The sequence below is a fragment of the Panthera leo genome, chromosome B4 (assembly GCF_018350215.1).
Source record: "Panthera leo isolate Ple1 chromosome B4, P.leo_Ple1_pat1.1, whole genome shotgun sequence".
NCBI classification, from domain to species: Eukaryota; Metazoa; Chordata; class Mammalia; order Carnivora; family Felidae; genus Panthera; species Panthera leo.
The window spans coordinates 130,799,781-130,919,059 of NC_056685.1; the positions used below are offsets into that span (position 1 = coordinate 130,799,781).

The 119,279-nt window shown below is 57.6% G+C and overlaps 6 protein-coding genes, 1 long non-coding RNA gene, 1 other non-coding gene and 1 pseudogene across 19 annotated transcripts; 8 read left to right on the forward strand and 1 right to left on the reverse strand.

The window, feature by feature from the left end:
* The first annotated feature begins 12,535 nt into the window (after window positions 1-12,535).
* Window positions 12,536-31,948, forward strand: GGA1 (golgi associated, gamma adaptin ear containing, ARF binding protein 1). Of its 5 annotated transcripts, none has more exons than XM_042947749.1 (17): window positions 12,536-12,888; window positions 16,591-16,675; window positions 17,879-17,954; window positions 19,381-19,479; window positions 20,546-20,669; window positions 21,115-21,215; window positions 21,900-21,980; window positions 22,850-22,990; window positions 23,068-23,149; window positions 24,388-24,495; window positions 25,235-25,387; window positions 28,193-28,257; window positions 28,710-28,876; window positions 29,282-29,475; window positions 30,356-30,525; window positions 30,744-30,854; window positions 30,948-31,948. In XM_042947749.1, the coding sequence occupies exons 1-17, from the start codon at window positions 12,846-12,848 to the stop codon at window positions 31,056-31,058; spliced, it is 1,911 nt and encodes a 636-aa protein (XP_042803683.1). In that variant the 5' UTR covers window positions 12,536-12,845; the 3' UTR covers window positions 31,059-31,948. The 5 variants fall into 5 exon arrangements, with proteins under 5 accessions (XP_042803683.1, XP_042803685.1, XP_042803687.1 ...); XM_042947753.1 differs by lacking the exon at window positions 12,536-12,888 and adding an exon at window positions 12,963-13,138; XM_042947750.1 differs by lacking the exon at window positions 12,536-12,888 and adding an exon at window positions 13,543-14,081.
* A 6,639-nt stretch (window positions 31,949-38,587) lies between these two features.
* Window positions 38,588-51,621, forward strand: SH3BP1 (SH3 domain binding protein 1). Of its 2 annotated transcripts, none has more exons than XM_042947754.1 (18): window positions 38,588-38,687; window positions 39,924-39,966; window positions 40,209-40,313; window positions 41,368-41,444; window positions 41,725-41,836; window positions 41,936-42,012; window positions 42,517-42,661; window positions 43,411-43,479; window positions 43,644-43,734; window positions 44,122-44,267; window positions 44,971-45,082; window positions 45,456-45,537; window positions 45,624-45,704; window positions 46,871-46,987; window positions 47,683-47,780; window positions 48,105-48,258; window positions 49,289-49,383; window positions 50,750-51,621. In XM_042947754.1, exons 1-18 carry the CDS (start codon window positions 38,629-38,631, stop codon window positions 51,160-51,162), a joined length of 2,076 nt encoding a protein of 691 aa, XP_042803688.1. In that variant the 5' UTR covers window positions 38,588-38,628; the 3' UTR covers window positions 51,163-51,621. The 2 variants fall into 2 exon arrangements, with proteins under 2 accessions (XP_042803688.1, XP_042803689.1); XM_042947755.1 differs by having other exon boundaries at window positions 51,391-51,621.
* Window positions 51,622-53,524: 1,903 nt separating this feature from the next.
* LOC122225107 (pyridoxal phosphatase) lies at window positions 53,525-59,200 on the forward strand. 3 transcript variants are annotated; one of them, XM_042947756.1, is made up of 4 exons: window positions 53,525-54,104; window positions 54,471-54,552; window positions 54,825-55,077; window positions 57,905-58,169. In XM_042947756.1, the coding sequence occupies exons 1-4, from the start codon at window positions 53,531-53,533 to the stop codon at window positions 58,085-58,087; spliced, it is 1,092 nt and encodes a 363-aa protein (XP_042803690.1). In that variant the 5' UTR covers window positions 53,525-53,530; the 3' UTR covers window positions 58,088-58,169. The 3 variants fall into 3 exon arrangements, with proteins under 3 accessions (XP_042803690.1, XP_042803693.1, XP_042803691.1); XM_042947759.1 differs by lacking the exon at window positions 54,825-55,077 and having other exon boundaries at window positions 57,905-58,142; XM_042947757.1 differs by lacking the exons at window positions 54,471-54,552; window positions 54,825-55,077 and having other exon boundaries at window positions 57,905-59,200.
* A 5,636-nt stretch (window positions 59,201-64,836) lies between these two features.
* LOC122225110 lies at window positions 64,837-69,700 on the reverse strand. 4 transcript variants are annotated; one of them, XR_006205121.1, is made up of 5 exons: window positions 69,315-69,700; window positions 68,149-68,533; window positions 67,175-67,395; window positions 65,509-66,555; window positions 64,837-65,369 (listed from the first exon to the last, which is right to left on the reverse strand). It is a non-coding gene; the product is annotated as an uncharacterized LOC122225110 (long non-coding RNA). The 4 variants fall into 4 exon arrangements; XR_006205119.1 differs by having other exon boundaries at window positions 65,509-67,395; window positions 69,315-69,697; XR_006205120.1 differs by having other exon boundaries at window positions 65,509-67,395; window positions 68,271-68,533; window positions 69,315-69,696.
* Window positions 68,294-71,683, forward strand: LGALS1 (galectin 1). Its single transcript, XM_042947760.1, has 4 exons — window positions 68,294-68,391; window positions 69,634-69,713; window positions 71,022-71,193; window positions 71,486-71,683. Exons 1-4 carry the CDS (start codon window positions 68,383-68,385, stop codon window positions 71,630-71,632), a joined length of 408 nt encoding a protein of 135 aa, XP_042803694.1. The 5' UTR covers window positions 68,294-68,382; the 3' UTR covers window positions 71,633-71,683.
* A 4,624-nt stretch (window positions 71,684-76,307) lies between these two features.
* On the forward strand, window positions 76,308-82,570 carry NOL12 (nucleolar protein 12). Of its 2 annotated transcripts, none has more exons than XM_042947761.1 (6): window positions 76,308-76,446; window positions 77,795-77,900; window positions 78,370-78,418; window positions 78,973-79,115; window positions 80,360-80,457; window positions 80,879-82,570. In XM_042947761.1, exons 1-6 carry the CDS (start codon window positions 76,364-76,366, stop codon window positions 81,042-81,044), a joined length of 645 nt encoding a protein of 214 aa, XP_042803695.1. In that variant the 5' UTR covers window positions 76,308-76,363; the 3' UTR covers window positions 81,045-82,570. The 2 variants fall into 2 exon arrangements, with proteins under 2 accessions (XP_042803695.1, XP_042803696.1); XM_042947762.1 differs by lacking the exon at window positions 76,308-76,446 and adding an exon at window positions 76,893-76,978.
* On the forward strand, window positions 79,564-79,692 carry LOC122225738. Its single transcript, XR_006205342.1, has one exon. It is a non-coding gene; the product is annotated as a small nucleolar RNA SNORA21 (small nucleolar RNA).
* A 3,362-nt stretch (window positions 82,571-85,932) lies between the features above and the next one.
* Window positions 85,933-86,038, forward strand: LOC122225658 (annotated as a pseudogene).
* Window positions 86,039-90,692: 4,654 nt separating this feature from the next.
* Window positions 90,693-113,479, forward strand: LOC122225463 (TRIO and F-actin-binding protein-like). The gene is made up of 8 exons (XM_042948344.1): window positions 90,693-90,862; window positions 94,702-94,841; window positions 95,890-96,079; window positions 97,089-97,257; window positions 101,533-104,011; window positions 109,015-109,129; window positions 109,808-110,692; window positions 113,312-113,479. The coding sequence occupies exons 1-8, from the start codon at window positions 90,749-90,751 to the stop codon at window positions 113,477-113,479; spliced, it is 4,260 nt and encodes a 1,419-aa protein (XP_042804278.1). The 5' UTR covers window positions 90,693-90,748.
* Window positions 113,480-119,279: the final 5,800 nt, after the last annotated feature.

The window sequence follows — 119,279 nt, forward strand, 5'->3', positions numbered from 1 at the left end:
AACTGTCACACCTCACGGGGCATACGTGAACCTTAAGGGAGAATGTACGCAAAGTGCTAAACGCAGTCCTGAGCCACGTTCAGAGCTGAGTAAGCGTTTGCTGTTATTAAATATTAGTTTTTAAGCCTGCTGGGGTGTTCGGGCTCTGCCCCAGTGGATGTCCAGTCTTGATTCTCCAGTTCTGACCAGCTGACCGTCTGTCCTTCAAGAAACTTCCACAGAGCTCTTGCCTCCTCTGGCTCAGAGATCTTCTTTATTCAACCTGACCACCAGTTTCTCTGGCTCCACTCTGAGCCCCAGCTGCTGGCTGTTCCTGGCCACACGCCCAGCTGGCGTCCCTCCGGGATCACCTAGGTCCACTGGAGCCCTTGGATCATCCCTGCCTCACCTGGAATTGGGGAGGGACCTTGAAGGAGGAAGGAGTTTGGCGAAGTGGGGGATGGGCTGCAGCCACTTAACTACCCCTCCCGCCCACCCCCGTCCTCCACTCCTGCCCCACAACCCTTTTCCCATCCCCTGCGATCTTTACAAATGGAAGTGAAAACACCCCCACTCTCCTGCTCTAAACCCTCCAGCGGCTTCTTCCGGCATTTAGAACAAAATCCAAATTCGCCTCTTGGCCGATGAGGCCCACCTGACCTGGTCCTGTCCACCTTGCTGCCTTGAGTCACCCCCCACGTCCCCTGGCCAGGCTGACCGTTGAATTCACCAAGCTCATTCCAGCCTCAAGCGTTTGTCCTTGCCTTTTTCCTCCACCTAGAACTCCTCCCCAGTTTTTGGATGGGCCTTAACGTGTCCATCTCAGCTCAAAGGTGGGGAGGGCGGTGCTGGGTGGATGGGTGGCTGGATGGCGGATCATCAGCAGATGGGTATTTGCAAGGGCTCCAATCTCGTGGCGCACGGCCCCATCATCTCCTCCCTCCCCTCCCCCCCCCCCCAACACACACCCAGAATACTACCCAGGCCCTTTGGACCAGGGAGGCTCCTTCTCAGGCTCACACCCACCTATGCACACACGGGGCTGGAAGGATTTACAGAAGAGGCCATAATGTTCTGTGTTTGGCTTCGTATAAGCAGCGAGAGGGACATTTTCCATACAGAAAGTCTCTCTAGAAATTAAACAAGTAAATCAAACTGTTTCTGTTCCTGGGGTGGTCCTGCAGGGCTCTTCCTGGGGGAGAGGAGACCCCAGCCCTGTGCCCCATCCCCCCTCTTCCCCGGGGCCACTCAATCTTCCTGTGGACAATGGAGTCTGGTCCGCTCTGATTCCTGGTTACAGCTGATGGGGCAGCTCCCTGGGGGACAGAAACATCTGGATCATAACCCCCAACCTGGCATTCCCAGCCTGCTCCAGAGCTGCTGGCAAACTCTAGGGCAGGATGATATCTGCCTCAGGGCAGATGGGCAGTCTTTGTGTCTGTAAGGGAAGGGGGACAGGCATTTATCTGCCCTGATGTGGTAAATGGCAGAGGAAGCCCCCCCACCGGAGCAGGCTCACCCCCTCCCAAGGCCTGCAGTCCACCTTGAACCCACGAAGCCGCTAGACAGACCTCCCTCCTGTGGAGTCAACATCTTCCCCGGGGACAATCTCCTCCCCATGCCCAGCTGGCCCCGGATCTGCCCCGGGCCATGCGGAACACCTGCTCAACCACCCTAACAATGCCCATCCTTCCAGGACGCCTGGGGCACCCCGGCTGCTTCTCTCCAGGGGGAGCAGCCCTTACTTCCACCACTGCTCTTTTCCTTTTTTTTTTTTTTTTGTATTAAAAATTTTTTTAATGTTTATTTACTTTGACAGAGAGCTCAGCTCTGTGCCCATCCCTTAGTCAGAATCCATGGAGACCCTTGGGCACCCGGGCACTATGCTCTGCCTCCCAGGGGGACAGAAGGAGTATAGAACCTGGGCCCCATCCTACTTCTACGGTCAACTTCACAATTCAGAGAGGCACAACCCAGAGCAGTCGTGGGCCCTCGTGCAACTCCCAGAGGCCTCTCAGGGGACCACTAGCTGCCAGCACGGTGCTAGAGGAGACCACTTGGGGACACCAGCGGGGACGGTGGCCCCAAGTCCAGAACAGCTGCCCTGCCCTGGGGCCTCAGTGGGATGACATCACCCTCCAGTCCTGACCCTGCCTCTTATGGTGTGATCTTGGGCTGGCCAGGTCGCCTCGGCTTCCTCACCTAGAAAGTTATTTTATTTTATTTTTTTTATCTATTTATTTTGATAGAAAGAGAGAGAGCATGAGCAGGGAAGGGGCAAAGAGAGAGAGAGAGAGGGAGAGAGAGAATCCCAATCTGGCTCCGTGCTGTCAGTGCGGAACCCAACACGGGTCTCGACCCCACGAATCGTGAGATGATGGCCTGAGCCGGAACCAAGAGTCGGACTCGGACCAACTGAGCCACCCGGGCGCTCCTAAGAAGTCGTTTTAAAGATTTCTACTTCACAGGATTGCCACGGGGCTAAACGAGAGGACATATGGGTTGGGCTTCACATACAGACTCTGGCACATCAGAGGAGCTCGGCTATTATGATTCTGTAATTAATAGCTAATGGCTGGCATTTCACTGAGTGTTTTCCATGCTTCGGGCCATTGCGAGGCCCCTCACCTACATCATTAGATTCACTGTGAGGTGTTCAGGGGCCTTCACAGGGCAGAAGCTCCGCAGACAACCCTCCTCTCCAGTGAGCACAGGACAGCCCCCAACCTCGGTGTCCCCAGCTGCGGCAGGAGGAGCTGGGAGCGATGACCTTCCAGCTCAATGTCCAGAGATCTCTGGGTCTTGGTTTCTCCCTCTGCTGCTGCTCCCTGCCCTGGCCACCCACCTGTCAGCTGGAGGTTCCAGGGGCCTGCCTGTAGACTCACATGCCCTTCTCCCCTGCAGATATCTAGAGCCCCCCCAGCCCCGCCCTCCCCAGCCTTCAGGCCCCAGGTCACGGTCAGCCCAGCCCCCAGGAGTTGATTTGCAAAGAGGATAAGGGATTGCTCACCAGAGTCTGTCCGTTTCCTGGCAAAAGGCAGACAACCAACCCACTAGTTTTCAATATCCAGATTTCGGGGCACCTGGGTGGCTCAGTAGGTTAAGCGTCTGACTCTCGATTTGGGCTCAGGTCGTGATCTCACGGTTTGTGAATGTGAGCCCCCCCCACCCTCTGTCAGGCTCATGTGACAGTGCAGAGCCTGCTTGGGATTCTCTCTCTCCCTCTCTCTCTGCCCCTTGCCCGTTCATGCTTGCTCTCTCTCAAAATAAATAAATAAACTTAAAAAAAATGTTTAAATGGCTACAATGGAAATTTTATGTTATACATGAGTTGGTACAACTTTTAAAAATTAATAATATACTGGGGCGCCTGGGTGGCTCAGTCAGTTAAGCGGCCGACTTCGGCTCAGGTCATGATCTCACGGTCTGTGAGTTCAAGCCCCGCGTCGGGCTCTGTGCTGACAGCTCAGAGCCTGGAGCCTGTTTCAGATTCTGTGTCTCCCTCTCTCTGACCCTCCCCCGTTCATGCTCTGTCTCTGTCTCAAAAATAAATAAACATTAAAAAAATAAATAAATAAAAATTAATAATATACCAAAAAACATTGAACCGTACACTTTTTTTTAATCTTAGAGACAGAGCATGAGAGTGGGGGAGAAGGGCAGAAGGAGAGAGGAAGAGAGAGAATCTTAAGCAGACCCCACATGCAGCACGGGGCCCAACATCGAGCTCGATCCCACAACCCTGGGATCGTGACCTGAGCTGACATCAAGACTGGGACACTCGGGGCGCCTGGGTGGCTCAGTCGATTGAGCATCTGACTTCAGCTCAGGTCACGATTTCGAGGTCTGTGAGTTCGAACCCCTCGTCGGGCTCTGGGCTGATGGCTCAGAGCCTGGAGCCTGCTTCGGATTCTGTGTCTCCCTCTCTCTCTGCCCCTCCCCCGTTCATGCTCTGTCTCTCTGTCTCAAAAATAAATAAACGTTAAAAAAAATTTTTTTTTTTAAAAAAGAATGGGACACTCAACCAACTGAGCCACCCAGGCGCCCCTTGAACTGTACATTTTAAATGGCTGAGTCATAAGGTATGTGAATTATATATCGATAGAGCTATTTTTTTTAAGATTTTATTTTTAAGTAACCTCTACATCCAACGTGGGGCTCAAACTCACGACCCCGAGATCAAGAGTCACATGCTCCACGAACCGAGCCAGCAGAGTGCCCCACAATTGAGTTATTTTAAAATCAGAGCTTCCCTGGACTTCATAATGGCAACTTATTTAATTTATTTGCCTCCTAAGGCCCCACCTGGAGTCTGAGCTCCAGCCACAGGGCACAGCCACTGTGTTTTTAGGAGGTTGTGGAAGGGAGGGGTAACCTCTCTCCAGGAGAGAAAGAATTTGCCTCCTCCTGCTGGCCACTAAAAGAACAATCTAAATTAGCAAGAGGGGCGCCTGGGTGGCTCAGTCAGTTGAATGTCCAATTTCGACTCAGGTCACGATCTCGCAGTTTGTGGGTTTGAGCCCCAGGTCGGGCTCTACGATGACAGCTCAGAGCCTGGAGCCTGCTTCGGATTTTGTGTCCCACCCCACCCCCTCCTTCCCCATTCATGCTTTCTCTCTCTCTCTCTCAAAAATAAACGTTAAAAAAAATTTTTTTAATTACCAAGAAAAATAGCTTGTCAATTGTTAAGCGTCTATCTCAGAAAAATGAAAAATTAAGACATACGTGTGATTGAAAAAACACTTCATAGGGGCGCCCAGGTAGCTCGGTCCCTTAAGCATCTGACTCTTGATTTCGGTCTTGACATTGAGCCCCGAGTTAGGGTCTGTGCTCAGGGTGAAACCCGCTTAAGAGTCTCTCTCTCCCTCGCCCTCTGTCCCTCCCCCGACTCGTGCGTTTTCTCTCTCTCTCAAAAATAAAAATAAATAAATAAAATACTTCATAGAGCTTGAGAGGGTTGTGCAGGGAAAAGTGAGTCTTCCTCCTACCCAAGTTCCCACAACCACCCAGAGGAGGATACCATTCTCCTACTTCCTTCCGGAAATATGTTCCATGCCTCTCAGGTGAAAGCCTGCCATACATACTGTCCCACACTTTGGTTTTATTCTCTTAACAATATATCTTGGAGATTGTTCCATGTAACTAAAATTCTTTTTTCTTTTTAATTTTTTTCGATGTTTATTTATTTTTGAGAGAGAGAGAGAGAGAGAGAGAGAGCAAGCAGGGGAGGGGCAGAGAGAGAGGGAGACACAGAATCTGAAGCAGGCTCCAGGCTCTGAGCCATCAGCACAGAGCCCAACGCGGGGCTCAAACTCACGGACCGTGAGATCATGACCTGAGCCGAAGTTGGCCGCCCAACGGACTGAGCCACCCGGGCGCCCCTAGTGGGTTATAATTATGCTCACAGTCACTTCTAGGAAGAGTTAGGTGATTGCTAGCTGTCCTACTATAGACAACGGTTTCCAGAAACACTCCTATCACCCATACCCACGCTCCAGATTCAGCTGGTGTCCTGACACAAAGGGGCAGGGAAAGAGGTCCTATCACCACGTCACCACGATATGAACCCTTGGCACCCAATGTGGGAAGAAGGTGGACAATGGAGGAGAATCCAGGTCTGCATTGTGCAGAGCCAGAAGCGAGTGTATGGGAAACTCTTCCAATTTTCAGATGGGTGGAATCACAAGGGGGGGGGGGGGGGGTGGATTCAGTTCCCGCCGATGCCTGGTTACAAGAGACCTCGGCACCATTGGGAGGACAGTCGACCACACAGCATATGTAACTGTAAATGTGCCACGCACGATTTTCTTCTTTGCTGGGAATCCCGCGGAACAGAATGGATCAGAACACCTCTGTCGTAGGACACACGCCCGTAGCAGCGCAAACAGCGAGCATCTGTGTGTCATGCCAGACGTTTTCTATAGCAGGACACATTTTGTTCTGACAAAATTTTGCAGCTCCCGATGAAACATCACAGAAAATTTGGCCTCCCCAAATGTGACAATATTAAAAATTTAAGATTTGAGGGGGTGGGGGCGCTGGCTGGCTTAGTCGGCAGAGCATACGACTCTTGATCTCGGAGTTGTAAGTTCAAGCCCCACATTGGGTGTAGAGATTCCTTTTTTAAAAACTCTTTTGGGACACCTGGGTGGCTCAGTCGGTTGAGTGTCTGACTTCAGCTCAGGTCATGATCTCGGGGTTCGTGGGTTCAAGCCCCACCTTGGGCTTGCTGCTGTCAGCACAGAGCCCTTCGGATCCTCTGTCCCCCCCTCTCTGCCCCTCCCCTGCTTGCACTCTCTCTCAAAAATTAACATTAAAAATTTTTTTAACTTAAAAAAACTTTGAGATTTATGTGACATTACCAATAACAGATTATAAAGCTGGGAAATCTTTCTTTAAATTTCTTTAACGTTTATTTATTTTTCAGAGAGACAGAGTGCGAGCTGCCAGGGAGGGGCAGAGAGAGAGGGAGACACAGAATCCGAAGCAGGCTCCGGGCTCTGAGCTGTCAGCACAGAGCCTGACGCGGGATTTGACCCACAAACCATGAGATCATGGCCCAAGCGGAAGTCAGACGCTTAACCGACTGAGCCACCCAGGCGCCCTGAGAAAAACTTTTCTAACATAATAAAATGAAAAACTTTTTTTCGATCAAACATGCTGGAAGCCTGACCTTACTTTCTCCTTATAGAAAATATAATAAAGTTACTGCTCTCTGAAGAGGATGCAGCCCAAATTGTAGAAAAGAAAAAGAAAAAAAAGTATTACATGGAATGTCAGGCAGTTAAGAAAAAATGGCTTATTGTTCTGGCTTTACGATTATGGTATTTGTCAGCTTTTTAAAGTTTGTCATTTATAAGAATGTGTTTTTTCAGTCTCAATGAATACCTAATTTTATGTTCTTTTATTTTAATGAGGTCTCCAAATTTTTATAAACTTCAGGCTCCATAAAACTCGAGTTCACCCTGTCCTGATGTAACATGCATTGCTTACTTTGGGTATCTGTCCCAGAAAGAAAGGAAGGAAGAGAAGAGAAGAGAAGAGAAGAGAAGAGAAGAGAAGAGAAGAGAAAAGAAAAAAGAAAAAGAAAAAGCCTGGATTAGATAAATGACCTCAGAGACTTCTTCCAGCTCCAGAATTCTCTCTGTGGGAAATGTGCCCTGCCCCCCTCCTCCCAACAGCTGCGACTCCAACAGAAAGACAAGGAAGTCCTGTCTTGGAGCTTATCCGAGTCTTTCCTGCTGTACTTGGAGTCCATTTCCGGCAGGGAGACAAAAACACGGGTGTGCAGAGCTCCGGAGGGAGAGGTGAAGACAGATACCTTGAAGGTCCAAGCTTTGGGGGGAAGGAAAGGACAAACGGATAGGACCCAAACCGTAAACGTAGAGAACTGATATAACAGCCTCTCCCCATATAACAGCAATAGTTACCATTTAGAGCTTTCTTTAATTTAGCATTTATTGAGTGCCTACGGTACGTTAGGTGTGGTACATGTAATCTCTAATCCTCCGCCAGCCAGGACTTGAGGTGAAGTGACTTGCCCGAAGTCGCCCGGCTCTGCTCTCTCCTGCCCTGCACACCCTTCCCTCCAGCCAAGTCCTACTTCCCACATAACTGTCTTCTCTTGGGGAGGAAATTCCTGCTCCTACTTTGGTTTCCTGTTCACTGGCACCTCCTCTCTCTCACCCCTCAGTTCACCACCAGGATAATTGGTCTTGCCCTCCCCTGCAGCACTTAGAATATACCCCCAGAGGATGTTGATAGTGCGGGCTCACAGCTCCCTGGTGCATTGTCCTCTTGGCCTCACCCCGCTTGAAATTCTATTGTTCATTTCTGGGTTTATCAGTTTAGTAGAATGTAAATTCCACCAGGGCGCATGAATGAACGCTACGCATCCGTCCATCAGCAATTAACAAAGGGCTATATTTGCATATTGCCTTCCGATTGGTGAACCCCGTCGTTTCTAGTTTCCTCCCAGCCAGTAGGGTGAGGGTCAGAGGGTCGGCATCTGTGGCCACACTTCCTGTAAACCAGCTCTTCCTACCCACTGGAAAAGGGTGCGGGTGGGGGTGGGGGAACGACCCTTCATTCCCCAGCCTTTCCTTCCTCCCTACCCCTGGGGTTGGCACACAATCTAGTCACTGGAAAGGGTGACTTCACTTGGTACATCTAAGAACCAGAGCGGGGAAAGGTTGATGTTACAACGAGCTGGGGCAGAGGGAGGCCAGGAACCAGGGTCCTACTATGCTGCAGAGATCGGCCACATCGTGGGGTCAGACCTTTGGGGTGAGTGTGTAACACCATCTCGGATCTGGGGATCCTTGGGGATCTAGATCGGGCAGGTGCAGGAAGGCTCAGGGAGCACGGGGTGGACTGTACACAGAGTAAAGCTCAGGGTATGGGCTGCAAATTCCTGGGCCACCCCCCACCCCCAGCGAGTCCAAGCTGAATACGAGGTTGTCCAGAAGCCTGTGTTCTTAATCAGCTCCCTGGGGGATTTTGATACAGTAGTCACCTCAGAGAAAATCAGCAGAGAGGCGCCTGGGTGGCTCAGTGGGTTAAGCATCCGCCTTCGGCTCAGGTTATGATCTGGCGGTTTGTGAGTTCGAGCCCGGTGTTGGGCTCTGTGATGACAGCTCAGAGCCTGGAGCCTGCTTTGGATTCTGTGTCTATATCTCTCGCTCTGCCCCTCCCCTGCTGGCTCTCTTTCTTTCTCTCTCTCAAAAATAAATAAACATAAAAAAAAAGGAATCAAACAGAAGTTGGTGGCAGCACCCCATTAACTTGCGGCCTCAGTCAAGATTTTCTTTAACCTCTCTGGACCTCAGTTTCCTCCTCTGTAAAATGGGGAGACTAATCCCCACCTCAAAGATATATAGACATGTAAAAGTCAGGGCACACAAGAGGTGAGTCGATGACTAGTAGCAAATTATCTTTGTCACGGAATCAAAGCAAAGACAGTGAAACAAACTGTCACACGGGAGATGCTCATCCGCTGGCCAACCCCACCAGGACATGGAAAAGTTCAATGAACAAGTTCCTTGCCCTGGTGGCCTCAGGCCTCTCCCTCTACACACTAGAAATGACCCAGTCCCCCATGAACCACATCTTATGTTTACTGACCTACTGTTTCAGGCAATCCAGATTTTCTGGGAAAGCTTTAATCGCAAACAGCCAATTAGATCATTTTCCATAATATAGGCTTTATATTTGCACCGAATTTATCTTTCCTTCCAGCTAAAAGGTCATTCTTTTTCATAAAGATAATTCACTAAACGTACAGGGAAACAGGGCTGAATTTTAATACTTTATGAGGCTTTTCACTGGTGTAAATTCATACATCAGTCCAATCATCTTCCTTATACCACGTGGCCTAGTACTGATTCAGGAAATATGAGCCCCTATCCCTTGTCATTTTCACATACATAAGAGGTTGAATGCTATATGTTGCCTGTACCCTATCAGCTTTCTGATTCCTGCTTTCTCCTCGGTCAGCAGTAGAACCTGGAATCGTGATTCCTGGAGCCAAGCACAGACTTTGGGCGCAGAGACTCAAGCTTCCATTCAAATTCTGACTCTGGTGTGCTTAGCTGGAAGACCTCAGGACCTTTGCACTTGCTGTTCTCTTGGACACCCTTCCTACAACTAGGTCCTTCTCAGCTAAAACATGAACTCATCAGAAAGGTCAGCCTGGCCTCTCCATACACGGTCTCCACTCCTCACATCAGCTCATTTCAGTACTTTTATAATTAATGCACCATATTCTGTTTGCTTTTGTGTTTTCTGTCCTTTGAAGGCAAGGGCTTGGTCTTACGTAGGCTCTTGTGATGGAGGCTGTGTGGGCATGTTGGCCAGTCACGTCCATACACGGAGCCTCAGAAATCTCATCTGTAAAAGAGGGATAAAAATCCCCAGGCCTGAGGTCTGTGTGAGGATTACAGGACACAATGACACCTGCGGTTCTTTGTGCCTCCGCCCCCAGAGGTCAGCCAGGAAGGGAGACGGATGTGATCCCGGATCTGGCTGGAGTCACAAGGGCTAGAAACAAGGCCATGTCTCAGCTTGTTCCTGGACCTCCTACAGTTCCCCCAAGAAACGATTGGGTGCCCTCCTACTTGCCCTCCAAGGTCTCTCCCATTTCCTCTTTCTTCCCTGCCCCACCCATCCTCACCAGGCTTTCCAGGGTTGGAAGGGGTTTTCCTGGGAAGGAGATGAGGCATGAAGCCTTTGGAGGTCAGCATGGGTTGGTTCATTACAGGTGCTTCAGGGAGAGCCCTGCTTTACTTGTCATCTCCCCTCCCCCACCCCTGAGCCCAGGGTTCCCAAGGCACCCAGAGCAAGGCATGGAAATGGAAACTGCTTTCAAAGGCCAAATTCCTGCATTCCCTGTCTCCTGTGCTGGCCCCCCTTCTTTTCACCATCCTCAGTCTTTCTTCCTCCTGCACCTCCTACTATGACCTCCAGTCTCAGCCAGATCCTACCTGCAGTGGCCACAGCTCCTGGGTCTCCCTCACCAAGCCCTATTCTTTGGGACCCACTGCGGTACAGCCTAGAGCTTTCCTTAAGAGCACAGCCTGACTCGCCCCAGCCCCCCACACATGTACTTTGCAATGTGGGATACATTCCTGCACCCCCCCATCCATGAAACTTATGAATAATAGTTCCTACTCATTCATTTCTTCAATCCATATCTGTGTGGATATGTGCCACAATTCTTTTAAGCTTTGGAGATACATCGGTGAATCAAATAGATGAAATTCCTTGCTCTCCTGGAGCTTACATTCTGGTGGGGGAAGACACACACACACACACACACACACACACACACACATACACTGAAAAAAAAAAAGAAAATATATAATAAAAAATATAATAGAAACATTCAGCAAGGAAAGTGGTTGGGTGGGGAGCATGTGTTGGGGGGTTCACTTGGCAGACACAATTTCTTTGAATTCTCACAAGCACGTTTCAGTGGAGAAGCCTGAGATCTAGAGAAGCTAGGTGATTTGTCCAAGGTCACGCAGTTTGAAAAGCAGTGAAGTCAGAATTTGAATCTAGGTCAAACCCATGGTATCTTTAAAAAGTGATTCCCGACAATGTATATGCCTCTGAATCGGTGCGGTAAATACAGTTGCCTTTTATTTCTGGGACAATTCTTTCAGTAATAAACAAACAGAAGAGATCTAAGTACACATTACGTTACAGCTTTTATTGAGGAATGCAATAAACACACATATCATTTTCCTGTATAATTTTAATGGCCTGCGGGAGAGAATTTTAGAAAAGCATCTCAGTCGGCTGAATGATGAGTTTAGGGAAAAAACTGACTCAGCACAAACCCCTCATCCCCCCCAGATGAGGTCACTGCAGTTGGGCAAGGTGACTCGAGGTCGTTCACCAAGGCGATCACCAAGCCGAACCGGCTACACCAGATTCCCCTGTCTTTGTCGCTTTAACAGTACGGGGCACTTGGTGGCTCCAGAGGGCGCTATAGACTGGTTCCCCAGAGGACCGCCAGGGGGCGATAGACTGCAACCGACCTAGGTGAGCCGGGGACCGACGCCCACTGGGAGTGACGTCATCTGGCGATCCCGGGCCGCGGATGCGAAAGTCAGATGAGGGAGATTTCTGATGAAGGGAGAAACGGCAAGAGAAAAGACACCGAGGCTAGGACGTCGGTCCATTCGGCCTTCCCTGATTTCGGATTCCCACTGTTGCCGCCTGGACAGCTCTAAAACAAAAGCCTGACTGTCGCCACCCATGACACACTGTTAAGGACATCAACATAGCTTACAGAAAAAAAAAATCTAAACACAGACCTGCATGATCTTGCCGCGGCCTAATTACAGGTCAACGTCCCCTGGAGCCCTATTGAAATACTTTCAGTTCTCTAAATTCATCACATTCTCTCTACCCTTTGAACCCTGAAACCTATGGTTCACTCCACCTGAAATACTGTTCGCACCAGGTTTACGGAGAACTACGTCTGTCTTTCAGCTACATGTCACCTCTGGGACATCTTCCCAGACAAGAGCCCCTCCCTCATCCCCTCTACCCCTCAACTTCAGTTTGGAGTCGGAGGCCCCTTCTGAGTTGCCACCACCGTATAGGCTTCCCCTATCACGCTGTAATGAATATCCGGCCTTGCCTTTCTCCTCCAGCGCCCGTCACAGAGCAAAGCAAACGTAGTGTTCATTAAACGATCGCAGAATCAAAGCAGAGATAGCACGGGGTTTAGGCTCTGCCATTCGTGTGACCTCACACTATCTGGCTCGTGGGTTTGTTGGGGGGGGGGGTAAATACACTAATGCATAAAAAGTGCTTAGAAAATGCCTGGAACATTGTAAGCACTCAACAAACTTTGACTTCTTTTCCCAGCGGCCAACGTCCGTCATTGCCCTTTTAAGGGACCCTCCCACTTTCCATATAAGCGGAAGTACGCAGTGAGGGTTCCGGAAGTGACCTTAGAGCCCCTCAGAAACATGGCCGCAGAGCATTCTTCCGGAAGCCGTCACGGGCATCTTCGTGACGCAGAACGAGTTAGAGCGTCCCGTGGGGTTACCATGGTGCAGCTCTCAGCCCCCATTCTCTCCGCTTCCTCTCCCGCCTGAGCGCCGGGAACGGGAAGGCGGGCGTCGGGTCCCGCCCGCGACGTAGACACCACGGGGGGGGGGGGAGGGGTTGGGAGAGCAGGTGACGCTCTAGGCGAGCTCGTACGAGTCTCTATGGTGCCGAGCGCTCCTGTGCGCCGCTCCCGCGAGTCCGGGCGGACGTTGCCCCTTTAATCGGCGGAGGGCGGTGCCGAGGAGGTCCCGCGAGAGCGGCGGGGGGCGGGGGGCGGTGCCGAGGCTGGGGGCCGGTGGCGGATGGAGCCCGCGATGGAGCCGGAGACTCTGGAGGCGCGAATCAGTGAGTGTCCGGGAGGGGCGCGGGCCGGACCGGAACCGGAACCGGGGGCACGAGGCGGGCCCCTTCCCGGCGGGGGCGGGGTACGCGGCGCCCCCTCCCCACGCTCCGCCTCCGGCCCAGGAGAGGCGGCGCCCCGAGCCGGTCCCTCCGACCCTGGGGCGAAGGAAGACCCCCGGCAGCTGCGTGGACCGTCGCTGGGAGCGGGCGCCGCCCACCTATCCGATCCTCGGGCCGGGACCCTCGGGGAGCAGTGAGCTGCGCCCGGCTCTGTCCGTAGAACCCCCAGGACGGAGACTGTAGTCCCCAAAGCCCCGAGGCCCACACTTCTCCCCTGAAGAGCGGGCCCTCCGAGCCATTCTCTTGGGCCCGGGAGGGAGCAAGCCAGCGGCCCCCAAGGCTGCAACTCAGACCCGGGCGGGAGGGCTCCTACTCTCCGCGGGCCCCAGATCGTCCACTCTGGCTCTGCGTGGCGTGATTCCCTCCTAGCCGTTCCTTGAGTCTGCAGCTCCTCTCAGATTTGCTCTCTTCCTCGCCCAGGAGGGGAGGACTCACTGGCCCATCTGATCCTCCAAGCTCTGGCCGTACAATGAGAAACCTTCAAACCCTATAGGCTGGACGGGGTCCCGTTTGAGACTCCAGAAGTAATATCAAGCTCTGTATCACTAGCCTCGGCCCAGCCGCTCAGATTCTGTACCTCCACCCAAGACTCTTCCCAGCTCTTGCTGACCTTCCTCCAGAGGCCCCTGAACCCCTTTCTCTGTGGCTTCTCAGGCGCGGGTTCCAATTACTCAGGCTTCTGAATCTCCATAACCACCTGACCTCCCTATCCCACACTGCTGATGGAGCTCCTCGGCTCTCACAGCTTTCCTACTGGACTCTCTCTCCCTAGGCTAGTGACCGCTCCCTCCCAAGTCTTTCCTCTCCTTGGGCTACGTCTCTGCCAGGGCCTCAGGGAGACCTCGGTCTACCTTCAGCTCAGCCCCTCGGCCCCCAGCACACCAGGGAGCTGCACAGGGTGGTTTGGGGTCATGGCCAGCCCTTTTTGAGCCAGTCTCGAGCAGAATTGAACTCTGAGGTTGGCCCCAGAACAACAACATTTCCAGGCGTGTTTCAGAGTCCCGTCTGGCCAGTGGAGGGGGAGGGCGTGGAGAGGAGGCACTCGGAGGCCATGGAGACTGTTCCAGAATGCCCAGGTGTCAGCAGCAACTTGGGAGGACGGGCAGGGCCCTGGCTGACAGATCTGACATATCTCAGGGCTTGAGGGTGATGCAGAATTGTCTCATGTTTAGCAAAGAACGGGATTTTCCGAGAGTCCAGAAAGAGTCCGATCTGAGAAACAGGAGCCAGGACCCCTGGGTTTGGCCGTAGGGCTGGACTCTAATAGACTGAGGCCAAGATTGTTTTCTCTTTTTCTTCCCCTTTCTGCACTAGCAAAATTGCAAGCTCTTCCCTTGCAGTGGTTGGAGGTAAAGAGTAGCTTCTGGTAGGTAAACGACGATATTGTCACCGCTGTGTAGAGACAGGGGACAGTCATGCTCTGTTGTGAAACACTTCCCCCTTGCCCTCCCTGGGTGTTCTCCCTTACTGCCTGCTGGGGATTTGGGGCTCAGGCCAGCGAGGTTGGTCAGCTCTCCTTGGACCCAGCGGCTCTTACTCGGAGCCAGATGCAAGGGAGAAAGCTGATGTCTCATGATGCCACCGCTTTTTCCTCACTGGCTTCTGACTCAGGACAGTTTCTAGAACTAGCTTCTCTGTCCTCACTCAGACTCATGTGTCTGCCATTTTTAAAAGACTTCCTGTTTTAGGGTCCCCCAGGCAGATGTCATTGAGAGGGCCAGCTCTAACCCCATTCTATCTTTCTAAATCCAGACTGGTGTTCCCCAGCCTCTGGCCATGTTGGGGGGGCCGGGAGACAGAGTAGACCGCCACACTTTCCCTTGGTGGGGGGGTGATGGTTATTCCTGGGTGGTCAACAGGGGCTTTCTTTCTCCGAGGGACTAGAGGGCTTTGCAAGGCTCCTGGAACAGAGGTTTCTATCCAGAGAGAAAATGCTTCATTCACATCTCTGCTCAGCTGTACCTCCTCTGAGAGCTCTCCCAGAGAGAGAAGCGCCCCCCCCCCCCAAAACACTTTCTATACCTTCTCCTTGCTTTGAGTTTCTTTATGGTACTTCCCAAGAGTATACAGCGTTATGTGTTTGTTTATCTGAGTAGTTGGTGTTTCTCTTGCTGGGCCGCCAGCTCCAGGAGGGCAGGGATTTTGCCTTGTTCACTCCTGTGGCCCCAGCACTCAAAATATTTATGAATAAATACGAAGTGAATAAATACTGCCAGGCTCCGGGATCCCAGAACTCGACCTCCCACCACAGCATAGGACCCAAGCGGGCAGGCACCACATGTTGGGTCCCAGCCTCCTTCTGGCCACAGATCCTTCTCCGTCCCACCTCCTAGGCTGTGTTTCCACCACACCCCCTGCTCAGTATCAGGCTTGAGGCAGAACAGGCCAGATAGGGTGAAGCTTAGAGACTGACTCCGGGGAGGTAGGTGGTGAAGATCCAGCTCTCACCTTGCATAAAGTATTTTGTCATCTAAATCGGTCCACCTTTCGCTCCAGCTTTACAGATGGGGAAACAGAGGTTCAGGGAAGTTACGTGACCTACTTGATTGTTTTTTAACCGGCATTGGGTGTCAGGGAGGCGACTGGGCTTGTGTGTCGCCCCCTCCTGTCGAGCTGTTTGCCCTTTCCCAGCCACTACCCACCCCTGGACTCAGACTCCCCCACAACCTGTGCCGGCGGCCGCTGAGCCCTCCTTCCTTCATTTGTTTGCCAAGGGGAAATGGGCGTGTGCACAAGAGGCTGGGATGCGGTGCGACAGCAGGCTTGGGCCCACGATGAAGGTCAGAGCTGGGGGACAAAGAAGAGAGAGCTGATCCAGCAGGGCCGCCCTGGGCAGGAGCCAGGGTTAGGGAAGACTTCTTGGAGGAGGTGATACCTGAGCCGCACTCCTTCCAAGGTCCTTCACGCTCTGCCCTGTGCTCAGTGATCCGCATCTCTCCTCCTCACACACGGCCCCGTGCTGTTCCGAGGCATGCCATCCCCCCAGCCTGGTTAGCTCCCGCTTGAGTGTTGCCTCTTCCGGGCAGCCTCCCTGGCCCCGAGCCCAACCAAGTCCCCTGCAAGTGGCTCCTTTGCCTCCCTCTGTCACGCTGTATTGCGAACCTAGCTTCCCTTGGCTCACTTCCCAGCCACATGGCTCCTTGAGAGCGAAACTGTGGCTTCACCGCCCCCCCCCCCCCCTCCGCCCCAACCTCTGGATCTGAGTGTAAATTCCCTGAGAATTGTGGGAATACTTTTCAGGAGCAGAACTAGAGGAGGTGCGGTCAGGTAGGCAGACAGATGTGCAGCTGCAGAGGCGGGGGCACTAGGGAGTAGGGGAACAGCCCCTGAGCACCATCTCTAAAAGTGGGGCTATTCAGGGAGAGGCTGCAAGGAAAAGCCCGTGGACGGGAGCTCATCTGTCCGTTGACGCCGCTGAAACATCATCACTCAGGTCTTGAAGCTATCGGAGCAGGAGGTCAAGGGGACTCTTTTTGCCTGTTCGGTCATCCCCTCTATTCCCTATTGACCAACTGTCTTGCCAGAGGAGGAAGTGGGAGAGGCAGGGACGCCTCCCCCAGGCCACGACGGTCCTCTCTCCTACAGACAGAGCCACAAACCCCCTGAACAAGGAGCTGAATTGGGCCAGCATCAACGGCTTCTGCGAACAGCTCAACGAGGACTTTGAGGGGTAGGTGGCCTCCTCTTTTGCTCACCTACGCAACAGAATCCACCCCTGCTGCGCCCACGCCAGACCCTGGCCCCTGGGCAGAGACCTCAGTGGGTCCAGACTCCGCTTCCGTTCCTGATGTGCTCACAAATTAACGATGGTAGTGGCCCTTCTGTACCACCTGTGGGCCACCCGCTAACCGAACCCATTTTACAGGTGAAGAAGCTGAGGCCCAGGGGACTCGGGTTCCCCACAAAGAAAACGGTAGTCCTGGGCTTAAGCCCACACCTCCCTGAGCCCCGGCCAAAGCTTTGTTGGGACGTGCTCCCCAGCTGGGAGGAAGCCAGTAGGCCCTTTGCTCCAGGAAGAACGAGAACCGCCTGCGTTAGAATTACTTGTCAAGAACGCCCCTTTGGGGGCTGTGCGCAGACGGGGACTAGACTGGCAGGGGGCTTGGGGTAGGTTTGCTGGCAGGCTCCCCAGGTGGTGAAGTTTGAGGAGCGCGGCTTTCCCTCCACCGCACCGCCACCAGTGCGGGCGCTCCGCTCCGGGAGGCCACGCATACGGTGCGACACGTGTGATCCAGAGTGCAGCCGCCCCGGTGCGAATCCCGCTCCTCCGTTGGCTGGGTCAGCTGGGCGAGCCTCCGTGCCTTCTCCTGTCACGTGGGGGCGATAGTCCGGCCCGCTTTGGAGGGCCGGAATGAAGGTCGGGCACGAAAATGCACGTGAGGCACCTCGTACGTCATAAGCACTCCGTGTTAGTTGTCGCCGTCACCGGTGACAGGCCTTTTACGATCCAGCAGACGATGTCACCACCTTCACCGCGAAGGTGCTCTGATTTCTCCCGGCAGAACGTCCTGTGCCCCCTCAAATTCCCAGGGAGCCGTGTCCGCCCTTCCTTCATGGCACATTGTCATGTTGTGCTCCCAGACGGGACCCTTGAGAAGGCCGTGGTCCCCTCTCCCGCTCACAGTTCTCGGTAACGCCAGGAGAGGGACTGAGCTCGTACCTTTTGAGGGTCCCTGGCCCCTACTCCCTGTCTGCCCCTGCCCTGTCCTGCTACAGCCTCCAGGCCTCTCCAGTCGGAGAAGGAGCAGGGCCTTTGCAACTACCCCACCGAAGCCACCAAGGGCTGTGCTCCCAGCAGGGGGGGTGTGGCCGCCCTCCCCTGGGTTGCCTCGGGCTCCAGCCGTTTGGGCTTTGTGCTGTTCCTCTCGCCCAGGCCCCCGCTTGCCACCCGGCTGTTGGCTCACAAGATCCAGTCACCGCAGGAGTGGGAAGCGATCCAGGCGCTGACGGTGAGAAGGGGAGAAAGGGTGTGCCGGCTGTCCCCAGACCACGTGGGTGGCCCCCCAGGGAGGCCAAGACTGAGGTTTTTGGTTTGTTTGGTTTTTTTTGTTTTTTTTTTTTAGAGAGTGCTTGAGCAGGGGAGGGGGGGAGAGTGCGGAGAGAGGGAGAGAATCTTAAGCACTCCACGCGGAGCGTGGAGCCCGACACAGGGCTCGGTCCCACAACCCTGGGATCATGACCTGAGCTGAAATCAAGAATTGGACACCCTTGACTGAGCCAGCCAGGCGCCCCCACATCAGGCTCTTCTGTAGAGCCCAAGGGAAGGGTGCCCAAATGGCCTAGATTGGGGGTCTGGGCTGGCCCCTAGGGGCTCACAGCCTCCCACCCCAGCCCTGCACAGTTAGGCCTTGCGTGGGGAAGAAGCTCCTTAGGATCATCTGGCCCACGGGTTGCCTGCTCCAGCTCTGTGTCAGATCTCTGGGAGGCCAGTTAACCTACTGAATGAGGCCCCCCCCCCCCCCCAGGCCTGCTGAATCTGAGTTCCTTTGGCATCCGCACCCAGGAATCTGCATGCCTATAAAGCTCCCCAGGTGCCTTGTAGAGTTAACTCAGCCCATCACTGGTCTCCAGACCCAGGACAGTGCCGTCCTCCCCAAAGGCGGTTCAAGGGCTGACGCTGGACTCAGGCCAGAGTTTTTGAAGCTAGGTCAGCAGAGGGGTGGGGGGGGGGGGGTGGGGAGGGTGCGCTGTCTGTGGCCCCCAGGCACGGGCCACATAGCAGCTCACCATAAAGCAAGGCCGACCTCAGAGGGTAAACGTTTTTCTGTTAGTAGTTATGTATTTGTTTTAACAAGATAGGGTTGTTGTTTTTGTTTTTTGTTTTCTCGACTATGGGCTAGTCCTACGATTCCACGAATACGTACTGTAAGGCAAGGTAAATGGTGCCTGTTGAAGTTTAGAAAACTACCAAAGGGGCACCTGGGTGGCTCAGTCATTCGGGCGGCTGACTTGGCTCAGGTCATGATCTCACGGTCCGTGAGTTCTAGCCCCGCGTCGGGCTCTGTACTGACAGCTCAGAGCCTGGAGCCTTCTTCGGGTTCTGTGTCTCCCTCTCTCTCTAGCCCTCCCCCATTTGCGCTCTGTCTCCCTCTGTCTTTCAAAAAATGAATAAATGTTAAAAAACAAATTTTTTTTTTAACTACCAAAGAAAAATAATAAGAAAATCATTCACAAGTGGTGCTCAGGTGTGGCCAGGCTGTGGAGGGGCCCCCTCGATGATGCTGTCACCGGCCCTCGAGGGCACCCGCCCCGCCTCGTGTCCTCAGGAGTCATTCTCGCCCTCCGAATGCCCATCCCTGGGCTTCCATGCCCTGGTCGAGGTATGGGAGGGGGGCTGCCTCCTCTGACCCTCCCTGGGGTTCCCCCCCCACCCAGGTGCTGGAAACGTGCATGAAGAGCTGCGGCAAGAGGTTCCACGATGAGGTGGGCAAGTTCCGCTTCCTCAACGAGCTCATCAAGGTCGTGTCTCCCAAGGTGGGTGCTCCCAGCCTGAGCTCAGGCCTGCGCCATCAGTGGGGGCGCGTTGAGGAAGGAGGACCCCCTGTGGGAGGCAACTGACTGCCCTCATCCTGGGGGCTCCCGCTAGGGTTCCCACTTCTGCTCAGTTGGAACTCTGCCTGGCATAAACACAGACCCTTGAGTCCAGGACAGCGGGGTGTCCAGAAGGAGGGCTCCCAGGCCACCCGGTGGCTGGTGGCTCTGGAGCCACTCTTGGGGCCACTCAGGCTTAGTGAGGAATGACCGTAGGACATAACGCGCAGCTGCTGGGCCAGCTTCCCCAGCACGGCCACTCTGCCTGTGACCTCTCCCCACCTGGGTCTCCACTGGAGGGTCTCCCTGTCCCCACCCCTCAAGTGTGGCCTCCTTGAGGCCTTGGATGCTGAGGACCCAAATCTGAGTGGCGGAGCCTGCTGATGGCCTTGGCCGTTCGGGGCGGGGCGTGCTCCCTTAGGGCACGCGCGTATTTGATGCCCCTTGGGTGAGATCCCACCCCCTACGCCCTTCCTCCGTCACACCCCTCTCCTGACCAGAGCAGCTGAGTGTCCCAGCTGGTCCCCCATTCTCTTCCCAGGAGGCGACTAGTGTGAGATCCAGTTCCCTCAGCCTAGTTTGCTGCTGAGAGAGACTGTGCGTGGGACCCAGGGCTGAGCTCGGTTCCACACCTGCCCCTTCCCTGGCCAGCCCCAAGCCAGGTGGCTCCTTCCTGAGGTCACAGAGTTAAGCCATAGCGGACTGGCCGGAGGCAGGCGCTGGGCTCTGCGCCTTACCTGTGTCAGCCCTGCGTCCTTACCGTGATGCCACCGCCGTCATCCCCACCTGACAGGTGGGGAAACAGACGCTCAGGGCTGGCCCGGCTAGTGCGCGGCAGAGCTAGGAGGTGAGCTCAGTCCGCCAGGCTGGTTGGGTGGGACGGAAGGGCCCCGCAGGCCGAGGCTCCCAAGGGGGTCCTGGGGAGGCAGCCAGGTGGCGGCTGGGGTTGGGGCGACAGGGAGTGGGGCCGGACGACGGCAAAGGCCTGCCCTCCCCTCGGTCTCTGAAGTACCTGGGCTCTCGGACGTCAGAGAAAGTAAAGAACAAGATCTTGGAGCTCCTTTACAGCTGGACGGTCGGCCTGCCCGAAGAGGTGAAGATTGCAGAGGCCTACCAGATGCTGAAGAAGCAGGGTGAGGCACCAGAGGGGGGGCTGTGACCAGCGCCCCCTTCCCTCCTACGCGAGCTGGGGCTCCGGCAGCTTCTGGCAGCAAGGTCGTGGCTCTGCCCTTTAACTTCTCAAGAACATAGAGCTATGGGGCCTTTTTATGGCTCTGTCTGAAGCTAGGTTGGGTGGAGAGAAGGTGAGTGTGGGTCAAACTTCCCCTCAGAGAGTGGCCCCCATGGAGTGGCCTCAAAATGTGGGTGTCTAAATGCCACCACACAGTTTGACATTGTAGTTCAGGAGCCGATCGTGGCCCACTGGAGTCCAGAGCCAGCATGCAGGAGAGACTGTCCTCCACCCTCCATTCTACCCTGGCCACCCCCACCCCCGCTCCCCCCCCCCCCCCACCCAGTTCCATTCCACACTCTGGCCCTGGGCACGGTTGACGGCCTTCCCACCACCGTCTACTCCAGGGATCGTGAAGTCAGACCCCAAGCTTCCAGATGATGCTGCCTTTCCCCTTCCTCCTCCACGACCCAAGAATGTGATCTTTGAAGATGAGGAGAAGTCTAAGGTGAGCTTCCAGGGAGGGGGAGATGAGGACCCTCAGGCCCACTTGGCCATGAATTCCAGGCCCGGCCATGAATTCCAGGCCCTTCCCTGAAGCAGGCCTGTGCTGAGCACAGTCATGCAGCGGGTGACAGGCACGGTTTATCCAGCACTTCTGTGTGCTGAGTACCTCCCGTCCAGTGTCCTTGCATTTAATAAACACAAGAGCGTGCCTGGTGTCCCTGGGATTGGTCTGAGGGCATTTTATAGGCTGGGCAGGAGTTTGTGTATTTTTGTCTTTGACCCTTTCAATGATAATTTTATTAACTTTGTGTTAAAGAAATCATGTGCTCACGGGCAAGAAATTAAACAGCCCAGAGGAGGTAAGATAAAAAGTAAAAGCTCCTATCCACTTAGTCCCAACCCCCAGAGGGCTCGTGCCGTTGAGTTTCTGGCACATCCTTTGAGAAAGATTCCCTCACGATGGTACTCCCACATCTGGTGCCATCCATCAAGAACTTGTTTGGGGAGCGCTCGCGTGCAATGCCTCAGTTGTCCTGACGGCCACCCCATCAGGTGTCGGTGGAGGCTCACTGTTTCATGGAGAGCTTAATAAGTGCTTTATGTCCCTCGGCCAGGAAGTGGGGAACCGGCACATGACCCCAGGCCCGGTACTGGGGTCACTGTCATGCCCCCCGTGTCCCTGCAGATGCTGGCCCGCTTGCTGAAGAGCTCCCACCCCGAGGACCTCCGAGCAGCCAACAAACTCATCAAGGAGATGGTTCAGGAGGTGATCGCCAAGCCCATGGTGCAGGGAGGAGGCAGAGTGGGGACTGGAGCGGGGCCGCCGAGGCGGGGTTGTGTGTACGCCTACGGGGAACCCTGCGGCGACCCAGCCAGAGGGCTGTCACAGCCAAGAAAGAGCTGACGGATTGGGGGACCCCAGGGGACAGAGCCAGGACCGGTGTAGGGGGGAGAATGTCCCAGCAGCTGAGCTGACCTGCTCAGGTTGGGCTTCTGCGAGGCTGACTGCCTCTTCTGTGATAAGGAAATAGAAATCAGGCCTTGCTAAGTGAAACGTATGCATATGCGCTTACTTATCGTAAAGAGGGAACGCTGCGCACTTAATATCCAAGCAAGTATGCGTATGTCGTGGGTACGGGCTGAAACTTTTTTATTTGATGAGGGTAGGCCATCAAAGCTTCAGCCTAGAGACCTACAGGGAGGAAGTCCTAGGTGGTGTTCTGAAGGGCAAGCTGCGTGTCCTCATAGCACAGGGAAAGTCAAGGGTGGCCCCTTTCGAGGAGGGTGATTGTGTCCAATGGCACAGCGCAAGCCCACCTCTCGTCCCGCGAGGGAGGGGCGTGCATGGTAAGCCCAGGGGCCCGGGACGCTGGGGTCACTGGAGATGGTGTCTGAGGGCCCCGGAGATTCTGACAGGCCCGTGCAGAGGCCTGGGACCTGAGGGCGTCGGCAGGAGGAGAGGACGTGAGCGCAGGGTCGGCAGAGGGCTTCTTGGACTGGAATGCCCTGGCCTGGGCACGAGCGCCTCGTGGCAGGGTCTGATCTCACACCGAGCCAGGAGACTCTGGAGTGCTGTAGGCAGTGCCTGGCTGAGAGCAGGCATGACCTGGGCTTTCTGGGGTGATGCCTCCCTAGGACCAGAAGCGGATGGAGAAGATCTCAAAGCGGGTGAGTGCCATCGAGGAGGTGAACAACAACGTGAAGCTACTGACGGAGATGGTGATGAGCCACAGCCAGGGCGGCGCCTCTGCCCGCAGCAGTGAGGACCTCATGAAGGTACCCTGCCTCTGCCACCCGGCCCCCACCCTCTCCGGGTCCCCGCCGGCCCGACCCACCCGCCCTCCTGTCCCCAGGAGCTGTACCAGCGCTGTGAGCGGATGCGGCCCACGCTCTTCCGACTGGCGAGTGACACAGAAGACAATGATGAGGCCCTAGGTGAGCGCTGGGCGGTCAGCCCTGTCCCTCCGACCCCTCCCCCGCTCCCTTCCCAGGACTTGCTAACTATCTGCAGTTGGCAGGACCCACCACCAGGGGGCCCCCCTCCTCCAGCCCCGACCTTGGGTTTCTCCACCTCGAGGAAGCGGAGAGCAGGGGCTGATATGGTCATAAGATCCTGCGGGCCAAGCCTCTACTCAAGCCCACGAGCTGAACAAGCTGAAAGGGGAAGAATTGTCCCCATTTCACAGCTGGGGCTCTGGGAGGGAAGGGACTTGCCCAGATCACAGAGCATAACAGTGGCTGAGCCAGGGTGGACCAGGAACTCTCTCCGGATACTGCCTCCCTCCCTGCTAAGGGCTGGACACTGAGGGCAAATCCCACAGGCCTCAACGGTTCCAGCGCGGGGCCCCATGACTCTGTCACAGCCACATATCGGGTTGTCATCCTTATTCTCTGCTACCACGTCAGCCAGTCTCTGGGGCAGCAGTCTGGGAACCATATTAGCCCTTGATTCGGTGGGAGTTCACTGAGTGCCTCCCAGGTGCCAGGCACCTGGTCCTTGCCCAGGCGACTTATTGCCCAGACTCCTCTACGCCTTGGCCCCTAAAGGGATAACATTGGTAAGGGCCTAGTTTGTGCCAGGCACTGTTGAAGGCCCTGGGGGCACGGCAGTGATTAAAATCAACAAACGCCAGGGGCGTCTGGCTGGCTCAGTCAGTAGAGCATGCAACTCTTGGTCTCGGGGTTGTAAGTTCGAGCCCTGCGGTGGGTGTAGAGATTGCTTAAAAATAAAATCTTTTAAACAAAAATCGGCAAAAACCATATTCTCCATGGAGCTTGTAGCCTAACGAGAGGAGAGAGGCAGTGGGCAGTGACCATTTGTCAGATGGTGGTCAGTGACGTGGAGAACAGCCGGCAGGGAGGGGACTGGGGAGTGGGGGTGAGGAAAGGCCTCCAAAGACCCCAAGGCAGGGAAGGAACGAAGCCACGCAGAGATGCGAGGGGCGTCCGCACGGCAGAGCCAGTGTGGAGGCTGAGGCCAGAGCATGCCGCCGTGTTCGGGGTGGTGGGGACGGTGGATGAGGACGGGCGGTAGAGGGTCTGAGTGAGTCGAGCAGACGGGACGCCCCCAGCCCCAGCCCCTCGCCAGCGCTGCGGTAGACGCAGGGACCTCCTCTCCCCCCAGAGGCCCCCGTGTTCCCTCAGCCTAGTGTCTCCCCTCCTGCCCCTTCCAGCTGAGATCCTGCAGGCCAACGACAACCTCACCCAGGTCATCAACCTGTACAAGCAGCTGGTGAGGGGCGAGGAGGTCAATGGTGACGCCGCAGCGGGCTCCATTCCGGGTGAGGAGACAGCCGGGGGGGGGGGGGGGGGGGAGGGGGGCGCCAGGCGGGAGTGGCACAGAGCCCAGGGCGGAGCACTGGCTCCAGAGCTGGGGGCTGGGAGTGCCAGGGTGACCCTGGCCCCTTAAGATGAGGAAGGCCCCCGGGGACAGAGCTTGGGGGGAGTCTCTGCCAGGGCTGCAGCTGTGGGGGGAGGAAGTGAACATGGGGCAGAGGGGGAGGGAGGCAGGGTTTGGCAAGGACGAGTAGAAGAAGGAAGGCCTTTCTTTCACTTGATAAATCTGGCACCTGTTGTGCGGGGCTGGATGGCACCCTCCGTGCTTAGTTTCCTTACCGCGAGGTGTGAGGGAGGGGTTGACACCTAAACGTGGCAGGCTCGGCCCCAGTAAGGGTAAAACGACAGCCCTGGGGACGCACAGAAAGGGTTCGAACGGGCCCAGTTGGGGAGCAGTGGGGGTGGACGCTACCACGGAAGCAGCCGCGTGTAAGTGAGGCTTCAAAGGATGGGAGGCAGTTCGCCAAGTGGAGAGAAGGAGCGAATAGGTTCTGGACAGAAGGAACTCCCTGTGCTAGAGAAAGGGCCTGGTGGCAGATTTCGGGGGCAGGGCAGCCTGGCCAAGGAGGGGGAAAGAAGCAGGAGGGCTGTGAGCGGTGGGGGGGGAGGGGGGGGCAGCAGGCTGGCCTCCAAGAGCCTGAGCGTCCTCCACGCAGGACGGGCCTGACTCTCCTTTCCTCCCAGGGAGCACCTCGGCCCTGCTGGACCTCTCAGGCCTGGATCTCCCTCCCGCGGGCACCACCTACCCAGTCATGCCCACCCGCCCCGGTGACCCGGCCAGCCCCGAGCAGCCTAGCACCTCCGTTTCCCTGCTTGACGATGAGCTCATGTCTCTGGGTGAGGAGGGGGCCGGGCCCAGAGGAGGGCGGGCTGGCCGCAGGCGGCGGGGGAAGCGGGGGGATGCTCGCAGCATGTGAGGCAGCCTGGATCCCACGAGTCCCGTGGAGGGTGGTGTGGGCGTTAGGCCCATTTCACAGCCCAGGAGGCTGAGGCTCAGGGAAGTTAAGGAGTTGGCACGAGGTCTTCCAGTCAGAGGGTGAGACCGGCCAGCCTCTAAACCGACCTCTGCCAAGCCCGCCACACCTCGGCTCTGGTGGCCTGAGGGAAAGCCGGCGAGATGTCTCCGCGGCAGGTTAGAGCCTAGAATTGGGAGCCGCCCGGCAGACGGTTTCCCCCACCCCCCTACTTGAGAGGGAGAGGGGCAAAGAGGGAGAGGCCAGGCCCCATAGCTCCAGAAGCTCCAGGGAAGCCGGTGCCAGAGCACCAGGCGCCCCGCGCCTCCAGCCGGTCCCGGACTACAGGTTCCAGAGCCACAGGGAACCAGGCGCACGCCTGGGGAGGACGCAGGGGGCACCCAGCCAGCCAGGCAGTTCTCAGGATTCCAGCTTCCGGCACAGCCCCCTCTGAGAGCTTGAAGCGGGAGGACGCGGTGACAGCCTCTTCACAAGGGCCCTGAAGTTACTTAAAAAAAAAAAAAAAAAAAGAGAGGTTGAGGTCTGTCAAAAGAATCTCAAAAGTTACGTTGGGGAACTGACTTGGAAACCAGGAGTCAGACCGTGAGCCAGTTCTGAGGTAAAAACCAGACCCGACGGACCAGAAGCGTCGGTGCGCCCGCATGCCGCATGCCGGGCGAGTGGCTTCCCTCACCCCTGCTGCCGCACCGTCTGATCGCAGACCACCCTCCTCCCACCACGGACGGGAGTGGGCGCCACCAGCGTCCCCGCTTTCCAGACGCGAAAGGACGGCTCCCAAGGCTTTAGGAAGGCTAGGTGACGTGCCCAAAGGGGGGCACGCGAGTCAGGACGAAGCGCTCGGATTCTGACGCCTTCCTCTGAGCCTCTTTGCTGCTCTGACTCCGCTCGGCGGCCAGGAAAGGGACATAAGGACCGGGAGTGCATCGTGAGGGATGAGGGGACGGCAGAGCAGGACGAGCTCCCCTCTGGGCCCCGCGGCTGGCGCCCTCTCCAAGGGGGTCTGCCCACAGCGTGTCCGTGGGCCCTCGTACGCATCCCATCCACCTGCCCCCTTTCCGTTCTGAGCTGGGGGTGCCTCAGGGAGAGGGAGGCCTGACCTGTTTTACAGAGAGGGAAGGATGGTCCAGTGACAGAGCGCACACGGGCTCATCTTCCCCAGCAGAGCCGGGACCGGGCGGCAGCTGCCCGACTGGGCCCGGCCCCCAGCGAGCAGCTGCCGCAAAGCCACCTTCTCACGAGAAGCAAGGTGTGCTTCGTACTTCCTGTCCCCAAGTTGCTTCAGCGGAGCCCTGAGCCTCCAGCATCCGTTGGTTTCTACTCAAAGGGAAAGGAAATGTGGGAACAGGAACCAGAAGGGCCAGGGCAGCACCCGCCCAGCCTGGGGGAATAGAGGAAGCCCTGGGACCACAGGGTCGGGGAGGGGGGCTCGTCCTAACCGGCTCTTTGTGGCAGGAAGGGCGAAGGGTGGGGGCGGGGCAGGCAGCGGGGACTTCCCGTCCGCCACTGTTGAGGCACTTCATCACATCGGCCTCCTTTACTAGTCACGACGGTCCCCTCAAGTCTTACAGATGAGGCCCAGGCAGGTGGGCACCCTCCCGAGGTCACACGGCCAAGCGGCAGAGCTGTGTTCAGACTCCAGCAGCGAGGCCACGTTCTGTCCGGGGCCGGATGCTGCCACTTGCCAGCTGTGTGGCCTTGGGCAGGTTACTCACCGGCCTCAGTGTCCGCTTTGTCAGCCCCGAAAGAGGGATGACAGCCCCACGCGCACTCGTCAGGATTGTTTGAGGATCGAGTGAGCCCCGCGTCTGAGGTGCCCGACGCTTCCGGGCGTGTGACAACAGTCACCGCTCGGTTGTCCCTGCTCTCGGAGAGGTGTGCCCAGAGGAAGAGGCCCGGCAATCAGAGCCTCCGGTGCCTTGCCGGTGCCTCTCAGCTCTTCAGGCTACACCTCACCGATTCGGGATTCGCTAGCAACGGGCTAACTTGTCTTCTGTAGGTAAAGCCTGTGGCGAACTTGGCCCAGGGTGTGCTTCGGGTCAGACCGGGTGGGTGACCCCCTGCCCTCTTCGAGTCGGCAGGCTAATGAGCGGAGCCATCCAGAGGGCCCACGGCTGTCCTTGGCACCAGCCGGCCAGCCCTGTCGGCACGGCCAGGGCAGATGGGGTCTTTAGAGCCTGCCCCCCGTTCAGCCCTGCACCCGTGTCCCTGGGGAAGCGGCAGCCCAGCCCAGCCTGGCTGCTCGGAGTCTGGGGCGCCGCCTGCCCCCTGGCGCTCGGAGGCCGTGGCCGCGTGGGGGCAGAATGCCGACCCCTGCCCGTGGACCCTCCCCCGGCGTCTCCCACTCCGTCCTCCCTTCCCACCATCCCTGGGCTCTGGGAGCCAGCTGACCGCGAAGACAAAAGTCCCGATGTCCGTAGTTGAGGTGGCTTCGGAGTGCAGGAGTGGAAGCATAAGTGGGCGTGGGGAATGGGCCTTCAGGATCTTTGGTTCCTGCTTCTGCTCTGCTGCCGGTTCCCTCTGAAAGTGGGTTTTCTCGTCTGAGCTAAGCCTCTTGGGGCGATACAGGGGGGAGGGCGGGAGCCAGGGACCCCAGGCCAGCACGCAGCCCCCCAGCTCCCTTGCTTCGGAAGACCTCTAGCTCCTTTACCTCTGTCTTGCTTCCCTTCAGGCCTAAGCGATCCCACACCCCCTTCGGGCCCAGGCTTGGATGGTGCTGGATGGAATAGCTTCCAGGTAGGAGGGCCAGGAACCAGCACAACCCATCCTGAGGTAGGGTGGCTGGGACAGGCAGCCTGCAGCGGGCAGTGCAGAAAGAGGGCCCTGGGGCGGGGGTCCCCGGGGCTGAGGCTCCTGTCCTGACCTGGGGGGCCCCGGGCAGGCATTCTCTCCTCAGCTCCACACTCTCTCCTTGCGAGTCAGCGTTGAGATGAGGTGAGGTTCCCGTTCCTTTTCTCCTGGTGGTGACTTTAAGGTCCCTGGAACGTGCTGGTTTCTAGAGTAGACCCCCCCAGACCAGGCCGGCCCATGAGACGGGCGCAGGCCAGCAGGAGTGTCGTCCTCTTCCCGGCTGCTGCTTCCCCAGATGTCACCCGCAGGGAGGGGCAGGGGCCTCAGGGCAGCACCAGGCGACCCCGACCCCTCTTCGGCACCGCCCTACCCAGCTGCGTGCTTTGTGTGCCCAACAGTCGTCTGATGGCGCAGAACCCCCCGCCCCGCCTCGGGTTCCCAGCGCGGACAGCCAGCCCCCGGCACCGATGTCTCTGCCGGCGAGCAGCGGTCTGGACGACCTGGACCTCCTGGGGAAGACCCTCCTGCAGCAGTCCCTGCCCCCGGAGTCCCAACAAGTGCGGTGGTGAGGGCACAGCCTGGCTGGGGTGGGGTGGGAGTGTCCCCCGCCCCCAAAAGCATCTGCTTCCGGGCTCTCCCAGGCCCCGCGGCCAGAGGCCCGGTGCCCGCGTGCTCCCGTGAGCAGCCGTGGCTAACGGACCACCGCGTGCCAAGCGCTGCACTGGTCTTGAGGGAGGCAGCGGTGCCCGAGGCAGGTGCAGGGCCCATCCCGTGGAGCACAGAGCTGCGTCCCACCGGGCAGGGGCGGGGGACAGGAGCTGCCTGTTCCCAGGTGAGGAGACCAAGGCCAGAGAGACAGGGAGGCCTCTGAGCCGGCCACCGGGGACAGCCGGGAAGCCCGGCCTCTCCTGTGCCCCCGATCTCTCGGCCCCCAAAGATTCACCCCCCCAATGCCACGTCCCCCAACAAGGGAGAAGCAGCAGCCAGCCCCCCGGCTCACACTCCGGGACCTACAGAATAAAAGCAACTGCAGCTCAACCAGCTCCAGTGCCGCCGGCCTCCTCCACGCGGCGTCCCCCGAGCCCCCTGGGCCTCCGCAGCAGCCCACGACGACCGAGCTGTCGCTGGCCAACATCACTGTGCCCCTGGAGTCCATCAAACCCAGTGAGTGGGCCGGGGGTGCGAGCGGGTCGAGGCTGGGCCGGGTCAGCACGCCGCCCAGCAGCACCCCCACCCCCCACCCCCGTTGTCCCGTTGGGAGCGCGTGCCACTGCGTGACGCAGGGAGGAGCTCTGGGCAAGACCCTTGTCCTTCGCGGGCCCCCTGCTTCATCCTTCCCAGAGCGAGGGCAGCGTGCTCTGCACAGTCCAGGCCTCCACAGGCAAGAGGACTCCTCACGCTGGCTGCCGGGTGCTCCCTCCCCAAGAAGGCAGGACCAGGACATAGAGGTCCCGGGTCTCTCCAAGGTCACGAAACCGAGCCAGGATAAGGATGTAGGTCCAAGTCTGAGCTTCTGCTGCCCAGGGGCAGCTGGGGACCACTCACAGCCCAGGTCAGACAGATGAAGACTGGCCGGTCGTCTCGGCCTTGTCCGTCTTGTAGGTGCACCTTGACCAAGGGCATCACCCCTTCAGTGTCCCCAAGAAGTGGCCGATGGTGCCCCTCTCTTACCAGTAGGGAAGGCCCCGAACACCGGAGTGACTGTGCTAGAGTCACACGGTGAGAGCTTGACTCCAGCTCACCCATAGGCCTGCACTCCAGCACTCCAGGGCCATAGTCCCACGGCCCTGGGGGATCCCCCGCCGTCACTCAGCCCGGGGCGTGCGTGTCTTGCCTCCACCGACACGGTAGAAGTTCGCCCGCCCCGTCTAGGTGCCGGTCTGTACCCGTGGCCCCACTGCTTCCGGGGTAAAGGCGAGGACCTGAGTTTGTGGATTCGAGTGCCTGCTGGGAGCCGGCTGGACGTGCTTGGGCTTGGGCCTGGCACCCCCCCCCCCCCCCCCCCCCCCCCCCACCCATCGCCCTGTCCCCTTTCCCCTGCCAGGCAGCATCTTGCCAGTGACGGTGTATGACCAGCATGGCTTCCGGGTCCTCTTCCACTTTGCCCGCGACCCGCTGCCCGGACGCTCGGACGTGCTGGTGGTGGTGGTGTCCATGCTGAGCACCGCCCCCCAGCCCATTCGCAACATCGTTTTCCAGTCGGCTGTCCCCAAGGTGACAGGAGCGTGCCTCCTTCCTCTCAAGGCAGGGTGACCCGGGCTGGACAGGGAGCCAGCCGGTGGGGGGCAGGGGGTAGGGGATGGAAGGGAACCCAAGGACAGAGCCCCTGGCCCCCTAGAGGAGCTGGCAGGTAGACTGGGCCTGGTCCCTCAGAGGGTGGGGACAAGAAGCCGGGGGCTCAGCTGGGCCCTGTCCCGCCCTGCTGTCCGCAGGTCATGAGAGTAAAGTTGCAGCCGCCCTCAGGCACGGAGCTGCCGGCGTTTAACCCCATCGTCCACCCCTCGGCTATCACCCAGGTCCTGCTTCTCGCCAACCCCCAGAAGGTGAGGGGCCCGGCTGTGACGACGCGCCGCTGTGGGGGTGGGGGCGGCCCCTTCTCTCGCTCTGACCCTCTGCGTTCACTGTCTCTGCCCCAGGAGAAGGTTCGCCTCCGCTACAAGCTTCTCTTCACCATGGGCGACCAGACCTACAACGAGATGGGGGATGTGGACCAGTTCCCCCCACCTGAGACCTGGGGAAGCCTCTAGAACAGGGAGGGGCGGGGGAGAGGAGGGGGGAACAGGACTGGCCGCTGTCTAGCCTGCGGGGGAAGGCTGTGGTGGCCTAGGACACCCTATGTTCCCACTGCGACATCCCCTGGGCCTGGTGCTTCTCCCCTCACCCCTGCGGCCCTCTCCTTACTCGTCTCCTCCCCTGCGCAGATGGACCCAGCCGAAGACTGGGCCTGGGTTTGCACTGCTGGGGACCTTGGCCACAGGGGAGAGCCTAGAGCAGGGAACGGCTGTCTGGCCCTGGAAGGACTTGGGGTCATGGGGGAGAAGCATGGCTGTCGGGCAGGGGCCAGGACCTCAGGCCCAGCCCTGACCCCAGCCTGGGGTGGGGTCATCCCCACCCGTCTCTTATGCCTTATGGGAAGGCCCAGCCATAACTTGGGGGCCATGCTGGAGCGGGAACCAGCTCAGGCCTCCTCCGTAGGAACCGGGTGACTGGCGGGGGGGTGACGCCTGCACCCCCAGCTCTTTGCACTCTCTGCTGTGTGGTTTGACTCTCTTTGCTTTTCTTTCTCAGTGGCCCTGTGGTCACCATCTCAGGGGGCCCGGTTGGGGGAGCCCCACCCGTCCCCCACTCCTCGTGGGGCTTTCGCTCCACCCGCCCACCCCCTTGGCCATCAGGCTTCTTGCGGGGCTGTGGGGGCTGTGATTGCTGGCCCTCCGAAGGTCACGCCAGAGCCGGGTGGCCCCAGCTGGAGGCTCAGGGCCACTGGGGTTCCCGGTGCGTCCCCTTCAGTCCCTGGCCTCTGCCGGGGCCTCCTGTGGGCAGCTCACCTCTGCCCGTCCGTCTGTCTGTGGACAGAGTGGGGTCCGCGTGTGAGTGAGAGCGGGAGTATTTATGGAAATAAAACGTCCTTTTTCCTGGACCAGCTGCTCTCCTGGCCCTTCTGAGGTGGAGGCCGATGGGGGGCCAGGAGTGGGAGGTCCCTGGGGCCGCCCTGTAGACCTCTCCGGCTCTGTCTGTGGCGATCAAGCCGGGGTTCCTGTCCTCACCACCCCCGAGCCCTTCACCGGAAGAGGTGGTGCTGAGTCACCAGAGAGCCGTCCCAGCTGGAAGTGAGCGGCTCAGACCCGCCAGGGGCTCCAGCTGCCGCAGACGCTGGCTGGGAGGCCCCCGGTTGCTCACAACTTCCTCCTGCCGCTTCTCGGCCCTCCGCGCACAACCGTGGCGCAGCACCGCCCCGGAGGGCCTTGCCTCGGCTTCCCCAGAGACTGCTCCCAGGAAGCAGGGTGCTAATTGCAGCTGGTTTCTAGAGAGGCCCCGGGGATGCTGCGCTGGGCCCCCCGCCAACCCCAGCTGCAGCACACTTACCCCTGGTGTGAGCGGGGTTTAGGCCCCGGTCCAGGCGCAGGGGGGAATGGCGTGGCCACCGCGGAGCAGAGCAAGGGGGAGTTAGCCCCGGGGATTGCGTGATGTGGAGCCGGCCCCACGTGCTGCTCTGCAGGAGAGGGTTCCCGTTTCGAAAAGTCTGGGCAAGGCTGCCTGCCGTTTGTCCTCCCTAGCAGATGATGGGAAGGCCTGCATTTAACAAGCCGCTTTCACTTTGCCCAACCTTGTCCTTCCCGGGCTGAACCTCTTGCCCATGGATACCATCGGGACGCGCCGGAGAACAGCCCGGGCGCTTTTTTCCGTGGAGCAAATGAGGCATGTTTCTCTGTGCCAGGCCTCACTGGATGCACAGGGTGAGAGCTTCCCATCGGCGCAGATCCCTATGGAGTGTCCCCCCCCCCCCCCCCGACCCGACACACGCACACACACACAAACACAGCCCTCCTGCAGCAAGGCTTCCAGACGCCCTGACCCCTCCGCGCCCCCCCACCCCCCCCCCCAAGCCACAGGGCCTGGTTCCTGATCCTTCCCCACCAGGCCAGACTCTGCGCGGACAATTGTGAGGTCCCTGAACGACAGCGTCTAGTAGGAAGGTTCTTCTAAATGAAACAAAACTTTACTCCCTGTAATGCCGCCCCATCCCAGGGGCACCGTCCGAAGTACCACCTCTTACCAGCTGTGGAAGGGCTGCTGGTTGGGGTGGGAATGTGTGCAGCTTCGAGCTGGGAGTCTGGGCCTGCTCTCAGCGGGGTCCCTGGCTTGCTGTGTGATTTTTGAGCAAGGTGCTTCCATTTCTGGCCTTTGGGTTCCTTTTTTTTTTTTTTTTTTTACAATTTTTTAGATTTATTTCTTTTTCAAGAGAGAGAGTGCAAGCTGGGAAGGGTCAGAGAGAGAGAGGGAGAGAGAATCCCAAGCAGGCTCCGTGCTGTCAGCACAGAGCCCGATGTGGGGCTCGAACCCATGAACCCTGAGATCGTGCCCTGAGCCGAAACCAAGAGCCAGACGCTCAAACTGCTGGGCCACCCAGGCGCCCCCTTTAGGTTCCTTTTTGATAGCGGGGAGGGGCCCAGTGAGCTACAAGCCCCCGCTGAGGCCTTCTGGAGCATCCTTGAGCAAAGGGGTTCCCCAAGCTCTTGGCCTGGAGTGACCCAAATGCTCCAGGGACAGGGATACCCCTTTCCATCTTCCCTTTTTCCTGGTCTACCCGTCCAACTGTCGGCCATCCCACAGGTGCCGCTGAGCAGCCCCGTGACAGGCTTGGCCCTGCGGTCCGCTCACAGGCTGGCATGGAACCTACGAGCCGGGAGCTCAGCATGTCAGGGCAGAGCGATGGGAGGGAGGTGGGGCTGAGGTGCCACAGGAGCCCCGCATCTGTCTAGAGGGCTGGGGGTGGGGTCTAATCATGGGAGGCGGCCCTCAGCCTCCAGTCCCTGGAGGAGTCATCCCCCAGCTTGGGAGTCATCCCCCAGCTTGTGGGTGGATCCCACCAGAGGTCCGGAGCACTGCCCAGGAGACCCAGAGCCTCTGGGGTGCTTGGGCTGGACGGGGGTGAACAGGGGAGGAGTGTTCTGTCTCTCGAAGGGTCACCCCCACCCCCATCTCGGGAGCAGTGGGACTTCCCAGACCTCGAAGCCACACTTCCACTTCTATTCATGCGGCTGGACACAGCAACTCGTTTGGGTTTCTTTTTTGGCAACCGCAGCGCACTGCTTAAGTTTGTGGCAGCCACAAGAAGCCCGTCTCTGCTGCCATCCGGCGCTCCCTGCCCCCAGTGTCCGCACAGGCGGAGAGCACGGGGGCCAGCCTGGGGCCCGGCCTGGCACAGACCTGCCGCAGGCACCCTCTCCCGCCGTCCTCAGAACGGCCTGTAGCGATGGGAAACTGAGACCCGAAGGCACACGTTAGGGCCCCTGAGTCCAACCCGCAGTCCTGGGAGGGGCCGCTCTGTCTCCCAAGCCCTCCCCAGCCCTCCGTTGGACCGCTGTTCCCTGCAGTCAGGGTTAAGGGCACAGGCTCTCCGGGGCTGCCAGGATCGTGAAGTCCCCCGGCCCCACCCCCGGGTTTCCTTCTGGCAAAGTCGTTCCGGCTCGAGAAGGCAGGGGGGTTTTCAGAGCCCCCGAGATCATACCACACGCCTAGCTGCTCTGGGCAGAAGCCTCCACTCGGAGCCCAGCACAGATATGACCACAGACGAGCAACCTGTCAGAGTGTCTGAAATGCGGCCCCACGGCTGACCCATGCTAGCACGGCCTCGGCGCTCGGCGCCCAGCCCCCGGCCTCCCTGCGCAGCCGACACTTCCTAGACCGTCCCAGGCTTGCGCAGTCTGTACAGAGGCCCCTGGGCCCCCGGAGCAGCCCCAGGGACGAAGGAGGGGGCAGGGGCCGGAGTTTCTGGAGTCTCCAAGCAGTGCCATCTGCCAGGAGAGCACACAGGGGCTTTGGAGCCTGTCAGATCTGCTTTCCAACTTGGCCTCTACCGCTTAACCAGCTTGGGACCCGGGGCCAGGGGCTCTGGTCTCCTCACCTGTGAAATGGGGACGAGGATACCGACCCCACCCCACCGGAGGATGTGCTGGACCACACGACAATAGGAGCTACTGTCCCCAAGAAGGCAGGACACACGGCGGGGGGTGGGGGTGGGGCACTTAGGCGGAAATGGGGGCAAGGGTCTTTTCATTCCAGACTTCGCAGGCTGAACAAGAGGAAGCAGGGCCGGTGATAAGCATTTCGCACGTGAACCCATCCAGCCCTCACAACAACCTGTCAGGTACCCGCTCTCGTTCTTACTTCACCAAGGACACGGAGGCTCAGGTCAACCACCTCGTCCACGGTCACCCAACTAGCGAGAGACTGAGCCCAGCTGGCCGGCTTCGTCCACACACACTCAAGCTCTGTTCTAGCCGTCTCTGGGGAGGAAATAAGTGTCCATTGATACGATGCCTCCACTTGCCATTCAAGCCAGCCCTGTCTCTTGAGCTCCTGTGACCATGGCACATTGCCAGGCCATACAGGATTCGGCACGAGCGGAGGAGACCCAGCCAAGTCAACAAGCCCTCGGCGATGCAGCGTGCAAAGGTCTCGTGACCAGAGAAGGGGCTGGCCGGTGACCTCCGAAGCCCCCACGTGTGCATTTGCAGTTCTAAAACTACAATCTCGACCTTCACTGATGACACTGCGGGGTCCAAAAGTCTCTGATGACCACATCCTTCGGAGGGGCGGCCTATGATCCAACCTTTGGGGCGTCCGACCCTTTAGGATTCGACATCCAAGTGTGCTCGAGCTTAAGTATACCCTAAAATGTACCCCTCACCCGGCCAACAGGCACAGCAGCCCCACCCAGACGAGACAGAGAAGAGGGTCAGACTGGAGGGGAGCCTGGTGCCCGGTGGGGAGGCCCAGGCCTCCGCTGGGCGGATCATATGGCCCCGGTTGTTTCCAGCTGCTGCTGCTATAGCCCCACATGTCCTGACCCCTCTGCAGGCCTGAGCTGGGGCTCAGGCCTGGGCAAGCCTAGGGGGGGAAAAGGGAGAAGCCAGACCTTGCCCTCGGGGACCTTCAGAACAGCTGGGGAAGTGGACAAGCCCAGACCCAGTGTGTTCCAGGCTGGAGGCAGGGCTGAAACAGGGCGGGGACACCATACAGCCCAGAGGTTTCCCAGATGGTAAAACTGTGGTACCTGGCGGCAGGCTGCTGGCTTAGGAGGTTTCAGTTTCCTATTTGTGCACCCATTAGGTTGTGCCCACTGCACAGATGGGGGAAACGGAGCCACCACGGTGTTCCGGGATCCGGTCGGTGAGGAAGGGGGACGGACAGGCCAGGACTAGAAGCCAGGCATTGCAAACCCAAGCCCTACATTTTTTTTTTTTAATATTTTTTTTAACGTGTATTTATTTTTGAGACAGAGAGAGACAGAGCGTGAACAGGGGAGGGTCAGAGAGAGAGGGAGACACAGAATCCGAAACAGGCTCCAGGCTCTGAGCTGTCAGCACAGAGCCCAACGCGGGGCTCGAACTCACGGACCGGGAGATCATGACCCGAGCCGAAGTCAGCCGCCGCCCAACCGACTGAGCCACCCAGGCGCCACCCCCCCCCCCCCCCCCCCCAGCCCTACATTTTAAGCAGCCACGTCTACACTGGACTCTGATTTCTCCCTCCATCGAGGCATTCCTCAAGCCTGCCCTTTCGCTAGAATCCCCACCAGCGGTCTTCCAGTGGAGAACGGGGAGGTGGGCTAGGGAACCTTGTCCGGGATCTCCTTGGGCCAGCTTGAGCCCTGGGCTCGCAGTTGGGGGGCTCTGACTCCAGAAGCAGCAGCTGGAGGGTCGTTCTCTTCTCGGCCCCTCCCCCACCCACAGCGGGCCTGTCTGGCTCTCCCTTTAGGGACTGGAGGAGCAGCAGCCAGCGTCCAGTGAGTCCTCCCTGTGTGCCAGGCCTCATCCTCGTCCTCGTGAAGTACCCAGTCTGGCCACGCACACGCACACACGGTAGGGGCTCAAGTAATCCTCAAACTAAGTTAAAACTCGCAACAAAGCAAAGTGCAATGGGCGGGGCCGGACTCTACCTGATGCCCCGCCCTCTGCCCCCAGCCCTGGGGCCCCTGATGCTGGAGAGGGTGGGGGTTCAGAGTAAGGAGAACCTACCGTTGCCCAAAGTCTCTCATGTTGTATTCACTAACAGTTATGGAGCACTTTTAAAAAAAAAAAAAAAAAAATTTTTTTAACGTTTATTTATTTTGGAGACAGAGAGAGACAGAGCATGAACTAGGGTCAGAGAGAGAGGGAGACACAGAATCCAAAACAGGCTCTAGGCTCTGAGCTGTCAGCACAGAGCCCGACGCGGGGCCCGAACTCCCGGACCACGAGATCATGACCTGAGCCGAAGTCAGCCGCTTAACCGACTGAGCCACCCAGGCGCCCCTGGAGCACTTTGTTATGGAGCAACTTTGTTTTGGGTGGAGGGCCAAAGAAATCACTCCTACTGAGTCTGGGGGATCAGAGCAGCACCCACATCACTGCCTTCGGAGAGGAAGGGCAAGGACTGGAGAAGTTTGCTGGAAGAAGGGACTTTACCGATGGAGGGAGCAGGGTGTCAGGGAGCTCCTCTGGAGGGTGGGGCACCCCCCCTTAAAGGGGCAGCGGGAATAGGCAGGGTTATCTTGTCCACTCCTCGGGATGGGCAGGGCCAGGACAGCTGGCCCATCAGGCCAATAAAGACGGCAAGTCCAGAGTTCCCGGGACTTGTCCAAGGGCACAAAGCAGCAAGGTGGCCCCAGGAAGCCAAAGTCCCCAGCCAGTCTCCAGTCGGGAAGCAGGCAGGGGTAACCTTTAGCTCAAGGTAGCCAGGGAATCCTTGGGAGAGGGAACCCCGGGGCAGCATCCTTGGGCCGGCCCAGATGGGCCAGTACAGGTTGGAGAGGCCTGTCCTTGGCCTCTGCCTCCTAAGCGTGGAACTCTCTTTCTCCTTTAAAAGGGGTGCGAAAGTGGGCTCCTGGGTGGCTCAGTTGGCGGAGCGCTGGACTCTTGATTTCGGCTCAGGTCGTGATCTCGGGGTTTGTGGCATCGAGCCCCTGCTTCAGGCTCTGCGCCATCAGCCATCTCTCTCTTCCTCTCTCTCTCTCTCTCTTCTCTCTCTCTCCCTCGCTCTGCCCCTCCCCCTCTCGTGCTGTCTCTTTCTCTCTTTCTCTGACTCTCAAAATAAAGAAACTTAAAAAAAAAAGGGGGGGTGTGTGTGTGAAAGTTATTTAAACCCACGGCCTGCAGGCCTGCGTGGGGGGCAGGAACCCAGAGGCCACCGCGGGTGGCCGGAGCCGGCTTACCTGCTTCCCGCCACCGGGGTTGGGCGGGGCGGGGCCGGGGGCGGGGCCGGGGGCGGGGCCGCCACACAACCTGTGGACGACCAGGCGGCCGCCGGCCCGACAGTCGCGGGGACCGGCCGGGGGGCCTGCGGGGGAGGGGGGGCCCGGAAGCCGGGGACGGGCGAGAAAACAAACTTGGAGAGAGGAGTGACCTGGGGGCTGGGGGCGGAGTCGCGCGCGGAGGAGGAGGGAGCGAGCGGCCGCCGGAGCGCGGCTGGCCCAGGAAGCGGAGAGCGCCGCCCACCCATCCGGGGAGAGAGCGGCACTGCGGGCGCAGGCAGGCTGGGCCGGGGGCTGCCGGGCCCTCGCCCCCCCCCCCCGCCCCCCGACCGTGACCCCGCGGCCCCCAGCCCGCGCCCAAGATGATGAAGAGGCAGCTGCATCGCATGCGGCAGCTGGCCCAGACGGGCAGCTTGGGACGGTGAGTGTCAACCCGCGCCTTCCCGGCCCCAAGCTCACCCCCGGCCCCGGCCCCTAGGGGATGAGGGGTGAGGGAGGCGGGGACGGCTGGACAGCCGCCCTCTGACTGGCCGGAGCCCCTCTCTTTCTCCCTCCCCTCTGGGATGCCACCCCCACCTCCCGGGGCTCTGGCCGGAGGGGCTAGGCCCTTTGGGGGAAAGGGGCACCCCCACCCCGATTGGAGCGGAGTGCAGGGAGGATCAAGGAACCTGGGTCTTCTCTGCCTCCATGCGCCTCTTGAGTGGATGGTCCTCCCTGGCCTCACTTGTCCCCTCTCTACAATGGGGACAGCTGACCATCTCTGGTTGCCTGAGGGAGGGGGAGGGGCGATCAGGGCCCCAGACCCTGGGGGAGGGGAGGAGACTAGGTCCCGTCGTGGAGGGCTGAGGGGCCTCCCTTGTCCAGCTGTGTGCCTCTTCCCCCCACCAAGCCCAGAGGCCTCCAGCTTGTCTCTCTTGCTTCTGCTTTTCCCAGCCTCAGGTGGAAACATCCCTGGGTCTCTGTTCTCCCTCCCCCCGCCCCCCCCACCCCCCCCCCCCCCCGCCAGCGCCTGAGCCCCTGGGGTGGAAGCCAGAAGTTTGGGGAGCACCCAGGGCCTGTTTTCTCTCCTCTGCCCCCTGTGTTGCGAGTTTCCCCATTCTCTGGGCCTCCGGGGAGGCGACTGGGTGTCCAGAGACCTGGCTCTAGTCTTCAGCTACACAGATGCCTGTGTGAGCCTGGGCAGTCAGGCCCCCTGGCTCCGGGCCTCAGCGTCCCGTGTGTCCCCGGGCAGGGACCCAGGGCCTGCCGACCACCCCAGGCCAGAGTCCTGCGTGACTGACAGCCCAGGAGTGTGTGAGCTCACACACTTCCCGTTCTTGGGGCCACCCTGGCCTCCTTCTCCCCGGGGTCAGCAGAAGACAGAGGCTGGGCCCTGGGGTGGCTTCTCAACTCCACTGCCTTGGGTTTCATCCGCCCTCTCGCAGGACACAGCCCTGGGTGGAGGAGGAAAAAGTCATGTATCCTATTCCCGCCCCCACGGAATGTGCTCCGACTGGGATGAGGCAGGCAGGCGGGCCACCCAGGGCGGCCTCCAACGAGGAGGGGCACTGGGAACGATCGGGGTCCAGGTGCCCTGTTGAGGGGGCAGGGGGAGGCAGGGGGTTTCCTAACCCGGGCCGCCTCAGCAGAAGCTCCTCCCTCCCCGCCCCCCCAACAGCACCCCGGAGACTGCCGAGTTCCTGGGGGAGGATCTGCACCAGGTACGTGCCCGGGCGGGTGGCAGGGCAGGCCCGCGCAAGCTCTCAGCAGAGGGCCCCGCGAGGACGAGGACGCCATTTGGGGGGTCGGGTTGAGTCATTCCCCAAGCTGTTGGCCATGGGGTCTCCAGGAGGAGGGAAGAGAAAGGTGGTTCCTGCTCTGGGAAAGAACAGGGCGGTGGGGGGGGTGGTGAGTGAGGGGCGACAACCTGCCACGCCGTGTAAACCCAGAGCCCCCCTCGCAGGTGGAGCAGCGGTTGGAGCCAGCCAAGCGGGCGGCCCACAATGTCCACAAACGGCTGCAGGCCTGTCTGCAGGGCCAGAGCGGGGCAGACATGGACAAGCGGGTGGTAAGTGGGGGCGGGGGCGGGGGGCGGGAAGGAGGGGCCTGGACCGAACACCTCTGTCCAATGGGAGAGGGAGGTCGGGGCTGGGGTCCCCCTGCTAGTCTGAGCCTCCGACACCAAGAGGGTCCAGACTGCTCTGTCCCAAGACCCCTCAGGCCATGTACCGATGAGGCTCTGCCTCTTCCCCATCCCCTTTTGGACCCCGACCCCATCTGCACCAACCCCCTGAGCCAAGGCCGGGCCTCGGACAGCACCTGAACTTCTCGATGCAGTCTGCACCCAGAGCAGAGCAGAGCAGGCCCCCTGCACTGAGGCAGTGGGGGAGGGCTTCCTGAAGGAAGTGGCAGTTGGGCAGATATTAATACTCACTGGTATTAATCAACAGCATTTGTAGACTGATCACCGCTAGTCTACGGCTAAGATAGGTTAATGCGTTGCCTCACTTAATTGCCCACGACACCCCCTAGGAGGAGGCTGCCTTATTAGCACTTTGTACCGAGGAGGAAATGAAGTCAGAGAGGTAAAGTCTTAAGGTCACACAGCTAGTAAGTGGCAAAACTGAGATTTGATCCCTGGTCTTTCCGGCCCAAGCTGGTGCTCCTAGTAACTCTCAGTGGGAGGGTTTTGAGCTCTGCAGTGACTCAGTCCAGCCACATATGCCCTGGGGCAGGGGAAGGTCCCCAGTGCCTCCGTTCTCCTTCCAACTGTGTCACCTTGGGCAAGCTCCTTGCCTTCTGTTCTTGGTTTTCTAGCGTGTGAGGGTACTTGGTCATTCCTTCCTGCCCAGTTGATTGGTTTCTGGGAGGGGAAAAGGGCACCCCAGGTGGGGTGGGGTCAGGGGACGGGGCCACAGGGAGATGTCACTCCTCCGGGCCTCATCATCATCCCGTCTCCACTCCTACCTAAGACTGTGGCCCTCCCGGCTTCCCTCTTCCCCTGTCCACACCCAGTGCCTCAGTGGGGCTCTGCCCCCCGAGAAGCCTGCCTTGTGCTTGGGTGGGGTGGAGGGAGGCTCACTGGGGGCCCCTGCTCACAGCCCGCCCTGCCCTTCCTGCAGAAGAAGCTCCCCCTCATGGCTCTGTCCACCACAATGGCCGAGAGCTTCAAGGAGCTGGACCCTGATTCCAGCATGGGGTGAGCAGGAACGGGGTGCCAAGCGGGGGATCTGGGCTGGGAGGGGTTCCAGGTGAGGGACGGGTGACCAGGATGGGGGTAGTTAGTGTCTTGAGCTGGGGGCGGGGGGCGGCGTCCAGGTCAGTGAGGGCGGCCAGGTCTGGGAAGGTGTTGGCTCAGCCAAGATTGAAGGACAGATAGAAGGGGCAGGGGGTGACGGGGAGGGAGGAGGCCCCATCACGTGTTTCCGGACGGGAGTGAGGAGCTGTGGGGGCTGGGCTCACCGGTGTTGTATCCACAGGAAGGCCTTAGAGATGAGCTGTGCCATTCAGAACCAGCTGGCCCGCATTCTGGCCGAGTTTGAGATGACCCTGGAGAGGGATGTCCTGCAGCCGCTCAGCAGGCTGAGTGAGGTGACCTGCCCCCTGCCCCCTCCCCGCCCAGCTTGCCCAGGCTCGGCTCCCACCTCCCCAGCCTGCCGACCCCCTCCCTCCCCGTGTACCTGCCCCCAGGAGGAGCTGCCGGCCATCCTCAAGCACAAGAAAAGCCTGCAGAAGCTGGTGTCTGACTGGAACACCCTGAAGAGCAGGTGGGAGCCATGGTCCCTGGGGGGGGGGTGTCCATGCCTAGATCAGCCCATAACGGTGGCCACAGAACCCACACTAGAACAGCGGGGACAGGGTCCACTGGGTAGTGTATGTACTTGGGGACTCATCTGGTCTTTAGGAACACATGTGGTGAGGGTACATGTGAGAGTTCCTCTCTGAACATGGGTGTGCGCGTGCGCGTGCCAGCCGGGGGTGACTCCAGAGCCTGGGGTAGCTATCAGGGATCCCCCAAGATCCCTGGACTGCAGGACGCCCCCACCCTCCACTCTGGAGCTCGGTGGCCGCGATCACCAAGCCCACCGCCAGGGGGAGCCCCTGAGCACTCATGGCCCAGGCTGGGCGGAGGCCCAGGGCAAGCAGAGCTCTGGGATGTTCATCCATAAATCCCGAAACCTTGGGCGGTCAGGCATGTGGAAGGGACACTTGGCTCTGGACATGCAACGGGGACAGTGACCCCCCCCCCCACACCTTGGGATCGTTGCCAGGCTCACTCAGGCAGCCAAGAACTCGGGCGGCGGTCAGGGCCTGGGCGGTGGCCCCGGCAGTTACAGCCACACGGCCACCGCCACCAAAGTGGAGACGCTGAAGGAGGAGGAGGAGGAACTGAAGAGGAAGGTGGAACAGTGCAAGGTGAGCGAGCACTTGGAGTTCCCTGGACGTGAGGGGGTGGCGAGGGCGGGTACTGACCCCATTTCACAGGGGAGGGAAGTGAAGCTCAGAGAGGTGATGTGACTCACCCAAGGCCACACAGCTAGGAAGCAACAGAGCCCAGGATCTGAATCCAGGCCATCAGCCTCCAAGCTGTGTGCACTCTGCCACTATCTTGTGGCCTCTTGTGTCTACACCGTACACGTCATTCCTGGGAGGCGGGGACTTGGGCTACTCACCACGGTCTTGGTGTGTTTGCTGAGTGAGCAGATGAATGAATGGTGACTAATACAAGCCACCGTGCTTAGGGTATGAGGCACAGAGATGAGGACTAGACGCCGTAAAAGTCCCTTAAGAGCCGGGGTGGCTCAGTCGGTCAAGCGTCTGACTCTTGATTTCGACTCAGGTCATGCTCTCGCGGCTCGTGGGTCCAAGCCCCGCATCGGGCTCTGCCCTGACAGTGCAGAGCCTGCTTGGGATTCTCTCTCTCTGTGCCCTTCACCTGCTTGTGCGCTCGCTCTCTCTCTCTCTCTCTCTCTCTCTAAACACACAATATATATGTAAGAGTTCGACGGGGGGTCCCTGTGGGCCATCCCCAAGTGCAAACCTTGGCAGAGAGAGGAGAGTTGGCCGGGGCCTTCCACGTATAGCTTGGACAAGTCACGAACCCCTCTAGGCCTCAGCTTCCCCTCTTGGCAAGGGGTGTGAGCCTTCCCCTTTCTGTCCCCAAGGACGAGTACTTGGCCGACCTTTACCACTTCGCCACCAAGGAGGACACATATGCCAACCACTTCATCCACGTGAGTCCGAGAGTGGGCTCCGGCCAGTGGAACTCAGGGGTGGACGCCAGGGGCCCCCTGAGACACCCTTCAAGATGTGGGAGGGAGGGGTGTGTTCTTAGGGACTCCAGGGGGGAGGCTCAGCTTCCCTCACCCACCCTGGGGCCACCCCCTTGTCCCCGCAGCTCATGGAGATCCAAGCTGATTACCATCGCAAGTCTCTGAGCTCACTGGACACGGCCCTGGCTGAGCTGAGGGAGAACCACAGCCAAGCAGGTGGGGACCCAGGCAGACCCAGGGGACCCCCCCTGCCCCCAGCCCTGCTCAGGGCATGTTGAGATGCTTGCACTCCATCCTGGGAGGCAGTAGGGAGCCCCGGATGAGTTCTGAGCAGATGCGTTCCGATTCGATTTGTGACTGAGAAGTCACTCTGCCGTGCAGAGTGATGGAATGAAGGGGAACAGAACAGGAGTCGGGAGACCTTTAAGAGGCAGGAGGGAAAGGGTGATGGCCCGGGCTAGGGGCGACACAGTGGAGGTGGGTAGATTCGAGAGAGATTGGGCAAAGCAGTAGCCCTTGAGGATGTCTGGGGGCGGGTGGGGTGGGGGCTGGCTGTCCAGGGACGGGGGGAGCCCGGGCCACTGATCTGTCTCGTCCCTGCAGACCCCTCCCCCTCGATGACGGCCGCCCCCTTCTTCAGGGTGTATGGGGTGTCACTGGGAACCCATTTGCAAGAGCTGGGCCGGGACATCGCCCTGCCCATCGAGGCCTGCGTCATGATGCTGCTTTCTGAGGGCATGAAGGAAGAGGTGGGGCCCGTGGGGGCAGGTCGGGAAGGGACACGGGGGCCGGAATCCTTAGAGCACAGGTGCCTGGGAGGCCACGGCCTCCTGTTGCCAAACTGACATCACGGCCCACTGAGTGACGTTCATGGGCAGCCGCTAAGCCGTAAACCCTTTCCACGTCTTGCTCCGTTTAGTCATCCCCAAAACCCTGGGAAGGAGCCTTCACCAGCTCCATTTTACGAGGGAGAGACGGAGGCCAAGAGGAACACGGGCCCAGTGGCACACGAGATGGTGTCAGTAAAGCCAGGGACCCCCGTGCAGTCACTGCCTCGCGCTGCCCTCATCCGTCCCGTGCACCTTGCCGGCACTGGTCTGTCGGCTCCTGCCCCGAGGACAGACCCTTAGACGCGGTGCCTACTCGCAGAGCGACCTGGGCTTCTAGACAGTGCTGCCGGGCTTCCTTCCTCCCTTCCGTGCCCACCCAGACACCTGTGCCCCCACTGCCTTCCCCGCTGCCCCCAGACTTCCCACTTCGCGCCGAGTCCTAGACCTTGAGAGTTGAGGGTGGCCACGCATCCTGTGGTCCCCACTCTGCCCGCCAGACCGGGTGGGGACACAGGCCCGGTGAGGGCCGAGCGCCCACCCCGAGCGAGCCAGGGCCTCCCGGCCAGGGCGTTCTCCCCTGCCGGCCCTCCGTGACCCCCGCCCGTTTCCTCTCGCACCCCAGGGCCTCTTCCGCCTGGCCGCTGGGGCCTCGGTGCTGAAACGTCTCAAGCAGACCATGGCCTCGGACCCGCGCGGCCTACAGGAGTTCTGCTCTGACCCCCACGCCGTAGCAGGTGCCTGCCCCGAGGAGCCCCGGGAGGAGGGCCATCCCCCCAGATCCCTTCCCCTCAACAGCCTGAAATGCTCCCGTGATAGTTTGGCTGAGGGCCTGATCATCTGCCGAGGAGACACCTCCAGAGACACAGGGGTCCTTAAAGTGGGGCCCATGATGTGTACATACATTTTTCTGGGACCAGGTCCACCAGCCTTCGGCATTTTCTCCAAAAGGCCCATGGCCCAAAGAAACGATCAGATCTAGACACATTAGTGGGAACAAGGGCCTGGTTCCCAACAGACGGAGAGAGCTGGGCACTGGCGTGGAGGTAGGGGGCTTGGGGGACTGTGTCTAAGCCCCGCCCCCCCACTCCCGCCCTGCCACCGCTTCAGGTGCCCTCAAGTCCTATCTGCGGGAGCTGCCAGAGCCCTTGATGACCTTTGACCTCTATGACGATTGGATGAGGGCAGCCAGGTGAGTTTATGCTGGGGAGGGCAGGGCTGCAGAGGTGGGGCCCCAGGGCCCTGGCCTGGCTCACCAGGTCTCTCCCTGCCACCCAGTCTGAAGGAGCCAGGAGCCCGGCTGGAGGCCCTCCAGGAAGTGTGCAGCCGCCTCCCCCAGGACAACCTCAGCAACCTCAGGTGAGCATTTCTGAAACCACAGCTAAGATGGCCTAGTCCTATCTTCCATCCTAGACCTTGAACCTCTGAAGCCACACCACCTGGCTTCAGATTCCCACCTCTGCCACCTTGTGGTCCGAGGCAGGTGAACTGACCGCTCTGTGCCTCAGTGCCCTCATCTGGAAAACACAGAGCATAGCAGTCCCTACCCCGCAGGGTGGCTGGGAGAGTCTCAGCTTAGCTCAATGCCTGACACATATATGGTGGTCAGCAGGTCAGCCGATTTAACTATTAAAACATTTTAGGGGGTGGTTCAGTCGGTTGGGCATCTGACTCTTGATCTCAGCTCAGGTCGTGATCGCAACGGTTCGGGGGATCGAGCCCCGCATCGGGCTCTGTGCTGATGGCTCAGAGCCTGAAGCCTGCTTTGGATTCTGTGTCCCCCGCCCCCGCCCCTCCTCCGCTCATGCTCTGTCTTGCTCTGTCTCTCAAAAATAAATAAATGTTGGGGCGCCTGGGTGGCTCAGTCGGTTAAGCGTCCGACTTCGGCTCAGGTCATGATCTCATGGTCTGTGAGTTCGAGCCTCGCGTCGGGCTCTGTGCTGACAGCTCAGAGCCTGGAGCCCGTTTCAGATTCTGTGTCTCCCTCTCTCTCTGCCCCTCCCCTGTTCATGCTCTGTCTCTCTCTGTCTCAAAAATAAATAAACATTAAAAAAAAAAAATTAAAATAAATAAATAAATAAATAAATAAATAAATAAATAAATAAATGTTGGGGCTCCTGGGTGGCTCAGTCGGCTGAGCGCCCGACTTCGGCTCGGGTCGTGATCTCGCGGTTCATGAGTTCGAGCCCCGCGTCGGGCTCCGGGCTGACGGCTCGGAGCCTGGGGCCCCCTTCGGATTCTGTGTCTCCCCGTCTCTCTGGCCCTCCCTGTTCACGCTCTGTCTCTCTCTCTCTCTCTCTCTCAATAATAAATAAACATTTAAAAAAAAAATTTTTTTAATAATAAATAAATAAATAAATAAATGTTAAAAGCAATCAAAAACAAATTTTAAGCCACCCGATGGGGTACCTTTGCCACTCTTTGGAAACCCCAGGCTGAGAAATTCTCAGGCCTCAAGGGCGTCAATGGGTGTTCATGGCCAAAGACGCCCTGTCCCTGGCCAAGCCCACCTTCTGCCTCCCCAGGTACCTGATGAAGTTCCTGGCACGGCTGGCCGAGGAGCAGGAGGTGAATAAAATGACGCCCAGCAACATTGCCATCGTCCTGGGCCCCAACCTGCTGTGGCCTCCCGAGAAAGAAGGGTGAGGGGCTGCAGCTTGGGGGAAGGCGGCCATCCCCACCCCACCCGTCCGCTGCTTATTTGTTCCCCCGGGCCTCAGTTTCCCCATCCTTGGAGTGGATCAAGCAGCTCCTCTTCTCCAGGCTGCCGAAGGGAGCGTGGACCCCACGGGGCTTTGGAGATAGGCATTCTGGGTGATACTGGTAGTGGGCTGCCTGGAAGGCTGGGAGCCCAGCGATTTCGTTCCAGCCCCGCCCCTCGACCTTCCAGAAATGCCTTTAGGAAGCTCACTCTCCGGACCTCCCACTGCTTCCTCTGTAAATTGGAGAGAAATCATTACCAGCTTTCAGGGGTTTGGCGTAGGGAATTAGACGAGCAAATGGAGAAATGTTTTATGCACCGTAAAGGGCGAGGGGTCATTATAATTCACCCGGCCACAGACGGCACAAAGATTTCATTCGTTTGCTGAGGACGATTACTTGGGCGAGGCAGCCTAGAGCCGAGAACTACGAGGAAGAGGGTCCCGTCCCTGGCGAGTGATGCCTGCTGTGGGTGAAGGAAGGGGAACATTTGGCACGTGGGCGACACATTTGTCATCCCCCGGTGGTCCCTGAGCTTTCTGAGAACAGGCACTTGGCGTGATTGGGCCACACAGAGTTGGGGTCGCTAACAGGTTGCAGAATGGATGGCTCACCCCTGTTCCTTTTTTTGCCCCAGGGACCAGGCCCAGCTGGACGCAGCCTCAGTGTCCTCCATCCAGGTGGTGGGCGTGGTCGAGGCTCTGATACAGAACGCGGACACCCTCTTCCCGGGAGGTGAAGTTCCCGTCTTTGTGAACGTGTCCCCTTGTGCCCTCATCTGCCCAGCTGGGTGCCCTCCAGACTTAGCTTCCATCCCTGGCGGCCTCATTATGAGGCCCGGAGCAAATTGCTTCTCTGCCGTGAGCCTCACTGTCTCCCCTGTACAATGGGGATGATCCTGCCTGCCTCGTGGGATTGTGGTGAGGCTCACGTGGGAGTAGGGAGGTGCTATGTGGTCCAGATAACGTCGGGGGAAAAGGAAAGAGGCCCTGATGTTGGCCGAGGCGGGAAGGCTGGCGGAGGTTCTGGAAGCTAAGACCTGCTTCCTTCTGTCTGCAGACGTCAACTTCAACGTGTCAGGCCTGTTCTCAGCCCCTGTCCCCCAGGACAAGGTCAGCAACAGGCCAGCTTCTGAGGAGCTTCCAACGATCGCTGTGTCCACACCCGCTCCAGCCCCAGCCCCTGCCCCGGCCTCAGCGGCTGCCAGGGAAAGGTAAGGACTGATGGAAATGAATGACCCCCATCTTTGCCCCAAGATGTCCAGCTTGAGGCACGATCTCCGGGCTTCCAACAGCATCTTGGGAAATGTCATTATTGTATTTTCCATCCCAAATACCAGGATTCCCCATTTGGAGTGGACGGGGTGGAGACCCAGAGGCTGTATTCCTCTCGGCCTCTAATGTGCCTCCTCGCTCGTCGTATGGCTGTTTACTGAGCACCCACTATGTTCCAGGCACTGTTTCGGGCCCTGGGGATTTAGGGAACTAGGGAGCTGATCAGCTGGAATTTTGTAAACACCTTCCAGTGTTCTCTTTGGTCCTTCAGATCTCGAAGGGCTCCGTCGTGCATGTTGTCTCCATACCAAACAGGCACTATTCTGTCATCACCCAGGCAGGGCGCAAACCGTGACTTTTCTCAGAGGAACAAAACAGACAGACGCTGGCCTTAGAGCTTGCTTTCCTAGGGCCGGGGAGAGAGAGCCAAGAAGTACATCCATAAATGGGTACTGTCATGGCAGGCAGTGATACGTGCCCTTACAGGAGAAGAGAGCAGGTTAGGGGGAGGGAGTGGGGCGCTGCTCTAGCCTGGGGATCAGGAAAGCCTCCCTAAAGAGGAGCGAACTGAGCAGAGACCTGGAGGAAACCCAGAAGGAGCCATGGCCGCCCCTTCTGCTCCTTGTCCGTTCTCTGCCTTCTCGTGGCTGGAACATTCAGTGGAGATCCCACGGAGGCCGAGAGCCGAGGCCCTGCTTTCTACCTGCCATCCTGGCCCATGGGGACCCACCCGTCACAGTGTCACAAGGAAGCCAGGGGTTCAGCGGACCCAAACTCTGGCCAATGCCAGGAGCGTCTTCTTGAGGGAGGGGGGCCCAGCCTGGGGACAGATCCCAGGCCCAGTGACAAGGGGCAGGGGACAAGTCCTGGGAGGATCCAAGGTTAGCCTGGTGCCTTGGGAGTCTCCCCAAGAGTCCAGACTTCTGGGAGATGGCCAAGCTGGACCCTGACCCTCTCCTTCTTTCACAGGATAGAGTCCGAGGCGCCACCCAGACCAGCCTCTCCCAAGGTCAGTAGGAGCCCCTCGGAGGCAGCCACTCCAGGGGAGGACATGGCTCGAAAGAGTAAGTTGGCCAGGGGAGGGAAGGGGGGAAGCGGGTGGGCAAGGAGAGGAGCTGGGCGATCAGACCATCTCGTGTTTTCGGACAGCTGGGAGGCCAGGAATCCAGGTGGCTAAGAGCCTAGGTTTGCTGCCTGACGCTCTGGGTTCAGATTCCGGTGCTGTGACCTTGGGCAGGTGACTTCACTGTCTGCCCCCTCAGCTTCCTCCTCTGTGTAATGAAACAATAACCACACCTACCTTGTAGGGCTGTTGGGCAAATTAAACGGTGCTCTCCTGGCTGGCAGCTGGTACCCAGTAAGTGCTCGATAAAGGTTAGCCCTCCTCCTGAGCGTAGCGGGGCTGTGGATTCCGGCCCCTCAAGAAGTCCAGAGATCAGAGTGAAGAGGTCGGATAGAGGCTTCAAAGGGCTGGTGGGCTGGGGGTGGAAAGAAACTCGGGGCTCCTCTGAGCCCCTTTGGTGCGCTCACCTGTTGACTTGGCCTAAAGCCCAGCAGGTGAGAAGGCGCAGGGTTCAGATGAGGGGTCACTGCCAGTGATCGGGACACTTGGGAGGGCCCAGCCAGCCCAGGAGGCACTGGAGTTTTCTCCCTGGGGGTACAATGGAGAGCTACAGGACCCTCCAGACCAGCATGGGGTTGACAGGTCACACAGGGGCCTTCCCGCAGGAGGAGGCGTCCAGCCACCATTCCTGGATGGGGGCAAGTGGGATAGGTGTTCACCAGAGCTCAGCACCTCAAGCCCCTGAAGGTCTTTGTGTCAGCCCTGGGAGGTCCAAGCTCTCATCCCATCTTAACAATGAGGAAACTGAGGCCCCAGGGGGCAAGCGATTTGCCCAAAGCCCACAGTGGGTGGAGGCAGGGCTAGGACCCGTGTCCAGGCCTCTTGGCTCCTCAGCTGCCTCACGCGATCGGAACGGTGTAGCAGGATCTCTGAAAACCAGGGTGGGTGGCTCTGGTGGCTCCTGAGAGGTGAGAGCGGCCCAAGAATCCAGAGGAACGGTGAGCGTTTCTTCATTCAACGACTGTGTATCGATCCGTGCCCCGCGCCGTGCTAGCCAGCGCCGCACGGGATGGCCTCGCTTAGTTTACGTTCCAGCCGGGGACTCAAGCAAAATAAAAACGGGCATAGTCATTTCAGAGGGCAGCAGGTCCTGTGAAGAAAATACAACAGGAAAATATGACAGTAACTCGAGCAGGGCAGGGGAAGGGACACGGAGAGAGAGAGGCCTAAGTGACAGGGAGCCGGCCGTGGAAACCGTGTTCCCGGCAGAAGGAATGGCAGGTACAAAGGTCCTGCGGTAGCATGGAGCTTGGTGGACTGGCCACAGGCAATGTGGATGCCTAACTGCCCCTGTCCTTCCTCCACAGCTAAGCGCCCAGCGCCAGCCCGGCCCACCATGCCGCCCCCCCAGGTCTCCAGCCCGCGCTCCTCCCCTCCAGCCCCACCCCCGCCCCCTGGCTCTGGCAGCCCTGTGACCCCCCAGGCCCTGCCCCGCCGTCTGGTCGGCAGCAGCCTCCGGGCCCCCACGGTGCCACCCCCTTTGCCCCCCAACCCCCCGCAGCCCGCCCGACGCCAGAGCCGGCGTTCGCCAGCCTCCCCCAGCCCGGCCTCCCCGGGGCCGGCCTCCCCTAGCGCAGTGTCTCTGAGCATGCCTGTGCAGGTGGACCTAGGGGTGGCCACAGAGGAGGGACGGGCCCCTGAGGTTGTAGGCAGGGCCTCCACTCCCCCGGCCATCCCCCCTCAACCCCGGCCCAGGAGCCTTGCCTCAGAGACCGACTGAGCTGGCGGTTTCCCCTGCAACAGTCAGCATCTCCTCCCTCCCACCGGTCTACCCGGGACACAGCCCTCGCCCTTCCCAGGGCTGGGGGCCTCCAGCCTCTGCCTACAAGTGCCTCGGTGCCCGCTGGGTCGGCCCCCCTGGCAAGGAGGACTCAGGCTAGTCCTCCACTTCCAGACCTTTTCCTCCTGAATCCACACTGGGCTTGGGGGCCCCTCACCCGACTCCCAGCTCTCTGGCAGGGTCCCAGGGGAGCCGCCGGAAGGAAGGAGGGGCCTGCCCGCCCCTACAGGACTCTTATTTGTCTCTTGCCAACGTATTTTTTTGTAAGGCTGGTAAATAAATTATTTTGGACAACACCGGAGCAGCTGCCCAAATGCTAGTTGGTTTTTTCTGCCCTCCAAATAAAGAAGCCACTTTCATAAAGGGGAAGATCTTTCCTGTTCTTTGCCTCCTTTCTTTCTTGCTGTCTGGAATGATAAGAGCCGGCATTTTTAGCTCTTACTCTGTGCTATACATCGTGCTTTTCCACGCGTGGTTTCCAGGGACTCCTCTCCCTGGGAAGTGGATCCCGTCACCTTCCTACAGGTTGAGGGGACTGGGGCTCAGAAAGCGACCTGCCAGACACACAGCAATGGAGGCATGGACGTGGAAGGAGGACGCGGGTCTGATTCCAGAGCCTGGGCCCGTCCCTCACATCCAGAGCAATTAACTGCCTAGTGTTCCACTTTCCTCATCCAGGAAACAGTACAGCAGTTTCCACCCCAGGACTGTCGTTCCGAGAATGAAACGGGACATTCCTATAGAGACCAAAGCATCACCCTTGCACACAGAAGCGCCCTATAAGCACTGGCTCCCGTGAATGCCAATCCCCCCCACCCCTGGTGTTCTCAGAGTAGGCAGGAAAGGCTCCCTCGAAGAGCAGGGATGGATCTGCCTGCAAACCGCTGAGGCTGCTGGGTGCTGCACCCTGAGCCGGACCCCGGCCTCAGCCCAACACCCAGGGAGCTCCTGGGAACAGACACGCAGGAGAGGTGACAATCAGAATCAAGTATAATGGCACCGGGAGCCCATGTGAAACCAGTTAGGGGCTGACCACCGAACCCAGACTCCTGTCTTTGTGTGTGGAGGGCACAGGTAGGCTTTGTGGAAGAGGTGATTCAAAGAGGAGTCTTTCAGGAGTTGACCAGGTGAAAAAGTCAGGGGAGAAGGAAGAACATTCCAGGCTAAGGAGACCACCTACTACAGGAGCAAAAGGCCAGCGGGCATTGGGGACCGGAAATTATCTGAGCCTCAGAGAGGGTTGATAGGGTGTGGCTTTTCCCAGGTTGCTCCTGGAGGTCAGGTCTTCAGAGCCTTCTCACAGACAACTCGGAATTTTGACACATGCCTCCCCAAGTAGGGACTTAGGCAGCTAAGTCACGCTATCGCTGCTGCCTGAGCCACTGACTACTGTTGCTCTGGCTCCTTCCCTCCCCAGGGTGCTTAGTGACAGGCTGCCTCTCGCAGCCTGGTGACCCAGTGCCTCTCCACCCTGGCCTCACAGTACAACCCCTATGTCATTAAAAAACAGCAAATAAATAAATAGTCTCGGGCCCCACCCAATTAAGTCAGGATCTCTGGGGTGCTGCGTCGCTTTGGTATTTTTAAACAGCATTTGTCAAAGTCACCGATCTGTACATGTAAGATCTGCACATCTTACTTGTATGCAAATTAAACCTCAAAATACATGTTCCCCGGGGGACTCTACCAGCCAGCGTCGAGAACGACTGGTCTAGGCCAAGGGCCCCAGCGCTCGAGAAGACACTATGCGCCTCTCTCCTAATCATACCCACACGCTTCTCAGGACTTGGCTCAGAACCGGAGCGTCCAAGGTTCAGAGGGCAAGGGGTTCTGACCCAAAGGCAACATCTCCCTTAGCATCTGTTTTCCTCCTAGCAACTAAGCTTCTGATTGGCTGGGGAACGTAAGTGCGGCTCTCCGCTCCAGATTTTCTATTCGTAACTCTTTACTGGCCAAGAAGAACGTCAGTTTATCCTTTCAAAGCCTAGTCGGGGTTGAAACTCGGCGGCAACTGGCCTAGCAGAGCTGGGGGGAGGGGCGAAGGGCTAGGCTCGGTCTTTATTGGCCTCCGCCCCTCGGCCGCGGCCGCGATTCACCGTGCTCTCCAGGCTCTGTTAGCTCGGGGCCTCGGTCCTCTCCGAGGTTCTTGCCCCCATTGGCCCGCGGGCCAGGCCGTGACTCCGCCCCCTGGCCCTTCCCGCGCGTCGATTGGCAGCGGCGGGGAAGGGGGCGGGCTGCGGGCGAGCGCGCCGTGCCCGCAGAGGGAGAGCCGCGCGGCGTGCGGGCGTGCGAGCGGCCGGCCGGCTGCATGGCGCGCTGCGAGCGGCTGCGCGGCGCGGCCCTGCGCGACGTGCTGGGCCGGACGCAGGGGGTCCTGTTCGACTGCGACGGGGTGCTGTGGAACGGCGAGCGCGCCGTGCCGGGCGCCCCGGAGCTGCTGGAGCGGCTCGCGCGGGCGGGCAAGGCGGCGCTGTTCGTGAGCAACAACAGCCGGCGCGCGCGGCCCGAGCTGGCTCTCCGCTTCGCGCGCCTCGGCTTCGGGGGCCTGCGCGCCGAGCAGCTCTTCAGCTCCGCGCTGTGCGCCGCGCGTTTGCTGCGCCAGCGCCTGCTCGGGCCGCCGGAAGTGCCGGGCGCCGTGTTCGTGCTGGGCGGCGAGGGGCTGCGCGCCGAGCTGCGCGCCGCGGGGCTGCGCCTGGCGGGGGACCCCGGCGAGGACTCGGGCGCGGCCCCGCGCGTGCGCGCCGTGCTCGTGGGCTACGACGAGCACTTCTCCTTCGCCAAGCTGAGCGAGGCGTGCGCGCACCTGCGCGACCCCGACTGCCTGCTCGTGGCCACCGACCGCGACCCGTGGCACCCGCTCAGCGATGGCAGCCGGACCCCCGGTGAGCGCGGGGCTGGCGGGGAAGCAGGTGGGGTGGCAACCTGCGCTTCACCTCCGCGCCGAGGGGAGAGGGGCGAGGAAGGGGTGTCTCCAGGTGACAGGTGGGGAACCGGAGAGATGCGAGGGCGGTTCCCACCCTGCAGGAGCCCAGGGGAGCGTTTTCATGGCCACGTCTGGTAATTCTTGAAACTGCCACCACTCGAGGGTCAGTATAGTAGGGTCTCCGTTTAACAGATGAGGAGACTGAGGCCCGTTGTGGTTCAGGGGGGTTGCAGGCGGAATCCAGGTCCTCGACCCCCCAGCCCTAGCCTTACCGAACCAGCCTCAGGGATTCCTGTCATTTTGTCCTACCCGCCATCGGGGTGAGGTCGGAGAGTTGGGAACAAAGCCTGGAAGGATTGTCCCCCCGTCGAGCGGTTGGAACACCATTGGCCCGCGGCAGATTGTAGGTGGGTGTGCGGGGAGCCTTAGAGGTGGATGGAGTTTGACCCAGGGCCCTGTAATCTTAAATTACATAACGTCGGAGCATCTCTGTCCTGGGTGTAGAATGGGATTGCTAACCATGCCAGTTTCCTCAGAGGGAGAGTGATCAGGGTGAGTGCCTGGCACATAGTAGGTGCTCAGATGGTGTGGGTTGTATCCAGAGCCCTCTCCTGTTAGTACAGAGCTTCATGAAGTACCTTGCTGTTTGTTCTGACGTAGTTTCTAAATTACTCCGGAGCTGGGAGTTACTGTCCCGTTTCTCAGATAAAGAAACTGAGGCTAAGAGAGGGGAAGTGAGCTGCCCAAGAACAGGAAGACCTGAACTTGGCTCTTGTGGCCACCCCAGCCCCCACCCCAGCCCCATCCAAGGCTCTGTTTGCTGCTGTCATCTGGATGTTCAGGCCTGCAGAGGAGGCGGGAGCAGGTGGAGGCTCCTACATCTTGGAGGGTTTGAATCAGTCAAGAGCAGACGGTGGCAGAAGCTGACAGTGGTGAGTGTGTGTGGACAAGTCACTACCCAAGTCAGGAGGCTGAAGGTAGGGACAGATCTCCACCATTCCCTCCTCGCCGGTCACCTGGGCCATGCTATGAAAAGTGAGTTTCTCCCTGGAGGCTCACGGTTCAGGTTAAGACTGGGTTAAGGGGCCCTCTAGGACTCAGGAAGGGTGGTGTGGACGAGCCCGAGAGAGGGGCTGCCTGCCCCTTTTATCTCTGGCCCCACCTGATTGGGTCACTGGCCCTGTTGATTGTTCCCCCAACCTAGAGGGGGAAGCAGAGGCTCAGCCGTGTTTGTGCACAACTGACAGAGGCGGCTTTGAAACGGTGGTATAGAAATGTACTAAAAAAGTCCCGCTGTGCGTAAAATCTGAACTAACGCAGCGGGGGTCTCTCACCCCCGTTTCCCCCTCCTTTCCCCTCCCCTGGTGGGTCTCCTAAATGTGTGTTTACCTTCTTGCCCACATGGCAGTCACTTGAACTGGCAAATAGAAATGCCTGCTGTCTGAGGACTATGTCACCAGTAAAACACGTGACAGCCTTGGATGACAGGATGTTAAATGAAGTGGGATAATGGTAGTCTGAGGACAGAGCTCTCTTCACAGTTGCCCCTGCCAGGATGCCCGCTCCCCTACGGTAGGGATCCCTGTTGCATTCGCTGCTCTGTGCCCAGTGCCTAGCACAGAGCCTGGTAACTATTGGCTGAGTGGATAAAGTGGGCCGTGGGGGGGCTGAGGGCGATCAGCTCTGTCCTGGTGGGAAAGGAGATTGCCGACCCGGCCGAGACCAATCTTGAGCCGAGAAAAACACTTTGGGGGTGACTCAGTTGAGCCCTTCCCATCCCGGAAGGAATTTCTAACCCGGGAGGCAAATGGCTTTTCTTCCCTACCCAGTTATCAAGAAAGCAAGCACATTCTAGGTCGGATGTCAAGGAGAGCCTCCCAGGAGTGTTGCTCCGGGTTAGCTCCGCCCTGGTCCTGTGACGCTGGGGAAGTTCCTCCTCCTCCCCCTCCTCCTCTGGGGACTTGCTGGGCTGAGGATTTCTTGTCTTTTTTTTTTTTTTTTTTTTTTTTTTTTGAGAGAGGGACAGATCATGAACAGGGGTGGGGAGGGGTGGGGCAGGGAGAGAGAGAGGGAGACAGAATGGGAAGCAGGCTCCAGGCTCTGAGCTGTCAGCACAGAGCCCGACGTGGGGCTCGAACCCACGGACCGTGAGATCATGACCCAAGCTGAAGTCGGATGCTTAACCGACTGAGCCACCCAGGCGCCCTGAGGATTTCTTGCTTTCGAGCCTGCTTTATCGTTCTGTAACTTTGGCTTGACTGCTCAGAATGTCATCCTTTGTGAAAGGAGAGAGGCCCAGGGCATTTGGGGTCAACCCGATGGTGTACTGACAATTGTTTCATAACTGGGGGGGGAGGGGGGCTTAACTGATACCATTTCCCAATTTCTGTGGCACAAGTACTCCCAATGGCCAATTTCAAGCTACCAGCATAACACTGACTGTGGAGTTGGGAAGGTTTGTGCACACACCATTATACAGTATTTCCGCCATTACAGATGTAAGCAATCTCGAGAGCATAGATGATGCTAGCATAATTAGGAAGAAATGAGTTTTGAGAACTTAGTGCCTTTGTTTTCAACAATTAATTTGTACGTTTAGACGGTAAGTTGACTTTTCATCGCGGCTTTAACAAGCAGTTCACCAAATTCCTGAAAGTGAAGCATTCAGCACTCCCAAGCCGGGACAAGCCGGCCCAGTGCATGACTGGGTCAGACCCACCCGAACACATATCCTTTGTCTGCTGCTCGCGAAGCTGTGCAGCCCCGGATGAGTTACTCAGGGTTCACAGAGCATCAACTTTCTCATCCGTGAAATGGGCTTCCGTGAGCACCCAGCACAGCCCACTTTAGAATGTGCTCAGTAAATAGTGATTATCATCATCGTTTGTTCAGGGACATTAATGCGAAGGCAGAACCGTCTGGCACAAAGATGTGCCTGTGGGACGGGCACAGTGGACTCATTGTGTGGGCCAGGAAGGTACGGGGCTGGGAGTCAGGACTGCCCTTTTCTAAACAGTCCTCCTATTGTTAAATTCTTGGGCATGTCCACAGTTTTGCTTATTATAGTTACTGGGGCCGCGGACATCTTCAAGCATGTAGCTTTTTGTCTCCAGTTTGACTTTCTCTGCCTGTGATCGCCTTCCCGGCCGAGGCCGACTGGGGCAGAGGTGCGAACGTTTCTGTGCCCTGCTGCGTTCCAAAAGGGCTGTGCCAGTTTCTGACGCCAGGAGCCCACATTCCTGTGGCGGTAACCACACTGCTGTCTATTAAGTACTTGCCGCTTTCCAAACCGCTTGCCCCTGCGAAGCCCACAGCACCTCTTGAAGGTGGGCAATTATCACTTGGATCCTCCTTTTCCAGTGAGCCCAGGGAAACTCAGAGAGGGTCACGTGGCTTGCCCAAAGGCACACAGCTGCCAGGGTCCAACAGTGAACCCCAGACGGGACTGACCGAGCCGGGCCCGGTTACACGCAGTGGCTCACTCACTCAGCCCCTACCGGGCCATGTTAGAGATGGGGAAATGGAGGCACAGCGAGGTTAAGTGGCCTTCCCGAGGAGGGTGGAGCTGAAGGAGCCCGAATCCAGGCATCTGGTTGCACTGTGTACTCTTAACCACTACACGAAGACTGGGAAGATTTTGACCCATTGCAGTGCCTAATTTAACCCCCGTGCCACGCCGCCTCCCTGGAATTCTGTTTCCAAGCCTGCATGCCTCCCCTGCGACCGCTCGGCACTGACCACGTCTCCATCTCCCTGCAGGCACCGGGAGCCTGGCTGCTGCAGTGGAGACAGCCTCGGGCCGCCAGGCCCTGGTGGTGGGCAAGCCCAGCCCTTACATGTTCGAGTGTATCACGGAGCACTTCAGCGTGGACCCCACCCGCACGCTCATGGTGGGTGACCGCCTGGAGACCGACATCCTCTTCGGCCACCGCTGTGGCATGACCACCGTGCTCACGCTCACAGGCGTCTCCCGCCTGGAGGAGGCCCAGGCCTACCTGGCGTCTGGCCAGCACGACCTCGTGCCCCATTACTATGTGGAGAGCATCGCGGACTTGATGGAGGGGTTGGAGGACTGAGCCCACCCGACCAGCAACCGCACCCCTCCAGCCCGATCCCGTAGATGGAGGCGAGGGGCCAAGAGCTGCCGGCCCCTGGGCCCCGTTTTCTGCAGCCTGGTGGGGTTGGGACCCAGGGAAGGTGTGAGGGCCCTCACGTCCCCTCCCAGTGGTGGCCGGGCACTCTCTGCTGTTCCGGAGGCTGTCCCCCTACCCCTACCAGTTCGCCCTGGCCTGACCCAGCCAGGTGGCCTTATTTCCTGCCTCGTGAACTCCCCTCTTTGAAATCTGGGCCTTGTGCCCGCTGAAGATTTCCCCTAACCCTGAGCACTTAATCCCCAACTCCTTCCCTGGGGCCTCTAGAGCCCTTCCTCCCTCCAGTCCTGGCCTTGGGTTCCTGCTGACCAGTCAGAGGTCTAGGGAACCACCGGCCACTATCGTCCTGATCCCTGAGTGGACCAATCAGAAGGCAAAGTGACAATGACCCTTTCAGGTCCTCACTCCTGGGTAGCCCGATCAGAACACCAGGTAATAATGACTCACTGGTCTCTTCGATCCTAAAGAGAACAACCCAGAAGTCTGAGAGAGCGTGGCCTCTTGACAATCTGGATCTGACTGGACTAGCTAGGGGTCCAGATTTCTGTCCACGCGTGTCAAGTGCTGAAGACACCCACCCCTCCACAAACGTTGTGATCCGGGGAGGGCCCACCCAATGGCTCTGGGGGCTTCTGTGGCCGAGAGCCCCACCTTTCCCTGATCATGGTACTGGTATCAGTCCAGCGTTGATGGTGGCCACAGCTGGGGGGGGGCGGGGGGGGGCTTTTGTGTCCCCGTGTTGTCAGTGTTTGCTGTGCCACTTCTCCCCCGTGCTCGCCCCCGGCTATTTATTTATTTATTTATTATTTATTTATTTTCGTGTGTCAGTGATGGTGGGGGCTGGGCCTTCCCGCCACTTCCGCCTCTGTCGTAACCAGCCGTCCCGTACTTAATAAAGTGCGAGCGGGAAAGCCTATGTGGCCTCGAGTGTGTGTGGGCCACGGGGCGGGAGGAGGACCCCCCCCCCCCCCCTGCCTGAGCCGGGTCCCCACAGCACTGGCCGGCTTGGCAACCTTCCTCCGCAGGAAATGACCCACCCCGGTCGCAGAGCGTTTTCTTCTTTTTCTAGATGTATTGATTTGTTCTGAGAAAGAGGGAGCATCCCAAGCAGGCTTTGGGCTGTCGGCACAGAGCCTGACGTGGGGCCGGAACTCACGAGCTGTGAGATCATGACCTGAGCCACAGTGAAACCAAGAGTGAGCGTCTTAACCCACTTAGCCAGCCAGGCGCCCCCGCGGAGTGTTTTCCTGTGCGCTCAGCCCAGTAGCGCTTGATGCCCCGCTGGGTCTTTACATCCTGATGTGTTTCAGTCCTTCCGAAAACTCAGCCAGTTTGTATCGCTCGGCCCCTTTTGCCTCTTGGGGAATGAGGATCAGAAATGCGGTGTTAACTTACACAGCAGCACACGTCTAGAAAGCGTGATCTCCTGAGACAGGGTTTGAACTCCCGTTAGCGGATTCCAGGGGGCTACAGCGCCCTCTCTGCAGAGACCCGAGAGGAAGGAGGTCCTGGCTCTCTGGGAGCTCAGGTGAGCTCCTACACCCCCATCCCACCCACCTTCGGGCTCCCCTCCCGCCTGGGATGCTCCTGTGACTTCCCCCCACCCCCCGCAGTGAGCTGGCTGAGGGGCTGCGGGCGGGGAGGTGTCACGATTGCTCCAGGCCTGACTGTCACTGATTGGCTTGTCGCGAGCTTGCACAAGGCCTTCCCGCTCAGCCTGTTCCCTCCTGTGTCAAGCGAGGGGTGCGAGGTCTGGGCGATGTTCTCCAGGGTGGTTCTTCTGGGGAAGAGAAAGTGCTGACTGAGCCCGGCTGCCTCATGAAGTCAGAGCCCATTTTCCCTCGCGGGGACTTCTGGCTGTGACAGGAACTCAGCTCGGCCTGGCTAAGGCATGAGGAGTTCATTGTCGGCCCCTGCGAGGTGCTCCAGCCCCCCCAGGTGCACCCGCCTTTAGCTGTGCTCATCCGACCGACATCCAAGGGCTGAGGCCACATGCCCATCTCAGAACCTGCGCCGGAGGGGATAGAGCAGAGTTCTTGGCTAGCCTGGGACAAGTTCCCGCCACCCCACCCCCCACGTCCCCAAGGAGTGCCCACCTCCCGGCTCCGCTCTGGACCTAGCGGCCCCTCCCCACCGTCCCTGTGGACAGAAACCTGACTTCCTTGAGCGGAGCACACGGTGGCCTGTGAATCAGAAGGGGGAGGCAGCCCAGTCCCAGGAAGTGACTCTTGATTGGTTTAAAGCTTGAGTCTGAGCCAATCATGGTTATTTGATTCCCCGGCTATCCAGTGATTGGTTTAGCCATGGACTTGCGGTACACTTCTGACCCGCAAGACGGGGAGGGCTGTTGGGAGATCCTGGGAATGTTTGCCCCGCTTTCAAAGAAGGACATGGTTGGGGGTGCCTGGGTGGCTCAGTCGGTTAAGCTTCCGACTTTGGCCCAGGTCATGATCTCCGGGTCCTCGAGCCCCACGCCCACCTCTCTGCTGTCCGCTCAGAACCTGCTTCAGATCCTCTGCCTCCCTCTCTCTCTGCCCCTCCCCCGCTCATGTTCTCTCTCCCTCTCAAAAATAAATATTTTGAAAAGAAGAACATGGCCGGAGGAGGGAAACACTCTTCTGGGCTTTGGGTGCAGAAGTTGTTGGCAGCCATTCTGTGATCATGAGACCCACCCAACAGACTTCTCCACTTCAGGTGGCAGAGCAGAAAGATGGGAAGAACTTGGGGCTGGCTGTTTCCCCCAACTTTTTAATTTTAATTTTTAAAGTTTATTTTATTTATTTTTGAGAGAAAGAGAGAGAGAGAGAGAGAGAGAGACAGCAAGAGGGGGAGGGGCAGAGAGAGGGAGAAAGAGAGAATCCCAAGCAGGCTCCACACTGTCAGCACAGATCCTGATGTGGGGCTCAAGCTCACCAGCCCTGAGATCATGACCTGAGCTGAAATCAAGAGTTGGACACAACTGACTGAGCCACCCAGGCGTCCCAATTTTAATTTTATTCTAAGGATGTTATTTTTAAGAAATCTACACCCAACATGGGCTTCAAACTCACAATTCTGAGATCAGAAGTCCCATGCTCTGCCAACTGAGCCAGCCAGGTGCCCCTTCCCCAACTTTTAATTCAGAAAAAAGGTTTGTTGTTTAATGTTTCTTTATTGAGAGAGAGAGAGAGAGAGAGAACAAGCAGAGGAGGGGAGAGCAAGAGGGAGGGAGAGAATCCCAAGCAGGCTCCGTGCCGTCCACGCAGAGCCCCACACGGGGTATGATGTCATGAACAGGGAGATCATGACCTGAGCCAAAACCAAGAGTCGGACACTTAACCCACTGAGCCACCCAGGCACCCCCAGAAAAGTTTTAAACCAATATCTCAGGAAGCTGATGACCCCAATCCACGAAATGAAACAACTCCTTCCCACTACGCTCTCTGGTGTCCATAATTTCCGGTTTTGTCTCCCTCCTCCACCCCCACCCCCACCCCCATCCACTACCTTCTTGGTGACCAGAGGCCTTGGAGAGACTTTCTGGTGACTGCATGATGTTTCCCTTTGGAGGTGGCTGTGAGGCCAGTGACAGGAGCTCAGATTCACTGAAACCTGAGCTCGGCCTGCCTAGCATCACCTTCCCGCCTAGCACTCCGGTGATTTCATTTTCACCATTCAGAGGAACCACAACCAAGGGATGGTCCCTGTGGCTTTTCCCGCATTTCCTTATATGTCCAGTAGACCAAGTCCCCGCGAGTTGGAGTCGTCTCTAAATTCCATGGGTAACTTTTACCATGAGTAACTCAGCACCACACAGCTGCCACGTGGCGCCTCGGCTACTCGGGAACCGAAGGTTCCTCATCCCTGCCCTTCCTTTCTCTTCCCAAACCACATGTTTCCATGAGCCTGGGCGGTTCTAGCAAATCCCACTTCTCCGACACCACCTAAAAGGGAAAGCTGTTTCCTCTACCCGCAGAACACTTCTGACACCAGATGTCTGGGTTTTCCTGCACCGAGGAAGTCTGTAGTCTTCTGTGGACACCAACTGGGTGTCCTAGAATTCGATCCTGGCACCACCCAGAGTTAGTGACGACTCCACAGGTCCACAGGTTAAGGGTCCAGTCCCATGAGACTCCCTTTCCCCCCACCTCCACCTTCCTCCTCCCCCCGCCACCCCCGCCCCGATCAGATGCCACTCGAAAGTCCCGGGTGTCACCTGAGCTTCTGACCGACTGGCTATAAATTGGAAGTTCCCAAAGCCCCCTTCTCAGATTCAATCATATGCTGTAACAGCTCACAAAACTCAGGGAAACACTTATGTTTACTGGTTTATTGTATAATAAATGATATGTAAAGATACAGATGAACGGCTGGATGGAGAGATGCACAGGGCAAGGTCCAAAAGGGTCCCAAGTGCAGGAACTTCTCTCCCCATGGAGTTAGGGTGATGTATGCCTGCCAGGAACTTCCAAGGGATTTAGGAGCTCTGTGTCAGGCACCTGAGTCAAAGACCAAACATTAAAACAAAAGACGTTCCCAGCTCTTTTGTCACTTAGGAAATCCCAAGGGTCTTAGGAACACTGGTAGGAACTGGGGTCAGAGACCAAATATACATTTCTTATTTTCTCATATCCCCCAAGTTTTATTTTTACTGTTTTTTTAATGTTATTTTTGAGAAAGAGGAAGTACAAGCTGGGGAGGGCCGGGGGGGGGGGGGAACAGAGGATCCCAAGCAGGCTCTGTGCTGACAGCAGAGAGTCTGATGCAGGGCTCGAACTCACAAACCAGGAGATCATGACCTGAGCTGAAGTCAGATGCTTACTGGAGCCAAGCAGGTGCCCCTTCCCCAACTTTTAATTCAGAAAAAAATGTTTGTGGGTTTTTTTAATGTTTATTTATTTATTTTGAGAGAGAGAGAGAGGGCATGAGCAGGAGAGGGGCAGAGAGAGAGGGAGACAGACTCGAATCCCCAGCAGGCTCCGTGCTGGGCCACCCAGGTGCCCCCAACTCCCCAAGTTTTAGTTTAGAGAAGTTTCAAAACAGCAGAAAAGGTGCAGCAGTGGGATAATGAACCTGGATCCCCAGTTGTCAACATTTGACCAATTTGCTCAATCACCCTTTGTATATATCTTGCACTGATTCACTTGAGAATACTTAGCAGATGTTAACATTGTTCACCCCAAATCCTTTAGCTGGCCTCTCCTAGGGGCAAGGACTAATCCTGGATTATGGCCACATAGAAAAGCTAGGACTGTCTCCGCAGCCATGCTCCACAATCATACAAGAACCCAGATCCCAGATGATTTCATCGAGCCACTGAATTAGCTGCCACGGAAACCTCCTCGGTCCAGATTTTTGTGATGTGAAAGTTTCCCTTAATTTTAAGATGATTTCTGTTGATGGGGCACCTGGGTGTCTCAGTCAGTTAAGCGTCTGACTTCAGCTCGGGTCATGATCTCACGTTTCGTGAGTTCGAGCCCCGCGTCGGACTCTGTGTGGACAGCTCAGAGCTGGGAGACCGCTTCGGATTCGGTGTCTCCCTCCCTCTCTGCCCCTCCCCCCACTTGTGCGCGCGCGCTCTCTCTCTCTCTCTCTCTCTAATAAACATTTTTTCTATAGTTTTTAGAATGATTTCTGTTGAGTTTTCTGTTACTTGCCACCCAAAAACTCTCCTGATACACAGGCCCCAGGCATATTCTAGAAAACATTAAAATGCACCCCCTTCCCTTAAGTCCCACATTAAATATAGGCGGGGCGGGGAGGTTGCTATGCATTTCCAAAGCATTTTTATACGTTTGAGACATTATTTGGCCATGGGGATCTAAGGTAGGAGTGACCAACCTCTAGGAAGACTTGGACACACTTTTGAAATAAGAAAATTCAACCCAAGAAAATTGTTTCCAAATGTTTCTGTTTTTACCACCACCAGGTTTTAAGCGGGAGTACAATAAAGGTTGATTCATTTCCCAGTTTTACCATTCCAGAGCCAATACATTTTTTCTCTTCAGGTCTCAAATATTTTCTAAGCTCTTAAAGAGCTCTCCGCTTCCTGCGAGTCTGTAATTATGGCAAAAGAAAACGTTACAAAAATAAAGACTCATGCCTGAGCCCTAGAGGGCTAATGAATGGCAGGGCCTCAACCCCACCCAGACCTCCTGGGAGAGGAGAGGTAGTTCCCCAAAGACGAGTGAGGGCCTGTAATCAGAAGGGGGACAGACACCAGGGGGGAAGGCAAAAGTGACAGGAGCCCACTGTGTGTGGGGAGGTGGCTGTCTGGGCAGCAGACGAAGGCAGGGAGGTAAGACGGATGGGCAAGGTAAGTGGGGGCTGGGAGAGTGCCTGAGCTTAGGGGGCATCCCCCCACCCTGCCACCGTCCCTTCTTCCCTTCATGGAGCAGGAGGAAACGATCACTGGTTTTTTACATTTATTTAGTTTTGAGAGAGAGAGTCCGAGCACAAGTGGGGGAGGGGCTGAGAGCGAAGGAGACACGGAACCCGAAGCAGGCTCCGGGCTCTGAGCCATCAGCACAGAGCCCGACGCGGGGCTCGAACCAACAAACCCGCAAGATCATGACCTGAGCCGAAGTCGGTCGCTTAACCGACTGAGCCACCCAGGCACCCCGGAAAAGATCACTTTTTGAGGTCCAGGTATCCCGGGATCACGTTCTTTCCTTGGCTCCATAGACGGAAGTCACTTCAGCCCTAGCTCCCTGTGTGACCTTGGCCAAGTAGCCGGTCTCTTTGGGTGGCTTCTGCTCCATCCTTAAATGAGGGAGCAGATCAGGTGCAGAATCTCTGGGGTCGCTTCCTGCTCTGACTTCTAGGACTTCGGAGCCTGCTCTGCTCACCTCCACCATCCCCGGCTGGGCCAGTCAGGTTGGCTGAGGGGTGTGGATGGTGTTTCAATGCGTCTGGCAGCCCTCCCTGCCACTGCCGGCTGGAGGAGGGACTGGCTTCACATGGGCAGGGCAGGAGCGGGCAGGACAGGGCAGGAGTCGGCAGGCTGGGAAGGGCCGCGCTGGCCTGGGTCCCCCGTCCAGAGGTGCTGAGCTCATTTCTAACAGCAGCGGCCAAGGTCCAGCCTATAGAGCTGCCTGTAGAATGGGGGAATATTCCAGAGAGTTCACTGCCCCTGCTGCAGAGCAGTGAGGGAGAAGGAGATCCCCCCTGGTGGGGAGCCTTGGCCTTGAGGGTGCAGAAGAGAGAACTAATGTGGAGCCCCCCACACGTCACCTCTGTAATCCTGCAGCCAGTCAGTGAATGGTAACGTTCCCACTTTCCAGGCCTGGAAACAGGTTCGGCGAGGGTAAGGTCCTTGGCCGCAGTCCCAGCCAGGCAGCCCCCAAATTAGGACTCGCCTCCCTTCTCCCGATTCTGACACCAGCTTCATTCATTTCAGGGCCCGGAGCGGCTTCCCTGTGCGGTACATCCCAGCTGGCAAGCATCAGGCAGGGGGGAGGTGTAGATGAAATGAGATAATATATGAAAGCAAGGCGCCGGGCACAGGGCCGGGCAGATAAGCGGGTGCCATCGCTAGGAGGCCCCGAGGACTGGGCGGGAGCTCGGCACACACAGTGCACCTGGTCCCTGCCCCCACCCGGGAAAACCATGACCCGTGTTACAGGGGACACTGGAATCTGGAGGGACTCCCTGCTCCAGCATAGGCAGGCAGGGACTGTTGGGAGTAAGGTGGGGGTAAGAGGGAGACTTCCCAGAGGTGTTGACCCCAGAAAGGTAAGCTCAGCCTAGAAAGAGACAAGAGGGAAGCTAAAACCTTCTGAGATTGTGGGGGCGGGGGGGGAATCACCTATTTAGTGAAACAGACATGAATTCCACCCCGTAGTAACCTTGTGTAGGAGAGCAGGGTTTCACCTCCCCAGTTTACAGATGGGCAGACTGATTTGCCAGGATGCCCTGGGGGACGGCGTGGCAGGGCTGGGACCGGATTCCAGACTCCCCGGACTCCCAGAGGGGCCTTTCCGGAGGCCCGTTCCCCACGCCATGCCGATTCTCTACCAGCCCTCAGCTGGCCAGACCCTGGAGAATAAAGCAGCCCCTCGTCCAACAGCAAACGCTTTGTGGTGCTGGGCTTGTCTTCCAAGTTGGGGGAAGCAGGGGGGAAGCAGCTCTTGATGCTCTGGGAGCCCTCCTGCTGGGCTGGGACAGCCAGCCCAGACCCACGCGACGCAGCCAGGAAAGGACTGTGCCGGAACCACCTCTGCTCCTCGGTCCAGGACTCCTCAAATGCCCCTATTGCTTGATCAGGCGGTGTCCGTGGCCCTTGGAGGGGAAGCACACAGGAAAGGCCTCGGAGCTGGCTCCGCCCACCCCCTCCCTGCACTGAGGTTTAGGAGAGGCCCTGGAGGAAAAACTGAAGCAGCTGTGGTTGGTTTCGGAGGCTTGGTCTCCGAGGGGTGATGGGCTCAGACAGGGGGCGGCCTGCGTCGAGGCCCAACGACGCTGTGCCAGGGGTGGGCTTCAGTCATCCGGAGGAAGGTGGGGTGGAGGGGGGGCAGTGGAGGGCCTGGCCTCCAGATGTGAGTCCCTCCTGGTCCACATCTTCGGTGCTGGCAATTTCAGAAGGGAGATGGCAATGCGGAGAAGGAGGTCCCAATGACAGCTCTCCGAGTAAGTGCCCCACCTTGCCTAGTGCTCCCCATCCCCCTCTCTCCTCCTGGCTCCTGGGTATGAGGCGAGCACCCCTCCAATCCACCCTCAACTCTTGCTGCAGCGATCTTCCCTGTAACTCGTGTCTGTCCTCAATACTCACCTTCCCTATAACCTTCTATGGCTCCCCAGCACCCTCACTTAAAACAATGGCCAAGCCCCTTAAAGAGGCCCTTCATGATCCACGTACTGTTGGCCTCCCGGCCCCATGCCCCATCTTTCCCCAACATACCCCAAACTCCAGCCATGCCCAGATGGTCACTGTTCCGGTCTGCGCCTTTGCTCACACTGGAAAGCCAGGCCCTCCTTCTTCATCCGTCCTTCAAAACCCACCTTCTTCACACTCTGGACACTCTCCTCGGCACCACGGTGCTTGTTCATGACTTCCCTTAGAGCCAGCAACATGCTACTTACTCAGGTTCCTGGCCAGGTCCGGCCCCAGCAGTGTGCTACCTGAAAGCAGGGGCTGGATGGAGTTCACCTTTGACTCCTCACAGGCCAGCGTATAGTAGATGCTCAGTAAAATGTCTGCTAAATGACTAGAGAAAGAAAAGGCAGTGCCTAGCCTTGGAGAGACAGATGGGAAGCGAGCAGGAGGGGGGGATGTTCAGAGGGGGGACCCCAACCCTTCACGGCTCGGCCCATCCCGGGCCGCCTCCCAGGCCTGACTCTCAAGCCGGAGGCTGTCAGGCAGGGGCTTTTGGACGATCCCCAGCAGGCCCCTCAGGAGGCCTGAGGCCTGAGGCCTGAGCCCCGGAGGCAGCAGCGTCAGGCCTGGCACCCGGCCCAGCCTTTCTTCAGCGCTAGCGAGAAGCCTGAACAGCAGCCACAATCCCTGCTTCCGGGGGAGGCCCGGGTGGGGCCAGGGCCTTGTGGTTAATGGTCCTGGGCTCTCTGCAGAGGCCTTGCAGCGCGGCCACGCCCTGGTCCCTGCCAGGGCAGCCTCAAGAACCCCAATTCTAATTCCCTGAAGGACCCTGTATCCCCTCAGCCATCTTCTCTGGCTACCCCCGGAGCTCGGCCTGCTGGCCCTAGGCCCCCTTCCCGCCAACTCTCGTGCCTAACTCATCCTCAAACTATTTTCCATTGGCTTCCCCCAATCCCTGCCACAGCACAATTTTTTGGGTGGGGGGTGGGGAGGGATGAAGGAGAATGGGAGGTGGAGCCTGGACCCCGGGGGAGTGGTTAAAGAAGAAGGGGGTTTACCGCTCCGATTGGTCACCTCTGCTCCCGAAGGGCTTCAAAATTCCATTGACTCCGCCTCCAGTGGGGCCCCCTTCTCTGTCCTGACTTGCAATTGGTTGGGCGCCCAGGGGGGCGGGACTCACCGGAGTCTGGTCCAGTTAAAAGGGTGGGAGCGGCCCCGGGGGCCCATCTCTCTCCTAGCGTCTTGAGACCACTGGTGCCGCAGTCCGCAGGAACATCCTCCTGTCCTCAATCATGGCTTGCGTGAGTGCGGGGACCCCGCTCCAAGGCCCAGGGATGGCGTGGGGGCAGACAGAGGAGAGTAGGCGCAGATGATCTGGGTTCTAGTCCCCAGGGTGTGGCTTGGAACAAGGGCCTTCTTTCTTCTGGGCCTCAGTGGCCCCGTCTGTAAAATGGGGGTGGGCGCCATGGTCCCCAAAGGCCTTCTCTGGCTTCAGACTTATCTGAATTCCTTCAGGGTCTGACAGCACAGTTATTTCTGCCAAGGTTTGACATTTTGCAGCTCCCTGATAAGTGGGAGTCAGAAGGGTGTGGCCAACTGGTGGGGTAGGGAGGCACTTGAAGGACGCCCGAGCCGCTGTCCCTTTCCCCCTCCTCCACCCCAAAGAGCCTCCTGTCCCCTCCCCCTCCTGCAGCTGTCCCCAGTCGCTGGGCCAGGGCAGAGTCATCCTCTGCTCCAGAGAGCTCTGCAAAGTCGCCAGGATCTGAGACAGGCTGCCCGGGAGGGCGCCTGCCTGGGTTAGTGGGTGGAGGGTGGTTCTGTCCAGGCTAGTCGGGTGGGGGCTGGGTAACCCTCCTCGCCACTCCCCATGCTGGGAGACGGGTGCTAAGGGAGAGAGAAGGAGGCAAGCCTCTTCCACAGGCCCCGAGGGAAAGGGTTCACGGTTCTGGCAGAAGGAACCACTCATGCCGGTTAAGTTGTGCGCTCGATCTTGCTAGTGCTGAACCAGCCAGGCTGCTGACTCCGGCCGGTGGCCACTCTCCCTTCTGCAGAGGGGCCTGGCTGCGCCCCTTAGGGGTCTCTTCTCCAGCCCCTGCCCCTCTCTGCACCGAGGGGCTCGAAGGGGATGGTGGGGGATCGCCCAGCCCCGGGCTGTTTCCTTTCCAACCGAAGGGCGGACCTCTCCATCCCCCTTCCTTTGCCACCAAATCGCAGTGTCACTCACTCCGAGTCAGATTCTCTCCATCTATTAAACCAAGGGATGGAGCATAGCCACTCTGAATCCAAAATCCTCAAGCCGAACCGCAAAAACTTCAGATCTTGGCTTCTACGACCTCAGTCGTGTTACAGATAGGAAAAGGACCCGGTTGGGAGCAGGCACTTGCCCAGGACCACACAGAGAAAGAGTCTAGAACTTGCTACCGATTCCCCAGGCTTTCCGCAGGCCGGGTCAGAGGATCCCGGGCGGGGACGACTCCACCCCGCCGCCCCACCCCCGGGCACTGCGTCCTCTAACCCGGCTGGTTGTGGTCTCGTCTTTGCAGGGTCTGGTCGCCAGCAACCTGAATCTCAAACCTGGCGAGTGCCTCAGAGTGCGGGGCGAGGTGGCCCCCGAAGCCAAGAGGTGAGGGGGTGCGGATTGGGGGGCGGGGGCAGGCGGCTTGGAGCCCGAGGGTCCGGCCCCGCGTCTGGCAGGGGCGTGGCCGGCCAGGCCCCGCCCCTCCCTCCGGCTGCGAGGGGGGGTTGTCGGCGGCGGCGTTTTCTGAGTGAGTCACTTCCTCCGCGGGGTCTGGACGCCCCCTGTATACTCGCCCCCTTCCCTCTCTGCCGGAGCCTCTTAAACTAAACCAGCTGCGGCCTCGTCATCTACCTTGGCTGGCCCTGCCCCCACTGTGCGCGCGAGCCAAGGCCGCGGGTGGGGGTGGGGGGGCCCGGGAGAGGGAACGAGGGGTGTCGCCCCGCCCTTGGCCCTCGGAGGTCCTTCTTTCCCGCGCTCTTCACTCACTCAACCTTTCGTCCCTCCGGTCCTTCCTTCATTCCTTCACGAGGCCAGCTGCCTAGTTTCTCAGTAGCCGTGTGACCTTGGACCAGTCCTCCAACCGCCCGAGCTTCAGTCTTACCCTATCACGGAGGGGGCAGGTGGTGGTGTGGAGGAGGTGAGATGCTGGCTCTCTCTCTCTCTCAGCGATGCTGGTGATGACCAGCGGACATTAGAAAGAGCCGTACATTTCACGTGCATTGTCCATTTCATTCTTACCCCCACCCCCCACCCCCGGGGGTATTGCTATTGTCTCCACTCAGCAAATGTGTTATTGCTATTATTATTATTTTTTTCAGTTTATTTATTTTGAGAGAGAGAAACAGTGTATGCAAGCGGGGGGGGGGGGGGGGTTGGGGTGGGGAGGAGGAGAGAGAGAGAGAGAGAGGGAGAGAGAGAATCCCAAGCAGGCTCTGCACTGTCAGCACGGAACCTGATGCGGGGCTGGAACCCATGAACCCGGTTATTGTTATTATGTGTTTATTTGCGCCATCGTTATTGAGCACCTACTGTGTGTCATCATGCTGGGCACGGGGAGTGCAGAGATATACCAGACAGGACACTTGCCCTCCCAGAGGTCACCTTCTGGAAGGAGTCCCCATCCTTGACCAAAGGGACACTAAGGTCGGTGAGCGAGAGTCTTGGCCGTCAGCACAGCAAGACCCTTAGCGATCCTTCTTGTACTGCCGCCCATTGTGCAGATGAGGAGACTGAAATCCACAGAAGGCCAGGGACTTGCTCAAGGTCACACGGCAAGGAGGTGGCAGGGCCAGAACTAGGGTCCAGGTGTCTTGCCTCCCCGCTCAGTGATGGTGCACTGAGTGGCCCCGGCTGGTCAGTCTGAGGGGGCTGCAGCTGGCCGAGAAGGCCTCAATGCCCCCTGCTCCCCCCCAGCTTCGTGCTGAACCTGGGCAAAGACAAGGACAACCTGTGCCTGCACTTCAACCCTCGCTTTGAAGCGCACGGAGACGTCAACACCATCGTGTGTAATAGCAAGGACGCGGGGGCCTGGGGCGCCGAGCAGCGCGAGTCCGCCTTCCCCTTCCAGCCGGGGACGGTCGCAGAGGTGGGCTGGGGCCTGGGGGCAGTGGGCTGGGGCGGAGCTGGGTATACTGGCTAAACACCTAGGTCCCACCCTCCCCTCCCTCCTCTGCCCCAGTCCCCTCCCTCCCCTCACTTGCTGCGTGATGGCCAATGAGCTGAGCGCCAGCCCCTCTCCCAGCCTCAGCAGCCCCGCCCAGGAAGTGGGGCTGCTGTTAGGGCTCCTTGAGGAAGGAGCTCCGAGGGCCCAGGACCTGCTGGCTATGACTGCCCAGCCCGGGCTCCACACCACTCACTGCCCTTCTCTGCCCCGCCAGGTGTGCATCTCCTTCGACCAGGCCGACCTGACCGTCAAGCTGCCAGATGGACACACATTCAAGTTCCCCAACCGCCTCAACCTGGAGGCCATCAGCTACCTGGCAGCCGATGGCGACTTCAAGATCAAGTGCATGGCCTTTGACTGAAGCCAGCCGGCTCATGGCCCCTAATAAAGGCAGCTGCCTGTCCTCTCCCTAGCCCAGCCTCGTGTCCTCGTGTGTGTGTGTGTGTGTGTGTGTGTGTGTGTGTGTGTGTGTGGAGGGGGGAGGGTGCGGGAAAGAGGGTTGCCACCAATTCCCCCAGGCTCCGCTCCTTTCTTCTATTCCATTCACCTCCTCGGTGCACACCTCTTAAGTGCCAGGGACATCTTCCCCTGCAGGGACATCTTCCCCTGGGTCCCCAGGGCCAAACAGGGAACTCGGTGCATAGGAGGGGACTGGTGTCTGCTAAGTGAAACGCAGTCACAGTCCTCAAACAGCTCCCAACCCAGTGAGCCCCAGCACACAGTAGGTGCTCAAAAGATGCCGAATAAATGAAACCAGGGGGAAAGAGGCATGGACAGACCGATCCGTGCCATGGTTATCTGATAGCACAGGGGGAGGGGGCGGGACCAATCCCTGAGGCTCCCCTCATTGGCTTTCGTGGGCCAGAAAGAGCTCTGGTTCAGAGTGTGGGGGCTACGAGCTGTGTGGCCTCGTGCATGTTAACTGACCTCTCTGAGCCTATCGGAGGGCTGTCCTGAAGATGAAATGATGTGTGAAGCAGGTCAAGTTTAATGCCTGGCACAAGGTGGGGAGCAGTTTCCCATCGCTGCTGCACTACCTCGTGAGACATTCTTACCCGAATTTGAAGGGGAGGAAAGTGCTTCTGCATGATGACAGGACCCCTTGGCCTGCACCGGGCCCAGCTGAGCCCTGTGGGGCTCCCCAGGCATCCCAGCTTTGTGGGGCCCAGGCCACATACCCCAATGCTGGAGTGTAAGGGCAGCCAGGGTGCTAGTCTGGAAACTGCTGGTTCCGTGGCCCCGGGGCAGGACCCTCATCCCGACTCCGGGAAAGATGGGCTTGGGCAATGGGCCTTGGCCTTTTTTTTTTTTCTTTTCTTCTCTTTTTCCTAAGTTTATTTAGTTTTAGTAATCGCTACCCCCAATGTGAGACTTAAACTCATGACCCTGAGATCAAGAGTCACATGCTCTTCAGACTGAGCCAGCCAGGCAGCCCCTGCTGGCCTGTTTCTGTAGAGGAGGAACTGGGGTGTGGAGGGACCATGCCAGCACCCCCGCCCCCACGGAGAACCGAGCAGACTTGCAGCTTAGCCTCCAGGCCCCCAGAGGCCTCCTGCAGGGCAGAGGAACTCGGGGAACTCACTCGGCCTGAGATGAGGTGTCCATGTGTCTCTCCTCTTATTGGAGAGACATGTCCAAAGAGGACACGTCTTCAAGACCCTCCAGGCTCTGTCACCCCAGAGGGCGGTGTTTAACCCAGCCCATCACACTTCCTTGTCACAAGCGATGGGATCTGAGCTGGTGGCCGGGCCACCCTGCAGACCGACCATTTCCCAGCACCTCTTCCTTCCTGCTCCCTGCCGCAGGCCCCTACCTCCCTGAGAAACAGCCCCCAGAACCGAGCCAATGTTTTGGATGACTCAGGCTCAGAACCTCGGTGTGGGCTCCCCCAAACCCTAGGGCACTATCTCCTGAGCTGTGTGTGTATGCGGGGTGGTGGGGGGGGGGGGGGGGGTTGGGGGGAAGGGCTGGCAAATTTCATTCTCCGGGCAGCGCTGGGTGTGGGACTCACAGTGGCACTTTTCCACCCTGAGACTTAGTTTCCCTATCTGTAAAATGGGAGTATTTGCACCTGAGCCCTTTTGGGTGGCTGATTCCCATCTCAGTGGGTCCCCTAGGGAGAACATCCCTATAAGACGGCCCCAGGAGGATGGAGTGCACACGCTGGGGTCTGCCACGAGCCACACCCCATCTCCGGGCTCTCCTGGGGCACCCGAGTGGCCGCCTGAAGGGAAACGGCTTTGGAAGTCTGGCTGTGGTGGGGCGCCCTCTGCTGGACAACGGAGAAAGTGTCTCTTGGACTGTCTTCTCCCCGGCCTCGGGGTTCAGCCCCACTGATGCTCCTTAGGCGGGCTGAACACCCACAATACACCAGGTCTGGGAGGCACTACAACGGGGCAGAGGAAAGCCCTGGGGCAGATAGGGAATGAAACCACTGGGTTTGGAGGAAGGAAACTGGGTTCAGAGTCAAACACGCCTGTGTTCAAACCCCAGTTCCATCACTGTGTGTCCTAGGACTGGTTGCTAGACCTCTCTGAACTCAGTTGCCTCATTACCGAATTGGAAAAATACTCGTATCCACCCTGTGGGATTGTTGCAAAGATTAGCTGAAATAATGTAGAGAAATGCATGGTGCCCGGTACCCAGTAGGTGCTCAGTAACCATAAAAATGATTTCAAAGGAGAAACCCATCCAAAGAGGGGTAGGTGTTTTAGACCACGAGCTGCCATAAAGGGCTCTCAAGTTTTGGAGTCTGGGTGGGGTACTAGGCCCTTGTCTCCTCTCCTGGGGCAAGGGGACCTGAAATGCCCTGGGAAGTGTGGAGTAACGGTGCCTGCCTGAGGTGGCAGGCTTCGCTCTGCACTGGAAGCTTCTGGACCCGAGGTCTCCCAGAGCTCCGCAGGGGCAGGCAGGCAGCAAGGGCTGGATGGGCTGCAAGAGCCAACCACCCAGAGCTCCCCACACAAGGTCCTGCAGAAGCAGCTGTCCCCTTCCTCGGTCCCTGTCTCTGTGTCAGGCTGGAAGTTCGGGGAGGACAGAAGTCAGGGAATGGCTCTGTACCCCACTTACTATTTGAGCCACTTTGGCCAAGGCACTTCCCCTGCCTGAGCTTCCGTTTCCTCACCTGTATAATAGGGGCGAGAGCAGCGTGCGAGGCATGTATTACTTACACACAAGTCACAGGGAGGTTGGCAAGGTCAACTGAGATAATCCACGGGAGGCCCCGAGAACATTCCTCAGCACAGAGGAAGACTGAACGGGTGGACCGTGGAGAGGGAAGGAGCCCAGGGAAGTTTATGATTTATCAAGTCCTGCGGCATTTTTCATCTATAGCCAGTCTGCTTGGGGCAGCGGAACCTGGTAAACAGCAGGCAGCAGCCCTGAGACCCAGTGCCGGGGATCCAGGAGGAAGCCCAGCATCGCTGGGGGCATCACCGGAGCCAGGGCAATGCTTCTACCCAGAGGGAGGGTACCAGGGGTGTTTTAGGGTGTGGCCACTGAGGGGCAAAAAGTCAGAAGGGCAAGTGTTCATCACCCTGAAGCCCCACCATTGGGGCAGTCCCCTGCTGTGCCCTGGGTTCGAGGATAACTTCCTCTCAGCACCCAGCATGGAACCCTTCAGGCAGAGCCCCCTTGTGAAATGGGTTCGACATTCACAGAGAGATGTACCCACTGTGTGTCTGGCTCCTTCCAAAACCCACGGTCAGCGTCCACATCTTGCCCTCCAGAGCGGGCACGCGAGCTCCTGGGGGAGGGATCCCTCAGGCCAGTGGCCCAGGGAGCTGGACCACGAGGCCACAGACTCAGGTTCAAGTCCCAGCTTGGACACAGAGTAGCCCTGTAACCTTGGACACGTTGCGTCTGCTGAAAGAACACGTCTCTTCTCCGTGTGCCTGGCACACAGTAGGCACTCGATGCACGTGTGTTTACTTGCTCTCTGGGCTCCCCGTTACTTGTCACAGGAGAAGGGGGCGGAGTCTTAAGGGCCTTTTATTCCTCTGATGTCCCTACTCTCAGCTAGTTCTGGGGTCACCTCCTCTGAGAAGCCCTCTGCACTGGAGGAGCCAACACTGAGCTCCTGCAGCCTCCTGTGCTTCTCCCTGCACTGTGACCCTGCCAGACTGGCCAGTCTTTAAAAGCAAAGGTAGCAGCTTGTCTGCGGCACCCAGCACAGATGAACTGAGATAGGGGATTCAGGCATACAATCCTAGTTACTACAACGCCCCTGCAGGTGGTGTTCTACTGAACGCCTTCACATGCGTGCCCTCATTTTCAGTAGAGGATGTGCTGTCACGCCCCCATGGCACACTCCGGGAAACTGACACACAGACAGGGGAGACGGCTTGTGTCGCAAACACGTGCAAGGCATGTCTTACTTACACACACTGTGACATAACTCACCTTTCCTCAGAATCGTGGTTCTCAAAGCGTGGTCCGTGGACCAGCAACCCCTGAGAATGTGTTAGCGATGCAGATTATGGGGCTCATTCTAGACCGGCTGAATCAGGAACTCAAAGCAGGTGCAAAGCCATTTGTGTTTCAGCAAGTCCTCTGGGGGATTCTGACGCAAGCCAAAGTTTGAAAACCACTGCCTTGCAATAACCCTACAAAGTCACTGTAATTATCCCCATTTTACAAATAGGCCAACTGGGGCAAAGCAAAGGCAATTGGTCCAGAACCACAGCTGTACGTGGACGACCAGGGTTCTAATCCAGATAGTTTGGCCCCAGAAGTGTGCTCTTGGGAGACCACCAACGAGTTGACATCAGAATCAAAAGTAGGATCAGAAATATTTGGCCCGTTTACTAATATCTCCGTACTGAGCACCTACTGCACGCCGGCCACCGTGCTAGGCTCTGGAACCTCGCTTTCACTGTTGCTAGTCTACGAGACGGATTGGGGTTAGGAATCACGGAGGGGGAACACCCAAAACGCAGGGCTGGGGAGGCCGGCCCCGCGGCCCCTTTAAAAGGCGGGGCCTGAGGAACGGAACGACGGAGCCTAAGCGCGCGGCGCGCCCGAGAGGGTAAAAACGGTACACCCGGAAGTGTCTTAGGCGTGCGGGCGGCGCGCTGCCGGAGGCCTCACCGCTATGGGCCGCAACAAGAAGAAGAAGCGAGATGGCGACGACCGGAGGCCGAGGCTCGTTCTCAGCTTCGACGAAGAAAAGCGGCGGTGAGTGCCAAGCCTGGAGCGGATCTCCTTCGGGCTGTCGGCCAAGGCCACGGCCTGGCCCGGGCGGCTTCCACTCACGCAGAGGTCCCTTCCGGCCCCTCCCTCTTGGCGTGGCCCGTTGCCCCCCCCCCCCCTTTCGACACCAACCCCCACTGCGGAATGGAAGCGGCCGCTACCGGCCCCCAGCGTGGGGAATGGAACCGCCCGCCCCGCCCTCTCGTTGCTCACTTTGCACCTTGCTCCTGCTGTGTGCGCTTCGGCTGGGAGGTGGCGGCTCTGTAGCGGTGGCTTCGACCTCCCTAGCCCAGCCCAGCCGCCCCACACGCGGTAGACTCAGCTGTTGGTGATGAGTGATGAGTGAATGAGATGAGAGTGGCTCAAGTTCACGTATTCACTCGTCAAGACGTGTGCTGAGCTCCTTCGGTGTGTGTGCCAGCCTGATCGCAGGACCCCTGAGTTGGACCCCTGAGCCTCAGCGTCCAGTCCGTCAGATGCTATCCATTCAGAGTGCCACTTTGGCATATGGTAGCGGGTCAGCGAAAAACCTAGTGTTGGGCCCCGGAACATTTGGGGATGGTGCAGCCAGCACTAGAGAGATGAGAAGGAGCCAAGATCAGATAGGAGAGGGGAATGCTGGAGCATCGTCAGGATACACAGGGTGGCGTCAACAGGCCCTACAGTTGGGTCCAGGGGGCAGGTGTCCTGGGCAAATGTGCCAGTCGGGTGGAAAGTTTGCAGATGTCTGGATGAGGGTGGCCTTAAAAGTGGCCTTGCTAAGGGGGCTCCTGGGTGGTTCAGTCGGTTAAGTGTCCGACTTCAGCTCACGGTTCGTGAGTTTGAGCCCCACGTCAGGCTCTGGGCCGACAGCTCGAGCCTGGAGCCTGCTTCGGATTCTGTGTCTCCCTCTTTCTCTGCCCTTCCCCCATTCACACTCTGTCTGTCTCTCTCAAAAATGAATAAACAACAACAACAAAAAATTAAAAGTGGCCTTGCTAGAAATGGCTTAATCCCCTGGGTAATGGAATTTGGCAATGTAGAAGGGCCCCCACTGGCCCTGTTGCTTGAAGTCGAGAGCCTTGGAGGGTGGTGGGTGGAAAGAGGCAGCATCTCCCTCTTCTTCCTAAACTTACACTCTCTATGACCTTTCGCAAGTGACCTAGCCTCTCTGTGCCTCAGTGTCCCCATCTGTAAACTGGGAATTGGTACCTGCTTACAAGTTGTGAGGAATACGTGAGTTAAACCCGTGTTAATTTTCGGAGCAGTACAGAAGTAGTGGTTTTTCTCTCCCTGGAGTGAGCCTTCCTTTCCTTGTGTCCCCTCCTGACTCTCCCTTGCCTCTTTCCGGTAGGGAGTACCTGACCGGCTTCCATAAGCGGAAGGTAGAGCGGAAGAAGGCAGCCATTGAGGAGATCAAGCATCGGCTCAAGGAGGAGCAGAAGAAACTCCGGGAGGAGGTGCAGGGGGAGGAGGAAGGGGACTAGGGAGACAGAGAGAGAGAGAGAGTGTGTGTGTGTGTGTGTGTGTGTGTGTGTGTATATATATATATATATATATATATCTGAATATATATGTATCTGAATATATATATATCTGAATATATATGTATCTGAATATATATATATCTGAATATATATGTATCTGAATATATCTATATCTATATCTGACTCCCAAGGGATTTACAGCCTTGGTTAGCCTTAATAGGGGTATCTGCAGGAATGAGGGGAGGTGTGGGCAGGCCTGGGGAGCAGTTTGTACAGGTAGAATCATGGTGGGCCCAGGTCTGGGGAAGGTTCAGGATGGAATCTCCTAGTGTTTCATCCCGAGCCACACATGGTCTCACTCACCCTGGAGGTGAGCAGTGCTCTTGCCTGGGGTTGGCCAGAGAGGCCATACTCACTGTGTTCCCTTCCCTTTTGGCTTTAGCGCCATCAGGAGTACTTGAAGATGCTGGCAGAGAGAGAGGAGGCTCTGGGTAAGTCCCAGGTTTGCCCGGACCTGGAGAACAGCTAACAGGCCTAGGCTTTTTTTTTTTTTTTTTTTTTTTTTTTTTTAATCCTTTGGTGGGTGAAAGGGGAGAGGTGTGGGGGCTGCACAGAAGCCAACTGCCCTAGCTCTAGGCGTCTTGGTGGTGACCTGGGGGTCACAGGTGGTGTTCAGGGACGTCTAAATGTGAGTGGATCAGAGACGAGGAGGACAGACGTCTTGGTAAAGCGATTCCTTAGCAGAAAGCCCAGTTTCTGAGGCCTGGAGGGACTAGGGGTAGAGGGAATGGGCAGCAGCAGCTGCTGGGGTCACATCGGGTTTGTCCTTGATGAGAACCAGATGGTCTGAGGTCCCCCTGGAGCATCAAGGGAGGAGTTGAATCACTTACATTTGTCCACAGGCCAGGCTCTGGAGCCGGTGACTTCCCTGGACACTCTCCCATAGAGTAGTGGGGGCCGCTGCGCTCCAGGGCTGGGAGGGGGGTTAGAATGTGGTCACTTGTGCTATGAGGCTGCGACCCGCTTCTTTGCCCACCTTGCACAGAGGAGGCAGACGAACTGGACAGGTTGGTGACAGCGAAGACAGAGTCGGTGCAGTATGACCATCCCAACCACACGGTCACCGTGACCACCATCAGCGACCTGGACCTCTCGGGGGCCCGCCTGCTTGGACTGCCCCCACCCGAGGTGGGTGTAACTTCCGGCCCCAGGAGGGAAGGGGCCCAGGTGCAGACCGGCTTGTCGGGGTTGCTAAGTGCTGGCCCATGTCCTGGGGATTGCAATGCCGGGGGCTCTCTCCCTGCTGGGCGCTCGTTAGAGCCCGGACCAAATCCCTGACCCTGGGGCTTCCAGAAGCCAGTTCCATGCCTGAGCGGCTGTGGGAGCGTGGGCAGGTGTCTGCCTTGCCAGCTTTCCTTTCTGCCCCAGTAAGTAGGGCGGGGGGAGTCACTGGTGATAGCGCCTGTCTCGTGGCAGTTGCCGTGAGTGTAAAAGCGGTTAATCCGAGAGAAGCACCTAAGATCGCCGTTTATTGTGGTCACTCCGCTGCACGGTAGCAGTCACACGGAAGTTGTCAGGCTTTGAGCTGGGAGGTGTTAGCAGGTTGCGACCAACATCAAAAAAAAAAAAGGATCCCCCCCTTTTAAAAGCACTCAGCGCGCCTTGACTAATGACGCACCGAGCCGTTGCTAAAGGGCGGACTGAAAACGCTGCTTTTGGGTGAAGCGGCAGCGTGTCGTGTTCCGCTTCCATTGGTGTCACAGGCTGTTCGCCTCGGCAGGGTCAGGGGCACCGACTGCTGGGGGTGTGAGCGAAGGGAGAGGCTTGGGAAGTGACAAGGAAATGCTACGCGGGCGGACCGGCCTCAGCTCTCGACAAATAAATACAAGTGAACAATTAAAGAAAAGGAAAGAGAGCAGAACGTCATTGAAAACATCAAAAAGCCTCCCAGTTAAGTGTCATCTGAGACGTTTATTTCCGGCTGAAGTTGTGTCTGCCTGGCTGTGTGGGCCTTTCCCGGAAATACCTGTACGTACATGGTTACGAGGCAAACCACACTTCCTGTCGCGGGTTCACGTGTCCTTAAGTCCTGAGCTGCTGCCTTGTCACGCCCTCAGTGGTCTCGCCCTCACCTTCTGTTTTGTGCTCATTCTTCCGCACAGTCCTCCCGGCCTCCGCTTACGGTGGACGGTCAGACGTTCACAGGTGAAAGAACTCGAAAACTGGGGGTGAGGCTCTGAGACACAGCTCTTCCCCGTGTGATCCCCGCTTTGGGGGCACACGTGGCTTTTCCACCCGCGGCCTTCTCCGAGCCCCCGAGCCGGGCCTCGAAGCGGCAGGCCATGCCCTCACGTGACAGAGCCGTGACTGCTCGGGGTCAGGCTTCCCGACCTGCCACTCTGTGTGACAGTCCTTGTCCTGTGCTTCTTTAGCAAGCGGCCGGGCACGGGTCCGAGGAAGAGGCGTCATCCACGGAGAAGCTGACCAGAGCCTTACCCAGGAAGTCCAGAGATCCCCTCCTGTCCCAGCGGTGAGCCCTGGCCTGTCCTCCCCTATGACACTGCTCCCTCATGGCTGACAGTGGTGGCCGCGCCTGTGGAGTCGCCTCTCGCTGGCCTGTGGCGGGTGGCACGGGGCAGGTGTGGAGCCTGGAGCAGCCGCTCTGCTTTGCCTGTTGAGGAGTCCCTCCCTCCTTACTGTCCCCCACCTCCACTCCTTGAGAATGGCCAGCCCTGGGTGCCTTCGGTGCCTGGGGTAAAGGCCTTTTCATGAGCTGAGGAGCTGGCAGGGCCTCTGGGGTCAGAGCCGGCTGCCTTTGGCATGCGTGTGGTTCTCCCGGCACTCAAGGCCTGTTCCGACGTCCTCCGGGAGCCGGGCAATCAGTCACCCCGCCACCCGGCCTCCCACCCATGCCTTGTTCCCAGCCTCACCAGCCTTGCACCCTCCTACAGGATCTCCGCTCTCACGGCTTCGCTGCATGCACACAGTCGCAAAAAGGGCAAGAGGAAACATCCCCGACGGGCCCAAGACTCCACCAAGAAGCCCCCGAGTGCCACCCGTACGAGCAAGACCCAGCGCCGCCGGCTGACGGGCAAAGCCCGGCACAGCGGAGAGTGAGCCCCGAGAACCAGGCCGCGCCCCAGCCTGGGCTGTCAGGGGCCGTCCTGTCTCCGCCTGGCGGTCCCAGGAACCCAGCACTGCGGGGGTGACTCTGCGGCCCCGGCTTGGGAGGCAGTTCCTCTGTGGCCCAGAGCTTGGACGCTGGAAGGGGGCAGGCAGCTGAGAGCTGGCTTCCCTCAGGAGGAGACTTCAGAGCCAAGTCGGGGGCATCTTGCTTAGTGGGAAGGCTTCCCACCGAGCCGTCCTCGGATTTGTGAAGCTAAGTGCCCCTGTGGTCTGTTTGTCCCTGACCCTGGTGCCACGTGCCCAGGGCAGGCTTGTGAGCGGGTGGAACCTGTCGGGGAAGTGGGTCCGTCCTCACCATCCAGCAGTCTTCCCCGTGGGGGTGAAAAGGTCGTGTTGGGTCTGGGCCCCCTCACCCGGGCTCCAGGCCAGCATAACCACTGCTAGGGTCCGGAGTCGTCCTGCTGCTCTGCGAAGCGGGCCGCCGAGGCAGGTGGCTGAGCGTTGCCAGCCTCTGCCCGTTACCGGCTGAGGCTGTGGGTCCGTCCCTTCTCCGTGGCCTCCTTGGTCCCCTCAGCTGAAATCGAAGTGCTGAAAGCAGATGAGTTCCAGAGCATTCCCCAGCCCCAAACTTGGGCATCCTCCCCAGGCTTCCAGCAGCCCCGCGGAGAGACACCGATCAAGGCGTGATTAACCCCTTTTAAAGAGAATGTGTCTCGACTCACTCGAAAGCGTGGCGGTTCCCAGGCAGACCCCTCAGGAGGCCAGCGGGTGTTCTGCAAGGCTGCTGGGTTTTCACGCCCCCCGTCCCTTCCTTGTCCCCGCTTGTGAGTGAGCCGCCTGACCCCCCCCCCGTCCCCTGACCGAGCAGGGTGGAATCCTGCCTGCAGCAGGTAGATAGATGTACGGTGAGGACCACCGGAGCACCTGTCGAGGAACCCCGTGAGCCGCCACCACCCTCTGCCGCTCGCTGGCTCCTGGGATTCTGGCGCGGAGCACAGGACCTGTGACCTGGCTCTTCAGCCCCTTCCACCTGCTCTCTCTGCTGCTTCCCGGTTCTCGGGGGTGGGGTGACTCCCTCCGCCCGGCCGACTCCACCCTGGGCAGAGGGGTGGGGCCCGCCAGCTCTCCAGGTGGTTCTAGCGCTCAACCCAGGGCAGCGAGCGTGAGCCTGGCCCTCACAGGCCTCCGGGAGCAGAACAACACCCCGGGTCCGAGGGATTTGTGCACACAGCAGGGCTCGGGTTCAGATCCTGGCTCGGCCCCTTGGCCTTCGCGTGAGCCTCGCCGTGCTGACCTCTCTGGGTCTGTCGCCATGCGTAAGATGGCAAGACACCTACCTCTTAGGGCTGCCCTGGGGCTGAAAGGAGCCACTTCCCAGGTGCACCTGCAGGGTGCCTACGGCTGCCGCTGAGACGTCTGACCCACGTCTCGTCTCCCATCCCCAGAGACACGGGGTCACTCACCACCCACATCTACGGTTTGTGCCGTTTACGAGTATTAAATTCTCAGCCACTCTCTCCTGTGTGTGACATCAGTTCCTCCAGCAGACCGAGGAAATTGAGTCAGCGATTTTGCCAGTCTTGGGACCAGAAGTGGTGGAATCAGAACCCTCTGGAGAACTTGTCTTTTCTCCCCAGAGCCCCTCCAGCCTCCACACCTGGATTTTTTCCTCTCGCCGCCGTCCCGTTGTGTGGCCTCCCGGGCTTGGGGCTTCCGGGAGCTTTATAAAGAAGGATTGGGTTTAGCTGCATATAATATGAAACAAAATTTAAAAATAACTGGCTTACTTGAGAGGAGCTTACCAGGGAAGTAACTAGCCTGGAGCCGGGGGGCCGGGATGGCAGACTTTTTAGCCTTTTGTGCTATTTTTTTTTTTTTTTAATGTTTGTTTATTTTTGAGAGACAGAGCACAAGTGGGGGAGGGGCAGAGAGAGAGGGAGACACAGAATCCGAAGCAGGCTCCAGGCTCCAACCTGCCAGCACAGAGCCCGACGCGGGGCTCGAACTCGTGAACCGCGAGATCATGACCTGAGCCGAAGTCGGACGCTCAACCGACTGAGCCCCCAGGTGCCCCTGTTTTGTGCAGTTTTTAACACCTGGCTTCCACCTCGTGGTCCAAGATGGCTGCTTGAGCCTCAGCCATCACACCTGCCTTTCAGCCAGCAGGTGGGAGGATGGCTTGAGGAGCATGCCCCTCCTCCTCGTAAGAACCTTTGACCCTTGTCAAGTGCCATTAGTCCAGCAGAAGGCAAAGACGGGGCAGGAGGAAGAGAGCGGACTGCGGTCCTTTCTGGAGAACCATGTTCCCAAATAAGAATTGAGGCTTGTGCTACTATGGGGAGAGTCGGTATTGGGGTACAAGCAGTGGGGTCTCCCCCGGGAGCTGAACATACGAGGAAAGGGCTGTCGGGAGGGAATCCAACCCTATGGAACTAGAGCCACAGCAGACGCTTTTCTGTTCCTCGGCGACTGCACTGAGCCTCCCCGACATGTCAGGCCTGTGCTAGGAGGAGCAAGGCCATCCGCTCTCCCGGTAGGTTGTGTTTTGGGGTGGTTGAGCCCCCCCCAGGGGGACGCGTGGGCAGGCCTGGTGGAGCTACCTGCCTGGGGGGCAACCACGGAGGAGACGGTTCCGGGCGGGGGAAACCTCTGCTCTCATCCTCTCCAGAGCCCCCCGGAGCCTCATCGGCTCGAAGCCCCCCGGGTTGGACTGTCAATGGCTCCGGCAGGGGCTTCCCAGCTTCTGAGCTGAAGACCTCACTGCCTTGTTCAGTTGTGAGCGGGTCCCGCGTGACAAACGTCCTCCGGGTTTTGAGCCGACATCTGCCTCTTCCAGATGTGGTAGGCGGCCTTTAGAAGTTCACGGACTGCTCACAGCCTCTCTTGCTCTGTTCTGAGCCACCTCCTCGGGGAAGCCTTCCCTGGCCCCTCCTCCAGCCCCAGGAATTAATCCTTTTCCCACGTGGGCTGCAGTGACACTGGGTGTTGCCTCCTTTCAAACACTGAACACATTGTAACCTGGTTATGTCTGTCTCCCAACCCCCTCGCAGGCTGACCATAAGCCCCCTAGTGAGAAGTTGTGTCCGTAATTGCTATGTTTCTCCTCCTGGCCCAGGGCCCCTCTCACTGTGGGTCCTCAACCAATCCTGGCTGCATCACATGGGACCCAATTCCCCCTCCCCACAGGTGCTCCCAGTAACTCTCGAAACAGTCTGTTCTAGAATTTTCTGGCCCCAGTTTGCAAGTTTCTGTTTGCCTGTCTGCAAGTTTCTGAATCTGTTTTCCTCCTTCCCATCGCCACATCCATCTCTCCTGGGGCCTGGGTGAAACAAACCTTCCCCGTCCAATGAACTTTGCCCTCTCCCTTGCACCCTAGTCAGCAGGATTGCCAAACAACAACCAAAAAACAAAGAGGCTGGGAAAGCAATTTATCAAGCCCTTCTCTTGTGTCAGACGGTTACATTATTAACTCAGAACAGCACTGTGAGCGGATATTAGCTCCATTTGACGGGTGAGAAAACTGAGTCTCCAGGTACATAATGTCAGAGGTTACACGTCATGGCTAAGAAGACACAGTCCCTGCATCCCAGGGAGGGGGCAGACACATGGGAGTCCCCCTGGAGGTCAGAGGTTCAGCAAAGTATTAGAGGGCCTGGAGGGGCACAGAGCAGAGACAGGTGACCCTTGACCTGAATCTTGAGGGACGATTTGGATTGGCCAGCCGGCTGCGGGAGGGGATGAGCTGGCAGGTGGGGGGCAGCCAGGGAGCCCCTGAAGGGCCTCAAATACTGAGCTAAGGATCTGGACCCTTAGCTTGCGGACACTGGGGCCCCCCTGAGGTGGGGTTGGGGGGTTGGCAGGGGAAAGTTGGGGTCAGTGATTGTTTTAGAGACATCCCCCCCCCCCGCCCCACCCAGCCCAGTGGCAGCGTGGATGGTGCACTGGGAGTACTGGAGGCTCCAGGACCCTGTTGTCATTCCGTGAGAGGCAGGGAGGCCCTCCTCTCAGGCAGGTGTCCATTCACTCCCTCCCCAAGCATTTACTGAGCGCTAAGAAGTCCCAGCCGCTGGGGATCCACTGGTGAGCAGGAGAGGGCAGTCCCTGCCCACGGTCGACTCGTGGCTCACAAGCTATAGCTGTGGGGACCGAATGGAGAAGACTGGAGGAGAGGTATTAGTAGCATTTATTGAGCACTCACTGTATACCAGCCACTCTACCTGGTTTCACTCACTGAGCTCTCACAGTAACCCCACGGTCTAGGCAATGCCATTAAGCCCATTTTGCAGTTGAGGCACACTGAGGCGGCCCCCTCGTGAAGCAAGCCATACTCTCGATACAGACACGAATACTGACCCATTGGCTGAACAAGCCGAGTCTTCCCTTCCAGGGGCGCACTCACATGGTCCACAACACGAAAGACACCCTAGGAGCCCTGTGAGTCTTGTACGAGATCTCAGCTCAGCACAGTGAGCCCTTTTCTTAAGGCCGGGGAAGCAGGGAGGGCTTCCCGGAGGGCGTGCTATTTCAACTATCACTAAGGGAATAAAAAAATCTATTTGTGAGGGGTGCCCGGGAGGCTCAGTCGGTTAAACGTCTGACTTCAGGTCATGATCTCGTGGTTCCTGAGTTTGAGCCCCACATCAGGCTCTGGGCGGTCAGCATAGAACCCCTTTGGATTCTCTGTTCCCCTCTCTCTGTGCCCCTCCCCCACTTGTTCCCCCCCCCCACCCCCACCCCCCGCCCTCTCTTTCTCAAAATAAATACACTTAAAGGAAAATCTATCTGTGATTTACCAGTTCAGGAACACTGCATATTAGCTTGGTCTGACTCACAGAGTATTTAAAAACAATTTGACTTAAAGAAACAAACAATTTGACTTATACTCTGGTCTCTCTTCAGATCCTAGAAGTCTTTTGCCCTTGACTAAAGATCTCTGTGAAGAGGAACAAATCTGAGTGTTTACCCAATTTTTTGAGGCAAAAACCAAACCAAAACCAAAACAATTTGACTTAGCCATATTTTAAGATGTTGAGATTTCATGCAGAAGTTCAGGTTTCTGGCTTCTTCAGTAAAAGTAAGCCTGGCTGCAATTTACAAAAAAAAAAAAGGGGGGGGTGGTGGGCAGGAGCCTGGGTGGCTCAGTCAGTTAAGTGTCTGATTTTGGCTCAGGTCATGATCTCACGGTCCATGAGTTCAAACCCCACATCAGGCTCTGGGCTGACAGCTCGGAGCCTGCTCGGATTCTGTGTCTCCCTCTCTCTCTCTGCCCCTTCCCCACTCACTTTCTCTCTCTCTCTCTCTCTCTCTCAAAAATAAACATAAAAAAAAAAAAAGTTTAAAAATTTTAATTAAAAAAAAGAAAAGAGAAAAGTAAGCCCGGCTGCCCTGATCACCACTTCCCAGGTGGCCATGGGCTGGAGCCAGCCCTGATGACCCCATTAGAGACTGAGGCCTTCCTGCTTCTGCTCTACTGGGCCACGCCCCCTGCATCACTACCGCGCCTGCCCGGAGCACATGATCCTCTGAGGTTGGGATGACCATTCCCACAGGAGAGTGAGGAAGCCAAGGTCAAGGTCAGAGGGGTGGAGTGGGTCTAGTAATGTCAGGGGTGGTTCAGCTACCCCAGACTTCTGGGAGAGCGGATCCCAGCCACAGGGAACAGCATGAGCAAAGACAGAGACAGGCACAGACTCTTCAGGGAGCAGAAAGGGGGATGTGAGGCTGAGATATAATGGTGACAGTGGGGACGAGCGCTGCCCTGGCTGCCGTTGCGCCCTTAACCCTGAGCCATCTGAGCCATCCCACAGGACTCTGGGACTGTGTTTTTTAGACCAGGCTCTGTCGTCAAGTAACTGAGTGGCTTTGGGCAACTTGCTTAAGCCGCTTCAGCCTTGAATTTGACTCCTATGAAACGGGGATGGTGACAGCTGCCCTTCTCATCACAGGGAGGTGCTGGGAGAAACCCCATCCTGTATGCAGACAGGTCAGCTTTGCCCCCTTGGGAAAAGGAGGGGCTGTTACTACTTAGATGATTAAAAGCCCCGCTTTGGGCCTCAATCACTCTTAGAGCCACGGTCCCCTCCAAGAGTGGGGCTTCTTTCCAGAGTCCCCGGGGTTCCCTGGCCTCCTCCTCCTGCCTCCTGTCCAGTTATCTCTCCTTCAGGACCCTGGCTTCTGCCCACCCTCCTATCATCTTCTCCTGCCCTCCAGGGGCCCAGCCAGGCAGCTCCAGAGCTAGGGAGGGCGCTCGGGACAAACCCGTCCTGCCCCAGGACTTTTCCCCTCCTCCCTCCCTCGCTCTACTCTCTACTCCAGCCTCCACACTCTGTCTCCTCAGCCAGTCTGTTCTTCCCCAGGGCCTGCAGGCTCACTCTCTCTTTTCCAGGCCTTTGCTCAGATGTCACAGGTCAGAGAGGCTTTCCTGACCACCTTATTTCAGATGTAATGCCCTCCCACACCAGCCCCTTCCCGGCTTCATTTTTCTCCTTGGCACCTCTCACCAGCCTACCTACTCCATATATTGTTTATTTATCTTGTTTAGGGTCTGTTGCTCTCCACTGCAGTGTAAAGCACCAAGAAAGCAGAAGATTCAATCTTTTCTTTGCTAAGTATCCTCAGCACCACCTACCTACAAGGTAGGGGCTCTGTTGAGTATTTCATGAATTGAATTGTCAGGAGTGCGACCGTGAGTTAGCTCCAGGTTTTATTGTTTGGTGGCGGAGGGGGGCTAAAGACCCCGGGGCCCTGTCCTGAGCTTCAGACTCACACCAGATGTCTAACCCACCCCAGGCTCAGAGTGGTCAAGTAACTTTCTCAAGAGCACACAGCCAAGAGTTGCTAGAGTCCGATATTGACCATCGGTCTCCCTGCTCTCTGTGTTGCTCGCAGTAATGGGGATCAAGCTGAAAACTCGTGATCCTTGTTACTAAACTATGTTTTCACCCATTCCATCCTGGGTCAGGATGCCCTAGTTCAGGGGCTATCTCTTCCATGGGTCAATGGGCTTCTCATCTCAGAAGGAGGCACGTTTTATTCATGTTACCCTCTCCCCAGTGCCCAGCACAGGTACATGTGAATGTCCGAGTGAATTAGTGAATGAAGATGTTCTGTGGTGTCAGAGGACGTCAGGCACACGAGGGTTTTAGTCTTGGCTCTGCCTCTGACTAGCCGCGTGACACTGGTAAGTTAATTGTCCTTAGTTGCTATGAAATGAGGATCTTGGTACTTAGCCCTTTGGGTTACTGTGTCCTGATGAATGTAAAGATTCTGGAATAGGAGCTGGCACATAGTGCAAAATAAATATTAGCTTAAAAGGGGGAGGGGGGAGATTAAAAAAAGAGAGAGTTGTGCATTTTGTAAGTGAGTTCTACGTCAGTGGAAGCGAGCAGATGGAGGCTGAAAACGCCTGGGCGTTTCATTTCATCCCCACAGGTACTACTACCCTTCCCATTTTACAGGTAAGAAAAGTGAGGCACAGAGAATTTAAGTCTTCTAGCCCGACATCTGGGTCAAGACCAGCCTAGGGAACTGTAGAGGGGATGCATCGACGGGAAGGAGGTCAGAGGGAGACAGCCCTGCCAAGTGCCAGCCCTCTGATGGGCCCCCTGGGAACCCAGACCCAGCAGCTCGGGCTAAACGTGCGGCCGGTCCCGCGCTCGGAGGCTTCTGGGCGCCGCCCGCCTCCGCCCCGCCCCTTGCCCTCGGGTGGTCCAATCTCACAGCCCTTATGTAAATGAGGCGCCTAGAGAGAACCTATGCGCGAGCGGCAGGGGAGTGGTCTTCGTCCACCTCCCGGGCAACGTTCTGATTCATTGTTAAAATAGGAGCTGTGACCCCGGCATCCCACCCGGGCACCGCCTGTGCGTGGAAACCCGAGCCGAGGTCAGTAGTACTGCGCTGCGGAAGCGGGGGAGGGGAGCGGGGAGAGGAGCCCGGTGGGGTAAGGGAGAGGGGCGAGGCATACGGAGAGGGACTGGCTGACCCGCTGGAGAGGTCCAGGAGTCCATTCTCCGGGTGGGGCATGAGTGTCCGCTGAAGGTTTCCCATTGTTACAGCCACACCTAATGTGCATTTTTGAGCATTCTGCCAGTTGGTTGGGAATAAGGAGGAGGAGGAAGCGGGAGCAGTGAGGGGCACACGGAACAGAGCCCCCATCCGCCCCCAGGAAGATGAGCGGCGTATTCCTTCTCAGGCGATGCTCCTTTATATGGCCAGACCAGGAAAGAACCGCCCAAGCTGGGCGGAACCGGTTCGCGCCCCCTCCACCACTGGGGCAAGGGACGTCTCCGGGAGATGATGGCCCAAGAAGGATGGAGGGGCAAGTGGGTACCCCCCTCCAAAACACACATACACAACGGGCCCTGCCACCTCCCCAGGTCTGATGGTGGAGAAGCCAGGAACCTTCGCCCTGGCTGCCCCAGGGGAGGATGAGAAATTCCGCAGCCCTCAGCTGAGATTGGCAACCAAGGCTTTATCCCCTGGTAGGCTTTGCAGGAAACTTGCCAGGTGAGGACAGGTGTGTGGGCTGGTGACCTGGGGGCACCGCAAGGGGCATGGGATTTGGGGAGATGGGTTCCTCTTCTGTCCCACCCTCCTCCTGGGGCTCTGTGTGCGTGAGGAAGGGATCTTCAAGTCACTCTCGTGGGGGCATCTCCCCTTCCCCCCTCCCAGGGCGTGGCACTGGAGCTCTCAGTGGCCTCCCCCAGATGGGAGAGCTCTGTGCTCAGCTCTGTCCCAGCTCTGTCATGGGAGAGCTCTGTCCCAGCACCAGTTCAGCTCCTGGGACCTAGAACAAGGTATGGACCCTTGGTGAGTCTTCGATGCCTCATCTTAAATTGGCATTGGCTTTATCTACAATGTAAGATAACCGTGAGAAAAGGCACTCGAACTTTAGGGTGCACTGAATCACCTAAGAGACTTTTTAACAACGCACAACCCCAGGCCTCACACCTCCAAGAGATTCTGACTGGGTGGATCTGGGGAGGCACTGAGAAAATATATATATATATATATATATATATATATATATATATATATATATATATATTTTTTTTTTTTTTTTTTTTTTTTTTTTTTAAGTAAGCTCTGTGCCCAACATGGGGCTCGAACTCACAACCCGGTGATCAGGAGTCACAGGTGCCCCGGGAATATGCATTTTATGAGCAGCTCGGCTGAGTCTAATGCAGGGTCCTTAGAACAGACTTTGAGCAACGCTGCGGTAATGACTAGAAATCACATGTCTAAATGCTTGGCAGAGTGCCTGGTGCTTAGTGGGTGCTTCAGGAGTGTTTAAAAAATTTTTTTTTTTAATGTTTATTTATTTTTGAGAGAGGGAGACAGAGTGTGGGTGGGGGAGGAGCAGAGAGAGGGAGACACAGAATCCGAAGCGGGCTCCAGGCTCCGAGCTGTCAGCACAGAGCCCGACGCGGGGCTCGAACTCACGGACCGTGAGATCATGACCTGAGCCGAAGTCGGACGCTTAACCGACTGAGCCACGTAGGCGCCCCGGGAGTGTTTATTGAGTGAATAAATGAATGGATGGATGACCTTATTTCCTCGGTCCTTGTCTGTCTAGGGGCAGCTGAGGCCGGGTTCCGGGTGGTCCACCAGCCAATTACCTGGCCCTTGCCTGCCCCCCTTTCTTCCCGGTGGCCACCATCGGATCGCAGGGGCTGCCGTGGCCTGACTCAGCCAATATGGAGGGGGGTGCTGGGACTGTCCCCTGTGAACACTTTGAGGCCAACGTGCTTGCCCAGGGTTGCTGTCAAAACTGCTTTCACCCCGAGGAGGCCCACAGAGCGAGGAGCCAGGTAGGCCAGCTTTCCTGAGCGGGTGTGGTGTTCTGGGACGGGGATGTTCATGACGGACTGCCCCTGGCTGGGCCACTCACTTGCGGCCGAACCCAGACACTGGCCTTCCTCCTGGGCAGAACCCCGGTTCTGCCGTCTGTTCCACGAGGTGCTGGGACCACAGTACGTTTCCCAAATGGGAGTCACTCTCCCCCTGCTTTTATGATTTTTTTTTTTTTTTTTTGCCATAGCCTCATACAATGTAGTACTTACTTTATTGTTCTTTAAATAAACACCCTTTTAAACTTTATATTGAAACACAACTTTATATCATCCCTATAAATAGAAAACCAGGACCGTATCCTTTATATAGAAGGTTAAAAAGGAAGAACGAAAAAAAAAATCTGAAACGTCTTTAAATTCTAACTAGAGAGTCTTGTCGGCTGAAGGCCGGTTCTGAGCCCGAAGCTTGCTGTCTCTCTGTTACAAAGGGAGATCGGCGGGTGTTAGGGAGACATTAAAGGCACCCCAGCACCCACAGGAGACTTTCTCCTTGAAGGTATTGAAGGAGCGAAAGGGAATGTGTTTTCTCACTTGGCAACCCATGTGGTCTTAGGCCAAGCCCCGCTGCACGTACACCCAGAGCCCTAGGAGAAGCAGGGGACCTGTGAAGCTCCACGGACCCCTCCAGCCTTGACCCCGCCTGCCTCCGCCCCCCTCCCCCCGCCCCCATGGCTCCATCATTCCCAGAGGATCCTGAGGCTCCTCTTAAGCCTGGCAGCCGGTTTATGCAGGGCGTCAGGCTCCACGAGGTGGCCATTATAAGGGAGTTGCCGTTCCGCTTTGAAAGCAGGCAAGCCAGAGTTCCAAACCTGGGTTTGCCCTTTACCTGCTGTGTGGCCTGGGGCCACTTACCCTCTCTGGCTCCAGTCTCCTAATGGGTAAAGCGGGACAACAGGGCGTTCTCACTCAGGGCATCTGGCACTGTGTAGCCCGAGTCACATGTGGTTAATTCAATACACATCAGTTTCCTCTCTCCCGCCTTCCCGACCCGAGAAGTCGATCTGGAGGATTCTTTTCTACCTGTCTTGACACCACCAATAACAGCTCTCTACCCTCAGCCCCAAGTTCAGGGAACATGCCTGAAAGCCCCGTGGGTCTGTCTCTGAGGCACATGCCCTTCCCCAGGGGCTGGGGAGATGGCACGTGTGGGAACAGGAGGAGAAGCTTAGATACAGACGGGTCCGCATTCTAGAGTCAATCCAGCCACTTCTGGGCTGAGACCTGGGGCCAGCTCACGTGTTCACACTGTTCATACTGAACGGGTGCTTAAAAGGTGCCAGGCGTTATGCTACCCGAGAGTATGCAGAAGTGGCCCCAGGTCCCAGGGCAACCCTCTCCCTGAAGCTTACTGTAGCTCCCCTAGGAACCTGGGTCCTGGATGCCTCTGTGTTCTGCTCTCAGCTGAGCTTTCTATAGGCTGAGAGATGGGGGAGGGATTATCCCTGGATATCACATGGGCCACCAGGTCAAGGCCAGGGTCTGCAAGGAGGGAGGTGGGAGGGTCCTGCTGTCTGCCAGGCACACACATCTCTTTCAATGTATTTATTCTTTTTTTTTATGTTTGTTTATTTTTGAGAGCGCAAGAGAGAGACAGAGTGTGAGCAGGGGAGGGGCAGAGAGAGAGGGAGACACAGAATCCAGAGCAGACTCCAGGCTCTTGAGCTGTCAGCAGAGACCCTGATGCGGGGCTCAAACTCATGAACGCGAGATCATGACCTGAGCTGAAGTCGGACGCTTAACCGATTGAGCCACCCAGGCGCCCCTATTCTTTTTTTTTTTTTTTTAAGTTTTACTTATTTAAATAACCTCTACACCCATGTGGGGCTCGAACTCACAACCCCGAGAACAAGAGTCACATGCTTCTCTGACTGAGCCAGCCAGGCGCTTCTCAGCGTATTTATTCTTAAATGTGTTTAACATCCTATTGATTTAACACTAATGAAATTCTCTTTAATGGTTTTACATTATTTATTATACATAAGATGTACAGACCAGGTCCTGTTCTAAGCCCTTTACAAGTATTAACCCGTTTAATTCTCGTGACACCCCTAGGAGGTGGGTGCTTTTATCACCCCGGTTTTGGAGATGAGAAACTCAGGCTCAGAGAGGGAAGCCACCAAGCTGAGGTCACCCAGCTGGGAAATGGAGGTGCCAGGATTGGGCCTGATGTCTGTCTGAGGCCAGAGCCCGTGCTGACCCGCCAGACAGGAAATCAGAGCCAGGGACTGGCTACTGGGACCGCTCATGGGGACAGTGGGTAGTGTCGGGGGCTGGGGGTGAAAGCAGGGAGGAGGTGCCATGACAGGCGGGGGGGGGGGTCCTGCTTGGGCCCAGCTGGGCTGGACCCCTTTTTGGTACCCCGCGCTTCTGCTCCCTCCTCATTCATGTGGCAAGGTCCCCAGGGCGGCCAAGGCGCCAGGCTGGGCTGTGGATCTGACACCTCCCGCTGTTGAGTTCTGATCAGAATCTGGCTCCGGGGCAGGGGGCGAAACTGAACCCAGACGGGCCTCCTCTGGCTTGGACGGCACGACAGATACGCCGGCCCCACTCCCGGGCGCTGCCCAGGGCCCGCGGGTGGCTTTCTTGCAATCCGGGGCAGTCTGTGCCCACCCTGAACCGAGGCCAGGCTGTGGCCTCAGCCCCGGGCGCTGAGCTCCGGGGTCCCCGGGGAGCCGGTGCCCAGGCCCCCGCCCCGCCCGGCTCTCAGGTGAGCGGGCGGGGATCAGGTTCCTGTGGTTTCATATCCCGCATTGTTCTTGGCTGGGCCCCGGCTTATGAAAGAGTAATGAGGGGCCCCTGCTCGCAGCCGGCCCCTCTAAGGTTTCGCTGCCTCGGCCGCCGCCACCACCACGGCCCAGAGTCAAGGCCTGGGAGGGCGGCAGCGTGGGGGCCTGAGCCGGAGCCCCCCGGGGACGAGGGTGCTGACAGCCGCCAGCCGCCACTGCGGAGCCCGCCGCCCAGGTAACCTGAGAGGAGGCGGGGTGCAGGGTGCTGTGGCCGCTGTCTCCCACCTCCAGGGAGGGCCCGCCACCCCGGGGAGGTGGGGAGGGATGGGGGGGCCTTCCCGGAGGTGAGCGGCCGTTCCCCCCGGGTGAGCCCGGCACCAGCCTTCGCAGGTGTGGCCCTGCTGAGGGCGAGAGAGGGACAGAAGGGCCTTGGGCTCAGGGCCCCACCCGCCCCCCTGGGGCCTGGACCCTCCCGCCCGCCCCCCCCCCCTCCCCCGGAGCCCCCTGCCCCTCCTTTAGCCCCGAAAGCCTCTCCTTCCTCCAAGGTCTTCCTCAGACCTCAGACTTCCTTTTTCTCCCATTGCCTTCAGTCTCCAGGCCGGGCTGGTCCTTGTCCTCACCCTCCCCTCCTCACCCTTGTTTTCCAGCTACGGAAGACCCCACCCTGCTTTTGTGTCCCTTTGTTTACCTCCCACCCTCCGGCACACACGTCCGCGTGCAGCAACACGCATGTAGTAATGAACTTAACGCAAACGCGTGTGTTAGCGGACCCACTCCCCGGACTTGCATACGCACGCACGTGGGCCCGCTCGCACCCGCACGGGCTTTTGTGCAAACACATACCTGTCCACACACATGTGCGTGCACACACCCTCTATCTCCGCCAGCCCCCAGGCTTGGGTCCCAAGAGGCGCTTCCAGCCTGACGGACAGCTCTCCTTGAGAAGCCTGAGATCCCAGGAGGAGATGCCTGGACACTTCCATCCGGCCTAGTGGGGGGAGGGGCTGCGTGGGGGGGAGGGGAACCCCCACGTGGGCCAGGAGCTGCCTCCTCTCTCCAACTCTGCCCCAGGAGCCGGGGAGCCCTCCAGGTGCTGAGGTGCCTTACTGCGACCTGCCTCGCCGCCTGCCTGTCTCTGAGGGTCCTCTCGGTTCCTCGACCTCCGGCTGCCAGTCTGTGGTGGGCCTGGGCCTTGGGCCAGGGCCAGAGAGGTGGGTAGAGCCCCAGGCGTGGGGAGGGGCTCCCGAGGGGAGGATGCCCTCACCCGCCCCCACCCTGCACCCCTTCACGATGGCAGGATCTGTCTGTGCTGGCTGCCGGTGTGGGTCATATGGTCAGGTCACACGGCCTGGGCATAGGCAGGCAGTGGGCATGTTCCTGGGGCCCTAGCTCAGTTTGCTCTGGGGAATGGAGCTGCCAGGCACCCACCCCGCAGGGGGCATGGCCCCCCACCGCTCACATTTCCTGGTTCCCTTTGCACAGCTTTAAAAGATTAAACAGTGTCCGCATTGGAGGGGGGCGGGGGCGGGGCGCGGCACCTGTTACTACCCACCTACCTGCTCCAGGCTCTGGGATTCCCTCCACGCCCAGGCCTGAGCTGAAGTCCCTCTTTAGGCCAAGGTGCCTTGGGAGGTCATGGTTGAGGGTCCGGAAACCTGGGTTCCAGCTGATGGGCAAAGGGAGCATGGGCAAATGTTTCCCCTCCTCCATGCCTCAGTTTCCCTGTTTAGGAAATAAGAGGAATTGAATCAGATTGGCTTTGCTTGGGGAACATGCATTCCTCACAGGGAGGTATTATTTTAAAAACAAAACAAAAACCAGCTCTGCCATCAAATATGTTTCAGAAAGGCTGGGATGAACAGATTTGACTATCTCTCTTGCAAGACTTGTCAGCACCTTTAGTTTGCTAGCGGGCCTTGGGCTTCGGGGTAGGGGAGGTAGGAGAAGTGTGTGGTATGTCCCAGACTCATTTGACCATGCAGCTGTAGCCCTTCCTAGCTCTGTGACCTTGGCCAGTCCCTTGACCTCTCTGAGCCTCAGTGTCTTCATCTATACAATGGGTATCATTACACACGTTTCAAAGGGAGACTGTTGTAGCTGAAAGAGGTGGTCCATGTGAAGAGCCCAGCACAGAGAGCCCTTGGTGTTAGCTCCCTCCTTTGCTCTAATGCGAGGTGTGTGTGTCCCTGGGTGGGGGTATCACTCCCTAATTCCCATGACTTTTGGGGGAAGAAGTCATAGGTCTGTCTCTTCTCCCAGGGGCCCGTCAGCAGGGTCCTCTGCAGAGGGCCCCACAGCCGCCCCCAGGAGCCAGGGACAAGAGGCAGTGCCCTACCTGGAGGGTCTGGCCTCCTCCCTGAGCGGCAGCTTCGACGAAGGCCCCGACTCCGGCACCAGCTCCAGCCCTGAGTGCAACACCCCTGATGATCCCAGCGACTCGTCCTCCGTGGTGAGCTGGGGATGAAAAGCTGGGGACACGATCGCCCCTCTGTGCCAGCCCTGGGGTCCACGACTCCAGACAAGGGTTGAGCCTCTCACACCAGGGAGCCGGGCCAAGGTCCTCTGGAGATTTAGCCAGCTGGACCAACCACCTGGGAGGGGTGCGGGGTCTCTGCAGGGCGGGCCCAGGGGGCTGGGGCTTGGTTGCGAAAAGACAGAAGGAGTTTCAGGTGAAACACCAACTGGGTCAGCCTTCCCAAAACTCTCAAGGTCACAGAGGGCCGGGATGTCGGGCGTGCTGTCTAGACCTCGGACAGAACTGGTCCTGAGCCCTGTCCTGGTCACACACCACTGAACTCCATGACCAGCCCTGGGATAGATCTCCGAGGGACAGAGGAGAGGGAGCAGGCTGGGGGGCCCAGGGAAGGGCTGGGGGCCATCTGCCTGGGAGCTTCCGGGGGCACTCACCCCTCAAAGGGCTGTCACAGGGCAGAAAAGGCAGGCTATCTGTGAGACCTCCGAGGGGAAGTAATGGGATGGCAGGTGTGGGCTCAAGAAGACTCACCACCCGCTCAGAGGTAGAGACTTTTATGGCCCCATTTTGGGGCAAGAAAACTGAGGCTTGGAGAAGGGAAGCAACTTACCTAAGGCTACCTATCTGGGAAGTGGAGGGGCGAGGCTTTGACCTCTCTTCTCTCTGGACCCTGGGAGTGCCTCTGGGGACTGGGGGCTGCTGTGCCACTGCAGGGAGTCCAACTGCCCTGGGTTCAAGTCCTCCTCCCACCTCAACTGTTTCCCAGCTGTGTGACTTTGGGCGGAGTTCTGAGCACCAACATACGTGCCTACCTCGTGGGCTGATTGAATGTTAGCTAAGTTCATGCCTTAAGGAGCCCAGCACAGTGCAGGGCATTCAGCAGGTGCTGTTTCAATGTCGGTGCCTTTCCCTTCCTTCTACCCGTCTCGTGCTGGGGGCACAGGCCCAAAGGCTCCAAATATGCTTTTCCTCCCTTCCCCGGCAGGACTGGGACACTGTTGAAAGGCAGGAAGAGGCTCCCAGCTGGGACAAGCTCACCGTGATGATCCCAAGGAAGCCCCAGGAGGGGCCCAGAGCTGACAGTGCCCGAAGGGTTCCGTGTCCCGTCACCCGGGCCCCTGCGGGAGGAGATACCACAGGCCAGAGAAAGGAAGGTGAGTCCTTCCAGGCCAGGTTGGTCCCCGTGACCACAGGTGTGGTGATGGCCTGAGGCCTGGCCAGATCTCCCTGGCCATCTGGGTCCCCTGGCACAGTTTACTTTGGTGACCCGAGTAATCGTAACAGTTCCCATATAATTGAGGAGCGGCCATGGCGTGCCATACATCTGCTGTGTTTATTTTTATTATTATTTTTAAACGTTTATTTATTTTTGAGAGAGAGAGAGAGACAGAGACAGAGACAGAGTGCGAGCAGGGGAGGGGTAGAGAGAGAGGGCGACACAGAATCCGAAGCAGGCTCCAGGCTCCCAGCTGTCAGCACAGAGCCTGACGCGGGGCTCGAACTCACGGACCACGAGATCATGACCTGAGCCGAAGTCGGACGCTTAAGCGACCGAGCCACCCAAGCGCCCTCATGCTACTTGCTTTAAATACATCATCTCACGACTCGTTGGTTAGGATCAGGTTGCAATTGACAGAAACTGGCTGCACATAAACGGAATGACTCACGTAAGTAAAAAGTTTAGGGGTTTGTGACTTCAGGCATGGCTGGATCCAGATGTTCAAATACTATCAGAAATCTGGTCTCTGCTCTGTTTCCTTCCGTGCTGCCTTCATTCTCCCCCAGACCTTCCCGCAGTCAGGGCACAATCAGCAATATCAGTACCAGGCTGTAGCCTACCTGTATATCAGCTCCCAAGACAGAGGGTGCCATCTTCCCATAGATGTTGCTCATGTCCCAGGAAGGGTTCTCCCCGGGACCCAGCATGGGTCATGTGCCCGTGCCCTGGTGATCAGGGATGGGGTCAGACCCCTGTGCACACCTCATGGCCTAAGAGCGGGGGAAGAGATTGCCCAAAGGAAATCAGGGCGATGTTGTGCGCAGAGAAAGGGAAAAGGCTACCCGGCAGGCCAAGCCCCCAGATGCCCATGGCACTGGTTAGCGTCTCGCTGACTTGTGAACCCAGTGTGGGTGATGGGAGCGTGTGAAGCATGGGAGATGGGGGGAGAGGAAGCGCGTGGGGGCGGGGGGCCACCCACAACTTGCCCCTCCCTCCAAACCTGGTTTTCCTGCAGTCTGTTCCATGTCCCCAGCATGCTGGAAGCTCAGGCCCCAAATCGTGTGTTTTCCCGATTTCTCTCTTTTCTTTACCCTTTATATTCAATCCTCAGCAGCTCTGGTTAGCACCACCTGGAAAACACACCTCTCAGATCTGTCCCCTTCTTGTCTTCTGCGCAATAGTCACTGGCCCAGCCACCGCTGCCCCTCGCTGGGACTGTGGCCAGAGCCCCCCCAGAGTCCCCGCTTTGCTGCCCAGCGCTCTTTCGCCCGTTCCCCACAGCAGCTGGAGCCATCTTTTAAAAACATGAATCAGGTCTTGTCATCACCCCACCCCCACTGCCTGGCCCTATCAGCACTGGGGAGAGGGTGCATGGGAAGAAGTAATCTCACAGGGAACACAGGGAGCCAACTGCCTCCCGGGAATGTGAGTGGCCTGATAGGCAAGTGGGATTTTGTACGAAATACCTGCTTTCTTGCTTCTTTTTTTTTTTTTTTAACGTTTATTTATTTTTGAGACAGAGACAGAGCATGAACGGGGGAGGGTCAGAGAGAGAGGGAGACACAGAATCTGAAGCAGGCTCCAGGCTCTGAGCCATCAGCCCAGAGCCCGACGCGGGGCTCGAACTCACGGACCGCGAGATCGTGACCTGAGCCGAAGTCGGACGCTCAACCGACTGAGCCACCCAGGCGCCCCTTGCTTTCTTGCTTCTAACACAGAGGCAGTGGAGTGGGCGAAACTCACTGTGTGACCTGCTCGGTCGAAGTCAGTCACCACTGTCCTCCCCGCGGCAGGCTCCCAAACTGCAGGCAGGGCCCCGCCCCCCCCCCCCCCCCCCCCCCCCCCCCCCCCCCCGAGGCCCAGGAGGAATTAGCCAACGCCCAGCTGGCTGAGAGACAGGACACAGTGCCCTAGGACATCTGTAGAGCTTGGCTAGTGTGTGCACGAGTGGGGCTGCAGGAGTGAAGTCAGATCCTGGGTGGGCCAGGCTGAAAGGGATTCTTGAGATGGGCGGGCAGGGGAAGAAGCCAAGGTTGGGGGCGATGACCCAGCTGGGAGGCACCGAGAGGAGTGACAATCGCCATCTCAGCCAGCACCCAGGCACGGCGTGGGAGGCGGCGCTCAGAGCTGGAGGGTGGCAGCACAGTATCATTGAGCTCCTCTGCTGTGCTTAGCACTTTTCCTAAGCCCGGGAGACACAATGGAAAACTAGAAGGCGAGGCCCCTCCCCAGATGGAACTGAGAGGCCAGTGGGGGCGGCCAGAGCCTTTGCCCAGCCAGGGGAAATCTCTGGAATTTAATTCAAATGCAGTTAGGAGCCCCTGATGTTTTTCCAGTCTTTTATTCTCAGATAATTTTTTTTTTAAATGTTTATTTATTTATTTTTGAGAGAAAGTTCGCACAAGCAGGGGAGGGACAGAGAGAGAGGGAGACACAGAATCGGAAGCAGGCTCCAGGCTCTGAGCTGTCAGCACAGAGCCCGACGCGGGGCTCGAACTCACAGACCGCGAGATCATGACCTGAGCCGAAGTTGGATGCTTAACCCACCGAGCCACCCAGGCGCCCCTGAGATCATTTTAAATTTATAGAAGAGTTGCAAAGCGTACAGAGAGTTTCTGTTCTACCCCTTGCCTGGTTCCCCTAATGTTGACATTCTTCTAGAGCCGTAGTATAGTTACCAAAATTAAGAAATCAACATTGGGACGTTATAGTGTCAAAACTATAGACTTTATTTGTATTCGCCTGTTTTTCGACTCCCGTCCCTCTGTGGTCCTACCGTCCCATCCAGGACCCACAGTGCATTTAGTCTCCATGTCTCCCCAGTCTCCCCCAGTCTGATGGCTTTTCGGTCCCTCCTTGGACGCAGGGGTGAGTGATCTAGCCAGGTTTCCTTTTGGAAAGGATCTCCCTGATTGGGATGATGAACCTGGGGGCCCACAGCACACACGTTGGGGCATCAGTTCGTCAGGCAACAACGAAAAATTTAAGCGCTGCTCTCTGTGTGGTTCTGGCTCCTGGCTAGGCGCCGGAAATTCAGACTTCGGTGATAGCAGCTCAGAAAGTGTGGAAAGAGACAGAGCTTTCCCAAGCAGGAGGAGAGGGAATCTTAAGCACGGCCTTTAACGAAAGCAGTTGTGGTTCCTTCGAGATGAGGCCACAGTACCCTTTGCTTCTCTCCTGATGAAGCAGCGGCCCGGGGACACGCACAGAGCCGGCGGCCACCCCATGCAGGATGACCAAAGGATAAGGGGGCTGGTGGGTGACACCAAGGTCATGGCGGCCCCTTCATGAGGACGGGAGTTGTGAAGAGGTGCCTGCTTAGGGCAGTTACAATAATCTCTTAGACCAGGGCTGCTTATGCAGTAATGTGCATGCAAATCACCTGGGAATCTTATTAAAAGTAGATTCGGGGCAGGGTGCCCAGGGCGGGTTGGGGCGGGGGTGAGGGGGCTGAGATTCTGCGTTTCTAGCAAACTCCCTGGTGAGGCTAATGCTGCAGGTTCACAAAAGGCCAGCCCATCCTCATGGCAGCTCTGACAGAAGCTTCTAGGGCAAGGGCCTCTCTGGGTGTAAGGAACGGGAGCTTTCTAGAACGATCACAGTGAAAGAGGCTCATTAGAAGAGATGGGGGAATTTCTCAGAACCCAACCGCAGGAGTAGAACAGGGAAAGGGAAGTTGCTAGATGGCTGCTGCTGGACGCACCCTGCCACCTCCCTCTCGGGGGTTACATGGGCTGTTGCCAAAACTGCTCTCTATGAATTTGTTCCGGGACCCACAGGCCATGTGCCTTTCCAGCCCTGGAGCCTACCTCCCATTGACTGAGTCAGGCTGGGTTTTCAATTTCAAATCCCAGCCTCAGCTTGAGAGGGGCCACTAAGCCCCCTCCAATCTGCCTTATTTACAGGGGTGGAGTCACCTCGTATGGACAGCGGAGCCTCTAAGAAGGGGCTGTGGGCTCTGCCTTCATCATCTCCTCTCGGGGCGCCTGGGTGGCTCAGTCTGTTAAGCATCCGACTCCCGCTTGGGTCGTGATCTCGCGGTTCGTGAGTTCCAGCCCCGCGTCGGGCTCTGCGCGGACTGCTTGGAGCCTGGAGCCCGCTTCTGATTCTGGGTCTCCCTCTCTCCCTGCTCCTCCCCTGCTCACGCTCTGTCTCTCTCTCTCAAAAATAAATCAGTGTTAAAAACAAAAAACTCATCTCCTCTCTCCAGACACCTGCAGCGGGAGCCGAAGTGCTGGTCAGCACTGGGCCAAGCTCCGGGGAGAAAGTGGATACTTTTTGGAGCAGCACCGCTCAGCGCTGACCCAGGCTTCCTGTGCGACGCCACAGAGCGGACCTCGAAGTGCCACCCCCCAGGCTTCCTCTCTCCATCGTTCTACCCAAAGGGACGCTATCCAGACTGCTTCCACGCAGCTCACTAACCCCCGAGCCTCCTCTCCCCCACAAATCACCCAACGGGACAACCCCAGGACCTCTTTCACACAGCAAAACACCCCCAGCGCATCCTCTCCTTCAAGACTTGCCCAACGGGATAACCCCAGAGCCTCCTCTCCCAACAGAACCACTCCACGGGACAACCTCAGGACATCCTGTGCCCAACGGGACAACGCCAGAGCGTCCTCTCCCAACAGAACCACTCCACGGGACAACCCCAGGACATCCTGTGCCCAACGGGACAATCCCAGAGCCTCCTCTCCCAACAGAACCACTCCACGGGACAACCCCAGGACATCGTGTGCCCAACGGGACAATCCCAGAGCCTCCTCTCCCAACAGAACCACTCCACGGGACAACCCCAGGACATCGTGTGCCCAACGGGACAATCCCAGAGCCTCTTCTCCCAACAGAACCACCCAACGGGACAACCCCAGGACATCGTGTGCCCAACGGGACAATCCCAGAGCCTCTTCTCCCAACAGAACCACCCAACGGGACAACCCCAGGACATCGTGTGCCCAACGGGACAATCCCAGAGCCTCCTCTCCCAACAGAACCACCCAACGGGACAACCCCAGAGCCTCCTCTCCCAACAGAACCACTCCACGGGACAACCCCAGGACATCCTGTCCCCAACGGGACAATCCCAGAGCCTCCTCTCTCAACAGAACCACTCCACGGGACAACCCCAGAACATCCTGTGCCCAACGGGACAACGCCAGAGCCTCCTCTCCCGACAGAACCACCCAACGGGACAACCCCAGAGCCTCCTCTCCCAACAAAACCACTCCACGGGACAACCCCAGGGCATCCTGTGCCCAACGGGACAATCCCAGGACCTCTTCTACCCAAAAGGACAACCTTAAAACCTCTTGTACCCAATGGAACAACCTCAGAACCTCTTCTAGTCAACGAGACTACCCGCAATCTTCCTCTCGGCGGGACAACCCTGGAACTTCCTCCCCTCGATGCTCCACTCAACGGAACAATCCCCGGAATGCTTCTCCCCATCGTACTAACAAAGATATCCCCTGGGCCTCCTTTCCCCTTCGCCCAACCCAGAGTGAAGGCCCCCGAACCTCCTCCCCATCTCGCTCCAAGCAAAGTGAGGTCCCCTGGGCATCCATTGCCCTTCGGCCAACCCAAGGGGACAGGCCTCAGACCTCATCTCCCAGTAGGCCAGCGCAGCGTGACCCACCCTTGTCCTCCTCTGGATCTACTCAGCATAGCCCACCACCCCGGGCCACTTCCTCTTCCCATAACCTGGGCCACCACAGTGCCTCCCGGACTTCTTCACCTCTGTACCCTGCTACCCGCGGGGCACCCCAGACCTCTTCTGAGCCCTCCCAGCCTCCATGTTCTGTGTGTATTGGGCATCGGGATGCTCCTCGAGCTTCTTCCCCTCCTCGCTATTTGCAACATGACCCCTTCCCTTTCTTCCCAGACCCCCATGCATCTGAGAGTGAATCACCCCAACACAACCCCCCCTATATACCTCCAGCTGTGTGCATCGGACACCGGGATGCCCCCCGGGCCTCCTCACCCCCCCGCCACGCCCAGTTTGATCCCTTTCCCTTCCTCCCAGACACATCAGATGCTGAGACTCAGTCCCCCCAGCATGATCCTCCTCAGTTCCCCCCACCTGTATGTATCGGGTACCGTGATGCACCCCGGGCCTCCTCCCCGCCGCGCCAGGCCCCAGAGCCCTCCCTCCTGTTCCAGGATCTCCCCAGGGCCAGCACTGAGAGCCTTGTCCCCTCCACAGACTCTCTGCACGAGCCCCCCCACATCCCCACCCCTGTGTGCATTGGGCACCGGGATGCCCCCTCTTTCTCATCCCCACCACGCCAGGCCCCTGAGCCCTCCCTTTTCTTCCAGGATCCCCCAGGGACTAGTATGGAGAGCCTGGCCCCCTCCACCGACTCTCTGCATGGCTCCCCAGTGCTGCCCCCCCAAGTGTGCATCGGACACCGGGATGCACCTCGAGCCTCCTCCCCGCCCCGCCACCCCCCCAGTGACCTAGCGCTCCTGGCATCCTCACCTCCGCCGGGCAGCTCCAGGGGCTCCCGGGGCTCGGCGCCCCCTGGGGAGACCAGGCACAACTTGGAGAGGGAGGAGTACAGCATGCTGGCCGACCTGCCCCCGCCCAGGAGGCTGGCGCAGAGGGAGCCAGGCCCCCAGTGCGGCAACGGGGGCCGTACCCGCAGCCCTGGCCGTGCAGAGGTGGAGCGCCTCTTCGGGCAAGAGCGCAGGTGAGCTCAGGGCGGGGTCAGCCAGGCGGGATGGGGAGGAGGCTCGGCAGCAGGACAGGTGGAAGGTTCACAGGCTTAGGTTGGCAGATGGAAAGGGTTCAGACCCCCCACCCTGCCACTTACTGGCTGTGTGACCTTGGGCAAGTCACTTCATCTCTGTTTCCACATTTTCAGAGGTGTGTGTGTGTGTTTGACAACCAAGTGATGCTATGTGTAGCCTAGTGGTTAAGAGCAATAGACCAGGGTCAGGCGGGCTGGGGGTCAAATCCTGGGTCAAATCTAACTCCCCAACCTATGGGATCTGGTAAAGTGATTTAACCTACCTGAGCCTCAGTTTCCTCATCTGTAAAATGGGGAGAACGTTAGTATGTTAATTTAAATAAGGTTTTAGCTTTTTTGTGTGTTTCTCTTTATTGTTGAGAGACAGAGACAGAGACAGAGCGTGAGCAGAGGAGGGGCCGAGAGAGAGGGAGACGCAGGATCAGAAGCAGGCTCCAGGCTCTGAGCTGTCAGCACAGAGCCTGACGAGGGGCTCGAACCCGTGACCTGCCAAAGTTGGACGCTTAACTGACTGAGCCACCCGGGCACCCTTAATTTAAATAAGGTTTAACTCTCAAACCCTTTGCTTGATCCAGAATCATAGGTTTATTTTATTTTTTCCTTCTTAGATGAGGGAGAAGAAACTAGCCATGGTTCTTTTCTGCTTTAACAAAGGAAACTCATGGGTCCCCATGCGTTTCAGAAAACAGAGAGATGTCAATTTAAAACGAATGGCCAAAGCCACCTATTTTAAATAAGAGAACGCACAGCATTACAAATTTTTTAGAAGTTAAAGGTCGCTTTCCTGGGACGGGGCGACAATGCCTCAAGTCCAAGTATTTTATGAGTCTCCTCCTCCCGAGTGCTGCGCGGGCGGTTCATGGCCCCACACCGTCCGCTTTGCCACAGCAGCGGGGAATGGAAACATTTCCTCCCGATCTGGCTGAGATTTCTTTCTCCAGCAGTTCCAGCCTCCGAGTTTTCAAGGATCGGGGCTGGAATGCCATTAGTTAAGGTCAAGAGAACAAAAAGTTGGTCTGGGAGGCTCAAAACTTACAGCGTATAATTCAATGAATTACAGCGTATTTAACTAAGCCTGAGCTGCACAGCCACGCACAACCTAATTTTAGAACCTTTCCATCACCCTAGGAGCAGGTAATATTTTGCATTCCAGAATTCCTCTTTGTTTTCCTTTAGGCAATATTGTCTCTTAGGTTTGACTCTACTTGAGAAACCATATCTCTTACTCTTCAAATTTCCTTTTCCAGTGAGTTTTATCCATTTAGCACCCAGGTGACAACCTTTGTGGTCCCCGGCATTAGCGTAATTCTTTCTTTGGCCTTTTTCAAAAACACATTAAGAAATTTTTTAGAGCAGTTTAAAAAAAAAATTTTTTTTTAAGTTTATTTATTTTTGAGGGAGAGAGAGAATCCCAAGCAGGCTCTGCACTGTCAGCATGGAGCCCGATGTGGGGCTCGATCTCATAAACCCTGAGATCATGACCTGAGCTGAAACCAAGAGTCGGACACTTCACCGACTGAGCCACCCAGGCGCCCCTAGAGCGGTTTTAAGTTCACGGTATTGAGTGGAAAGTACAGAGATTTCCCATTTAGCCCCTGTTCCCCCCCCCTCCCCCATACACAGCCTCCCGGACTCTCCACGTCCCCCACCAGCATGAAATATTTGTTAGAAACCATGAAGCTACATTGATACATCATTATCACCCAAAGTCCAGAGTTTACATCAGGGCTCACTTTCCATGGTGTATATTCTATGGATTTGGACAAATGTATAACGGCGTGTATCTGCCATTGTGATATACAGAGTAGTTTAACTGCCCTAAAAACCCCCTTTGTCTTTGGTCTTCTTATGATGACTGTTTTTGGTCCAATATCATTTTGCATACCTTTGATTTGATCTGATAACTCAGCAGGGACACTAAAGTCTTTAAACCAAAGTTAAATTTTCTTCTTCTTCTCCTTCTCCTTCTCCTCCTCCTCCTCCTCCTCCTCCTCCTCCTCCTCCTCTTCCTCCTTCTCCTCCTCCTCCTCCTCCTCCTCCTCCTCCTCCTCCTCCTCTTCCTCCTTCTCCTCCTCCTCCTCCTCCTCCTCCTCCTCCTCCTCCTCCTTCTTCCAGGGATAACTTTGAGACAGACAAAGTGTTTAGAATAGAAGTCTGGAAGGTGTTTGTACTTTTGTTGACATTCAATTATTTTTACACAGATACTTCTATTCATTTTATTCTGCTCTCTTTGAAGTTGTTTACCTTTTTAAGGCTTTATTGCAGTATCGTTGGTATATAAAAAATTGCATATATTTATTGTATACCTTTTGGGGAAGTAGACTGTTTGCTTTTTAATCAACGTTTTATAACTCTACTGCGTAATTAATTTTTTCCTCTCGTATGGCGCTTTTTCCAAATAGGAAAACATTTGTCCCCTGAAGACGAGCCTTTAAAACCTATTTCAGTATCTGTAAGGGACAGACCAAAATTTATGAGTGGCTAGCTATGGAGCCATACTTCTATTTTCTCCCATATGTTCGACATGTATTTATTGAGCATCTATTCTGTCCAAGCATTGTCTACCTGAGCCCGGACGATTTCTCTTAAAGGGCTATCACATTCTGCTTATTATACATCTTCCACATCGTCTGGCACTGGTTAAAAAAAAAAAAAAAAAAAAGCTATCACTTAAAACATGAGGAGTTTGGGCTTGATATCTTGATATCTTAACACACACACACCCCTCCTAGATGCCTTTGGAATCCCTTATCTTAGCATCATGTAAGCATTTTGTAATCTCTTGAATTCAAAAGAGTCTTCATGGAATTTGCTAGACTTGATGGCTCTTGTCCTTTACTACTCTCTGGAAATAGAATGGAGCCCATCCAAGCTTCCAAGGGAAACGTGTTTCCTTTGCCTCTCCCTTGGGGTAGGCACATCAACACTGATGGCCCAAGGGGACACTGTTGCTTCAGCATCGCAAAGGCTGGGTCTCTGTTGGCTTCTCGGAATCTTCTGGAGTCCTTTCCTCCCATGTCTCAAATCCACACGCGGGGAAACTTCTCAGAAGGGCTCATTGTTGAGCACGCTGGAGTTTATTCAGTGCATCCACTTGAGAAAGTGCACATTGGCCGGTCCACCTGTCCACCCTGCCCTGAGTTTTTTTTTCGCCGTTATGCCCCCCAACCCAGTCACGTTTGGGGCTTTCGCTTCACGGAGCCTCCAGCGCCTGGTTCTGTGGAACACTCACTCTGCGACCTCAGATCTCACAGAGCAAGGGACTCCCGTCGCCTCAAATAGATTAAAAATGGAAGCTGACCAGGCACCCCCTCAAACTCTGAAACACTTGCACCAGGGAAGAGAACTTTGGTTTTCTGTGAGTCAGTCTCCTTTTTTTTTTTTTTTTTTTTTTTTAATTTCTTTTAACGTTTTATTTATTTTTGAGACAGGGAGAGACAGAGCATGAACAGGGGAGGGTCAGAGAGAGGGAGACACAGAATCTGAAACAGGCTCCAGGCTCTGAGCGGTCAGCACAGAGCCCGACGCGGGGCTCGAACTCACGGACCGCGAGATCATGACCCGAGCCGAAGTCGGCCGCTTAACCGACTGAGCCACCCAGGCGCCCCGAGTCAGTCTCCTTCTAAGAGCTGCTAAAATCTCAACGGACTTTATGGGTCTGGTTCTAATGACATTGGAAAAGCTGTAAGACCACCCCCAAAATGCCAAATTCATATATATGTATTTTTTTCTACTCTCCAAAGTGTCCGTGGAGTTTCCGCGCAGTTCCCAAGCCAGAGGCAGGCCGAAGGCAGGCCTGGCTGCGCAGAGGTCCCCCCTCCTTCCCTTTTGGCTGGCTCGGGGGAGGCCTAGCACCGAGTGGTCTCTTTCAGGCTTCCCTCACGTCAGCCGTTAGAGACCCAGCTCCCTTGGTCAATTTAGATGAAGTCAGACCTGTTGAAATAAAGTTCCACCGGAGTAGTTGGGTCTTTGGTTTTGATGACCTTACCTACGGGAGGGGAGAGGTGTGCCCAGATTCTGTTTGGTTCCTACCTCTCAGGTCACGTTAAATATTAACAGGCGTGGCTACCAATTATTAAGCAAGACGGTGGACTGAAACCAGGGACTTTTTACAGCTTAGAGGTTATCTTCATTGGACTGGGCAACCGTGCCTGAAGTCCAGGTGCCTTAGAAGTGCCACTTGCGTGGACAGTTTGTGTTGGTCTTCTCTGGAATTGTAGAGGATGTTTCTTCCTTCTGACCTTGCTAAGAGGTCCTTTACTGACAGCTCAGATGGCCTGGAGTGTTCAAGGCTAAGTGCCGGAACTCTCTTGGTTATGGAGGGGGAAAAAAAGACGGGTCTGGGAAATCCAAAACTCACCATGTAGACAGGAAAAGGGCAGAAAGGATGGGATGTGGGGGCACATTACACTCTGTATCTCCCGCCCCCACCTCACGGGTTGTGTGAGACAAAGTGGGGTGGTCAAGTGTTTGGCACCTGGGACATAGGAAGTGCTCAATAAATGTTTGCTGTTCCGATCATGTGCGCACAGTGCCTGGTACACAGTAGGTGCTCAATAAACCTTAATTCCCACAAAGGCCCGTCTAACCTTTATCTAGGGGTGAGTGGTGGACTGCTGGTGGGGTGGGAGTCAGAAACAGGAGGTCCTGAGTGAGGCGGGAGGCAGTCAAGACCAAGGCGAAGCCCCCTACCTGTGTTTACCCCTTTTTCTCACTTCACCCCATGAGGTGGGTAGATTAGAGCGGTGTCGACCCTCCTCATTTTTCAGAAGGGGAAACTGAGAACCTGAGAGGATCATCCCTTACTTAAGGCCCTTCAACCAGCTCCTGGAGGGTCCCTGGATCTCCCACATCTCCTGCCGCCCTTGGGGGCGGGAGTAGAGGAGCCGGGATGCTGGGACAGTCCCAAGGGCCCTCAGAGGGGCGGCTGCATTTGCTCATAGGAAGTCCGAGGCGCCGGGGGCCTTCCAGGCCCGGGACGAGGGGCGGTCGCAGCGGCCCAGCCAAGGTCAGAGCCAGCTTCTCCGAAGACAGTCCAGCCCTGCCCTCAGCAGGGAGGTGAGCACTGCCAGTCTGCCCCGGGCCCCTGCACCCCACCAAGAGGTGGGTCACCACTTCTTCCCTCCCCCAGGTGGCAGGCAGGCGGTTCGAGAAGGGAGGTCCTTTGTGAAACGATCAGAGTCCCAATCGCGGGTGTCCAGCTTCCCCCGACCAAAGAGCCAGCAGCTCTTAGCAAAATTGAGAAGGACCCCAAGTTACTGTCTTAAAGAGGGCCCTTCCGTGCTGGCCCCTTCCTTCATTAGACACCTGCCATCTCGAAAAGTTTTCAGGGAAAGCCTCAGACGCATCAGTCCAGCTCTAAGGGCTATCTCTTCCTCGCTGGGGATTTGGATTTTTAAAGAAACTCTTAGAGAGCAGGGCCTGACCCAGAGGCGTGGGGTGTTGGTGGTGGGAGTTCCGGCACCTGCTAGCCCAGGGTGGAATCAATATCTCGGGGAGGGGGGCACGGGGGAGCCCGGAAAGTAAGCATTTTGAAGATCTCTTTCTGAAAGTGAGGAGACTGGGTGAAAGGGAAGAGCTCACACCCCCAGGGAGGAAAGACCCTAGGTGCTTTGCGGCCCGCTTTCATCCAGCCTGCTGTGAGGACACAGCCTGCCTCTCCCCAGTTTCCTGTACTGGAGAGAGACCACCCCGTCAGGGTTCTGGAGCGTCACGCACCCCCTCACTTATCCTCAGGTAACCAAGCCCCTTGCGAAGCAGGCAGAACCGGCCCGACGGAGCCAAGCGGAGCCCCCTCATCCCAGGAGCCCCGAGAGGCGGCCTGAAGGGGACCGGAGGCTCCAGGGGTCCTCGCTGCCCCCGAGGACATCAGCCCGGACCCCTGAGAGGGAGCGGCGGCCAGAAAGATCTCTGGAAAGTGGCCGGGCAGGCCCAAGACAGCCTCCGGGGGGCCGGCAGAGTCAGGAGGAGGCTCCGGGTGCCCAGGGCCCTCACAGATACCTGGAGAGAGGCTGGGGCAGCCTGCCAGAGCTGTGTCCTCACCAGCCTACGAGCCCCCCGGAGAGCTCCAGGGTAGGCCCCGAGACCCCCACCGCCACGGGCCGGGGTGCTGAGGGAACATGCCCACACCGGCATAGCCCTGAGAGGCGACCCGAGCTTGACTGGAGGGACCTCGTGGGCCTCCTCGGGGCACTCCGAGAGGGGGCCTGGGCCCGCATGGAGGCGTCGACGCTCGCCTCCCGTCTTCCCAGGCTAGACTGGGAAGGCCTCCTGGAGCTCCTGCAGGCCCGGCTGCCCCGCCAGGACCCGGCTGGACACGGGGGTACCCTGGCCACGGCTTCGGGGCCAGAGGTGGGTTCCCCAGCCACAAACGGTACCCTGGAGCGAGAGCGACAGGGCCAGCCTGACGGCTGGGTGGAGGCCACCCTAGTCAACGGACAGAAAGCTGGGCCATGGCCCCAGAGCTCTGCCCAGCCACCCAGCCCTGACTACGTCTCCACCCAGTGGCCAAAGACCAAAGTGACACGTGGACCGGAGACCTCGACTATGGCTAGTCTGGAGGAGATGGGCCAGCCGGGGAGCAGGAGCCCTGCAGAGGGTCCCAGCTTGCCAGAGTGGGAGGTAAGTCAGTGTCACGTCCAAGGGGCAGCCTGAAAGTCAGCCTCAGCCGGACAAGTGCACACCTTCCGAGGCTCAGCCCTAATCCCTCCTCCCGACCAAAACTTTTCCAGCCGCCCCGCAGTGATACTGACCAGCATTTACTAGATGCTAAGCCCCGGTCTGAATGTTCTGTGGGTGTTTTCCTCATTCAATTTCCATAGCAACCTGATTCGAAAGGCACTGTTTATTTACAGATAAGGAAACTGATACTCAGAGAGGTTAAGCCACTTAAGATCATACAGCTAGTAAGGGCTGGGGCAGGGGTGGACCGCTTCAAGCAAGGTGCTCTGACCAGGCATTCTCCCTTCCTGGCTGCACAGTCCTTGGCTTGTGTTGCCTCTGATGGCTCTTACCTGACCCTGGCTGGGACGGCAACCAGTGTGGTCGAGTCCCCCTGACTTTCCTGCTGTATTCTTTTTTTTTTTTTTTTTAATCTTTATTTATTTTTGAGAGAGAGAGAGACAAAGCACGAGTGGGGGAGAGGCAGAGAGAGAGAGGGAGACACAGAATCCAAAGCTGGCTCCAGGCTCTGAGCTGTCAGCACACAGCCCGATGCGGGGCTCGAACTCATGAGTGGTGAGATCATGACCTGAGCTGAAGTCGGACACTCAACTGACTGAGCCACCCGGGCGTCCCTCCCTTCTGTATTCTAAGTTCCTCAAATTTAAGACAGCTTTGCTTACCCCTTTCTGGCCCCTACAGCTTCTCTCGGGCACAGAGAAGAGGTTGTACAAATGCTCATTGGGTTGAGTTGAGTGCTAAGACAGGCTAGTTAAACGAGGGCCTACTATGTGCAGGCCTGGGGCCTGGCACATAGTAGGAGCTCACCAAGTCCCTTGCCTGCCTCCTTGGCTCAGGGGCAGGGTCACAGGGTCGGTGGTACTCTGGTGCTGCCCGGAGCGTCTACCTAAAGATGGTGGGTGGGGAGGGTCCTGGAGGCCGAGGCCGGGCAACCTGGCCTCAGCTCACTGGGAATGCAGCGTGTGGTTGGGGCACCCGGCCTGTCTTGCCCTGGTCTTACTCTGTAAAATGGGACCAACTTCTTCCCTCATAGGTACCCACTGGCGTGATATGGAGGCTCCTGCTCGTTCATCCAAGCCCCCTCACTTCCTTGATGTGCAGCCCAATGCTGCCTCCCTCCTGGATGACAGGGGAGGGTTTCCAGTGTGCCGGGCCCTGGGCTTGGTGTTTGACGTGCTTTGCCATCTATGTGCCTCAGCCTGACCCGAGGCTCAGCCTTAGTCCGCCATTTGCCGGAAGTCACACATGTACACGTTGTGAGAAATCAGATCAAACCTTTAACTCCAGAGCCCGCGCTTTTAACGGCCATGTTGGTGAAGCCTCTGAGCCCATGGCCATACTGGGGAGCCCCCTCCCCTGTATTTCCCTGAGGCTTTTATCAGTCTATTCTCTAGTCAACTCAATGCACAGACCCGAGATTTGCAGAGATGAACCAGCTTGGTCCTACCCTCCTGGTCAAAGGGGGGCTGGGGGGCTTGGAGCCCCCCGACCCAAGAAGCTGCTGTCACTGGGGCTCCAGTTGGCCACCCTCTATGAAAATCCTTGGCATGGCTTCCTCCTGGCCTTCCTTCTGGCCCAGATTTGCTCTCTACTTTACTGAGCCGGCTGCAGAGCTCTCCAGGGGCATCTCCCCGCCTTTGCACATGCTGTTCCCATTGCCTACGATGCTCTTCCCTTCCCTCTCTTCACTCACCAGACACTTGCTCGTCGTTCAGGTCTTAGATCAGGTGCCCTGTTCTGAGGTCCCCTCCCCGAACAGCCACCCCACCTCGGGGTTGGTAATGTTCCTCTTCTGGGCTTGGTGGTCCTGCTGCCCTCCATCTGGCCACACTCAGCCGTCATTCCTCCTTAAGAGAGATGAGCTGCATGAGGGCCGGGGCTGTGCCTACTTTATCTCTGCACTTCTAGCCCCTGGCCAGACACACGGGAGGAGCTCAGCCCCAATGGCTGAGTGATTGGTGCCTGCAAGACACAAATGGAGGATGGGTGGGTTGGCGGGGGGGGGGGGGGGGGGGGGGGGGGCGGGAATGATGGATGAATGATGGACGGCGGATGTGTAAATGGGTGATGGACAGATACACAGATATGATAAATGATAAAAAGACGCTGGATGGAAAGTTAGACGGGCGAGGGGTGGAGCAGATAACAGGTGTTGGACAGATAATGTTTGCTTGGATGATAGATGGGGCGACGGATGGATTGACAGATGAACACGAGTGGAACATGAACGGATGGGTGGATGGTGTGCGGATAGGTAAACGTGGAATACGGATGATGGGTGGCGAATGGATGTGGTATGGGTTGAGAAAGGATACTTGGCTGCGGGATGGATGGGTAGACCATGGGTACATAGAGGCTGGATGTAGGAGTGGGATAATGGATGCTGGATGGGTTAGTGAGTGGAGAACGTAAGGTAGACGTTGGACAGTTGGATGGACAATACATGGACCTATTGATGTTGGGTGCTAGATAGATGTTGGATGGACGGGTAAGGAGGTGGATATGTGAAGGGAACCTGGCGAATAACCTGGGCTAAGCTTTGTTCCTTCTTACCTCCAGTTCCGATCAGAGGAGCCTGAGGCATCAGAACCAAGCAAAGGCCAAGACTCACTGACCGACCAGAAGCAGGCAGATTCGGTAGTTGGGTCATGGGTGTGGGCACACAGGGAGGTGAAGGGGAAGGGAAATCAGGTTGGAGGCGGGCTGAGGTCCTCTGATACGCTCTAGGGTCTTCCAGACCGGGGTTGGCTCTGCCATGGGGGTCATCTGTGTGCGTGGTAGGGCCCTGAGAGAGGGGCTCCGGCGGGGCTGGGCCGCAGAGCCACCTTTTGGCTTGGGGACCGGGGCAGGTAAATGATCCTGGGGTCAGAAGCCTGGGGCACTGCTTTTGACCTGCTAGGACGCCCTGAAAAGTCGCTCCCGTTTTTCTGGGTAAATGGCAGTTTGACCCTGATGGTCTCTGAAGGTAAGGTCCTTCTGGTTCTGGAGGGCTGGGCAGGCCGGGAGAAAGCGTAGGGATTCCAGGAGCTGGAGCCAGAGAACCGCTGAAGAGGGCCGAGGAGGTGCGGCAGTCAGCTGAGCCTGGACGGTCTCCAGGATCCTCGGGGTGGGAGGGATGTGTGCAGGGGGTGGGACCCAGCGAGGCTGCTGGAAGGCCAGGCAGCAGCTGGAGCACAGCGCTGTGCCCCCCCCCTCCCCTCCCCACAACCTGCCAAACAGACTGTTCTCATCACCCTCAGCCTCCAGAGAGGTGAGGTCAGAGCTGACAGCCTGGGGCAGGAGGCAGGGAGGAGACGGGCCGCTTGGGGCTATGCTTTCCTCATCCTGCTCTGGTTCCGCTGTTTCCGGGTGCTGCCTCCAGAAAAGAGAGTGAGAGGGGGGCATCTGCCTGGCAGCCTGGAACCCCCATTCTGGCCCTGCCGCTAATCAGAGCTGGGGCGATTCTGCCCAGGCCCTCATTGCTGAGGAGGAAACGAGGGGCAGGAGCGTCATCCCAGGTCACACAAGCCAGGCAGCGGCTGACCTCAAATTAGAACCTGGGGCTCAGGACCCCCATCCCGCAGTCCCGGGTGCTGCCTGGATGTTGCTTCCTGGCTGTCCTGACCCGCCGTGTGGCCTCCTGAGGCAGCAGCAGGACTCTAATTGCTTGGTGGCCAGTCTCCCCGTCGGTGAAAGGGGAGGAGACAGAGGACTGGTCACTAAAGGCGCTTCCAGCTCTCACAGGGGCTCTGGCAACTTGGCTTCTTCCTCTTTCTGGGTCATTTCTTCATACTTCCTGGGGCCAGAGCTTCGTGAACGAACCGGAAATAGCAATATAGGGATCCCCCTCTAATCTCCATGAAACGGGCCCATCCCACCAGCGGGGAAACCTCTCAGTCCATCCCCAGGCGACCTGGATTGGACAGAGCTGGTAACTGCCTCGTTCGTTTGCTCGTTCGTTCGTTCATCGATTCATTCATTCATTTATTCACGTACACTTAGTGAGCGCTTTCTGCTTGCCTGGCTGTGGGCCAGAAGTAAATTGGAGCGCGTGAAGCTCCTGGCCGGGGCCCTGCTGGGGGAATGTGGTGGCAAGGTGGGGAGCGGACTCCTTCCCCCAAAGCCCTTACACCCCACCGACAGATAAGCTCTGGACCCCGAAGAGTGGGGACCCCTGGGCTCTGGCCTACCTCTCTGCCAGTAAGCTGCTATGGGACTTTGGGTAAATGCTTCTGCTTTCTTGGGGCCTGTTTCCCCAACAAGGATGACTGCAAAGGGGGTGCCTTTGGGGACCTTGCCGGGAGTGGCTGCAGAAGTCTGTGATTCCTTCCTTTCATAAAATGGGGAGAGTAGGCGGACGCGGGATAGAGATTAAGGGGCACTTGTGTGACCTCTTGGTGCCACACGGGTGGACACCATGGGGAAGATGGGCCCAGAGGTTTTCTACCTCGAGAAACTGGAAATATGTAGTTATACGTCAGTCTCTTGATTATTTAACATCGGAACCTAATGCAAAACAATCTGAAAACCCTATGCAGGCTGAACGCACATCTGGGGCGTGTACTCCCCTCCTTCCTACTGGCCACCTGTGGTTTGGCTTTAGGGGGTGAAGTGCACGTCCCCAAAGTTGCTGAGCCCCAAGAGCCCTATCAGCCAAACGTGCCGTAGTGTGAATGAGTTAGCAAGCTCTTTTTCTTGGCAGCTCTGTGAGATAAGAAACACGAGAGCCCTGGGCCTTTCAGGTAGGCATGGCAGAATAGGCAGGGGAGACTGTAGTCAGAGACCCCCCCCCCCCATCCCACCAAAGGGACCTGGGGGCCAACACCGGACCCTGTTTGACAGGCAGACAAGAGGCCAGCGGAGGGCAAGGCTGGGAGCCCACTCAAGGGCCGACTGGTGACCTCATGGCGGATGCCCGGGGACGTTCCCACGCTGTTCAATCCGTTCCTGCTGTCTCTGGGGGTCCTCAGGTGGCAAAGGGTAGGCTGGCTCCAGCGGGGTGGGAGGGATGAGGGTGGGAGAGAGGGGGAGGGGAGGAAGGAGGTTGGCGTTAGTCAAAGGAGGGAAAGTGGGGGCTGAGAGGAGGGAATTGGGGCTCCCACGCGAGAAAGGAGAATCCCACCTCCAGGACGGGGCTGGGGCTGTTTTCAGTTTTCAGGGTGAGGGGGGCGTTGAATAATCTATACGGCTGAAAGCGGCCAAGCAGCAACTGAGCCAAGGGGAGCCAGGTTGGGGGGAGGGAGGGAGGGATGGCCTGAGGGGGGCTCTGGGATTGCAAAGTGTGTCTCAGACCTGGGTCTCAGCCAGTTTCACAAACATCTGGCATTACGTAACCTACCCCCTGCCCAGAGAGGGCTGTAAACACTCAGGCCTCTGGTTCAGGGTTTCCTCAGGGGCAGGGAGGGCAGGCAGCTGTGACTCGCTTCCTCCTGCCCCCTTCGCAGCAGGGAGAAGGGGCCTGGTCTCTCCAGGGGCCACTGGCAGGCGCGTGGGGTCTCTTCTCTTGTCGACAGGATGACTCCTGTACTCTGTCGTTGGCTCTGGGTCCAGCACGAGGCTGGGCACGTTAGAGACAGTATACCCATTTTGCAGATGAAGGGACCGAGGCTCAGGGAGGTGAGCTGGAGTTGCACGGCTCGGGTTGAGGGGAGTCGGTCTCCTGCTGATTTTCCTCATTCTTAGATGAGAGACTGGCTGCAGCTAACCCACCCCAAGCCTCAGTTGCCACATCTGTTTAATGGGGCAGAATCTATAGCGATGCTCAGGGCTGCAGAGAGGGCTCAGGGAGATCAGGAGGCACAGAGGTGTGACGGTTGGGGGCGTCCGAACACTAACTTTTCCCACCCGCTTCCTAACTTCCTCTCTGCTGCTCTTTGGGAGTTAGGGCACTCGGGTGATGCCCAGTTATCTGGGCAGAGTGGTACCTTCGAGCCGTGGGCGGGAATTACCTTGTCACACTAACTAAAGGTCACCAACATGCAGCCGGTCTGGCAGGAGGGAGCAGGTAAGTCCCTGGTGGAGAGAAGGGGAGAGAAACGGGGAAAGGCACCTGGGACAATGGTGCTGGTGATGATAACCAGCATGTATTTGGCACCTAGTTTGTGCTCAGCTCGGTGTTCGGTGCATGGCCTGCCTGATTGCGTTTAATCCTCACCACCGGGCATACGAAGTATGGTTCGTGTTGTCCGTCTTACAGAAGGAAATGAAGGGCACTGAGGAAAAATACGACTTGTTCTAGGTCACACAAGGGGCAGAGCTGAGATGTGAACCCTCCCATCTCTGGGCATCCTGATCTCCAAGCCCTCCTTGCAGCCCCGAGAATCCCCACAGATTGTTTTCCCCGTTAGACAGATGCGGTAACTGAGGCTGAGTGGGTGTGCAGCCGTTTTCTCATCTGGGAATGAGGCAAATCAAGAGCTATGGGACGGAACTGCCAGCGGAGTCTCCCAGACGGTTACTTAGAGCAGCTTCAAACATCTCTTGGGGCGGAGGGTGACATCGCTCTCCAAGGTCAAAAGCCAGGAAACCTGGGCTTGAGTTCTGTCTCTAAGTTGTACGGCTTTGGGACGTTGTGGCCCTCTCTGAGCCTCATGCTGCTATCCTCAGTAGAGTCAAGTTTAACAACGGTTGGATGGATGGATAACCCCCAAGTTTGGTGGCTCTCTTTAATAACTCACTCCTGGGTCCCTGAGTCTGTCCCGTCTCTGTCCCACTAGGACAAGATGTGGCAAGGGAGTCATTTCTCCATTTGTGCATTCGCTCATTTGACCTATGTTTACTGAGGACCTACTGTGGACTCCGAGATATAGGCAAAAACACTGTGTCTGCCCACAAGCTCAGTTTGGTGAGGACACTGACACGTAACTGATTAGAACACAGTGCAGTCATCATTTTAGTGGCGGAATGTCCAGATGCAGGGAGCAGCGGACAAGGAGTTTCTACCTCTGGGCTGGGGGCACCCCGGCTTCCTTTGGACTGAGACCTGGAGGGTGAGAAGGAATTTTCCAGGCAAACGAACATTTGGAGAGAGGGGAAGGAGGGGCGGGAGGGGGGGGGGGGCGCGGAGTGTATGTGTGTGTCGGGGCACAGAGGACAGGAAGAGAAGCTATTCCAGACCCTGCAGAGAACAACATGTGCCGTCCCATCTGAGGTACAAAGGACCTGGTTTATTCTGGGAATTCCCAGCAGTCCAGTGTTATGTATCCCTAGCATGTAAAACGTGTGTGGGTAATGATGGAGGACAACAGGCAGGGGTCAGATTCTGATGGCCGCTGACCGCCTGCAACAAGAATGCAGAGCTGATCTATTAGCACTGTTGAACTTTGAGCAGGGGAGTGAACTGATCGCTGGGTTGAGGGCACTGAAAGAGGAGTCCCAGAGGCCAGGAAACCAGCAAGAAGGCTGGTCGGGAGCCACCGGACCAGGGCACGGGTGGTGGCAGGTGAGGTCTTCTGTTCATTCACTCACTCTCCCAAGGACCAAATGCCTAAGTGAGGTAGAGGGGAGAGCGGGAAAACTCAGCACGTGGAGACAGGAAGGCCGGCGTCTAGAGGAAGATGGGCTTATCCTTGGCCTCCTGCCTCAGGGTGGAGGAGAGACACCCAGGGGGAAATGCTAGGAGAGAACTTCAGCCCCTGGCCCTCCATTTCTTTATCTGGGAAATGGGGAGAGCAATTATAGCCATGAAAGCAATAATGTCTGAACCCCAAATTGAGACGGCAGAAAATTGGAATGGCATTTATTCCAAGCTCCCCTTGCCTCCCCACCTAAAAATAGCTGGCTAAGGATAAAGGGGACGTTCTAGGGGGGTGACTTAAATTAACAATTAATCCTTACAGGAACATCAGGCCATAGTAGCATTCTCCCCTTTTACAGAGGGTGAAGTTGAGGCCCAGAGAGGGTAAGTGATACTTTGCTTCAGGTTAACTGCGGGGTTTGAATCACCATGCCACACAAGCAACCACTGCATTTTCAACAAATTCCACGAAGGTCCCTCCTCTGCTAGGACAGATGAGCTCCTGCGGGCGAAAAGGCCTCTCACAAACTGCCAAGCGCTGGGAATGTGAGAAAAGTGTTTACGCCCACATCCAAGAACCCAAAATGGGGTTCTCAAGCCGAGAAAGACCCGCTTGTACGGAGGGGCCATTTGGAGAAGGCCCTACCATTCCAGAACTCGCTTTGTGCTTAGATTACGTGCTAGGAATCCCGTCTCTTCTTACTGTGTGACCTTGGCCAAGTCGGCTCACCTCTCTGAGCCTCTGTTTTCTCATTAGTAAAAGGGGGACAAGGACACCTCCCTGTCAGGTCTGTGGTGAGGACGACATTAGATTACACAGGTCATGAGCGGGGCTCGGCGAGTGGGACCTGCTGAGTTGTTAGTACTGGCTGCATTGCCCACGTCTCCGTCAAACCGCGGCGCCGAGCCCTTAGTGAGTGGAGCCATCGCTCGGTCCGGCGGCTCGCGGGAGCCACCGCAGGGCGACTGGGCGCCACACCCAGCTGTCCCCGCCCAGCACTCCCGCGCCGGGGCCCGACCGAGTCACCTGCA

Excerpts from the sequence above, each read along its gene's own strand:
- LOC122225107 (XM_042947756.1), top strand. The coding sequence starts at position 53,531 with ATGGCGCGCTGCGAGCGGCTGCGCGGCGCGGCCCTGCGCGACGTGCTG. Across the intron at positions 54,105-54,470 it reads CGATGGCAGCCGGACCCCCG|GTCGGAGAGTTGGGAACAAA; the intron begins GTGAGCGCGGGG and ends CATCGGGGTGAG. Across the intron at positions 54,553-54,824 it reads TGGCCCGCGGCAGATTGTAG|CTGGGAGTTACTGTCCCGTT; the intron begins GTGGGTGTGCGG and ends ATTACTCCGGAG.
- SH3BP1 (XM_042947754.1), top strand. The coding sequence starts at position 38,629 with ATGATGAAGAGGCAGCTGCATCGCATGCGGCAGCTGGCCCAGACGGGC. Across the intron at positions 41,445-41,724 it reads GACCCTGATTCCAGCATGGG|GAAGGCCTTAGAGATGAGCT; the intron begins GTGAGCAGGAAC and ends TTGTATCCACAG. Across the intron at positions 45,538-45,623 it reads GATTGGATGAGGGCAGCCAG|TCTGAAGGAGCCAGGAGCCC; the intron begins GTGAGTTTATGC and ends CCTGCCACCCAG.
- LOC122225463 (XM_042948344.1), top strand. The coding sequence starts at position 90,749 with ATGGAGGGGGGTGCTGGGACTGTCCCCTGTGAACACTTTGAGGCCAAC. Across the intron at positions 104,012-109,014 it reads CTCTTCGGGCAAGAGCGCAG|GAAGTCCGAGGCGCCGGGGG; the intron begins GTGAGCTCAGGG and ends ATTTGCTCATAG. Across the intron at positions 110,693-113,311 it reads CCAGCTTGCCAGAGTGGGAG|TTCCGATCAGAGGAGCCTGA; the intron begins GTAAGTCAGTGT and ends TCTTACCTCCAG.
- LGALS1 (XM_042947760.1), top strand. Across the intron at positions 69,714-71,021 it reads GTGGCCCCCGAAGCCAAGAG|CTTCGTGCTGAACCTGGGCA; the intron begins GTGAGGGGGTGC and ends GCTCCCCCCCAG. Across the intron at positions 71,194-71,485 it reads AGCCGGGGACGGTCGCAGAG|GTGTGCATCTCCTTCGACCA; the intron begins GTGGGCTGGGGC and ends CTGCCCCGCCAG.
- NOL12 (XM_042947761.1), top strand. The coding sequence starts at position 76,364 with ATGGGCCGCAACAAGAAGAAGAAGCGAGATGGCGACGACCGGAGGCCG. Across the intron at positions 78,419-78,972 it reads AGAGAGAGAGGAGGCTCTGG|AGGAGGCAGACGAACTGGAC; the intron begins GTAAGTCCCAGG and ends CACCTTGCACAG. Across the intron at positions 80,458-80,878 it reads GATCCCCTCCTGTCCCAGCG|GATCTCCGCTCTCACGGCTT; the intron begins GTGAGCCCTGGC and ends ACCCTCCTACAG.
- GGA1 (XM_042947749.1), top strand. The coding sequence starts at position 12,846 with ATGGAGCCCGCGATGGAGCCGGAGACTCTGGAGGCGCGAATCA. Across the intron at positions 24,496-25,234 it reads CGCAGCGGGCTCCATTCCGG|GGAGCACCTCGGCCCTGCTG; the intron begins GTGAGGAGACAG and ends CTTTCCTCCCAG. Across the intron at positions 28,877-29,281 it reads GAGTCCCAACAAGTGCGGTG|GGAGAAGCAGCAGCCAGCCC; the intron begins GTGAGGGCACAG and ends TCCCCCAACAAG.